Below are 118,787 nucleotides of genomic sequence, written 5' to 3' on the forward strand. Positions count from 1 at the left end.
AAAATTCATGATGTCTTTGTTTTTAATGGCTGAATCTGTTGTGGAGATGTGCCAAATTTTCTTTATCCATTCTTCAGTTGAAAGATCTTTAGTTTGTTTCCAATTTGTGGCTATTGTGAATAAAGCTGCTATGAACATAGTTGAGCAAGTATCCCTATAGTATAGTGAGGCATCTTTAGGGTATATACCTAGGAGTGGTATAGCAATGTCTTGAGGTAGAACTATTCCCAGTTTTCAAAGAAAAAAATATCTTTAACAAACAGAAAGCATAGTTAGCTTGAGAAAGTGATACAGCTGAGCGTTTGGTATTAGGTTACCAATTGATGTGCTGTTCCTTAGGGAAGACTATTTCTCCCACTCACAGAGGTCCTTACTTGCCTGTAGTTCTATGCAGGGCTCAAGCCTCTTGGTTTTTGCCCTGTCCACTTTGGCATGTCTATTGGTGTCATCCTTGTTCAGCCTAGGTTAGGCACTCACGATGATGACACTTTATGAGTACAACTTCTGACATTACAAGGAGACACAATCTCACAGCAAACTCCTTCCTTCTACAGCTCTTGCACTCTTTCTGTGGTCTTCCACAATCATCTCTGAGCCTTAGGTGCTTGAATTGTTTTGGAGATGTACTGGGACTGGGCTCCACATCTCTGCCTTTTGACTGGTCATGGTTTTCTATAATGGTCTCCATGTGTTGCAAAGAGTTATAACAGTCCCTTATATATTCTGGATTATAATTCTTTATTGGGCATATAGTTTGCAAATATTTTCACTCATTCTGTGTGTTATCCTTTCACTTCCTTTTTTGTATTTTTTGTTTGTTTTTTTGTTTTGTAGTATTTTTATTTTTTCAAGACAGGGTTTCTCTGTGTAGCTTTGGCTGTCCGAGAACTCACTCTGTAGACCAGGCTGGCCTCAAACTCAGAGATCCAACTGCTTCTGCCTTCCAAGTACTGAGATTAAAGGCTTGTGTTACTACTGCCCCGGTCCCATCTTTTCACTTCCATGCTAATAATGTCTTTTGTAGCACAAATATTTTTAATTTTGATGAAGTCGAATTTAAATTTGTATTTGGTTGCTGGTGTTTTGGGTGAATGTTGGTTCAACATATGACTATCAAGCTGGCCATCACATCCTGCTCCCTACAGTGGATTTCAGCATGCTTGATTTATCAGAAGAATGGTTCACCCTTTCCCAGAGCTACCATAGAACTGGGAGGGTTTGAAGTGATAATCCAGAGGATCCAGGAATATTGCTGATTATTTTATTCAGATTGATTGGTTATCTATATCTATATCATCTATATCTATATCATCTATATCTATATCATCTATATCTATATCTATATCTATATCTATATCTATATCTATACCTATACCTATACCTATACCTATACCTATACCTATACCTATACCTATATATCTCTATCTATCTATCTATCTATCTATCTATCTATCTATCTATCTATCATCTATCTATCTATCTATCTATCTATCTATCTATCTATCATCTATCTATCTATCTATCTATCTATCTATCTATCTATCTATCTAGAATTAACACTCTCCTGGTTGTGAGGAGCTTCTGATTCACTTCAAGAGTTGTAAACTGACTTTGGAGCTTGATAGTGTTCTACTTGCTTTTATGTAAGAGAAGATTTTTAGATATTCTTACCCCCATCTTGGTTAATTCCATATAGTGCCCAATTTAACATTTACACATTTTCTTGTTTTCTTTTGTTCTGTCTACTAATCACATCTTCCAGACTATATTGTTTGATGGCATACTTCTCATGGTGTTTGGGAACTTTATTGGAACTGAGATCCTATCTAATACTTCCATCTCTAGGTTGAATAGAACATTTAGAAAATAAAGTTAAGAACTGGGCGTGGTGGCGCACGCCTTTAATCCCAGCACTTGGGAGGCAGAGGCAAGTGGATTTCTGAGTTCGAGGCCAGCCTGATCTACAGAGTGAGTTCCAGGACAGCTAGAGCTACACAGAGAAACCCTGTCTCGAAGAAAACAAACAAACAAACAAACAAACAAACAAACAAACAAACAAACAAACAAATAAATAAAGTTAGCTGTTTTATAAGCAAACTCTTTGCATGATGCAATATAGGACAGGTGAGGATGTCAAAAAATAGAGTTCAGAAGTACAAAGGAAGCAGTGTTCCTGGGGTCAAAAAATCTTCTAGTTGATTGTTTTCATCTACTAATTTTCAAAAACGACTTTAAGTAATCTCAGACTGACCCCAATTAGCAAAATATATAAAGAGTTGTCATACTCTCCTCACTCTGCTTACCCTGTTATCAATATATGGAATAACCATAGAATAGTCAAAACTGAAAAATTCACATCATTACAACACCAGTAACTAAATTGCAGGCTTGTTCAAACTTCTCAACTGACCTTTAAAGATTAGAGTGTAGCAAGCACGGAACAAGAAATTTTAAAAGGAGGCTGCAGAGAAGGTCGCATAGGACAAACAGCATCCGAGTGAGATGGAGAAGCACAGTCAAAATTGCTGTGCATTTGCTCTTGATTATCTCTCCCCCCAGTTCACCTCTCTGGGATGGTGGAGGATCTTTTTTTGTAATTTGTTGCTGAATGGTGACCTTTTGTCAACAAGGAAGGAAGGATATATATATATGTGTGTGTGTGTGTGTGTACTAACTTTGCCATTGCCTTTCTCTATATTCTGTTACCCTCACTACACATTCATGCAATATTATTAATATATTTGAAATAATAACCACTTAAGTGATTGACAGGATAGGCAAATAGTTTTTCAGCATCTCTCAAGTCAACAATACTTCTAAAATTTGGCCTTGTATGAATTTATTGTAAAACTCACTCATGTGTGGGTGGTGAGGATGGGGTGGCAGTGTGTGCATTGGAGTGTGTGTGTGTGTGTGTGTGTGTGTGCACGCGCACACACATGTGCCCATAAGTATGGGAGCAATATATTTTAAAGTCAAATAGAAACATTTAAAAATTATCATGTCAGGGGAGTTGACTAAAAGTGTATCACACTCAGATTCCCTTGCTTTATAATATATTACAAATCATACATCACAAATCATCAACTGCTCTTCTAGCAGCAAAATTTATGGATGACTTCATGGTAAAAATAAATGGGAAGAAGGCAGAGTGTGACAGTGAATGTTTTAAACATATTTTATTATGTTCAGGTCTAGAATTAGGAGACCAGAAATTAATTATTCCAAAATAAATTCCAGATGGATACAGTTGGATGTAAGAGATAAAACACCTTAAGATGGTAGGATGAAAATAAGTGAACAGACTAAAGAATGCCATATAAACATAGAGCTTATGAAGACTACTGCTACTGGAATGGAAAAAATGGCTTGCCTGGTATACACAAGACCATACGATTAATCTCCAGACCTGCCAAAATAAATCTCATGAAGAAAATTTAAAAGCAAAATATATCCTGAAAAAAAACAACCCAAGTTTTAAAATATGTTACAGAATGCTGTCTGATTTTTCTAATAAATAAGAAGTCAAGGCAATTTATAAAAGAAAGCATTTAATTGGAGCTTGGCTTACAGATTCGGAGGATGAGGCCATGACAATCATGGTGGGGAGCATGCTAGCAGGCAGGCATGTCTCTAGAGTAGTAGCTGAGAACTTACATCCGACCCATAAGCAGAAGGCAGAGTGAGGAATGAGGAGACAGCAGGTGTGTGTATGTGTGTGTGTTAGTTTTCTTTTAGTGGTACAAAATATATGAAATAATCAACTTACAAATTATAGGGAGTTTGTTTTTGTTTTTGTTTTTGTTTTGTTTTTTGCCTTACAGGTTTTCAGTCTGTTTGTTTGGTCTTGCTGTATTTCATGATAAGTTCTGGTGCAAGTGGATGGTAACAGAAAGCTATTTGCCTCCTGGCAGCTACAAACTGAAAAGAGAGAAGTGCCACAAGCCCAAATCACTTTTTAAGGAGATGCCTCCAATGACCTAACTTTGTTTATGGATAAAACAATTCTATGTGTTTCCTTCTGGGGATGTCATATCAAAGCTTACACATTGAGTGCTATACATATCACTGGGTTTCAGACTGTAGGGGACATTAGGGAAAGGCTGTTGAGCCCTACTGAGTGAGTTAGAATTAAACATGATTGATTTATGAGGTCGTCAGACTATGTGCTTGGCTTAACTACTTGTACTCTGAGTATGATTAGCAGGGCATCCTTCATTTATTCTTCCTTTTATTGAAGATAGATTTTTTTCTCATCTGATTAAAATTCCCCTACTGCTAAACCTACCAGTTCCTCCCCCTCATCCAGATCACCCCATTTCCTTCTCTTGCAAAAAAGCAAAAAACAAAAAACAAAAACAACCAAACAAGCTTCTAGAGGACAGTAATAAAATATAAGATAAAAATGGACACACTGGAATTTGATAAAACAAACAAACGGAAGGAAAAGAACCCAAGAGAAGGCACGAGAACCAGAGATTCACTTGTTCGCACAGCCAGAAATCCCATAAAAACGTTCAACTGGAAGCAATAATATATACATAAAGGACAGGGTGCAGATATGCTTTGATAATGTTGGTTTAAGAGGGACTTGTTTCCATGGTGTCCTCCATTCCCTCTGACTGTTAATCCCTTTCCTGGCTCCTCTCCAGCAGGGTTCTCTAAGCCCTGAGAAGAGAGAATTATTGAAGACATTCCTTTCAGGGCTGAGTGTTCCAATGTCCCTAGTTTTCCCAATATTGTCTGGCTGGGAGTCTATAAATGTGTTCCCATCTGATGCAGGAGGAAACTTCTCTGATGATGGCTGAGCACGTTATGGTTTATGAATATAACAAAATGTCATTAGGAGTCATTTTATTTCATTTTACTCTAGGTTCCCGGCTATCTAGTCTCTGGTTCTTGGTCACTCAAGCAGTGTCACTTATGGGCTTGATCTAGTGGAGTGGGGGTTAACCCAAATTAGATATTGGTTGGTTACTCCCACAAGCTTTGTAGCACCCATTGCACTAACATATCTTGCTGGCAGGACAGCATTGTTGATTCAAGGGCTTGTGACTGGGTTGGTGTTTACATTTCTCTTTTTGGTAGTCTGCAGAGTACTTTCCTGTACGGAAGATGCTAGAACAGAGGGGTGAAGAATCTATGTAGGCACTAGCTCAACATCTCCAAATTCAGTGGGATCTTGTGGTCAGTTTGTGGAGAACAATCTTGACAACAACAGCCTACGTTGTTTGGAAGTTCCGGTTGAACTCCTTTGGACAAAATCTCAATAAGATGATTCCCATTTTGGGGACAGGAAACTGCTATTAGTGACAAGGGATAGCCAGATGGTGCTCTGTTCCTTCATTATTTGATAATTTGTTAGATTGCTTTTATATGTATATACCTTAGGAAGTTTATACTGGATTAGGTTACCATACTATCCTGCAAATCAGCCTTATAGCTGTCTTCCTCCATATTCTATCTGTTCTTCTGTTGGGAGACATCTAGGTTGTTTCCAATTTCTGCCTATTATGAATAAAGGAACAGTGAACATGGTTGAGTGAGTGCCTTTGTGGTAGGATAGGGCGTCTTTTGGTTATATGTCCAAGAGTGGTATAGCTGAATCTTGAGGTATATCGATTCCCAGCTTCTTGAGGAACTGCCACACTGATTTCCATAGCTATTGCACACGTTTGCAGTCCCAACAACAACAGGCAACTGTTTCACTTTTTTGTTGATCTTAGCCATTTTAACAGGTATAAGATGAAATCGCAAAGTAATTTTGATTTGCATTTCCCTGATGCCTAAGGATGCTGAACATTTCTTTAAGTGGTTCTCAGCCATTTGAATTTCCTCTTTTGAAAATTCTCTGTTTTGAGAAACCCATTGTGCTATGCACTGGGGAAAATAAACTGGGAAGAAGTATCATCTTGGAGGTACTTTTAAATTTTTCTTTAATTTCAAAGAAGTGCTTTGTATATTGTTAAAGTTTCCTACTTGCAATATATCATCATGTATATTTTCCTAATAAATACAATCAACACTATATTCTATTTAAATTACAATATATGGCATAATAATTTCCCTGTGCTACTACAATAGCATCCCTACTGCCTTTTTATTTTTCTGCTCTTATCTTTTAATAAACTGAATCTAAATTCTTAACCAATACTTCTAAAGGCCTACAAGACATTTTCCTGGCCTTCATTTCCAGCCTTCTCTCCAATCTTAGTTCCCCAGGACCATGTCTTTCCTCTCTTTAGGCACATTGCCCTTTTTGTCCTAGGTGTTCACATCTGTTATCCCTTGTGTTGAAAAGACTATTTTTCTCCCTTCCTCAAGACCTTGAGAGTCCTGTATTTGTATTAGTATCTGTGCTGATTTTTGTTGTTGTTGTTGTTGTTGTTGTTAACATGATACAAGTTGGAGTTATCTGGCAAGAAGGGACCTTGGGAATTTTGCCAATCAGATTGGTCATATCTGTGGAGGACATTTTCTTCCTTGCTGATTGATGTGAGAGGGTCTAGTCACTCTGGGTGGTGCTACCCCAGGTGAAGTGGTTCTGAATGGCATAAGAAAGCAGACTGAGTAAGCAATGGAGAGCAAGGTAGCAAGCACTTCCCTCTATGGTTTCTGCTTCAGTTCTCTACCTTGATTTTCCTGGACGACGGATTGTGATGTGGAAGTGGAAGTGAAATAAACCCTTTCATTCCCAAGTTGCTTTATGGTTATAGTGTTTCATCATAGCAAGAGAAAGCAAGCCAGACTAGTAGGCTATGCTATGCCACACTTGTGGCTTTAAATCACAATTGTGAAAGAGGCTATGAGTCCTAAAAATGGAGACAAGATCATTTGTCCTTTTGTATTATCATTTCTATATTTTATTTAGTGGGCTATTTCTATTTAAAATAAGAAAGTCTTGGGGCTGGAGAGATGTCTCCATGGTTAAGAACACTGCCTGCTCTTCCTGAGGTCCCATGTTCAAGTCTCAGCATTCACATGGCAGCTCACAGCTGTCTGTAACTCCAGTTCCAGGGGATCTGACACTCACACAGTCACATATGCAGGCAAAACACCAATACACATATAATAAAAGAGAATAAAGGAAAAAAGAAGAAGAAAGTCTTGCGAATTTGCTTTAAAACAAAGTAACAGTATAACCAATGGAATTTTTACTCTATAGCCAAGGACAGTAAAGGAGTATGGTTTCTAGATGAACATAATTATAGAGCATATTTCACTGTTCTTGGAGCTCTGTTTCATTATATAATTGATACAGCACAACATAACCAAAGGCCAAGTCATGTCGGCCTAAATATGCTCTATATTCTCTTCTAGGGACAAATTGAATACATTTAGTTAGTTTGAGTAATAATTTTCTCCATAATTAGCACCAGTGTTCCAGGGACAAAAAGAGATACGACATGCTTTTCAGAGTCACCAGTGCTCTCTAGAGAAGAAAAACATTGGTTACTACTTAATCTTGCCCCAGAGATTACATTTTAGGTTATGATATTAAATTCTTTTTTTTGAGACAGGGTCTCTCTATGTAGTCCTGGCTGCCTGTGTCCTTGTTATGATCTGCCTGCCCCTGACTCCTGAGTGATAAGATTAATGCATATGCCATCACACCTGACCTCTGTGACACTAACTTCTTTTGGGCCCTTCCCTTTTTCCCTCCCTCCCTCCCTCCCTCCCTCCCTCCCTCCCTCCCTCCCTCCCTCCCTCCTATCTACTTCTCTCCCTCCTTCAATGCTCCCCCTCACAGAACACAGTGATGGTAGTCATTTAAATATTAGAGTCTCTTGGCTTTGTGCTTTGATAATCACTTTTTCCAAAACTTTAGCCTAATTCTTCTGTTAGCTCTAGTCACAAACTCGATGTCTGGTAGTCATATACACAATTGACTCCAGGAAATATTTTACTGAATATTCTAGTGATGGTTGACATATTTCAGTTCTTTATTTCTTTGTCAAAATTTACTCCCAGTCAATTTCACAGTTATACAATGATATCAAATTACAACAATGATAAAACATAACTTTTTCATAAACAGTAATGAAATAAACTCATTCAATAGTACAGAAAATGCAAGGAACATTGGGATAATTTATGAAAATAAGAATGTCCAATTAGGAAGATAAAAATGAGAGAAAAACGAATCTACAAATATATCTATAAATATTACTTTTTCAAGTAAACACGAGTCTCACAGGACAGAGCAAAACATTATAGTCCTTTCTTACTTGTATGTTCCAGAACAATATTAAGGACCTAGATTGAAAACATCCTAAATCACTTGATAAAAATCAATGGAAAAGCAACCAAATGAATTTTTCTGGTGATAATAATGACAAATCCCTATGTAGCAGGTTGTCTGGTAGTGTGATTAATTAGCTGAAGACCTTCAGACTGCTGATTTAAGTGAATCACTTATTTCATGACCATAGCTCTGCTGTGCGATTGACCATTTAGTAATCTTGATGATTAACCTGAAAATATTTTATTCAGTTCTCACAATAAAAATGGAACAGCACCGTCTTGTATGAAACAACCATTTTCCTAACAGTTATAGATTTGACTATATATGATCAAAACACCACTAAAAATCAGAACCTTTCTAAAATAAGTCAGGGGGCAAAAAAGAGACCATAAACAACCAGTACTCAAAGGTAAAACCAAAAATATTCCCACTGTCATGAGTTTTTTCTATCTCTTCTTATTCGTGCAGTTTCAGGAAATATTAACATCCAAATCTCTTTGGAGGGTCATCCTGACTTCAAGTGTTTCAGCTTCCCAGATATAGGATGCTCTAGCACTGTTCCGTTCCACAGGCTGGGGAAAGTTTACTAACAGCTTCCTAAAAATGAGATAAGATAAACAAAATAAGATTAGAACCTGGAATTAACTTCCTAGAGTAATATACCATTTTCAATAAGGCAGTATCGGATAAAAAATAACTATATAACACATATCATATACCAGTTTGGATCCTTATAATTTTAAGCAAGTAAGCTGCATGTGGAATTTAAACCCTTTGAAAGTGGAAGCAGGAAGACCCCCAAGTTGAAGGCCAGTGTAGGCAACATAATTAGAATCTGTCTCATTTTTTAAAAAAATCTAAGCAATTGCTGGGCAGTGGTGGTGCATGCCTGTAATCCCAGCACTTGGGAGGCAGAGGCAGGTGGATTTCTGAGTTCGAGGCCAGCCTGGTCTACAGAGTGAGTTCCAGGACAGCCAGGACTGCACAGAGAAACCCTGTCTTGAAAAACAGAAACAAAACAAAACAAAACAAAAAATCTAAGCAATTGTTCTGACTGATCCTTTCTCTTTCTTTAAACTGACCTCGTTTTACATTGTATACAATCTCAGGGTATGCCTCTAGGCATAGAAATAGATCCATGCCTCTGGGTTTGTTGGGCTAATCTGGTGTCAGTCTAATTTATATGTAGGTGGAATACAGCTAGCAGATACAAATCTGAAATTGGAATGGTTCTTAAACGCTTCTTTGAACAACACCTTAGGCTGAGCCCCTACTACCTATGTGGACTTTGGATATTGGGCCTGGGATGATTTCAATGCCAGATCAATGAAAATATTTCTTTCTGCTTGCCTCTGGTTCTTTCTACTACACATTGACAAAAAAAAAAAATTGCTGTGATAGATTGCTGAGTTTATCTTGCTGTTTAGGGCCCAGTGGCTGGACAGTTCCATGATTTTAGATGTATCAGTGCAATATACTAACCATAATCCTGTCATAGTGCTCTGAATTCGAATTAGGCATAGGGTCAGCTCATGCTGATGCCTGATGCATATTTAAATATGCAAAAACACATACTAACCTCACTTTCTCAGTAGAGACACAGTAGAGACAGGGCTTGGGTGTCTTTTCAACAGGCTGACAGAAAACTCTCCTAGATCCAATTCAGTAAGGAAACCTGGTATTTTGTATGTGTGTGCTTGTGTATATATGGTGTGCATATTTGTGTTTCTCTGTGTGGGTGTCTTTCTTTTTTCTTTGGTTGGTTTAGTTATTTTTGTTGTTTTTCTTTTGTTTTCTTTTGTTTGCCTTTTTTTTTTTGAGACAGGCTTCCCACTGTGCCTAGAACCTGTCCACCAGGCAGTTGTGTCATTGGCTTTTATGTGGGGTCAGATCACAGGCCTTCATGCTTGTGTGCCTAGCCCTTTACCCCCTGAGTTCTCTCCCCAGCCTCTGGCTTTGGGGGCAGGAAGTACTACTTGGATAGTAAATTTTACAAGTCTCTTTATAATGGGCTTGATGATCATATTTAAGGCATTTATTTATAGTATTCTAAGAATTAAATCATACAACTAATGGATCCTCAATATGTAAGCAAAATGGAAAAGATTCTGAGAATCACCTACCTCCAAATCTTTTCTCTTTTCTAGCTAAGCCAACATAACCACCTAAAAAAAAATTCAGGAAACCTCTCTTTTGGTTGAATAATGGTAGACATCAGAGGCTGAAGGATAATACAATGGATGCATCTCACTAATGAAATCACTAGTGAATTTAATTGAAATAAACCCACTGGTTCTGTCTTTCGATACATGAACAGAATGTCCTCCGTGAAACCTTTGCTGAGACCACACCAACATAACATCATCGATTTCACAGATAGAAATCAAGTGAAGATTGGGCTGTGGAAAGACTCAAGCCAAAGCATATTTCTGATTATACAACTTCACGTAACAGTGTAACTTTAAAATATGCTCAAATAAATCTATATTTCTCTCTATTTTAGTTAAGTTTGCATAGGGGATATGTTTCTCCCTTTACTGAATATGTAATATATAACTGCAGTACATGTGTGGGTTAGTTTTGTCAACTTGACATAGAGTAGAGTCACCTGGGAAGAAGGAACCTCAACTGAGGAAGTGACTCTCAGAGTGGCCTATGGGCATGTCTGTGGGGGACATTTTCTTAATTAGTGATGAATGGGATCGCGCTCAGCCCTCTGCAGGTGGTTTCAGCCCTGGGCAGCTGGTGGTCCTGGTTGGCATAGAAAGCAGGCTGGGCAACCTCAAGGAAAAAGCTGGTTAGTAAAAAGCACTCCTCTGTCCTGGTGTCCTCTGCTTCGGTTCTTGTCTCCTGGCCTAGCTTTCCGCGGTGATGGAGATGGAGGATGACCTGAGAATTGTAAAGATGAAATAAGCCCTCTCCTCCCCAAGTTGTTTTTGGTCACCGTTTTACTGCAACAACAGAAAGCACACTCAGGCAGTATATATCCTATTTTTCATCTGTGCATGTTCTTTAGATAATTTAACATACAAGTGGAGTATACAAATGACCTAGTGCAGCCCAAATTCTATGGGCAAAAGTATCTCGGTGAGAGACTTTCATTTAGGGAGTTCTGATGGGTATCTGAAGTGATGGCAAAGCTAGAACAGCTGTCTCAAGATTGATGGAGACAGGGAGAACTGCTAGAGAAACGGAAATTAACTGCACAGGCTGTAGATATGTGTGTGATTTTAGCAGGCATAAAAGTATCGCAGAAAACTGACTATTCATTTAACTAAATCTCCTTATAAAGGTTGTAGGGAGAATACATGCATATAAAAACATAGTATAAAGCTTAACCACTCCTTAGAATGATGGTAAGAATGGTAAATCTAGTTTTTATAAGTTAAACGTTTGTGTGTGTGTGTGTATGTGTGTGTGTGTGTGTGTGAATACATTTTTAAGTGGTGGGAATGATCAGAAACTTTAGATAAATATTCAACTGAAGATCATTTTGTGTTAAATGAAAATACTGCAAAAATAGTCTTTTTATTGAATATTTTATTTATTTGCATTTCAAATGTTACCCCCTTTCCTGATTTCCCCACCAGAAACCCCCTATCCCATCCCCACCCCTCCTGCTTCTATGAGAGTGTGCCCCCACCACTCCTGCCTCCGGGTCCTCAAATTCCCCTATGCTGGGGCATCAAGCCTTTACAGGACCAAGGGCTTCTCCCATTGATGTCAGATAAGGCAATCTTCTGCTACATATGTGGCTGGAGACATGGGCCCCTCCATGTGTACTCCTTGGTTGGTGGTTTAGACCCTGGGAGCTCTGGTTGGTTGATATTGTTCTTAAATCTTCTCAAAGCCCCAAAGCTCAACAAAAGAAAATTGTAAATGTTGATAATAAAGGAAAAGATTTTCTAGGAACTACCTGCTTCCCAAACCCAGTGTGGAATGGCGATGAGTTCCAGAGCAAGGAGCACAGCAATCATTCATAGGTGCTCACTCATGGGCGCTCACTACTGTGTAGTTACACGGAAATGAAGCAAGTCCATAAAATACTTAGATATTTTGTCTAATACACATCTGTTTCCAACAAAGTCCTTTGTGAAGAGTTAGTTGTAAGAAGCAGGTCTGGTTCATCTATGCTTCAGATGAAATGTTTTGTAAGAAATTTCCTGTGTATGTGGTCGGAGGAACATGATTTGAGCTGATAGACTGTGAAGAATGATTTTGGGCATTTTATTTAAATGCACACACTCAAATTTTATCTTAGAGGCCTACTACCATTCAAAAAGTTTAATGATAATGCTTCTTTTATATAACCATTGTACCAAATTCCACATCAGTATAAAGGCAAGGCTTATAGCTCAGCAGAATTTCACTTCTAGCTGTTTTTAATTTTTTTCTGATAGCCAGAACTATATTATATTATCAAGGGTTCTGTTTCAGTGGTGTCAACCTTCATCTAATATGCAGGGGCAAAATATGAAAGCTAGGTATTTCCAGACATTTTGGAACTGAATTCAGAGTCCTGTGCATGCTAGGCAAGCATTTTAACCACAGAGTTCTATCCAAGCCCCCATATTCAATGTATTGTGTAGATCAAATTTCTGAATTATCAATGGAAATTTCACCTCTGTTAGGGCTTTAAGGTTAGTGACAACGAACCCTACTTTAAAAAAGCAATAATCTAATGAGTCACTACTATCACAACCTTCTATTTTCAATCTTCTGTCTTACTCACTTTTTAGGAGTGCGAAGATCAAGGAGCATTTCCTGGATGTCAATTTGAATTTCAGAAGGGTTCGTATTGGGCAGTTTAATTTTCACCTAAGATGAAATAAGAAAATACTGTCATTTTGGAGAAAAGATACTTTTAAAACCATTAGGATATATGTGCAGTGGTAATATAATATTGACAAAAGAAAGTGTCAACTATGTACCAGGCTCTGTGATTTCCTTTTATTGATCGTATGAAAACAGGTTCTTAGCCCCGTTTTACTTGTGGAGAGACAGAAGAGTTTAGTAAGTGGCTTAAGGGCAGCCATAAGTAATGGAAGAGAGCTTCCAATTCACCATTAGACTGGGAGGGGTCACTGGCCACCTTTATGTAAGTGGGTCTCATATAAATGTATAAAATATGTTAAGTGTAGTTGTTGATGCCAATTTGTAGTTTCCTGGTAAAAATACCCATACCACATTTTCTACAGAAGTACTGGCCTCCAGAAAAGTTAAAGTAACAAAAGAAAAACAATAACCTAATCTCTACCTCCCAAGAAGAATTTCACTTACAAATGTCTCATCACAATTACCAGAGGGCTTAACAGCAGTTCCACTTGAAAGGATATATCCCAAAGCATTGAAAACAAGAATGCAGGGCCAATTGTGGCTATCTATTGAAGTTGAGGAAAGCCTGGTCTACATGAGTTATTGCCTCAAAACAATAGCAAATGAAAAAAGAAAAAATTGAATTTTATAAAAAAGGAAACATTCAAAAATTTGAACCTGGTTTTGTTCATAATAGCAGTATTCATCATACTTGAAAGGCATAAAAAAACAAAATATATATCAATTGATACATGGATAGAGAAAGTGTATCATGTCCATATAGTGGAATATTATTCTGCTGGAAAAAAGGGACAGAGTACATTAATGTTTTTTATGTGTGTATGAGTGTTTTGTCTGCATGTTTGTCTGTGCACCACATGTACACGTGGTGTCTAGACATCAGAGGAAAGTATAGAATCTCCTGTGATTGGAGTCACAATTTTGAGCCTCCACGTGGCTGTTAGAAATAAAACCCATGTCCTCTGCCAGAGACACCAGTACTCTGTACTACAGAGTCATTTCTCTAGCCAGACAAGTACATTTTCTTGATAAATCCTGAAAACAGTTGACTAAAGGAAGGAAGTCAAGCATTAAAGGGTGTGTTTTGTAGGATTCTATTTATATGGCATGTTAGGCATGGGCCAATCCTGAAGACAGAAATAGCCTGGAGTTTGATGGGGGTTGGGAAGTAGAAAAGAGTGGTGTCTGCTTAACATGTATGAGATTTCCTTTTAGGTATATGAAAATAATTTGGAAATAGATATTAATGATGGTTATATTGAACTGTGAATAAACCGAGTGTCACCAATGATAAATGTGCATTTTACCACAAATTTGCACTTCTCTAATTTACATCTGTTTTAGTTGGAGTTTTTATTGCTGTTATAAAACATCATGGCCATAAACAACTTGAGGAAGAACATGTTAGTTTATTTCATCTTAAAAGATTCTGTAGTTCATTATCCACCAGGGCAGGAACTTGGAGGCAACAACTAGTGCAGAAGCCATAAGGAACGCTGCTACTGGCTTGGTCCCGATGGCTCCCTGTTTTATGCATCCCAATACCACTTGCTCAGAGATGTCACCATCCACGGTGAGCTGAGCCCTCCTACATCAATAATTAATAAAGAAAAGTGCACAGCAGGCTTTCCCAAGGGCTAATCTGGTGGGAACAGTTTTCTTAATTAACATTACCTCTTCAAAAATCTATCTTGTGTCAAGGTGACATAAACTAGCCGAAAGAACATCTACTTTTTTTGTAATGGTAGATGACATATATTGTGATATACACACATAAATGTGTGAGGACATATAATTTCTGTAAAAAAAAAGGAACAAAAATTGAATCCAAAGTTCAGGTAAATTATGAAGCTTTTTCTATGATAAACTAGATGACCTGACATTTTAGTTATTTGGGGAGTCCAATTGTAATTGCCAGTGTAAATGCAGGCTTTAAAGGAAATGTGTATGAAATAGTGACATACTGGCATTTCCTCCTAGTGACATACTGGCATTTCCTCCTAACATGCTCAACACACACAACGGTGTTTCCGTAGGGTGAGTTATCAATACATGCTTCTGAGTTATATTTTCTTTATTAAATCCATACGATAGCAATTGAGAGGTGATAGCATTTAAGTACTTCTTGTGGTTAACTTTTTACTCCAACAATTAACTTCTAAAATACATTTTTAGCAATTAAATCTTCCTAATGAGAGATGCCTTAGTGAAATAAATAGCACATGTTTCACAGAAGCAGTTATAGACACTCTGACTCAAAACAAATGAGCATTAGATTGGACAAAAAAATCCCACTTTGACTGAAATAACTTTCCAGTCGATAGTCAATTTGAGATGCCCTTTAATGTCTTGTACTAGCCAAATGGATCAAGGGGTAGAACTATTTGTTTCTTGACTTTGAAATGCTTAGATCATTGAAAGTAAAATGGTATTTCATACATGTCGGAAGGATCATCGAGGAAGGGAAGAATGATGATGTATGGGAAGTTTAGATAGACTTCCTAGGCAGAACTTCAAGGTGGTTATTATAATAATCTGTGGTTCCACTGAAAGATAATTCAAAGAAAACAGCTCACTAATTTTTTTCCTCTTAAGAAAATTAAAAGTGTCTGCTACAATATTTCAAAGGAGGGACAAGAGAAAAAAGAGCTTAAGTGGGATGGAGCACACCAATATCTCACAAGATAAGGATTCCATGGGGATCTGAACAGAAAATCCCCTCCTGAAAACTGGAAGGGCTTGTACTTGTCATGGGGATCAAGGGATACAACTGTTTCTTACTTTGAACTGTTTAGATCTTTAAAAGTAAAAAAAAAAAAATTATCTCATAATCTTAACAGAACTCCCCCCCCCCGAAATATGAGTCAGACTTGTTTAATAATTGGTATTGTCAATAGATACTCAGAAAATAGTTGACCTCTGATTGTGTGAAAGGCTTATCTTGTTAAAAATTGCCAAGTATGGAATAGCACTGACCAAACAAAGGAATTTAGGTTCTTTCTTTTACACAGTGTGCAAACTGAATTCATTTAGAAAGGACTACACAAACAAGATCCTGACACCGACATTATCAAAAGACATGCTAATGCTAAAGAGGGGTAATTCCATGGGCTTCCACATCCTAGAGCAGGAACTATAAGCAATTAATGACTGGAAGGATGTGCCCCCTAATTAGTTACCCAATGCAAAATCGTCATCCCTGACGTCATATGCATACAAACAATGAAAATGGACTCAGCAGATTGTATTTATATATATTTGTAAATACAAACATATAAATACACACACAATAATACAAGTAAACAACAACAACAATAATAGAAAAAGAGGTTAACAAATTGACAGAGGACATGGCAGGGGCTGGGGGAAGGGCGGGGCAAAGTAGTGTACCTATTTCAATTAAAAACAAATTTTAATAAAAGAATAATTTAAAAATATTTTATATGTAACTTGGCTAGTATATACTATTGATTGAAATTTTAGTAAAACTTAATATATACAGATGACTTTGTGTTTATATTTTGAAAACTATTCTAAATTAATTCAAGGGCTATAGATATCATAAAATACTTCTATTTTTCAGAACTATAGTCACTGTTCCTGATATATTTGATTATTTCACAAAGTTAGAATTGAGTTTCACTACGAAACAAAATAACATCAGGAAATTGTGATGAGAGAGGCTTGGGTAGGCTTTATTTTGAATCGCTTGAACAATTTAATTTCCCATTGTTGAACTATGAAAACAGATGAGATCTTTTTTTCCATACAACCACAGTAGTTTATAAACAAAACCTCTTGAACAACAGTAATCCGCAGAAAATGAAAACAACAAAGATGATGGATCCCTTGAATTTACATAAATATTCATCTCTAAAGAATAAGTACATAGAAACATGTGTTCTCTAAAACAAGGGCACAAAATCAATAAAGCATAGTTTTAATTAAGGTATGCTTTCTATAATGTCATTATCATTTTAAACATTCTAGTACTACATTGCCACTCCTTGCTTTGCTTTTTAAAATATGTCCTCTCTTATCACAGGAGTCAAGCTTGGACCCAGGTGTGGTGAGCCAGCCTGCAACCCCAGCACTTGGAAGACAGGCAGGAGGATTAGGAGTTCAAGGCTAAAGTAGGAAACATAATGAGACACTGCTTACAAGAAAAAAAAAAAAAAGCTCGGTTCATCCACAGACTTCCAATAATTACACAGGCACTCAATTGTCCCCTAAGAAGTCATTCCCTCCACCACTATCAGTCAGTCCCTCACCACTATCTGTCTTGATACAACCCAAAGCAAAGCCATTCTGCTTCTATCTCCATTTTCTCACAACAATAAGACGCTTTCTTTTTCTTTGTAACGTAATAATTATCACATGGCTACTCCCATCTCTTCTGCTGCTGTGTCCTACACTTCAAGGATTCTGCAATGCCTTCTGTTAGGTCCACTGGACCACACAATGCCTTGCCCTTTCCTCATTGAATATTCTCAGCATTTTCTGACGAAATGAAATCTGTGTCTCCACTGAAGGCACTGTTTTCCCCATGGCCTTTCCAGTTAGTTCCTGTTTTTTTTTTTTTCATTTTGTGTGTGTTTTCTCCTCTCCTTTATACCACTGTCTGTCCCTTCTGTTTCATTAAAAGAATGCCATGTCCTGTAGCATTCCAAGTAACAAAAGCCAGACACAGAAATGAAAAATACTGTGTGATCTCTCTTATAGATGCACTCTTTCAAAAAGGAAATGCAGAGAGAGGGAATAGTGGTTACCAGACATAGAAGAATGCAAGAGTCAGGTGAGAAGAGTTCAAAGTCTCAATCGTATAAGATGACTAAACCTAGAGATTTGAAATACAGCATGAAGTCTATAATTAATAACAAATATTTCCTTAGATTCTACTGTAGATAGCCTTAACAAACACACACATGTGAAATGAGGTATATATAAACTGAACTGACTGTAGCAATCATTTCATTATGTATATGGACATCAAACCATTTTAAATATTTGTAATTAAAATTTTCACATCTTGATACTATACTGACCATTACTGTTTATGTTCAAATCAGTTACCAATTTCCGGGATCGTTCTGATTTCACTAAATAGTTCCTTAGTCTCTATAATATTTCCCATAGCACCTCCTGTCTTAAATCTTAGTGATTCAAACATTTACTCAGATTTTTCTAATATTCAAATTTCACTCCTTCATCTCCCGTAAATCTTTGCTCAAACAGTGCCTCCTGAGAGGCCCTGGCTGACTATACTACAACTATTCTAACCAAGGAAATATTCATCAATTGTTATTGCATGCATATTATGTATATGCATATATTCCTAAATATAATCTATTTAGTCCATATAATGTTACAAGAGGGATGACTGTTGGCAAGGGACAACTAATCGGTATGCCCTTTCCTGAGGGTGACCTCTTCTTCCACTATGAGCTTTATTCAATTGCTGTGGGTTTTTATGTAGGGTTGAGGCCTTGGCGGCTTGTCCCCGCCCAGTTTGGCATGTTCGAAGGTGTCATCCTTGCTCCGCTCACAATTAGGTAGTCATGTTGGGGAGACTTCAGTAGCATAGCTGCTGATGTTACTAGTATACACAAGCTCACAGGAAACTCCCTGATCTACTGGCTCTTGCAATTTTTCCACCCCTCTTTCATAGAGTGTGGGGGCTGTGGGAGGGTTTGGAGGGAGGGAAGGGAAGGGAGAAACATCATAACCAAATGACAAGCTAAAAAATAAGCAGAAAAGGAGCTATTCATAAGAAGTTGTATCCACCATTTACTACTACCATTCTATACTATAGATCCAGGGGTTTTATTGCTACAACAAACAAGAAAGAGATAGGTGGGGAAATGATGGAAACATAGAAAATAAACTTACTATATGAGAAAAGAACATGCCACAGAGAATGAAATAACTTGGCATACTGAAGCATCAGAACCATATGGCTAGAGCAAGTAGAAACTAATGAACAAGGAAGGAAATGGAACATGAGATGAAACTAAAAGAAGGTAAGACTGAGATCACATAGGACCTCACAGGTCAGGTAAAGGCCTAAGTGCAAAAGGAAGGCATTTAGGGGCCTATGTAAAGAAAGGCTTGATCTAATTTTGTACATTTATTTGCTATCTTTTTTTTAGCACAATTTTGTGTCCTTCTTACTGGTTGAGTCATTTTGCTACATAATCCAGCCTAGCCTCAAATTTACTGTGTAGCTTACACTGACCTTGAACTCACCACTCTCCCAATTTACCCTACAAAGTGCTGGCACTTGCTTACTTTTTAAAGATCTCTTACACTGTGTGTCAAAAGGCTACAGTCAAAGGACAGAGATGAGTCAGAGGCAAATAGAAATGGACCAGGCAAGAAATGGTGGTCCTTTGGAACATAAAATCAATTGCTGTGGTAATTAAAATTAGCAGGGCTTTAAAAAATTGTCATCTATTGGATGGAACACAGGGCCCCTAAGGAAGGAGCTAGAGAAAGTACCCAAGGAGCTAAAGGGGTCTGCAACCCTATAGGAGGAACAATGATATGAACTAACCAGTTCCCCGCCCCTGCCCCTGCCCCCGCCCCCACTCCCGAGCTCATGTCTCTAGTTGCATATGTAGCAGCAGATGGTCTAGTCGGCCATCAATGGGAGGAGAGGCCCTTAGTCTTGCAAAGATCATATGCCCCAGTACAGGGGAATGCCAGGGCCAGGAAGCAGGAGTGGGTGGGTTGGGGAGCAGGGCAGGGGGAGGGTATAGGAGGCTTTGGAGATAGTATTTGAAATGTAAATGTAGAAAATATCTAATAAAAAATGAAAAAATAATTTGGAAGTACAACAAATAAGACTTGCTGATGGCTTGACCATGAAATATCAGAGAAAGAGGAATGAGCGCTGAGTCAGGGTCTTAGCTCGAGTTTGCTATGTGCTAGGCAAGGGCTGTTATCTCTTAGCTCTAGTAAATAGTACTGCTATGAGAAAGCTGAATGAGACAGATGTCAGGGAACATAATTATGAGTTCTTTTATGGACATGTTGGGTTTCTGTCACCTACTAAAAAAAACAGGAAGTAAGCCGAGGGACTAACCCGAAAGCGAACAGATAGAGGGAAAAGGACATAGGTCAAAGCTCAAGGGAACTGCAAACAGCAATATGGGAGCAAAGGAAAGGAGGAATGTGGGAAGAAAACCAGGAGTTAGGTCATCAAAGGAGAGAGAAAAGCTGTTTCAAAGAGGAAAAAGACACCAGCATGGAATTCTGTTGGGTGGTCACCCCATAGCTCCCAACTCCCTCCTGCTGTCCTTTTTATTTAAGGTCAAAGTATCATCAGTATGTAGATCGGGCTGGCCTGGGACTTGTGATCCTTCTGTCTCCATTCCCTGAGTGCTGGAATTACAGGCACGCACTACCACACCCAGACAAACTGTCCATTTCTATTCAGGGTCTCTAAAGAAGAGGAAAACAATTTGGGCATGTTTGTGTAGAGAAATTCTTCAGTTTTCAAGATTATCCTTTAGTGGTTGGTTGCTAAGGATGGCTCTCAGGGCCTGACATGTTCTCAGCAAGTACTACCCACTCAAGACTGACCCTCTTAAGGCAGGAGTTAATAATCCATGGTCTCTGAGTACAAAGGATAATATCCTGGAGTAGTTAGCAAAAATGCATCTCTTCTTTCCTAGGCATCCTTTAAACTAGGGATACATTTTTAGGGTTTTTGTTTGTTTGTTTGTTTGTTTGTTTGTTTATTCAATCCAGTGACACATAACAGGGAAAAATTACATGTTAATAAAAGAATAAATATTTGTCATTAGCTTAAATCATACTTGAAACAATCCTGTTCTAGAATGTTTCCCAAGTTCGATGTCGGCCTCCATCTCTCTTCCTTCTTCTATACTAAACCTCCTTAAAGAACAGTATGGCTTTTGCTCTCCCTTTGTCCTTGCTTCCTTGGCTCTGTTCAAGTGGCCATTGTTCAGGACACTGAAGCTGCTGTTTTCCAAAGGCCAACAAATGGTTCTTTTTTCATTTATTTTTTCCTCACAGTTATTTTATTTTTTGAGACTCATCCATGAGTTGGCATAATTTATACCCCATCCTCTCTACCTCCACTTCTTCCTGCATCTCCCCATTCCTTCTCAAATTCACAAACCCTTCTTTAGTTATTTCTGTTACAAACACACACACACACACACACACACACCATATACATATGTGTATGCTTGTGAATATATGTATATGCATTGAGGGATGGCCACTTCCTAATTTTCCCATATAATATATTTTTATAATATTCTTTCCTGTATCTCAAATCCTCCCAGATCCTCACCACCTCAGTACCTACCCAGCTTCATGGGCTTCAGTGTTCTCTCTCTCTCAAAAACAACCCTCCCCCAAAAAATTAAAAATCAAAACAAATTAACAACAACAACAACAAAAAACTATAGTAAGACAAAAAAAATTACAAGCACCCTCTAGACCAGATTGATCATGGGCCCCTGGGAGAAACCTACTACTCTTATTTGGCTTAAACAGTGGTTCTCAACCTTCCTAATGCCGCAACCCTTTAATACAGTTCCTTATGCTGTGGTGATCCCACAACCATAAAATTATTTTCATTACTACTTTACCACTGTCAATTTTGCTACTGTTGTGAATCATAATGTAAATATCTGATATGCAAGGTATCTGACAAGCAACCCTCAAAGGGGTCACAGCCCGCAGGTTGAGAACCACTGTTTTAAAGGCTCGTAGCAATGAAATGACTCCTAATAACATAGCCCTAGACTTGCTCAACCCTCATGAGAGAATCTTCTTGAAGTAGATGAGAATTAGCACAGACACTCACACCTCAACAATGTGCAGAGACTGAGCTATTCCGGAGCACTTTGTCCTGAATGCGATGTTTGTCAAACTCAAGGCTCAAGGGATCTGTGTGAAAGAGGAGGTGGAAAGACTGTAAGAGCCAGAGGTTGTGGATGATCCCAAGGAAACAGTGTCATCCAGACAAAACAGACGTGATACGTCTGAGCTCACAGAATATAAAGGAGCACACACAAGACCTGTATAGGTTCAAAACTCACAAAATTCCAGCATGGGGAATGAGAAGGGAAAGGAGAAAGTGGACCCAAAGTCCCACCCTTAACCAGAAGCCTACTTCTAGTTCTTTCCTGCTGTCAGTTTTCTCCAGTAGAGTGTAACTTGGTATGTCAACCACACCCCAAAGCAGGTCAAATGGCAAGAAGCAGTTGGCGAGCACAAAGTGGACTCCTGGTTTTTGTGAGCTTTTCATTTTGTTTGTTTGGCTGACCACTTTTTATCTAACCAATCTAATAGTGTTCCCTGTAATTCTAAGTATCCTTAATCCTTCTCCCCCCCCCAATGACGTTTTATTTAACTTAATGTACAAAAATGTATATATTTGGCTGAGGAGATGGTTCCGTGAGCAAAGGGCTTGGTATGAACCTGAGTTCAAATCCTTAGGCCCCCATCTTCAGCCAGGTGCATGAGTATGTCTGTAATCATAATGCTCCTATGTTGAGATGGAAGACAAAGACAAGAATCTCCAGCCTGCAGATGCAGAAGCAAACAACAAAGAGACCACCCTGTCTCAAACTAAGTGGAAAGTCAGGACCAACACCAAAGATTGTCCTCTGATCTCCACATGTGTGCTGTGGACACCACCCTTCCTCATCCATCATATACACAGCACACTCGTACAAATCACACGTGCGCACACACAAATTTTTAGAAAGTATTCCTATTAATGACATACCACATAGTGTTTTGATACCTTTATACACTGTGTGATGTCTAAATCAAGTTAAACCTATCTTTCTCCCCCAATATATAGCTTTCCTTCATTGTGAAAACACTAAAAATCCTTTCTTCTAACCTTCAGAAATGTACAGTCCATAATTACTGCCTGTAGTCACCCTGCTGTGCAATAGTATCCCAGAGTTCCTTGCACTTGTGTAACTATAATTTACTGCCCACTAACCATCCTGTCCCCATTCTTCTCCCCCTCCATTCTCTCCAGTCTCTGGTAAATAACCAGTCTACTCTTACAGTAAAATTGCTTATATTCTATGTGTCTTCCTTTGTTCATCTCTACCTTAAGCATTGATGTTTTTCAAGTTATGAAACTGCTTGTCTGTAATCAAATGTTTCTGCCACAACAATTAGGGGGCATGTGGTTTTGATCATGTGACGAAACTACATCAAAATGGCCTCACTGAAATGTAAAATTACTGATGAGTTTTATTACTACATAATACGTAGAAGACATTTTGTACCCTTATTCCATTCATGATTTTAAGGCTTTCTTGGAGTTATTATGTATCTCACTGTGAAAGGCTTTTATTTTTCATACTGCTAATACTGGTATTTTTATAATCATAAATATATATTACTTTCATAATCAGAAATATATTAAGTCAATACAAATATATTAGCTTTTAAGAAGATATTTGTTAACCTCTCCCACCACTGTGATCATTATAAAGTCATGCTATAATATTAACTATAAATGTAAGTATGTTACTGAAAGAACTATTAGAAATTTAATTGAAGGTTTACTGTGCTGCCTCATGCTGATAATAAGGAATCTTATTACAGCTCAAATATCCTTCTCCCTGATACATGGCTTGATATATAACCAATCAAACAAGGTCAGCATAATCAGGAAGCTCACCAAAACGAGACAAAATGGAAAAAGATAATCAACTTCATTACTAAACAGGCTAAATCTATTTATTTATTAGGAGTAAATGAATATGACTGTTTTAACCTTAAGACACAAATCAGGATTCAAGAAGCACACTATTCAAGAAATCTCAGTAAGCAGGTTAGAATGATTGACAGCTTTTTAAAAATCAATGCATGTGATAAATGTGTTATTCCTGGTTGTATTGGCTGGATGGTGACTGACTTTTAGTTCACCCCTGAATCCCTTCCAGTTCTCAGTGAGGCTCAAGCTCTGAAGAGATGACCATGAAAAACAAAGCAAAGAGCAACCTTTTTTGTTAGGTCACACGAGATTGTTTCCTTATAAATGTAGATCCCTCAAAGTAGGAGTACAAAAGGATTATTCATCAATTCTAGTTCAAAGAAATATTAAACTACCGGCAGGCTGCTTTTTCCCTCTTCTGGAACAAATAATGAATCACTTAGCAGCATAACTGTGACCTATTCAGTTTGGGGCATTAAAGGTGGAGATGAGTGAAAATGGGAATTTATGGACCTAAATCCCCAATGTACTCACCTGCTTCCTTTGTGGAGGTCAGACTATCTCCCTACATATCATAGTTGCCCATACTTCTTTCCCTCATATTTCTCACCTGTCAACTATAGTGCCTCTTTCAGTCCTGTTCTTGGGCATTAAGCGAGTCCCCATTCTTTCTTACCTTGTTTCTATGATGGAAATTCTTCCTCTCTCATCATCTCTGTATCTCTAATGCTAAACCACAATCCCAAAGTCTCTTCGCTGATCTAATTCCCTTGGATTTCAATACCTAGTCTACAACCGGAGTAAGAATTTATGTTTCTGAGTCCTGATTGTTCATATCGTTCTAAGGGCCCCTATGTCTCCCATTGGCCCTATTACTCCAAGTTTCATTGTCTTTCAAATCCCCCTTTTCCACACAGTGTGTGTGGGGGTGCATGCATGCATGTGTGTGTGTGTGTACAACCTAAAATCATACCTACTTCATTTCAAATATGATGAACAGGAAGCACATTGTGGTCACACATTCTAACACCCAATGAGATAGATATTAAGAGAAATAGATGAGATCAAGAGAAATAGATGAGATCAAACATGAAGTCTGAAAATAACAATTCCAGTCTTTTTCTTGTTGAGTTCCATATAGATTTGCATTTAACAGCCTGTTAGACACTCACTCAAACAAGATTTTCCACTGTGTCTTAAATTCAAACTAACAAGAGCTTAATATAACTCTGTCTTAGAACTTTGTTTCCTTCATTTTCCATTCCATATCTCACCTTGCAACATACAAACAAAATAGTACAAATGGGTGGTAATTGCAAAACTGTAAAAAAAAAAAAATGCAGGTGAGCTATAAGACAAAGCATTGCTGTCCAAATGTACTGCTTCCAGATAACTCATTACTTTCCTATATCTTGGTTAAAGCCATAATTATATCTGAAGTCACTCAAGCTAGAAACCTGGCTCTTATTTCTCCCTTATATATCACACCAACCACTTTTCAGGTCCTATAAATGTTTGCTTGCTTGTTTGTTTTTCAAGACACATTTTTTTTCTGTGGAGCCCTGTCTGTCCTAGAACTCCCTTTGTAGACCTGGCTGACCTCAAACACACAGATCCACTTGTCTTTGCCTCCTGAGTGCTAAAATTTAAAGGCGCACACCACCACTGCCCAGCCTATGCCCTATTAATATTAACATCAAAACATTTACTGAACTCTTCCGTTGCTTCACAACCTCACTGTCACATCGGAGACACTATCACCAGGTTTTCCAAGCTCACTCTTTTCCCCATCACAATCACCAAAATGAGGGAGGTATATGTTCATACCACCTCTGGAGGTCTGAAATACAGCCGCCACCATCATTTAACTTGGCCACTGTAAAACACTTATTCACTAAACAGGAAAGTTGAAATCTAATGAGTTCTTATTTTCTTTTTCCTCTCATGTCAAAATACTTGGTAACTTAAACAATAGAAAAATATTTTTATTTTCTCACAAGTCTGAAACCAGGAAATCAGAAATTAGAGTGACATTAGGGTTGGTTATAGTGAGGAGCTAATGTATAGGTGGTCCCTGTGTCACAACATGGTACAAAGTCAGTGAGTAAACTTTCTAGTGTCTCTTCTTACAAGGTCACTCAGCCCATCATGACAGCCTCACAGGATTTGGCCTAAACCTATTTCCTAAATGCATCATCTTCAAATTTTCTCATGCTGAAAATGGTTGGGTTTCCGTATAGGAATTTGAGGGGTACACTATTCAGTCAAAGCACTTGGGGCAATATTCAAGGGCTTTCACATCTAGCTCCACTTCATTTATTGTCTTATCTTCTCCATGCCTACATGTATTCTGGAGCTCTAAGAATTTCACAAATAGTTCTCAAAGCACATACACATCCAATGACAATTGAAAATGACAATGAAAACCAGAGGCCAGGAACTGGAAAGAGAGCAAGGAGGAGTATATGAGAGGGCTTAGAGGGAGGAAAGGGAAAGGAGAAATGTAGTCATATTATTAACTCAAAAATAAAAATAAAAAAAGGAGAAAACACACCACCTGCTCTCATCGGGTCATGGCTTTATTTTCTTCCTTCCTTCCTTCCTTCCTTCCTTCCTTCCTTCCTTCCTTCCTTCCTTTCTTTCTTTTTTAATTTTTCGAGACAGGGTTTCTCTGTATAGCCCTGGTTGTCCTGGAACTCACTCTGTAGACCAGGCTGGCCTCGAACTCAGAAATCTCCCTGCCTCTGCCTCCTAAGTACTGGGATTAAAGGTGTGTGCCACCACTCCCAGCTCATGGCTTTATTCTTACCTATCACTTTGTTCAGAACACATTTCATCCTTTGTTGCCTGACAGAACACCATCTGTCTTTCCAATGTCCAGGTAGAAGGCCTTCACCATTGTGAAAAACGTGGTGTTTCCTTTCTTTACACTCATATCACTCTACCCTTACATCAATCAGATCCCAACAGCCTTAGCTCTGCCAGATCGTACACGTGTGTTCTTAGACAAGTTAATTGCTGTGCTTCAGTACCCTAATCAGTAGAATGGGAGGAACAACAACATATATGTTGGCTGTGGTGTGCTGATTAAGAAGGCAGTCTGTGTTGCTTCTAGAGAAATGTCTAGCACATAATAAACATTGTATTAACCATATGCTAGTTTTCCTACTTTTGAGGGAAAGGAAGCATCAAGACAAAAAAATATTTCTTTATAGTGTTGAGAAATGTCTCTACTATGCCACTCTAGTGACCTTGAAGTGTCTACATAGGCCGTGGAAGCAAGGTTAGACTATAGGGTGACCTAGGTCTATCTAGGCAGAACATATTAAATCCTCTGGAAATGTGGGAAGATAAGTAACCTTTGAGGAGTTGCCTCACTGCTATTTCTTATCTGTCTCTCTATCTTGTAGGAGGCCCTCAGTCTTGTAGGAGGTTGCCAGGAGACAGTTTCTCACACTGCTTCTTAATTCTAGAAAAGCACAGAACTTCCCATTTGATTTATTCTGAGTACAGATACAGTATATAACAAGTATATAGTATATATACATGTGTATGTATGTATATATACATATACTTTATAGCCTTTATTATATACAGTATATATAGCAAGTATATAATATATATACTTTACACCCTACTATAAACACACATGCATACATACACACACACATATCAAGTATATAGTACAGAGGCAGTCTATAAAGTAGTTGGCTGTAGTGCAGAGTTGCCCCTACAGCAACAGTCTACCCTACTGCTCAGGTTACCTGCCATCTGGACCCTTATAGTTTGATATTATCCTGTGAGCAAAGGATTTGAGGAGCTGATTGAAGAGTGATCTTGTTAGCACTCTCTGCATAAGAAATAATCTCCTTCCCGTGGGGGTGGGGGTCATTGTTTTCCTCTTGATGAATCTGTGAAAAGTCTGCTCAGTCTGCCTAGCAGCTCCATCTGCACTGCTGCTTAGGGACTGCTTGGTCTTGTCAGTAAGAGAGAATGAGAAATTTGTTTATTATTTTCAACATTACTAATTCACTGTGTGGTCCATCAATAGCATCTGGCACATAGTAAGGTCTCTGAGTATTTGTTGAATTAAGAAATTATAGCAAACAATGATATGCAAGTATTCTAAGATAATATGGTGATATTTATAGAAAATCCATATAATGGAGACCTGAGGGAGGGCAAAGATAGAGAATATAAAGAATGAAAAGGAGTTGGGCAGTGGTGGTGCATGGTTTTAATCCTAGCACTTGGGCAATAGAGGCAAGAGGATCTTTGTGAGTTTGAAGCTAGCCTAGTCTACATAATGAGTTCTAGGATAGTCAGGGCTGTTACACAAAAACACCTTGTTTCAAAAAGAAAAAGAAAAAAGAAAGACGGAAAAGACAATTTTTTAAAAGTAGGGACTCATGAGATATAGTGAAATATATCTGTGGTTTGAATGAGAATGGCCCTTAGAGGCTCATACATTTGAATACCTGGTTCCAAGTTTTTGGATTGTTTAGGAAGGATTTGTAGGTGTGGCCTTGTTGGAAGAGGTATGTCAGATTTTATCACTGAGGGAAGTCAGAGCTGGAATCTGTATGTAGGAATTGGATCAGTGGGCATGGAGGAGTGCTTTTTGCTGGTTTGCTTTTCCTTGGTAGCTCAGTTTGCTTTCTTTGATATCCCAGGACCACCTGCCCAGGGGTGGTACCACAGTGGGGTGTGCAACATCAATCATCAATTGAAGAAAATACATACACAGAGTCATCTACTGGCCAATCTGATGGTGGCATTTTCCTAACGGAGGTCTCTTCCCAGGTGACCCTGGCTTGGGCCACATTGACAGAAAACTAACCAATACAGATGAGGTCAACAGTTTCTTTACTCTGAATCTTGCCAGTGGAGTTAAGCAAGGAAAATGGAGATCACTATTCATTTACACACAGAAATAAATACAAGCTAAAATTTGGGAGTTTGATTATTTTCTGTGCAGCAAATCAAACCCATGACCTTCTGCATGTTTCTATTTCTTTTATTATTTCTGACATATACATTTCCAACCCATCAGGGAATTATTTTTTTTAATTTGTTTTGAGAGTCAATGTATCAGTATATCAACCACACTTATTCTTGATTCTTGTTATAGTCACCATTTACTTGAATATATCATGCTTGTGCACTTTCTCATATGCTCTTATTTCTGCTTAGGGGGCTTTTCTTTGCATGTTGTCTAAATCCTATTCATCCAAATGGACTTAACTGATCTTTTTTTTTTTCTGTTGATAATTGTGTACCTGTTACATTCCTCCACATATAGACTAACCATACAGAACTCCAAGGATTTTGTTTTCAAAAGACATATATCACCTTCATTGTAAATTTCTTTTTAAAAAAATCAATATATAGGCTCTCTATTCGTCCCTGTTCAAAAAACAGCTGCATCTTCTTGTGCAGTTCCATCCTTGTCTTGCAGACAAGATAGTGAAGGTCGGTATGAATGGATTTGGTCGTATTGGGCACCTGGTTACCAGGGCTGCCTTCTGTTCTTCAGTTGGCAAAGTGGAGATTATTGCCATCAATGACCCCTTCATTGACCTCAACTACATGGTCTACATGTTCCAGTATGACTCCACCCATGGCAAATTCAACAGCACAGTCAAGGCTGAGAATGGGAAGCTTGTCATCAACGGGAAGCCCATCACCATCTTCCAGGAGCGAGACCCCACTAACATCAAATGGGGTGATGCTGGTGCTGAGTATGTTGTGGAGTCAACTGGCGACTTCACAACCAGGAAGAAGGCTGGGGCCCACTTGAAGGGTGGGGCTAAAAGGCTCATCATCTCTGCTCCTTCTGCTGATGCCCCCATGTTTGTGATGGGTGTGAATCACAAGAAATATGTCAGCAATGCATCCTGCACAACCAACTGCTTAGCTCCCCTGGCCAAGGTCATCTATGACAACTTTGGTATCATGGAAGGGCTCATGACCATGGTCCATGCCATCACTGCCACTCAGAAGACTGTGGATGGCTCCTCTGGAAAGTTGTGGCGTGATGGCTGTGGGTCTGCCTAGAACATCATCCCTGCATCCACTGGTGCTGCCAAGGCTATGGACAAGGTCATCCAAGAGTTGAACAGGAAGCTCACTGGCAGGGCCTTCCGTGTTCCTACCCCCAATGTACCCGTTGTGGATCTGACATGCTACCTGGAGAAATCTGCCAAGATGACATCAAGAAGGTAGTGAAGCAGGCATCTGAGGGCCCACTAAAGGGCATCCTTGGCTACACTGAGGACCAGGTTGTCTCCTGTGACTTCAACAGCAACTCCCATTCTTCCACCTTTGATGCTGGGGCTGGCATTGCTCTCAATGGCAACTTTGTAAAGCTCATTTCCTGGTATGACAATGAATATAGCTACAGCAACAGGGTGGTGGACGTCATGGCCTACATGGCATCCAAGGAGTAAGAAACCCTGGACCACCCACCCCAGCAAGGACACTGAGAGCAAGAGAGAGGTCCTCAGTTGCTGAGGAGTCCCTGTCCCAACTCGGCCCCCAACACTGAGCATCTCCCTCATAATTTCCAACCCAGAGCCCCATAATAACAGGAGGGGTCTAGGGAGCCCTCCCTACTCTCTTGAATACCATCAATAAAGTTCACCCCACCTCCAAAAACAATATATTGACTATTCTGCTTTCTCTACATATGTTAGCACTTAGGACATGTATGTAGTAGAATTCATTAGGTATTTAAAGATGTAGAATAAATATGAAAAGAAAGGAAAGTAAGAAAAAAGAAGTATAGAAGTGGCATAGAGTGGGGCTGTGGTATGGCTCAGTTGACAACACACTTGCCTTGTAAGTACCTAGGTATGAGTTTGTTTTCCCAGAGCCTACATAGAAATGCCAAGCTTGGTGGCACATTCTTTGAATTCCAGGGCTGAGGAGGTTGATGAGACAGGAGGCTTCCCTGGGTCTCTCTGACTAGCCACTCTAGCCTAATTGGTAAAATCCAGGCCAATGGAAGACCTTGTTTCAAAGGAGGTAGATGGTGTTTCTGAGATGAGAATGACATCACAAATTGTTGTCCTCCCGAATACACACCACACACACACACACACACACACACACACACACACAGAGAGAGAGAGAGAGAGAGAGAGAGAGAGAGAGAGAGAGAGAGAGAGAGAGAAAGAGAGATACCATGACATGAACGTTTTATTTGATGTTGCTTTTCATTGGAGTCTATGCCTTATCCAAACCAGAACTCCTTATTAGATTTACAATTGCCTACATAGCATTTAAATGCTAATAATAAAATCAATTTATCTCTATTAGTTGGTTATAAATCAACTAGTTCTCCCTAGTTGATTATAAATTCTCTTGAGGGAAGGCACAGATATTCTCTATATATTTTTATTTGGTTTTAGATAAACTGTATATTCCTGTTAGGAGATGTGATTTTGTTTCCAAGATCTTTTATTCAGGATACCCTTAATATTAAAACTAATAGCAATTTGCATAAGAAAAACGGATAGACTAGCAACAGTTTTATTTATTTAGAGCCTAGAATTTCTCCAGAGCTTAGAGCTATCCCCAACACTCCACATCAAAAACATAATTTTACAGTAATTTAAGGGAGAGAAATTTGAATATTACTGGTAAGACCCTGGGAGCTAATTTCTTCAAGATCACTTGAAATCTTAACTCATTAGATTTTGAAAAATCTCCTGAGGTACTTAAGTCGCTATTGCCATTATGTTACTTGATTCAATTGAATGTCTTAGATTTTGTTAATAAGAGAAAACTTGAAGCTACTGCCAAAAGGAGAGTCCATTTATCATTTCCTTGAAAAAAAAAAAGATATTAAGTATCTCCTCAGGGTACCTCAGCATTTGATCATGTAAGAGAAGGAAAAAAATTTAAAAAAAGAATAGCCCCCGCTCTAAAAAATAGGATTAAAACACCAATTACATGTCCATGTTGCCAAAGTGAGTTGAATTTCACATTCTAGGATTGAGTCAGACTTTTCAACAAAATAGTTTTGAGGATCGAACAGGCATCAATGTAGTGCTATCATTCCTATTATTGGCATTGCCATTGTTGTTACAGAAATGGTGACATGGTCCCCCATGTGTTGTGTCATCATTCAAATAAGGGAACTAAGAAACATTTTACAGCTATCTTTAGCAATAAAGATCAGATCTGAAAATTACGAAGAAAACACCTTTCAAAGCTCCCCATTGCTCACTGAGTCATCCCAAGAATAGAGAAATGACAGACAAGGCCAACTCAGGGAAGAAAATCTTATATCAAATTTGGCTTGTCAGCACATCAGAAGGTAGTAACTGGTCAGATAAGCAGACACAACTGTGGAAAGATATTCAGTATGATTAAAATACTGTCGATAGGACTAGAAATGGTATATTGGATCATATGACTTTATTGTGTCTATCTGTTGATTTTATCTAACATATATAAGCTTAGGTGATATTTGGATGTGATCCATTTTAAATTATCTCATTAATTCCCTGGTATCTTAAACATAGCAGATGCCACTTGTAGTTTATATATTTGCTTACAATATTATGAAAATAGTAGTTAGTTAAGTTATCTATTCTGTTCAATACAAAATGGAGGGAAAGAAGCGAAACTTACCACCAGCTCCTGGCAGCATGCTGTTGAAGGATCCTTTCCTGTCAATCCTAGGTATATGTCCTCAGTTCCCACAGTTTGTTGGAATACAATCTCGTAACTGAAAAAAATATCAGTTTCAATGACAATACTCAGGTGAAAGAACAATTTCCTGTCACATCACACAAAATAAACAGAAGACTTCTGAGGTTATGTTAGCCGAAAAACATAAAGAGTGGAAAAAACTAAAATAGATTAAGTACTCACTATGTAGTAGCTCACAAAGGAATAGAAGTCTAGAAATTCAGTCAAAACTCTAAACACTGAGGGGCAGGGCTGTACTTTTTGTACATACTGTTTTCTAAAATAATGTTTACCTGCTTCAGTTCTATCCCAAATAAGTGGGTTGAAGGAACTTAAAGTACATGCCCAATAAAATTACAAGTAAAAACAAAACAAAACAAAACCACATTCCTTGAATATACTGGTTCAGGAAAATACTGGCCCCATACCCTCAGGATTCACGTATAGATAGAAAACTTCCTTTGCTGACTTTAAACTACAATGTAGAGACACTTCAGATTCAGTACTGCCTATCATTCACTGTGTGACTTTGGTGACACTGCAAATGCACAGGCTTCGACATTTGTGTCATTTATGGAAGACACAGGTGTGAACTACCTGATCTCTATGGTGTTTGTGCTTCTAAGCTTCTACAAGAGAAACAGTTGTTGTATAGTTGTGAGAGCTGGACTATGGGGTTTAGATTCAAGTCCAATGGAATTCTTTATACACGCCAGGCTTTCCTTTCCACACATACACCCCTACACACAATTCAAAACACTTCCTTTGTTATAGGGATAAAATGGATACAAGCTCCCACCTAGAAGGTTCTCTAGTTCTTTTCTTTTCATCTTTCTCCCTCTTCCCCTCCTTCTTTTCTTCCCTTCCTGTTCCTTCTTGTTCCTCTTCTTGCCCCTCTCTTCTTTCAGTGTTTGGGATCTAAATGGGGACCTCATGTACACATGTTAGAGAGTGTTTTACCAAGGACCTATGCTCTCAGATCTATAAGCTATTTTTTATAGTATAGAATAGAGTTTATTTAGGGCATGGGGAGGGGAGTTGAGGGGGTAATAGAGACAGAGAAAGGCAGAGAGGAGGAGGAGGAGAAGAAGGAGGAGAGGCTGCCATGAGCATGTGGAGTGAGAAGGGGAGGGGAATAGAAAGGGGGAAGCAGGAGCAAGAGAAGAGAAGAGAAGAGAAGAGAAGAGAAGAGAAGAGAAGAGAAGAGAAGAGAAGAGAAGAGAAGAGAGCAAGAGCAAGAGGGCAAGAAACCTATAAGCTATTTTTAATAGTCAAGTCCACCCAGAGAAATAGTGTGACAACAGATTATAAGGCTGAAACTATGTTTAATTTCTTACAGTTCATAAATAATCAAGTACAAGAATGAAGCAGAACGTCCCAAGTTTGAATGGGAGTAGCAATAGGTAGCAGCTGTCTGACATGGAATACCTTTCTCTTCATGAGCTGCAATGTCTGCCAAGTATTTAGAAAGGTTCATCCAGGTTAAGGTAAAATGGAAGAAACTGAACTGCATGCGTGTGACCTCATAATGAAACTTCCCAAGTTTCTGCAGTTATCCTGAGCAAAAGGTCCATTTTTATCTTCCTAGTTAATAGTACACAGATTTTCCTTGAGGTCCCCAAGGCACATCAGAGTTTATGTAGCCAACAGCAAACGGTTTGTCCCCACTATAATCCTAAATAATAAGCTTATCATCCTCTTTAATGCTTTCTTCCCATCCTTCATATCTAACCAATCACTAAATCTTCCTTCAAACTCCCTGAAGTAACTGACCCTTATATTTCTCTGTTCAAGCCAATGACTCATCTGAGGCCCTTATTATTTCCCCTTTGGTCACTTGCCATTCTTCTCTTTTGTGACCTCCATGTTCTTCATCCATTTTCTTCTTTCCATATTAGGACATTTTTGAAGTGTATCTCCATAAGGTAAAAAAAAAAAATCAAGATAAAAATTCCTGTAGAGCAGCTTTGCTCGTGTCATGACTGGAGTTATTCCTCACTTTGAACTTTGACAGATGCTCTCTCTGAAGAGCTTCAAATGTCGGGATGAAAAGTGGACATTGACTCTAGTTTGGAGCTGGCTGCATATGGATGTGAGCCATTTATTCTATAATATGACAAATGAGTGACTTTCATACAGCTATGTGGGCACCACATAACTTGAGGGTTACTGTATTCCTCCTTCAGACATAGAAATATGTCACATGTCCAGCAATAGAGATTAACAGAAACCAAACTCAGTGATGTCTCTGGAGGTTCTTTGTCTCAACATGTCATACCAGGACCTTTTATTTTATTTTAACTATATCTTTTTTTAAACTGTTTTCTTTTTTCATTTTCACTCTACAAGTCTTTTGTGTATTATGGCTTCCAGCTTTGTGTTCCTGAATGTCAACAAGTGGGTCTCAGTGTCTATATATGTTTCTCGTGCCTTTTTATCTGTTTTGTCCTACTCTGCTGTGTTTGTGTTTTTAAAATCTTATGATATTTTATATTATCCCTTAGAAGGCTGCTTGGTTTCTAATAAGAGACATGAAGGAGATGGATCTTGATTGGAGAGCAAGTAGGGAGGAACTGGGAGGAGCAGAGTGAAGGAAAACTGTAACCAGGATATATTATATGAAAAATATCTGTTTTCAATTTTAAAAATTGGATTTACAATATAAGTATCCCAATATGAATTTTCTTTTGAAAGACTTAAAGTAAATTTTGTCAATTGAAAAACTAGATTGTTTTAAATGGGGTATCCAGAACATGGTAAGAAGTTAGACATTTTTGTTAACTTTATTCCTTTTGAACATGGTTACTTTTGTGGTAAGAATGGAAAGCATGTAATAAGTATTGTACCTAAACTAGTTTATTTTCACCTAAAAACAAAGAGATGGATAATTTCCCCCAATATGATGTAAGATGTTAAGATTATCTGAAAATTTTAAGATGCCTTTATTGGCAAGTTTTAAAGAATGGGTATGGTGGGTGGTGACTAGTTTTCTGTCAACTGAACCAAGTAGAATCACTGGAGAGGAGAGAGCCACAACTGAGGCAATGCCTCCATAAAATCAAGCCACAGGCAAGCCTGAAGGCTATTTTTTTACTTAGTGATTGATTTGGGGGATCCAGTCTATGGTGGGTGGGGTCACTCCTAGACTGGTAGCCTGGGTAGGTAAGGAAGCAGGCTGAGAAAGCTGTAGAGAATACAGCTACAAAACAGCACTCTTTCATGGCCTCTGCATCAGCTCCTGATCCAGGTTCCTGTCCTGAGTCCTGTCCTGACTTCCTTTAGCAATGAACTGTGCTGTGGGAGTGTAAGCCAAATGTGGCCTTTCCTCCCCAAGCTGCTTTAGTCATCTTGTGTCCTCATAGCAACGCTAATCAGGACATGCACCTAGAAAGAATCCCAGTCAGATAAATGGTTTTAAATCGTGGATTTATTTATTTGAAAGCTGTATCCTTCCTTTCAGGTATGTATGTGTGATCTACCATTGCTTTCATTTTCAAAACTAACATAAAATCGTAATTTTAAAAATATTTATTGGACAGTTTTGTAGTTAGACTTAAAATGTTGTCAGATCATTTGTCATAAAAGTCTTTCATAATAATGTAGGCAAGACATGAAGATGCACACTTGGAGGTAGAGAAAAGATCTTAGTTTGAGGCTAGCTCAGGGACTAAAGGCTTACCCCCTCTAAAACAAAGCACCTAAAACCAGTACAAACGTGCTATCCAAGACTAATATGTAACTGTAACCAAGTACATTATAAATCAGCAATAGTTGTTTTCTATTTCTAGGTGTTTCAAATGCTCAAGATTTTAAGACATAAATGTTTAAAGATGCCCTAACCATGAATTGTATCTATGTATGTAAATATTATTTCAATTCCTTAAATGAGTGAATTTTTATCAGAATGAAAAGACTTTGTATGAAAAAGCTGTAAAGCAAAGCTTGAATTCCAGTTGCAGAATATACTAAATACTGAGCACAGCCCTGGAAGATCGAGTGAATACCTCTGCATAATAATTAATAATTGGAGTGAAGACATAGCCTTTCACTGAAACTACAGAATACTGAGTAATTAAAAGTAGGTCTTTGACACACAAACATGATATTGTAATTTGGTTTGTATGAATTTTTTTATAATTTAATGGCTGTTTTTTTCTCTCACTGGTAGTTCTCTATTAAACAAAACCGAAATTGAATATAAATTTCCCTATTGCTAGATAATAATTAATAGGAAGGCATTGTGTTTAATTATTTGTTTTTGTTCTAGGACAGGAAAAATAATCAATTGTGAGTGATCTCTGTACAACACTGTCGCTTTATTAATTATGTGGTACAAGTCATTCATGAATTTTATAAAAATATAATAGTATCAGATGACACATCAACCTAAGTATCTAAACACATTCGTGGTGCCATATGACTTACTCTGGGATTTCTCGAACATCCCATATGTCGTCATGCTCTCCTCCTTCTGGAACCTCTTCTGGATTCCAGATGTTTTCACTTTCATCACTCCTAGGTTCAGGAATGGCTGTGAAGACCATGTTGGGACAGTTGATCAGAAGCATTGTCATTTGTAATCACTAACTTATTTTTGGTCCACATACACTAAATTACAAATTACCCTTAATATCAATATAAACCAATACAATGTATAAATGTGAGAATAACCGAAGAAAAAAGCACATAAGGAAAAAGAAGAAAATAAGATAATTTATAAGTAGATGGCATGGAGATAATCAGATAGGTATGCTGGTGCTATATGTATTTTTCCAAAGCACAAATATAGTCTTGTGTAAATTTTTTATGCAAAAGAAAAAACCTGAAGCTCAAGGAATCTGATTTGGATAGAATTAATTATATTACCATGCATTGTGCTTTACTATAAAAGCCCTTTGATGCATTTCCTGTGTGTGTGTTATGTAATCTTACAAAACAATGTCAATTAAAGAAACAGAAAACAGAGGCTAGAATGATAACTTTTTAATGTAGTATTTTCCTACTACACATGTGTACTTTAAATACATTCTCTATCACTTGTCCTCTTGCAGAGCTGATTAGGGGCTTTTTATGTATTTCCTTTAAGTGTTGAAAAGTGTACAGACTCCAATCATCATGCCCAGCTTGTATTTATTCCATTGGCACATCAATTGGAGACCTATGTGAGGTTCAGAACATTGCGTTCAGTCCTTTTTAAGCTTTCCCAGAAATGCACCTGATGGTCAGGTTTTCAACCCTACAATTCTTTGTAAATCATCTGCTTCTATCTAGCATGAGCTTTCTAAAGCCTAAGTGCAGGCTTATACATAGCATTTTACATATGACTCATTGCCCTCCAATTGTTGAGATTATTAGACCCACATTATTGGAAATTCGGCAGTACAGAAATCCATCTACAAGTGAACTAGTCTGCCATGTAGTGACTACCTCTGGAGTAGAGCAAAGAGCCTTTTGAGCACATTCAGTAATAATACCTGAAAATGTAAGAGCATCCTCAGACCTCATTTTATCTAGTATTTTATATTCTAAACATTTTTCTATACATTATCTTTCAAATCTGTGAATTTGATGATCAAAAATGTGCTTCCCCCTTTCTGGTCATCCTCTGATAACTTTGATCAGGAACAAGAAAATTAATGCTTTTATATTTTTAAAGGATTGTAAAATATTCAATTCTGTGACAATGTATAAACAAAAATGTTTTTGAGTCACAAATAATTGATTTCTTATTTGGGTGAATCGTGATTTTGTAGAGTGTTAGAGGAGTAATATTAACCCTGAACTACAATCCTAGGCCCTGGGCCAGGAATGTTTTTAAGGAACCCCCTGAATTCCTTTTGGAAGCGATTCAATGTAAGGTAAAATTACATAGCTATTTGTTTTACTTTCTTCTTCAGGACAGATCTTTGATTTCCTTTGTGGTCTCAAAGATTATCATATATTGCCTGGTACATAACAGATTCTCAATAAATATTTACTGAACTTTATTAATAAAGTGGTTTTGGGAAATTGCTACACTATAGCAGAGTGAAAGGTGAAGACTCTAAAGGTCTTACGGTCCCTATGGTTTCCACAGAAGAGGAGCAATGTGCCTACAATGAAGCCAGCTCATGGATGCACTTCCTAGGCTTCCGTTTCAAAAACGGGAGCCAAGGAATGCAGACAGCTGGAGGCAAAAGTTATTTTCCTTATTAGAAAATTGCTAACCTCCAGCAGAAGTAAAAATGACCTGTTTGTATGTAAACGGCAGCTTGCCATGGGAACGAGTGCTTCAACTCACCTCTTTAACTTTTAGGAATCCCATGCTTGTTTTGAATTGACAAATGAAAAATAAATTTGTTGTCATGTGTAATATGATGTTTCAAAGTGGAATGACTAAGTCATATGTATTACTTCATGTATTTATCATCTGTGCTGAAAATACTCAAGACATATCTTCATAGTAATCTGAAGTATCTAATACAATGTCATTTAATGAATTCCTCTTATGAAATATTAGTTTTTTATTACTCTTTGCCTTTGCTGAGAAAAATACTATATTAATTCTATTTATCTGTATTACTTTATTAAATAGCTTACCTTTGGACTCTTTTGCTTTAGGTGGTCCAATATTCCCAGGGCCCATGGCTCTAATAGTAGATGCACATTGTCCCTTGGAAAAAAGAACAGAAGTCTAATATTCTGTAACTACTACTTGTCTAACAAATATCACTAATAATTTAAACCTGTCAAGTTTTCTAAACACTCTAAAAATCTTCTGCTTTAATTATTCACTATTGTTATATAATACAGACACAGATGTCAACTATCCTTTTCAATGTGCCTTCCTTGTCCTTTTGAAAAAAAGTATTTGGCTTAATAGACTCTGAGGTCGAATAGATTTTTTTTTTTTTTTGGTTGAACTAAATCCCTGGTTCCAGCCCAGTGAATCATGTATCCCTTGGGAGAGGAGGAACGAGCCACATTCATCTCTATGAAGGTTAGAACCAAGTGTTGGTAGAAATGCATTGGCACTTTGGGGATTAGTTAGTGTTTGGTTATAGTTAGATGAAAGACAGACTTATGGGAGCATTCTACTGGAAAAAAAGGAAACAGAAGCTAAGAAGTTAGACATCAACGAAACCATTTAAAAGTCCCAGCAACTGTTTTTATCTCTTCCAACTTTGGGGATGAAATATTTCTCTTTCCCACAGTTCCTAATGAAGCAGAACCCACGTCATAGTGTCAGGTGAATACCAAACCACTTCTGTTTTCATATGGCCATATACTTATTATGCTATCTTTTTTATTACATTTTTTAAGTGTGCACACCCTACAACCTTCACTCTTTTCAAGTCTTTCAGGAATTCTTTGATATTTTAAGACAAACTTAATTTCTTCCTAATTGTTCATTTTTAACATCAGACTCTGAAGTACTCATTACTGACAGTCAAAATATCCTTATTTCCTTGGTTCCTGGCAAAGTACTCCCTCTACCTGCCCCCTTTTTAGTTCTTCCCTCATCACCCAGTACTTCAGACATGTATAGAATTTGCAGAGTCTTGTTTGGGTGAGAAGAGTAATATCTGCCATTGGATATTGTTGAAAAAGCTCACCCAGGTCTTTATGATGCTAAACTATTCCAACAGTTATAAATCACAAAATAATATGTAACATCTCTACAATGTGTGAGATGGTAGCTACTGTTTTTTTTTTTTTTCTTCAGAAAGGAGATTCGAAAGCTCTGTGTGAGGAGTTAAGAAACTGCAGATATTTTTATGTGAAAATCCCAATAGTATTCTGGACCCTTTTTTCTATGTTTAATCACCGAGGTCACATGAATGTGTGGTACTTTTATTAAATTATTAATCATCAGAATACTAATAGTCAATCAGAGCAAAGAGGTTCTTGGAACATAAGGGCCTCTTATTTTGCGGTGTCTCCTTCCACAGAAAATTTAAATCAGTAGAAATGAAACCGTGAACATTTTAGCAAAAACTGATATGCTCTTCATGGACAGTTATGATTGGATGAGCATATCAGAGCGGAGGGGAGTTTCAATTTATTAACTTAATGAAAATAACTGGTTAAAAATAAAGTTTCAAGTGAGAAGGTAAAGTGAAATAATAAAACATCACCTGGGAACTGTTGTCTAGAAGGGCATCAGTTAAGCCTGTATCGTGTACCCACAGACAATTATCAGAGAAATTGGTCATTCCAATCCATGTCTCTTTGTAATATTGGAGAGATTTTGAACACCCTGTCCACAGTGTCTGAAGATTGGTGGGATCTTATTTCCCATAAGTCTTGAGATCCCCTTAGGAGTTTGAAAAACAACAGACTCTTCCCAATCTTCCAGAGACTTAACAATTCATTTAGAAGAGGGATAGTGTAAATGAACCAATGTGTATGCAACAGATCTCTTGCTGTTTTTCAGAGTCCATTTTAGAAAACACATCACTCTTGTAATCATTTCCTGGTTCTTAGGATTACTACATGTTAAAATTGAAAGGCGTTTTCCTTCTAGGAAAATTTAATAGTTCAGTAGGAACATTAATTATTCTCGCACTGTACTGTATCTCTGATTCTATACCCTCTAATGCTATCTGTGCTGAAAAATGTCTGAATGACCAATTATCTCAAAATTGCTTATAACCCACATATACACAATAATATATTATTATGGTAATTTTCTATTATAAATTGTGCAATTCAGTATAAATGATGTTATAGTCTCTCTTTTTCATAAACACTCATCTTTCCTCCTGGAAATACCTCTAGATGCAAATGAACATCCCTAGACATAAACACCAAAGGCAAGAGGCTTTGTAACCAGTGCTGATCTTTACCTCCGCATCAGTGCCAATTGCAAGTTCTGACCAACAATATTAAGGGCTTCTGTTTTTCAAATACTTAATATGCTCTTTCTATGTAGTATAAGCCTGCCTTTCTCAGGATGTGTGTTCTAGAAAATTTTGCATTCTATTTCAACGTACCCAACTTCATGGATACATTGCACCTAACATTTCCCCCTGTATCTTATCTGTTGTATATATTTAGTGCTATTATCAATGTCTCGAGTTTTCTTTGTTTGGCTCTACTAAGGCTTTTCTCTAAAACTTCATGTGTCCTTACTTTGGCTCCAAACTGGCTTAGTCATACTCTCCTACAAATTTTATTTCCATTTCATATCTTATTTAATTCTGATCTATTTCTCCTAATGAAGGTGGATATTGATCTGGACCACTGCATTTGTGGCCCATTCATAAAATACTTGGTTTTCATACTATGTCAAAAAATTTGGAAGGAATAAATTGATATATACTTTCATAGATCATGGTTTATTTGTGGTCATAGTAAATTTTCATTAAAATACTTTTATACAAATTGAAATATCCTGATATGTTAGAATAATTATGCACTATCATCATAGCTTGTCTAATTGACAAAGTTCATTTCTATTTAAGGAGGGGAGAGGGAAATTGGGCATTATATAACACTGTTTTGGTTTTCCAGGAAATAATAGCAGTGCCCTTAGATTGGTAACTCTTCTATCCTAAATGAGGGTCATCTTGCTGCCTGAAGACCTGAAGGTGTTACCTGTCCAGATCCCCAAATGAAAATCACCCGATTAAACTCTATATATTTATTTGAGCATGTGCTGGCAAACCCCTATCAGTAGCCAGAAGCTAGTTTTCCTATTATTTGGCTCAAAATATTTTGCTGTTTTTATATGCAGACTTTTTTAAAAAATTAAGAGACTTAGATTGGGAGATCAATTAATACTGCATAATTGAAATTAATTTGCTTTGTAGAAATATTGTCTAGGCATAAACAATCCTAGCTACTGCTCTTTGCAATGGTTGTCAAGCATTCTTTGACCATAAATATAAATGACAAACATTTTGAAATGTGGCTACCGCTACCATAGTTACAGAACTATTTTCCTATTCAGTGTTCAGGTGGTGGAGAAAAAAAATATAATTATATTTGCTAGAAACGTACTAGAGGTTAGAGTCTCATGCATAATAAGCCTTCCAGCCTCCTCGGCGTGTATCAGATGACACTGTTCTGCGCCCACAGCAAGATGGGAACGAGTTGTTCAAATACGGTTCCATGGCTTCCTTTAATACAATTAATTTCTCTTTTAAGTATAGGCCCACCTGTTCAAAATCAAAATCATCCTCTTCTTCAGGATTCAGGAGACTGGCCAGTGCTTGCAGGGTGGAGGCAGAAGACAGCATCTCAAATTGCATATTTTTAGCTTCCATGCTTTTCGCTTCCAAATTCCCTGTTTTGACCTTCTCAGCTTCTGCATTTTCCAATTCCATATTCTGAGGAGGGGGGTGGTGGTGAATGATCAGACACACTTATGACTTTTGTCCTATATCCCTTCTTTCACCGTGTCACTCCACTTCCTCTGCCATATTTGTGAATGCTTATAAACTCCTGCACACATGTAGTTTACTAAGTCCCAGAACCCAAGGAACTGAGTAATCCAAGCCTTCAGCCTGCTTTACTAAAACTTCTCATTCAGTCTTACCAGCACATGCTGACTTTCTATCTAAGTGGTTCTTGTTTTTTCAGTGTGATTAAGAATGACTAAGGGTATAAACGTCAGATAGGGCTCAGTTGTAAAATGCTTGCCTACCATGTTCAAAGCCCCAGGTTCAATTCCCAGAATTGAAAGGAAAAAAAAAAAAAAAAGCAAAAAGAAAATCTACCTGGCAACTTAATTAAAAATAAAACTTTCTATAAGCTGTGTACTTGTATTCAGGGACACAGTTTTTTAGACTCTATTTCTTAACATGTTTTATATCAGATGTATATTCCAATTTGTGAACTAAAAAAAAAAAAAAAAAAAAAAAGATTTTGCTTCAGGCATATACCCAGATAACCTTTACTTAGTTTATATATTTGCCTCGGGTAAGTGTGTACCTCTTTGCTTCATTTATACTGTTAATTAACCTTTGATGAGACCTAGCCTTACAATGACATTTGAAATGAGCATTGGCTCATTTTAGTGAAATTCATGAAGAAAGAAGCACATGCTTTTATGAGAATAACAGTAATACTGAATCCTGTCATCCTAGTAGCAATTTTGAAAATAATCCCTGCAGTTACATTCACAGCAGGACAGTTAAGATCTTTAAAAAATATATCTCAGAGGTGTCAGACTTTAATGAGGAGCCTGAAAAGAACTGTAGAGTTGTGTTTATTGTTGGTAAAATGGGCAAAACTGAAATAGGTATCTTTCCCACAATTTGACAGATATTTTTGAAACATCATTTTAGAAACTTCACTCTCAGGGACCATTTCTCTAGCTGTTTTAATTATACATGAAAAAAAATTCCATTATACCTAGAGTGGTAATAAAAGTCCTGATATAGTCACTTGTCAAAATTGACCTGTACTGAAGGTATTTTCCAAGTCTTGTTTTATAAATATTTTTTACATTCTTTGTTGAATATATAACTGGTTTGGACATCCACTGGCGATATTAAGGGCATGAAAGAAATGCTAGCTACTTCTCTAATTCTAACATGGAGGCAAAATATTGTAGTGGCTAAGAGTAAGAGGGCTGGGGTCATGATGTTTGGAATTTGATCCATCATGTACTTCTTAGCTCTTTGGCTTTGAGCAATTATTTAAATTGTCTCTACTAAATTTCTTTATCTGGAAAGTGGGAGATAATAGTAGTGTCTATCTCTTTGAATTGTTCCAAGTATTAAGTAGCTTAATACATATAAAGGAGTCTGGACTACTACCTGGTACATAGTAAATACTCAACCTACACTAGCTATTATTATTTCTTTAAAAGTTTCATTTTCCTGGATATGAATTTCACTTTTAATGATGATATAGACTAAGTTAGTGATAAAGCTCATTACATTGGAAACTCATTAAATCAGAAAAGCTGAAATATAAGGTGACAAAGTAATCTCTCTCACAGTCTGGTCTGCTAGGAAATGAATAATTGACATAAGTGAAATTAAACAAGAAGCTTCTGTTTATATTTTAAAATTCTTCTTTGATTATGTGTTCATTAAATATTTAGCCAACATAGAAAGCAAAGTGTTTATTGAAATACTTTCTATCTTTGATACTGAAAGGGAAAAAACACACCCAATAGCAGATATAATTAGGATACTGCCTAGAAATTGTACAATGGTGTGTTTGAGAAACAAACATAATGGAATTGTTTCTTACATCCGCATTACTTACTCTACAAACTTTCTAACATGATGGTCAATTATCCAGTCCCAATGGCGGTGGTTGCTTAAATATGAAAGGCTATACCGTGTCATTATCATCTGAAACATAGTACCCACAGATACTTGTATGATCATGAGGTTTCTGAGACTAAAATAGGGAGCCAGTGAGAAAAGAGCAAACAAACCATTAAACTAAGCCCTAAGAAAGATATTCAGAAGTTCCAAATATAGCATCTGATTTAGCCATAGAAAGAGCTACTACTCATATAGTCCTCTCTGTCTAGTGGCACTTCCTGGATATAGAGCAGTATTCAAAGTGACATAGGACCTCAGCTCGTGTAGGGGTTTTGGAAGGCTCTAATTATTGAGAAATGTCAGAGGTCTGTTTGGAAGCTACTAGATACATACTCAGAATAGGGCAGGGATCAAAGTTTCAGAGGGAAAAATAGTAACTGAGCCAGGCCCTGCATCCAGCACCCACAGGAGAGGCGATGAAGGAAGATCAGGGATCAGAAAGTGTATGGAATACAGGATTGAGGAAAAAGAAGTTAACTTTAAATTTCTACCAGTTACTTGGGAAGGCTCCGAGTGGCTTTGGGGTGAGAAGCAGGGCAGTGAGGGCAACTGAGAAGCTGTACACACAGAAAGAACATCTTCAGAACCACAGCTGAAGTTTAGTCAGCAGCTGATGAATAGTGAATGAAATACGATCACATTCATAGGAATGTGGCATTTCAAAATAGTAACCTTGGAAGGTTACATACTGATGTAAATTATACCATCAATGCTCAAAATATTTTAGAAATTGTCTTTTCTCTTGGCATTTCCTTCATATATAACAGTAAAGAAATTGATATCATTACAGCATCATTCAGTTTGATTACACATCAGATTTGTCTCTGATATATCTAGATACCTACATTCAAAGCAGGAAGATTTGCTTTTCTGAAAATATTAAAAGGAATATGATGCAGGCCTCAAGGCGGTTCTAAAAATACCAGTCTTAAATGAAATTGGAGTAATGTAACTTTATTAGAATTCTATACTAACCACTCAAAATGACTGCATTGAAAGAATGACACTTCTTGGTCTGTGTTTAAAAATCCTTCACAAAAATTCTTAGTAATATTTTGGATACATGAAACATATTTGCAATTGGACTTCCAGATTCCATTGGCATAAAATCACATAGACTTACATGATAGCTAACTGGAGCCAAAATGTGATAAAATGTACACATTTACAAAAATAATATTTCACTATATGAAATGTAATAATAATAATATGTAAGCAAGTAATTAGTCCTGGTAAATTTGACAATGCAATTTGAGACACAAAAGAATCACAAATATTTTGAGAATAACTAAATAGCTCAAAATATCAAAAGAAACCAATTATATGAAATATTGGAAAAGCCATAAATCCAATGAAAATGAAAATGCTACTAACCTTTTAGAAGTCCAGCAAGTCAAAAATAAAATTAAATTAAAAGAGAGTTATCAAAGCTCATTTGTCATGACCAGCATATTAAAAAAGAAAAGAAAACATGCTTTTTAGTTTTTTATCAGCTTAATACAATCTTAAGTCTGGCAATTAGTGATTTCAGGATAAAGCCTCAGCCTAATTTTCTGCCCTTCTTACACAATCTTCTCCTACATATGTATGTTCTACATCCTGTTAATAATGTATCGCCTATCTTGCATCCTTTAAATTTCACAATATTTTGTCTAACTACTAGACTACTTGAGAAGACTAGTGTGGTGATTTTTTTTAAAGTAAAAATTTCTAAAGTTATTGAGCCTCTGTTTCAATGCAACATTTATAATTCTTTTATCAAGGTTTTGACAATTCTATACATACAATCACATAATGAATTCTAATTACTTTTTCCTCAACATCCTTCCTTATCTTGATCCTATCCTTGTCATTCCTCTCCTCCTCCTCCCTATCAGTTCCTTTCCCAGGTTCATGAGTGGGGGGAGGAGGGGTGTTTTGTTAGCCATTTAGTTTAACCAGGCCCATCTGTATGACCACTGATTTGAAACTAAACTTTGAAGCTTGGGAGCATCATCAGTGGGAACAGAAAGTCAACGAGTCCCCCTCCTTGAATTATCCAATAGTTTGGCAGTGAGAATCGGAGCTCCCTAGTGCTCTTTCCATACATACTGGAATACTGACAGGAATATTTTAAATAGACCAATATTAGAATAAGGGTTGTGGTATAAAGTACTTGCCTAAAGTCCTGTATGAGGTCTTGAGCTTGATTCTCAGTAAGTAGGAAGTAGTGCAGGGTGAGAAAGAGCAAAGCATCTTGTTCTTGAGATGTGACCACTCAGAAAATAATTTTTAAGGCTGTATTTTTTTCTTTCTTCCACTCCCCAGTCTTAATTTTGACCAGCTAATACTAAAAGCAGTGTTCCAAAACAGAGCTTTGATTTCCTTACATCAGCCTGAGCCTTCGGAGCCTTCATGAGTGAAAATGTAGTTGGGGGACCTGTCTGGCTAATCAGTTAAAACAACAGTCTGGAACTAGCTCAAACCAAAACACCAGGACCAGTTAGGGACTAGGTTTACCAAGAAGGCTCAAGAGATCCATAGCACTTAGGCAATATCAGTAGCCTTGGGATCTAGTCAGACTTTGAGTGTGAGACTACCACCATTCTTCTCTCTCTCTCCTATCTTCTCTCTTCTCTCTCTTTCTGTCTCTCTCTCTATCTCTGACTCTCTGTCTCTGTTTCTGTCTCTCTCTCTGTCTCTATACATAGCATTAATAAGAATGGCTGTTTAACTTTTAACTACTTGGAGAAAAGTCACCAGCATATTTTACTAAGTACGCACAGTAAATGAAACCAGGAAATGGAAAAACAACTCACCAAATATAGCTAGGGGTGTAGCTCGAGGGTAGAATGCTTGCTAAATGTGGAAGAAGGCCTGAATTGGGTCCCAGGTTCTGCAAGAACAACATCGAATCATCAAATAGCATCCTCTTTGAATTTTGGTGAATAGGTGAAGTCATATGACTGAATGACTTTAAATATTTCAAAATCTGTTTATTCTCCAAATGAATTTTGCAATTTCTTCCACAACTTTACTTACATATTGTCTTATTTATCAATTCTGGTATTGAAATTCTTCTGAGAATACAAAAGTATCATCTCTGCCCATGTCTGAATTAAATAATAATATTCTGGCTAATTGTTTGTTTTTTTTTTCTATTTTTGGTAATGCTTAGGATTGCATCTGGGCCCTTATGATTGTAAGTGTTCTATTATGGTACACTAACTATTCCTACCATTCAAAACTATTATTGGGGTAGGGAAGGCGAGGAGGAGGGAACTAATAGAATGGCTCCATGGTTAAGAGTGCCTACTGCTCTTGCAGAAGGCTCTAGTTCCCAGAACCATCATCAGACAGCTTGGAAATGCCTGTGATCCAGCAGCTTGGGCCTCCATGAGCAGCTGCATTCCTATACATACATAGACCCCCAGGCAGACAGACATAATTTCTTGACAACTATATTCATCAGTAATTCTTTGCCTATTAAAACTAATTTCATTATGGACTGGGGATGTAGTTTTCAATAGTTGTGTTCTTAAGCATGCCAAAGGATCTGGGTCCAACAGGAAATAAGTGTTATAGCTTTAAAGTATCCAAGAATAGTTTCTTTTTTATATTTTTAACATTTACTACCATAAAAATATTCATAATCATGGGAGCTTAACAAGGTTTCTGTCACAAAGTTAAAATGTAGTTAATGGAAATTGTTTTATTTCTTTTTTCAGTACCTGGAATCTTATATAGAAATACAAGTCAAGACATAAAGTACAGCTACTCAGAAGGCTGATGCGATTCAGGGAAGTCTGGGCTACAGAGGTCAAGGTCAGCCTGGGAAACTTAGTGAGCCCTTGTCTCAAAATGAAAAATGAAAAAAAAAATGAAAAAGAGGGCTTAGGGATAGGGCCCAGTGATGGCATGTGACCTAAAGATAAAAACCTAAGCCTTTTTTTTTTTTTTTTTTTGCTTGTGATCCTAGCCTTTAATGGCTAAACCAGCTGGGTGTGGTGGTGCGTGCCTTTAATCCCAGCACTCGGAAGGCAGAAGCAGGTGGATTTCTGAGTTCGAGGCTAGCCTGGTCTACAAAGTGAGTTCCAGGACATCCAGGGCTACCCAGAGAAACCCTGTCTCAAAAAGAAACCCTGTCTCAAACAAACAAACAAAAATCCTAAGCCTTGCTTGATTTAATAATTCCTGTGTTTGCACTTTATCTAGTTTATTTATTTTAAAACACGGAGTTTCTCCCATCCTTTTAATGATGTGTTGCTTTGCTTTGGTTTTTGAGACTTGATCTTCCTAACTCGACCAGGCTGTTCTTGAACTCCTGGGTTCAAAGGAACCTCACATGTCAGCCTCCCTAGGAGCTGGTCTCACATGAGCTCGAAAGTAAATTTTTACTCTGAGATAGAAAACTTCATTTTGATAGGACTCGTCCTGAGTCATCAAAAGCTGTGTAGTATGCCTGCAATCCTAGCACTTGGGAGGGCTGTGGCAGAAGGATCTTATGTTTAAGGGAGCCTAAATTGTAAATGGGATGGGGTGCTATATAGCACATTTCAGGTAAACTTAATACAGTTGGCAGTAATTTTTTCTTAGTTTTATATTCCATTCCTATATAAAAAGAGAGTCAACTGGTAATTTTTCTTTCAGTTCTTGAAGTGTACTACTAAGGTAAAAAAGCCGGTTTTGTTTACTTCTGTAGTCTGTTCTGAATCCCTATTATGACAGGAAAATTCTTAAGATTAACAATCCTTATCTCTCAGCTCGAACTTGGTGCTTTCCCATCCCTCAGATTTGGTTTTTATCCCAGTTGTGTATGTTTTCAAAGTTAAAGTCAAATGACAAAATACTCCCCTAATCAGTCTTTGGTTGAGTAATAATATTTTTAAGGTACAGTAAATATGAGTGTGACCATTGGTCTTCACTCTTAAGGATATGACTAATGACCTCAGAACTTTCAGGCTACTGAAACCCCCTCCCACAGATATACTGTTCCATGGTGAGTCGTGTGGGCAATTTTATTTATTTTCCTGTCTGAAAGAGTTTACAGAGCGCTCTCTTCCTCTATTTCCCAACCAAGACCTGCTGGCCCAGAAATAATACTGCTTGTTCACATAAAACGGAAGGTACAATGAGTCTTTCAACTTTGAATACCAGACATATCTAAAAAAAAGTTTTTTTTAATGAAAATGGGGGGGGGGTCCTCACTGGGGACCCATTGAGTATGTGTGAGATTTGAGAAAGGAAAACTGGGAAATACTTTGAGATTCAGCACCCATCCCTTCTGTAGTTTTCTAGAAACATCATGCTTCAGGGGTTGAGGGGGGTGGGAGGAACTTTGAGAACGTTTGCCTCCACTTTGAGCAACATAGGGCTTTTGGGGGCTATCTCATTGAGCTCTTAAGTATTTTAAAGTTCCTCTGACAGTCACAGCATTGAGCACCCTCCGCTGTTTTCACTCCTAAATTTCAGTTTTCCTCACCTTGGTCAGTGCTCCGTGTACAGCTCACAGCCTAGGGGAAGAAAATAGACTGCTGCTCCCTCGCTGTGCGTCTCTGTTACCCGGGTAACAACTTTGTTGAACCCGCTTTTTTTCCACCTGTAGGACCCGCTTGACTCTACTAGCCAATCATAGAAGCGTCTCCTTTGAAAGGATACCAGCAGCAACCAATCCCGGGGCATCCCGCTTGGCCTCTAAGGCCGCCCTTTTCCAGCTAAGTAGGTCGACTCTGGGTTAGGCTGCAGGATCTGTTGCTGCTGGCTCCTGGGAGTTTGCCGCTTCTCCGCCCGAGTCCGGGTCCGCCCCCTTCTCTTGGACCTGCCTCTCGCCCCGCCTCCGCCCTCACTTTGTAGACGGGACAGTGAGCGAGTTCAGCCACGGAGGTAAGAGCAGGACTTTAACGTTTGTCCCGCAGGCTTTTCGCGGCGAGCTTTCCCGCGCCGCCCCCCACCCTTACCAGGTCGCCAATTCCGGGTCTGAGAACTCAGTACCTTCAGAGGGTCCGGAGCGGAGCAGTGGACGCGGAAGGGTAGGACTCCCGGGCGGGGATGGAAATGCTTTGCTCTCGGCGATGCTCTGACTCTTCACGCCCCCTCCCGTGACAGAAACACGTGTTGTACCGACTCTGTCCCTGCTAGGCACTCCTTCTACCGGAGCCTGTACCTTGGAGGTCGCGGAGCCGTGGGCGCTTGCGGTGGGATTGCGCTTTTCATTCCGTATGGGGGAAAGCCTGTCCCTCCGGGAGGCTGGGGGGAAAAAGCGGGTCGGTCCGGGAGGCCGTGGAGAAGAGCAGGTCCGTCCGGGAGGCCGGGGAGAAAGCGGGTCCGTCTCGGAGCCCAGGGTGGGGGGTGGGGGAGAGCGGGTCCGTCCGGGAGCCCGGGGGAGAGCGGGTCCGTCCGGGAGCCCGGGGGAGAGCGGGTCCGTCCGGGAGCCCGGGGGAGAGCGGGTCCGTCCGGGAGCCCGGGGGAGAGCGGGTCCGTCCGGGAGCCCAGGATGGGGGCTGGGGGAAAGCGGGTCCGTCCGGGAGTCCGGGGGAGAGCGGGTCCGTCCGGGAGCCCGGGGAGAACGGGTCCGTCCGGGAGCCCTGGGGAGAGCAGGTCCGTCCGGGAGCCCAGGGGAGAGTGGGTCCGTGGTCCATCCCGGAGCCCGTAAGAGAGCGGGTCTGGGGTCCGTCTGGTAGCCCCGGGGGAGAGAGTGGGTCTAACCAGGAGCCCGCAGGGAAAGCGGCTCCTTCTGGGACCTCGCGGAGAGCCGGTCCAGGGTCCGTCCAGGAGTCCGGGGGGGAAAGCGGGTCCATCCGGGCCCCCGGAGTCCGTCCAGGACCCCAGCGGAAAGCGCATCCGGGGTCCGTCCCGGAGCCTGGGGGGAAATCGGGTAGGTCCGGGAGCCCGGGGAGAGCAGGTCCGGGGTCCGATCCGGAGCCCGGGGGAAAAACGGGTCCGGGGTCTGACCTGGGGAGAGCAGGTCCTGGATCAGTCCCGGAGTCCGGAGGGAAAACGGGTCCGTCCGGGAGCCCGGGGAGAGCAGGTCCGGGGTCCGATCCGGAGCCCGGGGGAAAAACGGGTCCGGGGTCTGACCTGGGGAGAGCAGGTCCTGGATCAGTCCCGGAGTCCGAGGGGGAAAGCGGGTCCGTCCGGGAGCCTGGGGAGAGCAGGAGAAGCAGGTCCGGGGTCCGTCTCGGAGCCCGAGGGGAGAGTGGGTCCGTCTGGGAGGCCAAGGAGAAAGAGGGTCTATCCGGGAGCCCCCGGAGGTGGGGGAAAAGAGTCTGTCCGGGAGGCCTAGGGTGGGGGAGGCGGAGAGCCGGTCCATCCCAGAGTCCCGGGGGGGGGGGGGGGGAGAAAGCCTGTCGGTCTGTCGGGGAGCCCAGGGGAAAGCAGAGGGATCAGCCGGTAAGATGCTCCTGCGGAGGAGGCCACCGTGCCTCCTAAGTTCCAGGAAAGTCTTTGGGCAGAGTGCCCAGCTTCTCCTGCTCCTGAGTAGGGAAGCCTAGGTGTACTTACCCTTAGTTGCTGATAGGGAAGTATCTTCATATTAGAGGAGTTTCCCACGAATTGCTTGATTTGATTTTAAGTAAAGGAGAAGGTAGGGAAAAAATGGTGTAAAATTAACTTGGCTATCTGATACCAGGTGTAAGCTAGGAGACATAGGATGGTTTTAATAATATTTTTTTGTTACCCAGGGAGTGGAATTCGATTATGAAGGTCCTGAACTACTGCCCTTGTCTCGGCTACTGTGCTTTTCACAACTTCACCGCATATGGCAAAGGGGAAGTGATAATGAAGTTTTAGTAATGTATTATTCTGCTTGCTATTATGCAAAATAAACAAAAATATGGGAGTAGGGTACTTAAATTATTGACTTTTTAGCCAAATAAGCAATGCCATAATTCCCTTTATTACTGTGGGTGATCACAGATTAAATACCTTCCATTTTGTTAAGTCTCTAGATGCTTTTACAGAGAGTTATATATATTTTAGTATCCCAGTTGGTTTCCTTGTTTGGTCTTTGTTGTGCCCCTTTCTCCATTAATTCCACATCTGTAATATTCAGCCACTGTTTTGGAAATCTTTTGATGCTGAGTCATAGAAGGAAATACATTTTAAGAACTGGGTATAAGGGATTATATCTATACTGCTGAGAGCACTAGACTGAAGCAGGAGGATCACAAGTTCAAGGCCAGCCTGGAATAAGTAGCAAGCCCCTTTCTTTAAAAAAATAAAACAAAACCAACTTTATATTGTGTCTGTAGTTCACAGATAGACAATATAATTGACATGTTTGTTAAAATCATTATTATGTGCAAGTACAATCTAACACTTTATATTTTTAAAGATAGAGACCATGATATATTAATAAATCATATTGCATTGTGAAAAAACACTGGCCTTACACCACTGGGCTTCAGACTTTTGTATGCCTTTACTGAACTTATCAAACGTGCAGATTGTTCTGGAATACTCTGGAAATTGGTTCTGTGTGTTTGCAGCACAGTGGCAGCTATAAAGGTATTCAGTCCCTCTTCCCACTTGGAAAAGTAAGTGCTATTTATTTTAGGGATCTAATGGGCCTCTTCAAGATTTGGTTTGCCCCTGCAAGATGGAGGCCAGTTCCCTGTCGTGTTTTCCAGAAGGTTGAAGATAGAGAAAATGGTGGCTCCCAGATCTAAGATAAACTCCCAGGACTTGCAGACAGACTTCAAAGTTGCGAAACATGTTACTTGAGGCGCTCAGTGACTTGCCTGGATTCCTGATGTCGTCACCGTCACCGAGTGCTTCTCAGAGACTAGGACCCCTCTGACTCACTTGATTAAGTCCAACAGTCTCCTCTAGCCCGCTTTAATAGGAGGTCAGGTCTAGGGGACGAGAAGCACTCTGTACTTCTCCTACCTGCCTAGCCTGAGCACTGGTAGCTGAATTTGACTTCTAATTCTGTTCTAAAGTCATGAAATTTGAGTTTTATAAAAGATTGAGCAAGATACACCTGAAGGTTTCTGTGGACTTCTAGCTACAGAAACGGGATATCACTTAGACAATTTTTTAGGATATATGTAACCACCTTAAAACGTGGTTAAATAATTGATTATACCGACATTCAAAGAAATTAAAGATGAAAATTTCTCCTATCCCTGTATCATAATTCTTACTCCCCACATTTATTCATGTAACTCCAGATTTTACACAGGAGTTTGAGCCTTGTTTACAAGTTTGGTGATTGCTTGCTTGTTTAGTATTGTCCTGGGGGATTTTTTTTTTAGTGTGTTTAATATTCTTTAAATTTTGCCTTAAAAACCTAACAATATTCTAATCAGTGACTTGGTTTTAACTTATTTAGCCTAACCAAGCCAGCAACAGAATTTCCAGGGTTTTTTTTTGTTTGTTTGTTTGTTTTGTTTTGTTTTGTTTTGTTGTTGTTGTTGCTGTGTATGTGTGTTACAAAGTAACAGTATAAAATCTTGATTATTTATACAACTTGATCCTTCCATTTTGTTGGACTTAAGAAGAAGCCAACAAGGAAGGACAGAGGTCTAGACTTGCATGGGAGTGTCTGTCCCCCTTGGACATTTGAATTTGGCCATCTACTTAATTATGCTCAAGCAGCAGTGATTAGCTATGGTGTCTTTTTTTTTTTTTATAGAGGAGTTAGGTTGGATGCATTTTTAAAAACCAAATAGACATTTTCAAAATGATTTTTAAAATATATGAATCATAGGAGTCTCAAGGAGACTCAAGTGCCTTAATAACACTCAGAGTGATTAGCTTTCTTTATGAATATCTTCTTCAAAGATTACATGTCTATTAATTTTTAATTTAATTTTTTACCAAGTAGCCAATTAAGTTGACTACAAGAAAGGCTATAATTGATCTTAGAGCACACCTTCCTCTTCAGAGCACACAGACTGTATTTTTTGTCCCTCTATATTCTAGAACATTAAGTAATCCCTCTTATAAAAATTATGAGATACTTCAAACAGCAAAAATAGTCAATGGTATCCCATCACCCAGGTACACCCACTGTAGATTTAATAGTTGCTAAAGTTTGGCTATACATTTCTTTAGATGATTTTTTTTTTTGTATTTGATTGACACCAAGGGATAACATGCTTTCAAGGAGACCAAAAGGCCTCAGGTACCCTGAAACTGGAGTTACAGTGAGCTTTCTAATTTGGATGTTGGTATCCAAACTTAGGGCATCTTTAAGAGCAGCACAAACTTTTAACTATCAAGCCATCTCTCCAGTCCCAAAATGCATTTTTTTTGTTTAATTTTATTCTTTGGGAATTTTGTGCACTGTATTTTGATCAAACCTATCACCCTCCAACTCCAACCTTCCTTTTTTTAAAATTAAAAACAAGCCTCAAGTTTATTTTAATTTCCTATTTATTAATGGTGTGATGATGGATAAAAGTACCTATATAATGTTAGAGATGGCTGGAGAGATGGCTTAGTGGATAAAAGAACTGGCTGCTCTTCCGGGGGATCTATATCTAGCACCCACAGGATGCACAGGATTGTGCACAGTCTTTTCTAATTCTAGTTCCACAGTATTTGACCCTCTGTTCTGGACTCCATGAGAACTACACACATATAGTGCATAGCCAGACAATATACATAAAGTAAACAAAAAAATTGGATGTGGTGGCACATGTGTGTTACCTCAGCACTTGGGAGGTATTAGGCATAAGAACTTCACCTTTATCCTTGGATACCTAGTTGAAGGACTATGTCCTTGGGGACATAAAACTCTGTATTTTTTAAAAAATGAGTGTGGTGTCTAGAGGGTGCCTCAGGAGTTAAGAGCACTGGCTGCTCTTACAGAGACCAGAGTTCAAGTTGCAGCATCTAGTGTAATTGCTCACAACTATCTGTAACTCCAGTTCTAGGGGATCAGATGAACTCTTTTTGCCTCCACAAGGTCCAGGCACACAAGTGGTACAGATATTACAGGCAGGCAAAATCACCCATATACATATTCTTTTTTACTTTAAGAAATCTGTTAACCTGATCTATTTGTTTTTGTCAGATGTAAGATGATATTTTTTTAAATTTTAATATTTTAAAAAGCTAGATGCTTTCCCATTTTTCATTTTCTTTCCCTTTCTTCCTCCCTGGTCTGTTCTTATTCTCCTACTCTCTACCTTCATTTCATTCTTCCTTTTTTTTTTTTTTAACTTTTTTTATGTCTCCAAACTTTTGGGACCAATTATCTAAATGTAGACATCTTTGAAGCACTCTTGCTTTAATGTGTTTTATCATTTGATTTATTTACCAGTTTTGTTAAATATTTTATTCTATTCACCTCTTCCCAACTCTTTCATAATTCCTCCTCTTTCATATGCTCTACATACTCGCTTCAATCCTTTTATCCCTTTGCAGGGCACCCCTGGGTCTTCCTGCTCTGCAAAGTCTCTCTTGGGTTCCTCCCTCCTCCAAGACCTCCCTCATTTGAGTTTTGCCCACCTTACCTTAATATGTAGTACCTTGTTCTTTCCTTTTCTAATATTCTGACTGCTAGAGTCATTTACACACACACACAGAGGAGATCTGCCACATAACAATTTACAAGCTTTTCCTATATCACACATTTTGTCCCTGTTTGTTTTCAGTGGGCAGATGGACCTTACACATACTCAGAAGCAGTGTGACACTGAGACACACCACTAGCATCATCACACTTGTAATTTTTGAACAAGTGTTCTTTGAGGTTAAAAAAAAAATGATTGTTATTGTTTTAGGTAGCATACAAATTATGTTTTCATTGTGACACTTTCCATGACCATCCTATTATAATTTGTTCAAACTACACAGGCCCTTTAGCCTCTCTCTTCTCCGACTACCCCTCCCCCAAGCTCCCTCTCACCTCCTGCTTTTGTCTTGGTCTTTAGGGTTTTGCTTTGCTTTTGTTTTTTGTTTTCCGTTTTCTACTTCTTGAAATTTAGTTCTGATCTCGGAGCTTTCAGACACTCTAGTATAAATGAGTGCAAATGTATTTTGTGAGCAAGAGATCATAAGAACCTTCTGCTCCATCAAATCTTTAATATGAACTCAGAACTGGCACACTATTTTCAGAAGCCTCTATTTTACTTTGACATGGAATAAAATGACAACTCTATACATGCGATTCTTCCCCCATTTCCTTCAAGATGTGTGTACAAATTCCACCTTTCTCCAGCCGTTGCTTACTAGTGACGGGTTTAAAATAAACTCTCAGTAACTAGAATAGTCAGAGTCGTCATCCAGGCCATTAGTAGTAAATAAAGTTTTCAGTATGCTTTGAGAAGTAGGTTTGCTGACTTTCGTCTTCAGTGTTTTTTCTATAAGGCTTTACATTAGTAGAGTCAGAGCTTTCTTCTACAAATCTGTCCTCTTTTGCCTTTCCCGCCTTTCTAATGAATGGTATGCTAAAGAATCATACACTGCATCAGACGTGGCTATTCATAGAAACGGCTTTATTACTTGATAGTCACATTTTGTGCATTTTCTGGCCAGACCCTTTCATCATGATGTTCCCAAGGAGGAAAAGTGTATTCATGGAACTCGAAGGTTGTCAAGTAACTAGGCATTTTAGAGAAAATGCTATCTCCAAGGAAAATAGCTTATTTGCTTCTAAGAAGGTGGGAACAATTTTTAATAAATTATATGACTGAGTTTCTATGGTGGTTACCTCTCAACAGTTATCATCAAAGAAATGTAGGGAAATAATGGTACAAATAATCCGAAACAAAATGTTTATACCTGGAGAGACAAAAGCCCTTACACATTGGTGCCAAAATGACTTCTAATAGGTACCCAGGCTAGAATTCATCTTTCTTCCATTTGAGGCACACATTTATCTTCCTAATGTTATATGCTCAAGTTATTATCAAAATACAATTATTATGGCCATTTCCTTCACTTAATAGTTGCTTCCCTTTGGGGGAAGCACTATGTGTGGTGTTACAGTGTCTGAGTTTCCCCGGCTAGAATGGGGATTGGAATTCCCTTCTAGGAGTTATTAAGGCAAAGGAATAGTTTACATTTTCTCTTTTACAATTAGTGTCTCTTTATAGGAGACTCAGGAGTTTGAGTGACAGACTGTTGTTTTCTGAAGTGTCTTACCGTCATTTATTGATCGTAGATCTGGGTCCTATTACCCAAAATGTTCCTAAGGTCAATAAATGACAGTTGGTAAGCTACAGTGAAGTTAGTTTGCATGCTGATAAATAAGATGATTTTTATAATTGAAATTCAATTTATGTTCAATTTCTTGCCCAGCTGAAAGTGTTCTATAATGACCCTGGATTTGCTGATCCTTCACTGACAACATCAGGATAACCCGGTATTAGTCTTTGGAAAGCTTTCACATAGCACTTCACATTAAATTGAATTAGATAAGGTAATGTATGCAGAGTCTTTAGTGAAATGAGGAGAGAGATGCCCCCATACATTTGGGGTCCAGCAGAGTCTGGCAGGTAGTCACTCTCAGTGAAGCTGTTTCATTTCCCTCCTGTAAGTTAGCTAATTTAAGAAGCCTTATTTAGATTGTATAGCCAGGCCGAGAACATCTGCCTGTTTCCAATAGCCCCCGAAGTGAGCCGTGATGAGTTCTCCAGGCATAGTTGGTTTCTGCAGAAGGCGTTTACCATTACTTTGAATGTGTGTGCTTCTGTTGAGTGAGTCATCCGAGATAGAATTGTAAACTGGGCTCAACAGGCAAAGCTGTAATTTACTTTAAAGTTGCTAGGCCCAGTGGGCACAGAAAGGGGAGAGCCGAGCAGCATGGAAAAGGTAACTCAAGGAGACAGACAGGTTTTCCCACTGATGGCCAGAGATAAAGAGCACAGGCCTGGTTTTTCCCTTTTAAAGAGAATACTGACCTGCACAGGGACAGCATTTATCAAAATGAGGTAGGACCTTTGGATTGTTTTCAGGCTTTGCTAGAAAACCATAAATGGAACTATTTCCCATTAAAAGAATTTAGGAGAACTAAAATAAAGTAATATAATTGGAATATATAACTTCTAAACCTGGAAAAACTAATAAAGAAAATCCTACCAACCCAAATATGCAGAAAGGATAAAAGGTACATAAGTCTTAGCAAACAAGAAACAGAAAGTATTATTGAAGAAAAAGCTCACTTGTGTCAGTCCCATTAAATGTAAAGTGGTTATTATATTCACTCATTAAGAGATAGTCATGATGTATTTTAATATTGATTTTTATAATTAAAAAATAATCATACAATGTAATTACATCATTTCTCCCTTTTCATGAAAATCGTGCCTGTTAGACAACTAAGTAGGGCTAGTGAAGTTTGGATCTTCGAGGAGAATCTCCTACTATTTATTTAACCAGCACAGTCCCTAACTCCATTCTAAATACTCTGAAATAAATTAACTATGATCTTTACAAAAGTCTTAAAATGACACCTAAAAGTGATGAGTTGGAATAAGATGTACTAGACAAATATCAACCAAAAAAAATAGTAAGGCAACACTAAGATCAGATAACATATGATTTAATGCAATTTAGCAAGATACAGATACTTCATACTGATGAAAGAGGAAAATTGTTACCAAGAGACTAATAGGCACAGGTTCCAATGTAGATCCTCAACAGTATAGGTCTTACAAACATAAATGAAACAAAACACAATGGGATTATAGAGAGACTGGATAAATCCTAATAATGAAGGTAGCTCTGAAAAATATCCTTATCAGAAACTAGTTGAGTAAAGTCAGTTTCAAAGTAATCCTTAAGATCTATATTAGGTGAAAGGGAAATAATCTTTGGTTCACGATTTCTAGTGACAAAAGTCAATTTTCAACCTCCAAAGTAATGATTTGGAGAAGATTCATATCCCAAATTTCTCAATTAGAAACAATTTAAAGGTAAATGCTATAATTTAATAAAATCACATTTCACTTACTTCAAAAACACCAGGAAGTCTGTGGTTGCAAGGCCATCTTTTTATGGCTACTCGAGCACTGTCTTGTCCTTTGCACTGTGTATTGCAGCTACTAATGACAGCACCTAAATCTGAAAGTGTTCATTTGTACTCCAAAAGTCAGTCACAGTGGTTCATATCCTAGATCCCAACACTCACGAGGCCGAGATAGAAGGATTGCCATGAATTCAAGGGCAGCCTGGGAATACATCACTAATTCCCAGGGCAGCCCGGGCTGCAGAGTGAGACCTTGTCACAAAATATGTCCAAATTCCGCTACAGGATCAACGTCACGATGAACAATGATGGATTTTTCTATCAGCTTTTGTAATTTTATCATAGATGGCTGTATTTCACAACGGTAAAAGGGCATCTATAAATATAAAAGCATATAATTACATGCTATAAAAATCTAATATAATTTATAACAGCCTAGCACTTGAGCCCCAGGAGAGAAGTACATTTGGGGATATAAAATTAAATACAGCACCAAGTGCTCGTATTCTGCTCATTGTACCTCCTTCTCAGAGACTGATTGATTCCACATGGAATCACCAAATGGAGATCCATTTTAAAAGTCAGAGCAAGTATAGATGACTTTAAAATAAGCATCCGGTAACTAGCCCCTTCAACGTGGTTCTTTTGAGCTATTTTCTTCCTCTAAAACCCATGCTAGTAATATTCAGTTTTAAGAAGTATGTACTGCTTCATATTTTAACCTCAGAAATGGAACTGAGTTGAGACTGTCTGCTGTCCAGGTGGTAGTCTTGATACCTAATCCTCCTAGTGCACACAGGCAATGTGAAAATCTCTAGGATCAACGTTTGCATGGTAGGCAGCTGGGGTGAAAAGCTCCGAGATGCTGGGAATGGCTTATTGACTCCTAGGAAGCAGCGATTGTGGGGAGTGGAGCATATGTTGAACAGATTAATTATCAGTATCATAAAATGGGGGGGGGCAAAGGAATGCTAGTTTGTATTTGCGAAGTTGATTAAAGAGTGCAGTAAAGTGATTTCCAGACCTTTTTAAAAAAATGCTGCTTCGTGATGAAGAAACTTTTTGAGAAATCACAATGCATATAAGTTACTCAATTTTATGGAGTTTGATTAATACTTCATTCTATACGGAAGCTTTGGTTTTAAGTGGGGGCACTAGGTGGGGTTTTGCCTCAGTTTTGATGGCTAGATGATCATCTATATTTTTCGGCTCAGCTGGTCTACGTACTCATCTTATTCAGATCAATGGTCTGACCTCGCCTGCTACTGGTAAGAATATTTATTTTTAATCTGTTATCAAAAATGAAAGAATAACAGCAACAGGGACCTAACACTGAAACCTTAGCTTTGATATTTGGACAAAATAACTCCATTCTCTAGATTAAAGAATAGTTTTGTAATATTTTAAATGCAATGTCTATTTTGTTCACCTTTACATTCTTTTTTTTTTTTGATAATTGCCTCTCTTTTTGGAAAAATGTAAAATAATTTAAACAGCATACTGTGTACATGTATAATTATTATGATGGAAAATACTATGAGTGTATATGTATGTGTCTGTGTGCGTGTACACATGCATGAATGGCTTTTGTAACCAAGGACTTTTTAAAATCTGTCTAAAGTCTTTTGTATACACTTTGCTTTTAGTAACAACAATGCATAATAAAAACACATGAAGTTCTGTAAAGAAGGAGGAGGAGGAGAAATGGCACGTCAGTCAGGCATGGTGGTCCACATTTTTAATCCCAATATTATGGAGCCAGGGGAGGAGGACTTTAAGTTCAAAGCCAGCCTGGGCTACATAGTGACAGCCTATTTCACGATGTGCTGAGAAATGAGAGAAGAAAGGAGGAAAGAGGGAGAGACGAAGAAGACTGGAGGGACATAGAGAGGGGAAGGACGAGAAGAGAGAATATACATAAATTAATATTTTCAACAGTGCTGCTTATGACGGTACCAGGAGATTTGAGATAAAAGTAGGATTATTATTATTATTAACATCTATGTGGTTTCATAAGCTTTTTGGCTTTACTTTTCTTTTCTCTCATTTTCTTTCCTCTCCTGTCCTCGCTTTTCCTCTCCCTCTCCAACTTCCCTTATTCTCTCCCTCCTCCTCTTTCTTCTCTTCTGCTCTTTGGAAGCAAGGTATCACTGTGTAGACCAGGCTGGTGTTGAACTTAAGATAATCCTGACTCTAACACCAGATTTTTGGGACTACAGGCATGTGCTACCACCCCTGACTTTTTATTTAGTGACTATGCGTTTAATAATAATAAAAAAAATTGAAAAGAGCTTTTTGAAAAAGTACAAAAGTTAACTAACTAAAAGTATGAAGGGTTGGTGTTTGGCTTTTTTTTTTCCTTTCTTTCTTTCTTTCTTTTTATCCTTTCTCAGTGGCATGTAAAATAATGGGACTCTTAGTTTCAATGGAGTATTTTTAAACCTGATTACTTAAAACTGCCTTTTATAGCTATTGTATAAAAGCAGATTTTTAGGCACACCCTACTCTTACTTGACTGAGATAAGATTATAAACACACAATGACCTTCCCCTAGCACTTGAAGATACTTTATGTATTGTCTTTCAATATTTATTCTTGATAATGAAACGCCTCGTGACAATCTGGCTGTTGCTGAATTAGATAAGTCACTTTTCTATTAAGTTTCAGAGTGTACTTAATTTTCTAGCATCTCAGGATATCATGTATGAATGTGTGTGTGTGTGTGTGTGTGTGTGTGTATGTGTGCGTGTGAGTATATGTGTGTGTGTGACTGTATGTGAGTGTGTGACTGTATGTGTGTGTGTGTGAGAGTGTATGTGTGTGTGACTGTATGTGAGTGTGTGTGTGTGTGTGTGTGTGTGTGTGTGTTGGAAGAAAGTTGCTTGCTCATACTTAGCTGCCATTTGAATCTGAAGAATCACTTTTCTTTACTTCTCCTTGACACGTTTATTAATGCCATGAATATTGTCTTAGCCATTCTGTTTTATTCCTTCGATATTTCCTGTGTGACTCCTTGACGTAAGTGTGTGTAGCCCTTTTCCCCGATCTTTTCATTTCTCTCTCATTTCCTATCACCCTGTAATCTGACAGTCTTTTGCTATTTTTCTTGTCCAGTTCAGTGACTTCATCTTCTCTTCAGTCATGTGTAGTTATTATTTAAATCTATCCTTTGAAATGTTTTTACTGCTGGGGATCAAGCCTAGGGTGTTGTGCAATGTTAGGCTAGATCTCTTGAGCAAACAGTCTAGCGTCCATTTCTTGAATGCCTTCCGTGTTTTTTTCACATTCCTTCCTTCTATGGACACTCTCTTACTCGGGCTCTTTGTAATCAACACATTTTTATACTTTCTTCTGATTACTGTATTGTCTCACTTCCATTGGAAGAGTATTCTCTCATTTTACGGGCGAAAGACTGTTAACTTGGATGTTCTGTGACTTGACTTTATATTCATTAGTCTTTGGGACCTTTAAAAACATGTAATTTAGGAAGTGAAGACCTTGCTGCTGAGTGAGAGCATGAGCAAATTGCCTGGGACCCTGAATGTTTCTTTCTGTGTCTCTGTCTCTGGTTCTCTGTCTCTCTGGGTGTCTCTTTCTGTGTCTCAATCACGAGGAGGTGATTCACTCACTATGAAGTCTCATTGCGGCCTGTAATTCTTTTTCCCAGTCACTCTTTTTCTCCTCTTAGGGTCTGGAGTCACTAGCAGGTTGAATTTGGAGGAGCTGCTCTGCTCTCCATAGTTTCACTTGCAGCTCCGCAGGGACAACATTCCTCCCTTCACCTACAGGGTGGCTTTCCTTTTACTACAGCTGGTTCTCATTTTGAGATACTGTCCCAGCCATTTTCCACCATCCTGTACCCAGCTACATAGACAGCAGGATTGTGCCACGAGCACTCTCATGCCCTGCCTTAGTAGAAACTGCATGTCCTTTGGGTGAGAACAAAACAGCTTGTGGTTCTTCTCATGGCTGTGTCCGGTTCATCTTTAGAAAGCAGGTGTAAGGTTAGAGAGTAGATGGAGGGATATTTGGAATTGTGCCACTCACTTCCAAGACAGTCTTAGAAACTGACATTCTCTCACATAGGGGGCATGGGATGCTTTGAATTCTGTGCTGCAGGACCCCTGGATTTATTGTGAGCCAAAGTGTTCTGAGTGTTAAGCATAGATCTTGCTGCAATGAAGCTACTTACTCAGCATCTCTCTAGAGAGAAAGCCTTATCATCATTATAATGACCCTGTTTGTGCAGATCTTCCCTCTTGAATTTCAGAATTAATGACTTTTTTTTTTTTTTTTTGAGGCAGCATCTCATGTTGTGTCTCTGGCTGGCCTGGGATTGTGCTAATTCATTTGCCTCAGGCTTTTTGAAGGCATGAGCCTCTCTGCCTGAGTGAGTTTGGGGGAGACACTCATTTAGTGTCTTCTAGGCAAATGTGGTTGGATTTATATCGCTTAATAGTTACCTGATGCCTGCTGGAAGCAGGGGTATGCTCCCTGCAATTCTCCTTGATCCTCTTATAGTAAAGTCACCTTTTCTTAGGACTACTGTAAATGCAGGAGCACTTTGTCATAGGTCATGAAATACTATACACAAGAAAGTCTATCAAGGGGATGCTTCTTGTGGTCTGTGATTTTCTTTCTAAAACTAAAACTTGCTTTTTAAAAATAAACTTCAAGCTGGGTGGTGGTGGCACACACCTATAATCCCAGCACTTAGGAGGCAGAGGCAGGCGGATTTCTGAGTTCGAGGCCCAGTCTGGTCTACCGAGTGAGTTCCAGGACAGCCAGGGCTATGCAGAGAAACCCTGTCTCAAAAAACCAAAATAATAATAATAATAATAATAATAATAATAATAATAAATAAACTTCAGAAAGTTTATGTGTAAGACTTATGATCTGCCAAAATTAACATTTTATGAATTACTTTTTTTTAAGATAGGGTCTTGTTATATAGCCCTTGTTAGGCTGACTTGAAACTCACTGTATAAGCTAGGTTGCCTCCTGAATGTTGGAATTGCAGGCGTATGTCAACACACCCTGCTTCTAAACTACTCATGAAAACACTGTAGTATATTCTTCCCAAAATACTATGTCTAGTACTGGCATCTTACATATGTACATGAGATGTCATTTTGTAAATACCTCCCTCCCTCACTGCAAGGATATCTTCCCCAGTTTGCCTTTTTATAAAGGCATCTACTTTTTTCCTGCTCCAACTCACTAAGTCTAATAATCACCAACCTGTTCTATATTAATGATTGTCATTTCAAAATGGTTATGGTTTTAAATCTTTGGCAGTATACAAAATTATATACATTAAGCTACATAGTATATCATCCTTCGGGAGTAACTTACTTTGCTTACTAGAATAATTCCCTGTTTGTTCTGTACATCAAATCTTTGGTTCTTTATCTTGTTTTTTTGTTTGTTTTTTGCTGCATACTATTCCATCATGGGAATGCATTGCAATTTAACTATTTGCTCATTGTTACACAGTATTTGAGACTGGGTAACTCACAGTGAATGCTTTCCCTTCAATTATGAAAATGGAGAAGACTGCGGCCCTGTATCTGACAAAGACTTTCATGCTGTGACATCCCAGAGCAAAAGTCACAGTACTGGACATGAGACAGACAGAAGAGCATAAAGCTCATTTTGTCTTAATGGACACTTTCTTAGAAAAAAATAGCATTAAGCCATTCATAAGGACAAATGTAATGATATAGTGAAGGGGCCACCACTTGGTTTGTATCAGGAGCATTCAAATGATAAAATCCCCCTTTTGCTATTACAAATAAAGCTTCTATGAATACTTTAGTACATTTTTCAAACATAAACCTTCATTTCTTTGGGACAAATGCCCAGCAATGTAATTGCTGGGTCATGTGGTTTTATAAGAAACTGCCAAACTATTTCAGGTTGGCCATGCCATTTTGCATACTCACCAACAATATGTGCGTGATCCAGTTTCTCTGCATTGTCACTATAATTTGGTGTTATCTTTCTTTTTAAATTTTATTCCCTTGCAGATAATGATACCAGATTGTGCCTTTAATTTGCAATTTCCCTGATGGCTAATGATGTTGAATATCTTCTCCAATGCTAATGTCTCATCTATATATCTTGTCTATGGATGCCTTTCTTCAGCCAGAAAAACAAAAACAAAAACAATGTATTGTTACATGGATACTTTTGTATAGGAGCTTGGCTGTTAGCATAATGCGATTTTACAAAAGACAGAAGTGCTGCTCTTCAATGGGATTTTTAATTTTTATTATTTATTTGTTTGTTTGTTTGCTTGCTTATGTATGCACATACACTGCGTGCATCTGTGAGTGTGTGCATGTAGGTGTATGATGTGCGTGTGCACACGTTTGTCTGTGACAGTCTACGTGTGGTCCAGTGTGTGTAGAAGTCACAGTACAACTTCAAGTGTGTTTCCTTCCACCCTGCTTAGAGGCAGTGCTGCATATGCTATTTCTAGCTGGCCTGCAAGCTTCTGATCAATTCTCCCTGTGTCGTCTCACTTAGAGGCTCACCATGCAGTTGTCTCTTACTTGGTGTCTGGAGATGGACATTCAGGTCATTAGGCCTATGTAACGTAACCAGCACTGGGACCCACTGAGGTGACCCCTTCTGCTTTAGATTTTATTGATGTATTTTAACAAATCAGAACTTTATAGCACTGGTTTTCTTTTCCTGTCCCTTTTGTGTTTAACGTCATTGATTTCTGCCCTGTGTTTTCTTCTGCTTGCCTTGGGTTTGTTTTGACATTTCTTGAGTTGGAAACTTATATTATTGATTATGCTTTTCTTGTCTTTTAATGTCCACATTTTACACTGCAAATTTGTCTGCCAGGTTGCTTTGTTTCCCCTGAATTTTCATAGGATGTATTTTAATTTTCATTCAATTCAGCACATTTTTAAATTTCTTCCTCCCGGAACCACCAATTATTTAAAGTGTGCTTGGTTCCCAAGTGTTTGGGAAATTTCGTTATCTTTTTGTTATTGATTACTTTCAGTTTTAAGTTTTATTGTTTTTTTTTAGAATTAGCATGCAAAGTACTGAGTTTCATTATAGCGTTTTCCAAACATACTTTGTTCTTGTTAATCCTCCTCTTCCCCTGTCCTCTTCTGCCCTCCTGCCCCCTCCTGATGGTCCACTTCCTCCTCCCAAAGGCCCCCCTCTCTGCTTTCCTGTTATATCTGTTCCTCTAACCTCTTCCTCCCCAATAAAATCTCTTTTCTCCTTTTATGGTTTCCTTTCTAGTTTCCTGACCTATATGCCTAGTTTGACTGGATTGCCGTTGGACAACTCTCTCTCTGTCTCTCTCTCTGTCTCTCTCTCTGTCTCTCTCTGCCTCTCTCTGTCTCTCTCTGTGTCTCTCTTTCTGTCTCTCTCTGTGTCTCTGTCTCTGTCTCTCTCTGTGTCTCTGTCTCTGTCTCTCTGTCTCTCTGTCTCTCTCTCTCTCTCTCTCTGTGTGTGTGTTGTTTTCACCTTGACAATTTAAAAGAATGTGTACCATTTTGGGGCAAAGTTTTTTGTTTTTTGTGGTTTTTTTTTTTTTGCTTTGTTTTGTTTTACAAACATCACTTGCAAATTGGTGGTTAATGATTTTTTTTTAATTCTTTTGTATCTTTGCTAACACTCTGACTAGTTCTATGAGCTGGTAAGAGGGAGGTGCTGAAATCTGCACATAGATAGACATTTTCTCCTGCTGCATTTTCCATGTCTACCTTTTGTGTTTTGAAGCTCCATTATTCGGTGCATTGACAGAACTGCTAGATGCCACACAGGATTGACCCTTAATTATTGTGTAACCTTCCATTCTTTCTCTGGTAATTTCATTTAATCTGAAGTCTACTTATCTAGTAATAATACACTGAATCTTTCTGTCTGTTGATTAATGTAGCATGGGACACATCTTTTCATCTCTTTATTCTTAGCCTGCCATTGTAATTGTTTTTGAAATGAATTTCTTATACACTATAGACATGGTCCTTCATGGCTTTTAAATCCCTCTATCGGGCTCCCTTTTGATTGGTATACACAGATCACTTAACATGTTCTGTAATTATTGTTCTACTAGGGTTGAAATCTGACATTTCCATATTTTTTTATTATTTGCTTTTGAAGTAGGACCTTGATTTGTAGGCCAGGCTGAAGTGGAATTCATAATTCTGCTTCCGTGCTAGGATGAAAGCTGTGTGCTACCGTACCTGCCTTGTCGTTTCTTTCTTTTTCTTTTATTTTGTTCTCTGTGATTTTGTTTTATATTCATTTTTTTCTTTCCTTTCTTTTCTTTTTTTTTTTTTAAATAGTCTCATGTATCCAAGGCTGGCCTTGAGTTCATGATGTGGCTGAGCCTGACCTTGAACTCTTGATCTTCCTGCCTCCATCTCCCAAGTGCTGGGATCACAGATGTGTGCCAGCACACTTTCTTTTTTCATTTGTTCTGCTTTCCATGTCTGTTTTTTCCCATCCCCTCCTTTTCCCATTTACTATTTGGGTGTTTTAAAAATTGATTTTTGCTTTCCTATATTACTTTTGTTTTAAACATGAAACAAAACATGAGTTAATTTATTAACAGCTTATCTGAAAATGACAGCATCTTTAGGCAGTTGCTCCCCCCCCTTTATTTACTTATTCACTTTACATCCCAATTGCAGCAGCCCTTGCTTCAGTTATCTCCTCTAAGTCCCATCCTCACACCTCCTTCCCCCACTGCCTCTTCCCCTTCTCCTCTGAGAAGGAAAGTCCCACATGGGTACCAACCCTCCCTGACTTAACTTGTACTTTGATAATTTCATACCTCTATCACTTCTGATTACTTTCTCCCTAGCCTTTCTTATCTCCTTCCTGTTACAACCAACCCTTCCTCCCAGCTACCAGTCTCCTTTTCAGATTCATGGCTTTTAATTTGGTCTGTGATCCATTTGCTATCATCAGGATTATCTGTGTGGGATTAGAACTGTTAACTGGAACCTGCTGGGGTTACCAGTGGGTACACAACTAAATACGGTGACTATCCCCTCCCTCCCTGGATCTCCCAGGAACAGATAGCTGTGCAATAAGGGTTAAGGTCTCTTGAGTGCCTCCTCCATCCTTCCTGACATGTCATGGGTCCATTCTTGTGTAGATCCAGTGCACAGATCCACACCTGTTGGGCACTCATGATTGCAATGGCTGTGTCTTGCATAGAAGATAACATTTAGCAACATTTTCTCTGTTTTCTGGCTCTTACTCTTTTTTTTTTATTCTGTCTCTACTTCTGAGCTTTACTATCTGGTTTCAGGTTGAGCATTCATGTGCAGCCATGATGAAGCTTTGTTCACTTTGTTTCTGGTGAACAAAGCCTCTGATGTTCACCAGAAAAAGAGGCTTGGCTGACTAAGGCTGAGAGTAACGTTTGTCTATGGGTATAAACAGATATTTAGAAGGCAGTGTGATGCTATGTCAATTTAGCTAAACAACAGTATTCCCTCCCCTAGGGACTGTTGTCTCCTAGGCTATGAGGGTTGGCCACATTTTTCATTTGATGCAGAGGCTTTTAAAAATTATATATATATATATATATATATATATATATATATATACATATATATATATAATATATTTAAAAGAATTTTGTCTACATATACAATGTATTTTGAGCATAGCCACTTACATTTCTCCCCTCCACATTTCCCTGGACCCCTCCAACAGGACCCCCCTTCTCAACTTTTCTCTCTCTCTCTCTCTCTCTCTCTCTCTCTCTCTCTCTCATGTCTGGATATATATATATATATATATATATATATATATATATATATATATATCTTATCCAGTACTATCCATTTCTCTGTAAGTTTCATACTTTTAATATTTTTTATATCTAACTCATATTCCATTGTGTATACTGCATTTTCCTTATCCATTTGTCAGTTGATTGATGTGGTACTTTGAATGAAAATGGCCCCCCATATTCTCAGAGAGAGCAGCACTATTAGGAGGTGTGGCCTTGTGGGAGGAAGTGTGTCACTGGGGTCTGGTTTTAAGGCTTCAGATGCTCAAGCCAGGCCCAGAATCATTCTCTCTTTTTGCTGCCTGCTGATGCAGATATAGAGCTCTTGGCTTCTTCTACAGCACCATATCTGCCTGCATGCCACCATGATTCCCACCATGACAATAGACTAAACCTCAGAATTGAAAGCCAGCCCCAATTAAATGTCTTTATTTATAAGAGTTGCCATGGTTGTGGTGTGTCTTCACAGCAATAGAAACCTTAACCAAGACAATGGATATGTATATTCAGTTTCCTATCTTGTGAATAGAGCAGCAGTAAACATGGATGTGTAAGTAGGGCTGTAGTAGGACATAAAGTCCTTGGAGTGGCATGTATTGAGTAGAGCTCGTTTAATGTCCTTCCTTGACAAAATATAATCAGATGCAAAATATCAATAGTGCCAAGTGAAGAAATCCTATTTATGATTAAGGAAAAGAAGGTTTTGTTTCTTAGATCCTTTTCTATTCTGGAGTAAGATTCATTTAACTTAAAACTAAGTCATATTACATGGTATTTGCTTCCTTAGCTATCTTCGGGTATGTGATTTAAGGACAGGCACTGAAATTATGCCAGTATTGGCGATAAATGATCAGGATTTTAAAAATATGGGCATAAATCAAGTAGCAATTTAATTAGAGCTAGTGAAGAGATTTCAGTAATACAGCCATTTACAAAATAAATAATATAAAAAAATCAATAGTTTCACTATGTTTAGGCAGTAGTTGTTGGGAAATACAGCTGAGAAAAGGCCCATTAACAGTTTCAACCAAAATTACAAAATACCTAGGAATAAACTTTTGAAAATATGCATGCCTTAGATGGAAAAAAAAAACCCACAAATTTTTACTGAAACCTATAAAAGATACATTGACTAATGAACAGGACCAGTGTATTCAGAGACTTAGTAATATCAAAACAAAATTTATGTTCAAATTAATCTGTAAATCTAATGCACTTCTGGTTGAACCATGGCTTCCTTTGGGTAGAAGGTAAGGAACAAAGAACTTGAGAGGATTCTAAAATTCAAGTGGAGGAATAAATGCATGCGACGGGCCATCCCTGATGGGTTAGGCAGGTAAGGATGGGATGCTTTGGGAAAACTATTATCAAAATGCATAAGCTTAACATGTTAGGTAATATAAAAATTAATAATTTGAGGGCTATAATCAGTGAGATTCTATCCTATAACTGGCCCAGGAAGTAATAATCAGTGAAATATTTTAAGGCAGAGAAACAAACCCGTGCGTACGAAGCTGACATTTCAAATCCGTAAGGGGGGAGGCTAAAATAATAAATAAATGAATTGTAATAGCTGGGTAAGTGTTGTTTGCCTAGAATATTAATCATAAGAAATATTGCATGAATTACAGGTGGAAAATAGAGTGTATAAATATTTTAAAGGCGTAGGTGAATATGAAACTGTGAAAGTAATGTTTCCCACACTGGCTACAAGAACATGTACTTATTTCTAATTCGTAAATAATATAGGCTAATGGTCTCAAAATAAAACTATAAATTCTATAAATAGATATACTATGCTTCCATGCACTGCACCCCTCTCTGTTTTCCATACCCAGCTGCTAACCACTGTCACTGTGTTCCTCCTTCCAGAGCCTTTTCAGTGACAAAATCTTTGTTCTTAGCCTCCCACCTTTACAAATTATGATTATTGTAGTTATTATTCATATGTGTGCATGTGTGTGTGTGTGTGTGTGTGTGTGTGTGTGTGAGAGAGAGAGAGAGAGAGAGAGAGAGAGAGAGAGAGAGAGAGAAGGGGGAGAGAAATAGGTAGATAGACAGAGATGGGCTTGTCACACAAGTCATGGCTTACATATAAAGTTCAGAGGGCAACTTTTCTTGGATCAGTTATCTCTTTCTGCCTTTGAGTGGACTCCAGGGACAGAGCTCAGGTTGTCAGGCTTGCATTGTCTTGTGACACTGAGCCATCCCAGGGGTCCCAAACTTCCATCTTTTTTAGACATAGATAATATAGTCTAGATACCAGTGTGTATCTTGCTTTTTCAACTTGTAAGTTTGATACTACACTTATTTGAAATCTTTTGCATTATTGAGAAATTCTTTAGTATATTTCTCATATTATCATAGTATTCCATATTCTGGATGTACTATAATTTGTATATCTACCCCCTTGGCATTTGATATATTAGCTTCCTCTTTTTGCGGATACTAACAGTAATGTAGTGGATACCATTTTGTTGCATTTATTTATTTGTGTGTATATGTGCACATCATAATACCTGTGTAAAGATAAGTGGACATTCTGTCCTACCAAATGCCCCACCCCACCATGTGGATCCTGGATATGGAACTCAGGTGTTTATGGTTGGTGCCTAACATCTTCTCCAGCTTAACCACCTCTCCAGCCTTAGATATCATTTTATGTGGTATTTCACAAGGACACAAGAACATCTTACATATTTACCGTGGTAAACTATACATTAAAAAATTAGCATGGGCAGTGATAGCACACGCCTTTAATCTCAGGAGGTAGGGACAGGTGGATCTCTGAGTTTGAGACAAGCCTAGTCTACAGGGTGAGTTCCAGGACAGACAAGGCTCCACAGAGAAATTCTGGCTCTGAAAGAACAAAAATAACCAAAACAAGAACAAAACCTAAACAAACAAACAAACAAAACAAACAAACTCTTTGTCACTTTAAGTATGCAGTTGTCCACTTCTAGGTATATAGTTCTGTGCCATAAAGTGCATTCTTTGTGGCTACATCTCCGCAAGTATTTGCATCTCAGATGGTAGATACCTTTGTCATATTTAAAACGTTGACCACCTGTCTTCCACAGAAGCCATGCTACTTCATGGATTAGGAATCCATGAAGCTGGTTGGTTTTGTTTTGTTTTGTTTTGTTTTGTTTTGTTTTCTTGATGTCCTTAATAGAATGTGTTAGTAGTTTTTGAGTTCTTGTCATCTGCTATGTGAAATTTCTCTCAACGTAGGTACAGTTTGTACTTTTCTCTTAAAAATTAGATTGATCACTTTCTCGTGTTTAAAAGGGAAGGCCTTTTAAAATATGGTATGAGTCCTAGATTAGACCATGAAGGGAAAAAAATGACACAACGATTTGGCCACTTATTAACGTAGTAAGAAAATTAAAAGTCATTGACAAACTGGGGTAGGAGAGTATTTACAACAAACATATAACAGAATAAATAGCCTTGCTATTTCATGTTATTAAAAATCATTAGTAAGAGCTGAGGATGTTCTCTTCTCTTTCTGGTTCGTTAAGTGTTTTTATCATGAAAGGGCACTGCATTTTTGTCAAATGCTGTTTTTTCCTTCTCCTGAGATGATAATGTGTTTTTTAATAACAGTATAATTGACATATAATTCACATCTTGCAATTCACTCTTTTGAAATTGTTCAATTCAGTGGTTTTTATTATAGCCACAGAGTATACAACCGTCACCAGCATGTAACTTGAGGACATTTTCATTCCCCCTAAAAGAAACCCTGGGCCCAGTTAGTGGTCACCCTCCATTAACCCCAACCCCTTCCACCCTGCAGCTCCTGCCAACCACTAACACACTTTCTGTCAATGGCTTTGCCTATTCTGGATAATTCATATGATTGAAATTATAGAACACATTGCCTTCTATGTCTATTTTCTTCATTTAGCTTACTAGTCCCAAGATTTGTTCATGCTATAGCTAGATCAGTGCTTAATTCTTCCTTATTATCTCTGGTAGACCGAAGGAGTGAGACAACTTCTTGTTATCATAAAGCTACCTGACACCTTTTAATTGCTTACCACCCAATCTTCATCTTATAAAAGGGAATCCTTCAACCGGAACTACTTCACGATCTGTTTTACATAAAGGCATTCTTTGTGGGACAGTTGGGGAGCTCTCTGTTCTTAGGAGCAGCTGTTAGCTCTGGGGCAAAAATCTTTCATTGATTGGGGACTTTAGGTGCTGGGCAGTAGTAACAGCCTGTTGATCTTGATCGCCTTTTCACTTGGGGAAACTTAAACCTGCAAAGAAGTTTAGACAAGGGAATCAGAGTGTGATGACTGGATCCCTACTATTCTCAACCCTCTGTATCCTGGAGTTTCTAGCCTAGGAATGGGAAATGGCTAAAAGAAACACGCTCCCAAAGCTTTGGCTGTCCTCGCCAGGAATTCTGCCCTTCCCATCACTGTTGGAGGTGGTGAGAATGCTGGCTGCTGGCTTTCTCATGGAAAGTCGGTGTCCCTGACATAGTCGGAGCCAGAGGGCATCCAGTCTCCTAAGCCACTCTTATCTGGGGTGTTACTTGTACACAGTCAAGCAAGGGGATGGGAGGAAGGGCAGTGAGTTCTGGCTCATATGCCATATGCAGAGCATCACTGTGAGATCCCTGGACTTAGTAGATGTTCCTGAAGAAGTATTTCCTCACTCACTGTATACGCTTAGGGCAATTTCCAGCAGTTTACAATTTTTAAAAGCCACACTCACCAGCTTCAAACCATTTCACAGAAGTTCTTACACTGAACTTTCAGGGAGGGCTTGCTTCTCATAGAAGGCTCATAGCAGGCAGCACTGAGGAGCATTTTCAAAATAAGGCTCTTGCCAGTACCAGGAAGCAGGAGTGGGTGGGTTGGGGAGCATGGCGGGGGGTGGGGGGGAGGGCATAGGGAACTTTCGGGGAGGAAACTGGCAAAGGGGGATAACATCTGAAATGTAAATGAAGAAAATATCTAATAAAAAAATTAACCCCCCCCCAAAAAAACCCAAATAAGGCTTTTACTAATTTTTTTTTTCCTTTAAGACGTTTCATTTGTAGTTCTTGCTTTTTCCATTCTCTGTTTTTCTTCCCCCCATGTCACTGACTCTTGTACTGGTGTTTTGCTTTTGGAGAGTTATATTTTACTTGTTACTCTGACTTTTAGGTCTACTTCAGGATCTACTCTGTGGATACCACTGAGACTTTGAGGACTAAGATGTTTCCTTCAATGCCGTATGTTCCTGCCTCCATGGCTTCTCAGGAACTCTCATGTAAGTTCTACTCATTTTAAAGAAATTACTGTTATTTTCCATGAGTCCACTTAACTCACTATACCAAGAAAAGCTATAGGTTCCCTGTATCTTATAAATAATCACTATGTTTGAATTCATCGACCACTGTTGAGATCAGTAGTAGCTTTGCATAAAGCTCATTATTATGGCTATATGATGTTTATTATTATTATTATTATTATTATTATCAATATCTTAATTACCTTTAAATTGCTGTGGTAAGAAACTATTTCCAAGGCAGCTTATAGAAAAGAAAGAGTCTCAAATAGCACACACACATAAACACACACACACACAGTATTTAGCAAAAGAGAAAACAAATCAAACAGAGAGTCTATTAGGGTTTACTTGGATTTTCAGAGACCTAGAGTCCATGAGCATGGTGGCAGGGAACATGGCAGCAGGCAGGCAGTCATGACACTGGCACAGTGGCTGGGAGCTTACAAATGATTTACAGCCACAAGGCAGAGAGAACACCAACTGAGAATCATATGGCCTTTTGAAAACCCCAAAGCCCACCACAGTGACACACCTCTCCAACTAGGCCACACCTCTTAATTCTTTTCAAACTATTCCACCAACCAAGAATCAAGTAGTCAATCATATAGGAGCCTATAGAGGCTAATCTCATTCACACCAGCACAGTAAATATAGCTTATAATGACACATTTTAGCATCTATTTCACTAACACTGTGGTGTTTTAAGATAACTATAAAGAATAAGAAAGGAAGCTCTCCAAGTACACCTGAATAGAAGAAATCCTTATTGTGTTTGTGACAAATTCAAAAGCATAATAAATGTTAGAATCTTCCTATAGTGTATTGTTATGCACATGCTCAGCTGATTTTTGTCTATTAGAAGTCTGAAATTCGCAAGGCAGTAGTGGCGCACCCCTTTAATCCCAGCACTCGGGAGGCAGAGGCAGGCGGATTTCTGAGTTCGAGGCCAGCCTGGTCTACAGAGTGAGTTCCAGGACAGCCAGGGCTACACAGAGAAACCTTGTCTCAAAAACCGAAGAAGGAGGAGGAGGAGGAAGAAAGAAGAAGAAGAAGAAAGAAAGTCTGAAATTCATTACTTCTTTTGGTACTAACTGTAGTACTACTGTTATTCAAATATGCCAGAACTAGTTTATGTCTTTAAAAAGTGTGGGAAATTAATTAAAAATATTGTACAAAAAGTTATGAAAAAGTAATCCTCCCATTATAATAATATTCAAGATTCTTTTCCATTTCGGTTGGCAGCTATTACTTCTGTAAGGTATCATTCATCAGATATTTTGCTTTTTCTAGTTACTCATGTTTTGGCAAATGCTGAAGATGGTTGCTTTTTTATTATAAAAATCATATATATATGTACACATGCACGCATATACACATATAACATATCCTCAGGAAGACAATTTTGGCTTGTTTTTTTTCTTCCAGACTTAATCCCATACATATAAAACATATGTTAGGTTATCTGCTTTCTGTAAGAAGGAGACCATTTTATCTGTTCTAGTTTGCTTTCTGTATCACTGTGACAAAACACAGACCCATAGCAAGTTGGGGAAGGAAAAGCTTTGCTTACAGGAGCTCAAGGCAGGAACCTGGAAGCAGGAACTGAAGCAGAACCACTGCTTACTCAGTTGCTCTCAGGCTCCTGTTGAGACCCACCTGCGGAGGGGTGGCACTTCCCACTCTGTGCTAGGCTCTCCTTCATCAATTACCAATAATGAAAATGCTGACGCACACATAGTTGCAGGCCATCCTGATGGAGGCAGTCCCTCAGTTGTGGCTTCCTCTTCCCAGATATCTCTGTTTAGTTTTAAGTTGACAAAAACAAACAAACAAACAAACAAACAAAACCTGCCAAGCTTCACTTTCAGCCATGAGATTTATCATTCCTCTTAGGTCTCTGTCTGTGTTTATCTGTCCAGGTCAGAAATTCAAGTTACTGTATTAGAAGATCTCCTCTGGACAAGATCTCCTCTTTCCCTAGGAATCATTTTACTTTCCTTTCTTGGATATATAATTACTAGTGTTTTCAAGAAGAAAATGGTGCTATCTGGCTATCCAGAACACAACTTGGGATCCTATCTGCAAGCTCCCAGTATTATTGATACTAACCCCGAGAATCCTTTGTGATTGGACACAGCCTTCTGTGTGTTGCTCATTTCTCCCTCACAAGGGCTAATACAAGGGATGCAGTATTACCAAAAGGTTCCTTCAGCCCAAAGGGATAGTGAGTTTTAGGAAAATTTCATGCAGACTTTGCGTGGTGCTGTTACTGCAGTGAAAGTGGAACTTAAGAAAAGTTCATGCTTCGTCCTTGGGGATTGCCTCCATCAAGTATCGCATGCAGGTCATTCACTGGTTCTCCTTTGATCTAGATTTTTTTTTTCAAGTTTCTCGCTGGTTTCTCTCCTGCTTTTTCTGACTTTGTATTTTGTCTTGTTCCTAATTTCGACATGTTTGTGACCCCTTTATTCTAGGTTTTGTTCTTCAGCTGTCAGTCTTCTCCCCTCCTCCTGCTTAAAGTTGGTTTTTTTTTTTCCTTCCATTTTTGGCATATGATTCACTTTCCATTTACGTTTCATCTGGTTCCATGTTTCTGCATGTGTTCCTATATTTCTACACAGGGTTTGATTCTTTCATGTCACTCAACTGTTGACTATGAGATTCTGATCTATCCTATGTCTAACTAGAGCCTTATTATTATTATTATTATTATTATTATTATTATTATTATTATTATTTCATTGGGTCCTCTCTTAAGCTAGTGGCATATGGGGCAGCTTCCTGTACTTCACACCCTCATTGCTGACCAGATGTACTATGAACAAGGAGCAACAGACAGTTTCCTGGAATAAAGCAGGGCTGTCTTTAGCTTGGTCCTGCAGCAGGAATGGAGTAGATTGGGCTCTCTTAGACTAGTGTGTGCATTTAGCAGGCACCATGATTTCTGTGGTTATATAGTACAGCCATTAACCTGAACATATTGCTAATTCAGAAAGCTAGACTAACATAAACCATTGTGTACAAGTAATATTTATTACAATTTGGGGGGGGTTACACTAGAATCATTCAATTGCCAAGAACATTTGAAAACTACAGAGAATCAAAAAGAAGAAAATAATACATTCCCAATCCCCACCAGCCATAATTTTCCTGCATTGTTCTTTATATGCTTGGCAGAGAGTAAGGATCAATAGTGCTATTAAAGTTATGAAATTATGAGTAGATGTCAGCAACACACATAGGAAACATAGGACTTAAACTAGGATGTTTATTCAGATTTAGTCTATGAGAGGGCAAGGATTCTAGACAGAATCCAACAACAAAGTTATAAAAGAACTTTTGGATGTAAGGAAAACTTCAGGAGGCTTTGTGTTGATGAGGTTGGCAAAGATGCATGCCTAGTGTAAACTAAGATGTAGACAATCGGGTACTTAGTTTTCTCTATCGACGAGACCCCAGTTTTTTCAAAATCACTTTGGTGGAGTTCTTTCACAACATACATTAAGATTTAAAGCATACCAGCCTCTTGATTTAGCAATTTCACTTGTACGAATTAATTTCTCAAATACACTCATGTTATTATGCAAAACATGTACAGAGATTTTTTTGTGTACATTGCAATTATTTTTCTTCTTTGAAAGTTTAGTAAAACTTACCAGTGAGGCCATCTGGGTCTGGTGTTTTCAATATTTATGGGAAGAATTTTGAAAATTGATTGAATTCCCTTAATGGTTATAGAGCTCCTTAAGTTGTTTTATATTTTAATGAATCTCTCCAGGAGTTTTCATTTTCAGCACTGAGGTTAATTTAGATGCCTGACGTGCAGTATATCACTTCACATTACAACAATGTTGGGTTCAAATCCATGGCTTTGATTTCAAATCCTCATTAACAAGGGCTCCTCCCCCCCACTTTTTTAAAATCTTGAATGACTGAGGCAAATTTCTCATTCCTTACTAACACTATACATTCTCACCAACACTATTTTATTTTCTAGCCACAACCTCAACGACTACCACTACTACGGTTACCACCAACACCACTACCACGATTACAAGTGGCTTCAACCTGTATGTGAGACCACCTGCATCACCTTGGCTGAATAACACTGGCTTGATCAATGTGGCTTCTATGCCTTCTACCATGACTGTGAAGTAAGCTTGTCTATTTGAAATTTTCTGTTGTATTTTATCACTTCATAGGCATAATTGCATGGGTAGCTTTAAACTAGTATTTTATAAATCAGTTGAAGGAACAGGGAAGGATTTTCTTTTAAATGTAGCTCTGGAAAGTGAACAGTCAACTTGCTTCTGTAATACCGTTACAATATAGTCATTACTAGTACTACTAATAGCTATAATTTATTGTGCAACTCTGCATGTTTAGCAAGATGACAATGCTTTAAGACCATCATATCGTTTAATACTCATAATTATCCTATGAAATAGATACTATTTTGAGGTCCTGTTTTATAGAAGACTGAAACACATTGAGATCAGGTAATCCTTTAATGGTCGCACACTTTGTAATGTGTGTGCCACACCAAAAATATTCAAGCAGTTGAACTCAAGAATTTACATAAACTTGTATGTTATATGAAACATCCTGTGTGTCCTTTGCACAGTTACTACAATGACAGAATCTTGTGTTACTATAGGGTAGAACTAGCTAGAATATTGACATTGATTCAGTCAAGATACAACATAGGGAGCTGGAGAGAAAGTTCAGCAGCTAAAAAGACTCGCTGCTAATCTGCAGGACTAGTGTTTGAACCTCAGCATCCAGCTCCAGGGTTTCCAACACCCTCTTCTGATCTCCATGGGCACCTGTACACCTGTGCACACATTCACGCAGATACATGTGCATAAAAAAGTACAAGTAAATATAAACATAATTTTAAAAATATACAATATAATAAAAATATAAATATTTTTATTTATAGTAAGTAAAATAAGTAAAAGTAAATCCAAAACATAGTTCTGTCACCACAAGGATTCTACATGGTGCCCTTTTATAAGTATATCTCTCCTTTCATTAACTGGGTAGTAATTAATCTGTTCTTCATTAACATATTTATAATATTTTTAAAATGCTAAATAGGTGAGCCACAGCATATATGTCTTCTAAGAATTGGCCTTTCTTTTTTTTTTCATTAAACATATTCCTTCAGTTTCACATAAAAGTTTGTTCTTTTTTTTCTGAGTGGTATTACATGCTGGGTATAATGAAGTTCATTTAAGCATAGATGTGTTGATAGGCATCTAGGTTAATTCCATGTTTGGGGCTATTGGTATGAACATTTGTGTACCTGTTCCTTTATGAACTGAAATCCTTTGTATCTTGGGTAAATGTCTAGGCATGTAGGTGCTTGTCAGCGTGACATTTGTGTATTTATTATTTTTAGGTGCCTGACACTTTCCCAAAGTGGTCATGTCATTCTGGTATACTTACCAGTAGTGTGTCAGTTACCCAAACGGTCCATTTTTACTTGCTCAGTAGTGGCAATGTGACATTGTTTATTGCCGGTCTTAGAGATGTGAAGTGGAATTATTGTGGTTTGAATTCTAATGTCTGTTGATGTTGTACATCGTTATTTTTTCTCCGTTCTTTGAGAATGTAATACAGTGTGTTTTGATCCATATTCATCCTCTCCTCCAGCTCCTCCCAGATCCACCCGAGTCATACTCACCCGACTTTTGGTTCTCCTTTCTTTGCTTTTAACGCCCATCAAGAAGTCCAATCTATCCTGACTATATATTATTGGATGTGTGGGTTTCCTTCAGCTACACTCTTGAAGAAAACTTACTGGGTTTCTCCCCACAGCCTAGACAAGGGTGGGACTTCATGCCTACCTCCCCTTTCTATGCTGAGGTTTGGACTGGTTTGGGCTTGCTCAGGCCTTGTGTATGCTGTCATAACTGCTGGGAGTCGCTGTGTGAAGCTACCCTGCTATGACCTTATATTCAGTCATCTGTTACCTCTGTCCCTTACACTCTCCATCCTGGCTGGCTCTGATACAATGATATCTATTTTACATATTTTTGTATTTTTATATATGTATTTGTATGTATGCATGTGGATTTGGATTTTTACTCTTAAGTTTTGATAACAGAATAATAGCATTCAATGAATCAGTACCAACTTTCCAACCTATAAAATGCTCTGGGAGGTCTTCTTACTTCTGTTTTTCTCAAAGAAATGGTTAAGTTGGTGCCGACTCATTAAATGTTTCTTTAATGAAAACTTCTGTGCCCAGATACATCGCATGCAGACTCCTTTAAATTAAAAACCAACTTATTTAATGGATCCAGAATCAGCCAGACTGTCTAGTTCACCTTTTTTTTTCTACTTCCTCTTTAATGAGCTTCAGTAGTGTGTGATTTTAAAGGAACAAGTCCAGAATTCATGAACATCCAGTTGCCTGTGCTCACCTCCCTTATTGTCTTTGTTACGTTGGAGAGGTGTTCTTGTTTCATTTCTGATACGGGTGACCTGTGTCTTTCTTATATGAATTTTTTATTGATATTTCTCTAAAGAACCAGCGTTTGTTTCATTGATTAATCTGTAAAACTTGCCTGTTTCCAGGTTCACTGTTATCCACTGCTGATTCTTTTCTCCTGATTGTATTGGGTTCATTTTCTTTTGCTAGTTTCTTAACGGCTGATCTTAGACTATTGATTTGAGGCGTTTTCTTCTCACTTCAGCCTGCACTGCTATAAATAGCCTCTGTGCTGCTTTTCCTGCGGCCCACATCTTTCATTATGCTCTGATTTCATTTTGAACAGTGGATTATTTGGAAGCATGTTGCTTAATTTCCAAGTGTTCTGAGATTATCTTCCTTTCTTCTTGAATTAGTTATAGTCAGTGAACATGCTCCATATGATTTTAGCTAGTTTATATTTGTTTACAATTTTTTTCTTGTGTGCGAGGGAATGGGCTGTGTTACAGACTGTTCCATGGAAACCTAAATATTGTTTTCTTTTATCTTATCAAGTGTATGTTCTATGTATTTCTATTATTATATGTAAAGATTTTGGAGTTTTGCCTTAGTCTAGTAGTTCCTTTGGTTGTTGGAAAGTAGCCTTGTGAAGTTGTCAACCGAATAATTTTGGATCTATCTTATTTTCTCTCTTTAGTTTTATCAGTTTTTCTTTTGAGAAAATTCTAGTGCCCTTTATTGTTATTTTTTTAAAGTATTACCACACAAAGAAACAGTCATCACTGAAACATTTCCATACATACACATCATCCCAGGTTTCTTCCCCCCTTCCCACATTTCTTGTTAGTAGTCCCTTCCTCCCCCTAAACAGTTCCCTCCTCTCGTTTCCAATTCTATGCTGTATCCTTTTCTTACTGGCTTGGAGGCTTTACTGTTTGGCTGCATATACATTTGGATTGGCAGCTCTCTCCTTGTACCTTGACTTCTTTATTAGTCTGTCACTTCCCTTGTCTTTGCATATGGTAATTTTTGGTTGTTCTGTAATGTAACCTATACTATAGGAACATAATCTTTTCTTTTAAAAAATAGTAAATACTTTTGCACCTTCAATTCTTTTACCTTTAGACTTTCCATATTTTTGGAGTGATTCCGTGTAGGCCATATATTGTTGGATGTTTTTAAACTGCAGTATCAATCCCTGTATTGTATTTGCTATAGTTAGCCCATTTAGCGCTGAAGTGGTTATTGACTGTCAGAGCTTGACTCTGTTTGGTTATTTCATTGTTAGTTTTCACTTGTGTTCTGTTTCTCCTTGTTTTTAATCTAACTGTGATTAATGGAGAATTTTAGGGAGTTTTACCTTGTTATATATATGGTGTTTTAAAAACTTATTTCATATAAATTGTTACTGGTTGCTGTGGATATTAACATATGCATAAATAACTTAAAACAGTCTATTTGTATTGACTTTTCACCACTTTGGCTCAAGTAGAGAAACCTGTAACTTACTTTTCCTAATTGTTTTTTATCTTGTTGTGTTGTTGTTGCAAGTATTTATTCCGTGCACATTGACCGCAACACCACAGAAGGCTGTGTTTTTCATTCCCACGGACAAATAGAGTCTAAGAAATCTACTGAATGGTGCTTCGCCATTTCAAGGCGACCTTCTAAGACTTGCCATTTCCTTTCTGCGGAGTTAATCTTCAAGGGTAGATTTGTGTGCAATGCCGTACCTTAGTTGTTCACTTGTGTAAGAAATCTTTATTTCCTCTTCATTTGTGAAGCTACGAAGGTCATGATGAACACATTGTTTTCCTTCTTCCTTACTTTGCAAGCGTGCAACTTCTTCCTAACCTATAAATTTCAGATGAGAAGCCAGCCAGCTAGCATTCAATAGCTCTTCTATTTGAAGCACATTTTTTTGTTTCTGTCTAGTTTTTTTTTTTTTTTTTGCTTCCCCAATTTTAAGTGTGTGTGTGTGTGTGTTGACCTTTCAGGAGTCCAATTACTCTGTCTCACCGTGGATTTTTCTAGAGCCCTTTCCATACCATAGTGGCTATCCCAACTGTCTAACACCATGGATTTTTGTGAGCCATCCTAGTTCGGTTTGTTTACCCTCTTAAATTGACATGCTTATGACTTTTCCTGAATTCAGGATGTTAGCAACTTTCCTTCCCAATAATTTTTCAGGCCCATTCTCTTCTTCTGGAACTTGCATATACTTTTATCTCATTTCTTACTGTCCTCCTGGGCCCTGGAGGATTGCTTTCATTTGTCTGCCTTCTCTTTGTTGTTCTGTACATTTAAATTACCTGCCAGTAAGTTTACTCTAGTGTCAAACCCTTCAGGAGGGCTTATTATTCCAGTTATTTTATTTTTTAGTTGTTTATTTTCTACTTGATTTTTTTATAATCCCCATTTCTTTGGGTTTTTTATTTTTTAATTTCAAGAGGATTAAAAATTGCCCTCTTCAGACATTTTTTAGTGGCTGCTTTAATATTCCTTTCAGACAGTTCCCAACATCTGATATCTCTTAATGCTTTTATCTGCGTTCCTAACCTCTTCTCTTTGGAGTGGTGATTTTCCTAGTTCTTGATATGGATCATTTTTATTGTGTCATGGGCATTTATCAATTATTTTAGGAGTGTTTGGGTCCTATCTGTAGCTTCTTCATTTTCATTAGATAGCCCCTCTGTTGAGATGTAGTGCGAAGAGTGAGTGGGCTTTTATGTTTCGCTTCCCATTGAACCTTGCCCCCCAGCAACCTAGCAAAAATGGAACCCTGAGTCATACTGCATCACTGCACACAGGTGGTGTGGAAGTTCAACTCTGAGCTCTGCTGACTCATTCACCATGAAAGTGGGACAGTGTATCACACCAAGTCACTAGCTCTTGTAGGAATGTAAGCCCAGCATGCAGATGGGGCCAGGAGCTCTAGAGGAAGAGACAAGTGATGAGCTAACTCAATACTTAGTTGATATAAGGGTAGGCAAAATTTCAACTACTTGTACCATGCTGACAGAGGATGCAAAAATACCAACTACTTTACTTTTATGCTACTTGTTTGGCCTTAAGTATACTCTGTTATATAATGGTGGCTTGGCCCTCTACTGGGCCTTGCTGACACAAGGCTCATGGAAGAAAGAGGATAGTCCTTCTTTGATTGGCCTCCACTTTTGGTTTTGCCCACTGGCAAGCAGGTTAAACTCCCCACCAAGTCTTAATTGACTTCCAGAGCAGAGGAAATGGGAGACCTTAATAATCTGAATTTGTCTTAGAGTGTTCAGTCTTTAGAGGTTAGATTCCCTACTGGGTCCCTGTGCTACCAGAGCAAATGGAGAGGCCTGCAGATTTACCCACTCTTACTAAATCTTGTTGCTTCTGAGAGAGGATTCAGCTTTACCCTGACATTATATGTCCCCATTATTACCCCAGTAGGAAATTAGACTGCTACATGGATCTGCCAGTAAAGTATTAACCTATTACTTCCCCCATTGAGCTCCACTGATACTATCCCTGCTAGAGTCAGAGTTTGCCCAAGTTGTCCTGATCACAGAATATGGAAGATCAACTTTTAATACAATCAGCAGGGGAGGTGGAGTTCTGCACCGTTCCTTGTGGCTAAGGGATGCCTTGTCTTTTGTGAAGCACACTTTGACTTAGATGGGTAGTTTCTGGAGCCTCCATCACGCTGTGCTGACAGCACGGAAAGCAGAAGCAGATTGTGGCCTTGACTTAGCTCTTTATATTTTGATTTAGTAGCCATCTTAAGAAATATTAATTTGCTCTAGTTTGCTTAGGATAATTTTCAGAGAATTCAACTGGATGTTTTAAAATCATCTTTCCATGTTATAATTTACAGCAGATTGGAGAATCTCCCCACAGGCTTTTCTCCCCTAGTCTTCCTGTGAGGCTTGTTTAAAAAACATGATTATACTTTAATAAATATGATCATATTTTTATAAATTTTTTTAGCTCAATAGTAACTCCTGTGATGACTTATGGTCCTCTGGAGAGTATGGCGAACAATTGGAACTATCAGCTACAAGAACAAGAAAAACACTATTTTTATCAGGCCAACCAATTCAATCTTTGGAACCAAGCCCTGCTTGAGTCTGGTAATGAGGTAAGAAGATATTCTCATTACTCTCCCTGTATTGTACAAGAACTTTCAGCTAAGCACATGAGAATAGACTTGAGTTTCCTGCTGCAATATTGATGAGTACCTTAAAAACATTTTCCTGAATTAATATGCTCTCTGAATTAGGAAGTAAGTGTTTGGTAGTTGAGTGATGTTTGAGAAAATGTATATTATTCTAAAATTTCTGAGAAAATTTGAATATCAACATAATTTTGTTCCTATTTCTCTTTAAAGCTTGCTCTTTTGTACAACGAAGTGGAAAGAGTGAAAATTGATCAGAGCAGGTAAGACCCTTGATATCTTTGATTGAAAAACTCAAGATACTTTTGTTCTGTTTTTTTTTTCCCTTGCTATTTATTGGCATTTAATTTGTTACCCAAAATTGCTTGTATTCGCCCTTCTGTTGGCTTGTTTTATTCAGGTTGGAACAAGAATTGGATATTATCCTGTTCCAGCAGAAGGAACTGGAACAAATGTTGACTCCTATAGAGGAGCTTTTGAAGGAGCAGAATGGTCCTCTTAATATGATGTATGTGAATAAGGAGTATGAGATGATGTAAGTAACTACATAAAGATGGAAGAGTTGGGCAGAAGGAGGGAGAACTTGAATCACAAAGCAGAAAATAAATATTGGTAGAAAAGGGCAAGTTCTAGTTGGTATTTATCAGCTTGTTTGACTGTAGCATGTTTATCTTTAACGGATGTTTGCAAATGAAGAAATCATTCTGGCAGCTTTGTTTTATAGCGTTTCATTCACTATTATTAATCTCAAGCTCATGCTTGTCGACTATAAAGTTTTTGTATTTGTCAAGTATATTCTCAAAGTGGAAATACAAAGCTTACTTGTGATGTCATAGTATTATGGAATATTTCTGGCCTCATATTGGCACAACTAAACCTAATATTCATACAGTGGTTTTAGGCATACATTACTTGATTTTTCAAAGACAGACTGGTAATTTGAGGATGAACTATGGCTTTCAAAAATGGAGTGATTTTTGTCAGGGTTTCAGGCTAGGTATGTTTTATTTGTGTACTGTTCAGTTTTTACTTTGTGTCTGTTCGCTGTCAGGGTTCCCATGGTAACTCTGTCCCTGGACCTGTGATTTGATAATCAGGCCACTTTAGAAAGCATTAAGAGACGTTGTGTGACCATACTACATAATCTAAATTGCGAGTAACTTGGGCTCACTTTGTCAGTGGCTTGTTAGTGAATTGAGATGGGGCCTTTATGCTTTGGATTTTTTTTTCTTGGTTTTTAAGACAGGTTCTTAGCGGTTTTGCCCAGGCTTATGTCAAACTTCTGGGTTAAAGTGATTCTGTCACCTTATCATTGTGAGTAGCAGGAGCTGCAGGCACATATCACAGTGCCCAGCTGAGCCTTTGCAGGCATTCTGCTGAACTTATTTGTTATAAGGCTTGCACTTGACGTTTTTGTAAGAATTTTAAATGTGGGTAAGTATGGCTAATTTGTACTGACCTCAATTTTATTTCTAGTCCTGTTTCTGTGTTTCCTTTCTCTTTCCTTTTTTTACGTCTTTCTTTGCTCTATTCTTTGGCATTGTTTCTGCGAAACACACATGCATGCCTATGTATACACACACACACACACACACACACACACACACACACACATTGTTTCTTTCTGCCAAGGCTGGCCTGAAAAGCCTCACCATCCTATCAATACTTTGCAAGTGCTGTGATTACAAGGAATGTCTCACCGTGTTCAACTTTATTCTATAGGTTTTTTTAAACCGTGTGTTTAGAATATATTAACTGTAGATTTGGGGAAGAAAACCTTAGAAACATTAACTCCTTTCCAATTGCTCTTTTGTACTCTAATACATTCACCAGGATTTTCAACAGTTAGACAACCAGTTACATAGGAATGATTTGGCACAGAAAGCAATGGATAGTTACCAAGGAATCTGAATGAGTGTTTTAATTTTATAGATAATAAGGTTAAAACATCTTCTCTTTGCTTTTAATTCTTATAAACGTATCAATAGAGCAGACTAAAGCAAGCAAGCAAGCAAGCAACCTTTCTCCATCACTTCCCTGCTCCCTGCTCTGTCTGTCTCATAAACAGTTTGGGTAGAGTATTTGAGAATTCAGGCCACTGATTAGTTTGCAACTAAACTTATATGTATCTACTAACTTTTATTGTTGTGAAGCTTGTTTCTCAAAATATCTGTTCTTACTTGCTATAGTATACCATGTAAGGCTTTACTATGAAACTTTATGTATTCTCAATCATTGAAGAAATCTCAACATTTACTAACTATTGCTAAACAATGGTCTTCTATCTATCTAAATGTCCTATGCATATATTCTGGTTCCACCAAAGGGTTCCTTTGCTGTAACACTCATCAGAAATTTAGCCAGAGGCTAAAGCCTTTGCCTTTGCAGTCTTAGGTTATGGTGGTAACATTGAATTTGTGGGACTGTATGTCCTTGGCCATAACTGGAAACTAATGTAGGGGAGTCGAGACATATCTAGTTGACAATTTCATCTCTATATGTCAGTAACAGTAGACATGAGAAACATCTCTTGTTACTCTCTTTCACTTCTCTTTGCAGTTACAGATTGGCAGAAATTATAGATGCTGAGCTGAAAAGGATGTCTCAGGATCTCAAGGACATCGTTGTTTACCTGAATTCACTGGCGCATCCTGCTGATGCTACTGAACAGGTATGGTCCCTGCCCTTTTGATTTAGACAGCCAAGATTTCATAGGAAATTAGCCCTCTGTGGCTCTTTTAATTAGTCACATTCTCCTGTTCTCCAGAGTACTCCTTATCTGCCCTCTAGAGATATGAAGTCCTTAGGCATGATTAGTGGGACAGTGAATATTTAGTAAATATTTACAGTTGTGAGGTTTTTGTGGTTATTCCCAGGAGGGTAAAATAAATGACTCTCAATGTTATTCAGGGCTTAATTTCTACATAATTAAACAGATCCTGGTACTTTGTTTTCACTCTTATAAATATGAACAGATATGTCTAAATTTGTTAGACATGTTTAGGCACTCTAATTTATATCTTTAAAATATAGTAACTTAACTATTAAGACAACATTTTCCCATAGAAATTGTTTTTGTTAAATGTCGTTATGTTTCTAACTGCTTCATAGCATCCTACTTAGTTCATAGAGCAAATACATTATATTATGAGAATTATGACTGAGGATCCTGTTAGAATTGAGATTCTGTGAATCAATTTGGCAGTAAGAAAGAAGTAGGGGGGTTCTCTTTCAATTTTCTATACTCCAATTATAAAGAGCGTATTCCCCCTATCTTTTCCTATTGTCCAGAAGCCTAAATGAAGTCCTCTTTCCCCCACTCCCACTCAATGGGACTAAAGCTAAGAGGAATCTCCCATTGTAGGAGCTTCTATTGTGCTTTTTCTCATTAATTATAAGTAGATGTGAGGCTAGATCTGGATAGATGAAAATGAATAACATATACATAAGTGGCGATTATTCTCTAGGAAGCTCTTTGTCCAGTTAGATGCAGACAGTTCTTTCTGTGCAAACATATTATTACCGAATTTTTTAATTATGAAAAGACAGCCCGTTATAGTTGAGAAACTATTAGAATTTTGACACATGATCTCCTTGGGTCTCTGCTCCTTCTTTGCAAAATGTCAAGGATAGAATAAATGATCTGCAAGTCCCTTTCAGCCATAAACCAGAGCTATTCTCTTCTTAGCATCAATCTAAAATTGAACAACGACAAATATAAATTAGTCTGGAATTACCAATGCTACCATCTGCCCTGTGTTCACAAAGATGATCAAGACTTGACAAAGTACATTTCTATTAGATTCTGAATGTAATTCTAAGATTTAAAATTGTTTTTGTTATGATAGGTTTCTGATGCATAGATAAATATAAGCAGATTTAGACACAGCACAGAACTGATGTCTAGTCCTGGAGTGCTGAATTAATTTGAGAAGTGTTGTCAACAGAGTTAGTAAAATCCATCTTTGTCATTTTCTCAACTTGGCCCACGATTATTTTGTTTCACTGGTGACTAGGAAACAGTCTTTTGTTTTCATTTTTCCTGGTAGGGATAATGGAGATGTTTAAGATGAGTGAGTTAAGGGTAATTACTGTGTGATAGGAGGACAAAGGAAGCGAGATATCATCCCTCTTTTCAGATAACATAAATTATTGAACAGAAAAAAAAAAATCACACCTACTGAATGATAATGTTCCTATGGATAATGTGATGATCATTACAATCACGGTACAAAAATAGGAGCTATATGTTCCAGCATTCACAGTGCTGGGATTTAATGACTTTCGTTACTCTTTTTTTTTTAATATTTTTATTATATATTTTCCTCAATTACATTTCCAATGCTATCCCAAAAGTTCCCCATAGCGCCCCCCACTTCCCTACCCACCCATTCCCATTCTTTTGGCCCTGGCATTCCCCTATATTGGGGCATATAAAGTTTGCAAGTCCAATGGGCCTCTCTTTCCATTGATGGCCGACTAGGTCATCTTTTGATACATATGCAGCTAGAGACAAGAGCTCCGGGGTTCTGGTTAGTACATCATGTTGTTCCAACAATAGGGTTGCAGATCCCTTTAGCTCCTTGGGTACTTTCTCTAGCTTCTCCATTGGGAGCCCTGTGATACATCCAATAGCTGACTGTGAACATCCACTCCTGTGTTTGCTAGGCCCCGGCATCGTCTCACAAGAGACAGCTATATTTGGGTCCTTTCACCAAATCTTGCTAGTGTATGCAATGGTGTCAACGTTTAGAAGCTGCTTATGGGATGGATCCCTGGATACGGCAGTCTCTAAATGGTCCATCCTTTCATCACAGCTACGAACTTTGTCTCTGTAACTCCTTCCCTGGGTGTTTTGTTCCCAATTCTAAGAAGGGGCACAGTGTCCACACTTTGGTCTTCATTCTTCTTGAGTTTCATGCGTTTAGCAAATTGTATCTTATATCTTGGGTATCCTAAGTTTTGGGCTAATATCCACTTATCAGTGAATACATATTGTGTGAGTTCTTTTGTGATTGTGTTACTTCACTCAAGATGATGCCCTCCAGGTCCATCCATTTGGCTAGGAATTTCATAAATTCATTCTTTTTAATAGCTGAGTAGTACTCCATTGTGTAAATGTGCCATAATTTCTGTATCCATTCCTCTGTTGAGGGACATCTGGGTTCTTTCCAGCTTCTGGCTATTATAAATAGGGCTGCTATGAACATAGTGGAGCATGTGTCCTTTTTACCGGTTGGGACATCTTCTGGATATATGCCCAGGAGAGGTATTGCTGGATCCTCCGGTAGTACTATGTCCAATTTTCTGAGGAACCGCCAGACTGATTTCCAGAGTGGTTGTACAAGCTTGCAATCCCACCAACAATGGAGGAGTGTTCCTCTTTCTCCACATCCTCGCCAGCATCTGCTGTCACCTGAATTTTTGATCTTAGCCATTCTGACTGGTGTGAGGTGGAATCTCAGGGTTGTTTTGATTTGCATTTCCCTGATGATTAAGGATGTTGAACATTTTTTCAGGTGCTTCTCTGCCATTCGGTATTCCTCAGGTGAGAATTCTTTGTTCAGTTCTGAGCCCCATTTTTTAATGGGGTTATTTGACTTTCTGGAGTCCACCTTCTTGAGTTCTTTATATATATTGGATATTAGTCCCTTATCTGATTTAGGATAGGTGAAGATCCTTTCCCAATCTGTTGGTGGTTTTTTTGTCTTATTGATGGTGTCTTTAGCCTTGCAGAAGCTTTGTAGTTTCATGAGGTCCCACTTGTCAATTCTCGATCTTACAGCACAAGCCATTACTGTTCGATTCAGGAATTTTTCCCCTGTGCCCATATCTTCAAGGCTTTTCCCCACTTTCTCCTCTATAAGTTTCAGTGTCTCTGGTTTTATGTGAAGTTCCTTGATCCACTTAGACTTGACCTTAGTACAAGGAGATAGGAATGGATCGATTCGCATTCTTCTACATGATAACCGCCAGTTGTGCCAGCACCATTTGTTGAAAATGCTGTCTTTCTTCCACTGGATGTTTTTAGCTCCCTTGTCGAAGATCAAGTGACCGTAGGTGTGTGGGTTCATTTCTGGGTCTTCAATTCTATTCCATTGGTCTATTTGTCTGTCACTATACCAGTACCATGCAGTTTTTATCACAATTGCTCTGTAGTAGAGCTTTAGGTCCGGCATGGTGATTCCACCAGAGATTCTTTTATCCTTGAGAAGAGTTTTTGCTATCCTAGGTTTTTTGTTATTCCAGATAAATTTGCAGATTGCACTTTCTAATTCGTTGAAGAATTGATTTGGAATTTTGATGGGGATTGCATTGAATCTGTAGATTGCTTTTGGCAAGATAGCCATTTTTACAATGTTGATCCTGCCAATCCATGAGCATGGGAGATCTTTCCATCTTCTGAGATCTTCTAGAATTTCTTTCTTCAGAGACTTGAAGTTTTTATTATACAGATCTTTCACTTCCTTAGTTAGAGTCACGCCAAGATATTTAATATTATTTGTGACTATTGAGAAGGGTGTTGTTTCCCTAATTTCTTTCTCAGCCTGTTTATTCTTTGTGTAGAGAAAGGCCATTGATTTGTTTGAGTTAATTTTATATCCAGCTACTTCACCGAAGCTGTTTATCAGGCTTAGGAGTTCTCTGGTGGAATTTTTTGGGTCACTTATATATACTATCATATCATCTGCAAAAAGTGATATTTTGACTTCATCTTTTCCAATTTGTATCCCTTTGATCTCCTTTTGTTGTCGAATTGCTCTGGCTAGGACTTCAAGTACAATGTTGAATAGGTATGGAGAAAGTGGACAGCCTTGTCTAGTCCCTGATTTTAGAGGGATTGCTTCAAGCTTCTGACCATTTACTTTGATGTTGGCTACTGGTTTGCTGTAGATTGCTTTTATCATGTTTAAGTATGGGCCTTGAATTCCTGATCTTTCCAAGACTTTTATCATGAATGGGTGTTGGATCTTGTCAAATGCTTTTTCCGCATCTAACGAGATGACCATGTGGTTTTTGTCTTTGAGTTTGTTTATATACTGGATTACGTTGATGGATTTCCGTATATTGAACCATCCCTGCATCCCTGGGATGAAACCTACCTGGTCAGGATGGATGATTGTTTTGATGTGTTCTTGGATTCAGTTAGCAAGAACTTTATTGAGGATTTTTGCATCAATATTCATAAGGGATATTGGTCTGAAGTTTTCTATCTTTGTTGGGTCTTTTTGTGGTTTAGGTATCAGAGTAATTGTGGCTTCATAGAATGAGTTGGGTAGAGTACCTTGTGTTTCTATTTTGTGGAATAGTTTGTGAAGAACTGGGATTAGATCTTCTTTGAAGGTCTGATAGAACTCTGCACTAAACCCATCTGGTCCTGGGCTTTTTTTAGTTGGGAGACTATTAATGACTGCTTCTATTTCTTTGGGGGATATAGGGCTGTTTAGATCATTAACCTGATCTTGATTCAACTTTGGTACCTGGTATCTGTCTAGGAACTTCTCCATTTCATCCAGGTTCTCCAGTTTTGTTGAGTATAGCCTTTGGTAGAAGGATCTGATGGTGTTTTGGATGTCTTCAGGATCTGTTGTTATGTCTCCTTTTTCATTTCTGATTTTGTTAATTAAGATGCTTTCCCTGTGCCCTCTAGTGAGTCTGGCTAAGGGTTTATCTATCTTGTTGATTTTCTCAAAGAACCAGCTCCTTGATTGGTTGATTCTTTGAATAGTTTTTCTTGTTTCCACTTGGTTGATTTCGCCCCTGAGTTTGATTATTTCCTGCCGTCTACTCCTCTTGGGTGAATTTGCTTCCTTTTGCTCTAGTGCTTTTAGGTATGTTGTCAAGCTGCTAATGTGTGCTCTCTCTAGTTTCCTTTTGGAGGCACTCAGAGCTATGAGTTTTCCTCTTAGAAATGCTTTCATTGCGTCCCATAAGTTTGGGTATGTTGTGGCTTCATTTTCATTGAACTCTAAAAAGTCCTTAATTTCTTTCTTTATTCCTTCCTTGACCAAGGTATCATTGAGAAGAGTGTTGTTCAGTTTCCACGTGAAGGTTGGCTTTCTATTATTTATTTTGTTATTGAAGATCAGCCTTAGTCCATGGTGATCTGATAGGATGCATGGGACAATTTCAATATTTTTGTATCTGTTGAGGCCTGTTTTGTGACCAATTATGTGGTCAATTTTGGAGAAGGTACCATGAGGTGCTGAGAAGAAGGTATATCCTTTTGTTTTAGGATAGAATGTTCTGTAGATATCTGCCAGATCCATTTGATTCATAATTTCTCTTAGTTTTTCTGTGTCCCTGTTCAGTTTCTGTTTCCATGATCTGTCCATTGGTGAAAGTGGTGTGTTGAAGTTTCCCACTATTATTGTATGAGGTGCAATGTGTGCTTTGAGATTTACTAAAGTTTCTTTAATGAATGTGGCTGCCTTTGTATTTGGAGCATAGATATTCAGGATTGATAGTTCCTCTTGGAGGATTTTACCTTTGATGAGTATGAAGTGTCCCTCCCTGTCTTTTTTAATGACTTTGGGTTGGAAGTCAATCTTATCAGATATTAGAATGGCTACTCCAGCTTGTTTCTTCATACCATTTGCTTGGAAAATTGTTTTCCAGCCTTTCATTCTGAGGTAGTGTCTATCTTTTTCTCTGAGATGAGTTTCCTGTAAGCAGCAAAATGTTGGGTCTTGTTTGTGTAGCCAGTTTGTTAGTCTATGTCTTTTTATCGGGGAGTTGAGTCCATTGATATTAAGAGATATTAAGGAAAAGTAATTGTTGTTTCCTGTTATTTTTGTTGTTATAGTTGGCATTCTGTTCTTGTGGCTGTCTTCTTTTAGGTTTGTTGAGGGATTACCTTCTTGTTGTTTCTAGGGCGTGGTTCCTGTCCTTGTATTGGTTTTTTTCTGTTATTATCCTTTGAAGGGCTGGATTCGTGGAGAGATAATGTGTGAATTTGGTTTTGTCGTGGAATACTTTGGTTTCTCCATCTATGTTAATTGAGAGTTTGGCTGGGTATAGTAGCCTGGGCTGGAATTTGTGTTCTTTTAGTGTCTGTATAACATCCGTCCAGGATCTTCTGGCTTTCATAGTCTCTGGTGAAAAATCTGGTGTAATTCTGATAGGCTTGCCTTTATATGTTACTTGGCCTTTTTCTCTTACTGCTTTTAGTATTCTATCTTTATTTAGAGCATTTGTTGTTCTGATTATTATGTGTCGGGAGGTATTTCTTTTCTGGTCCAGTCTATTTGGAGTTCTGTAGGCTTCTTGTATGTTCATGGGCATCTCTTTCTTTAGATTTGGGAAGTTTTCTTCTATAATTTTGTTGAAGATGTTTGCTGGTCCTTTGAGTTGAAAATCTTCATTCTCATCCACTCCTATTATCCGTAGGTTTGGTCTTCTCATTGTGTCCTGTATTTCTTGGATGTTTTGAGTTAGGATCTTTTTGCATTTTACATTTTCCTTGATTGTTGTGCCGATGTTCTCTATGGAATCTTCTGCACCTGAGATTCTCTCTTCCATCTCTTGTATTCTGTTGCTGATGCTGGTATCTATGGTTCCAGATTTCTTTCCTAGGGTTTCTATCTCCAGTGTTGCCTCATTTTGGGTTTTCTTTATTGTGTCTACTTCCCTTTTTAGGTCTAGTATGGTTTTGTTCATTTCCATCATCTGTTTGGATGTGTTTTCCTGTTTTTCTGTAAGGACTTCTACCTGTTTGATTAGGTTATCCTGTTTTTCTTTAAGGATTTGAAACTCTTTAGCTGTGTTCTCCTGCAATTCTTTAAGGGATTTTTGTGCTTCCTCTTTAATGTCTTCTACCTGTTTACCAGTATTCCTTTGTATTTCTTTAAGTGTGTTATTAAAGTCTTTCTTGAAGTCCTCTACCATCATCAGGAGATATGCTTTTAGATCCGTGTCTAGCTTTTCCGGTGTGTTGGGGTGCCCTGGACTGGGCGAAGTGGGAGTGCTGGGCTCTGATGATGGTGAGTGGTCTTGGTTTCTGTTAGTAAGATTATTATGTTTACCTTTTGCCATCTGGTAATCTCTGGGGTTAGTTGTTGTCGTTGTCACTGTTTAAAGATTGGAGCAGAAGCTGTGTTCCACTCACCAGCAGTCTCAAAATCCTGTGGCGGGGGTCGTGGGTAGCTGGCAGTACTCCGGTGCTGGTCCAGCCGGAAGAGGCCTGTGGTCCTACTCAGGCCGGTTTTCTGCTTCCCTAAGTAATGCAGTCTCAGGTCCCGCGAGCAATTGGATTGGAGCAGAAGCTGTGTTCCACTCTCCAGAAGTCTTAAGATCCTGTGGCAGGTGTTGTGGGTAGCTGGTGAGTGTCAGCCGACCCTGCGCCCTAGCTACCCTGGTGCTTTTCTGAGCGGAAGAGGCTTATGGCCCTATGTAGGCCGGATTTCTCCCTCCCCAACCAAAGCAGTCTCAGGTCCCGCGTGATTGGACTGGAGCAGAAGCTGTGTTCCACTCACCAGCAGTCTCAAAATCCTGTGGCGGGGGTCGTGGGTAGCTGGCGGGTGTCAGCCGACCCTGCGCTCTAGCTACCCCGGTGGTGATCCGGCCGGATCGACTTTCGTTACTCTTGTGTGGGGGTTTGTGTGTGTGTCTTGATGAATAGGAGAGATCACAGAATACTTACACTTTTCTCAAACATATTATAACTATTACCCAATTACAATTTTTACAAAATCCATAAAGAAAATTAAAGCATCAGTATTACCAATCCTTCCCCTTGATATTGATGTATTTCTTCTAGTCTTTTTACACTGCTGACACACACACAAAAGTTCTTCTATTTAAACAAAATCAGAAACATAAATATATTGACTTTTACCTTCTGTTTACATGGTCTTTTCTGAAAATTTTCGTCATTATTTGACAATGTGAGTTTTAATGCTGCTAAGATATTTCACTGGAGATGAATTTCATAATATATTTAACATTTTTATTGTTAGAGATTATTTCCAAATTTAGGGCTAATATAACCTTGTAATGACCAATTACACTTAGAGTTGGGTAGGCTCCTAAAAGGAGAATATACTGTGTAAAATGCTAGAAATATTTTAAAACTTTTGATAGATGACATGAAAATTTATATGTGGAAATTTGGGCCTATTTACATGACTGTTTACTGTATATTAACATGCGGACTTTTTTCCTACTTGCAAATTGAGTGTTTTTTAATCTGCAGTGGTGAAATTTTAAATACTTCAAAATCTAGAACTCTTTCAGTGAAAAAATGATGCACAAGTGGAAAAGTCCACACCCATGAAATGGGTCATTATCAAAAGATATGGGTGTAGCTGGACTTGGGTGTAGCTCAGTGGTCAAAGTAGCACATGAGAAACAAACAAATGATCAAACAAACAAATCAACATACACACAAAACTACAGGTATGATACAAATATTATATAACATCACCTTGAGTCTATATGTACAAGGTATTTATGACACAAATTCCATGTTTAATCTTGCTTTCCATATCTGGAATATTTTATTATATATATTGCAATGTTACAAAATTTGAAAAGAAACTCTGAAACAATTATATTCCAAGCATTTGAGTAAGGAATAATCAATGTATACTTAACTATTGAATACTATCATTTTTTAAAATAATGAATTGAGGGGCCATGCATGTTACCATATCACCCAGGAGGCTGAGGAAGGACCTGGGCTACATGATTAAGTTCCAGGCCAGTCTGTACTACATAACAAGCCAGTGTTCCGCAAAATATGCAGATTTGATTGACAAATTTGATGTTATTAATTTTAAATGGATTTATTTATTTGCTTTCTTTTGAAACATTTCCTAATATCCTTTACTTTTATATTGTGCTTGTCAGTTTTTTTAATTGATTTGTAGGAATCTAACTCTTGACAGTTACCGAATGAATAGATGGAACTAATGCATAAAATTAGTGTTTAAGTATGAAATAGCAAAGCACCATTAATATGTAGTTCATTGTCAATGCGCCACTTACCAGAACAAAATTAAGTGTTGTTTCCTGATTTCAATTTCCTGTGTTGTTTTCTTTTTCGTTTACTACATTACAATAATCATAATCTAAAAGTCTTTGGTGTATTTTCAGCTGGAGCAGATCTGCAAGATTCTGAATGCTCATATGGAATCCCTGCAGTGGATTAACCTTAATTCAGGTAGGAGTTTGTTTTATACATAATGTTGTAGGTACGAAAATGTATGACACACATTGTGCTTTCAGTGACCACACTGACTCAAGGGTTGTTCAGGGTATGCCTACATGAGCTCTAAAGAGATTCTACAATTTAACTAGAAATTAATGAAAACACGGAATGGGGACAGGTACGGTGTTGGCAATATCAATGAAGCAGGACTTTTAAATTTATCTTTTATATGCAATTTTGATCTTGGTAAAACATATATGTTTTATATACTCAGAATTGGACCCAAAATGGAAAGACAAATACTGAAGACAAAGCCTTCCCCACCCCCAAATCAGCAAAATGTATATCATACTAACTCAGTGTAGATAACTATTGAATTCAACATTCTTTTTTGAATGTTTTGTGTTTGAATATATATATACTCATGTGTGTTTAGGTCACATGTGTGCATGTTTATAGAGACTGGGCAAGTCAAAGTTGGATATCTTCCTCTGTGCCTCTCTGCCTTATTTTTGACAGTCTCTAAGCCTGGAGCTCATTGATCTTGTGATACTAGCAGCAAGCACTTTACCAACTGAGCCATCTCCTGCATCCCAGAGTGTGGTGTTCTTGGTAGTGCATTCTTATTAGGTGAAAAAAATAAATATAAAAATGAGTAAACTCTTTTAATACTTTTATTGTTAGCTTCAGAATTACAAAACAAATATCATGACCACTTTATAGATATAGCAAAATAAATCAAATGAATACATATATTACTGTCAATAGAAATTAGGATTTGTATTGAGAAATGAGATACAAGTCATTTTTCTTATATAAACATATAAATTTAAAATTCAAATACTAGTAATGAACTTAGATTTCTTTGCTGTGTGCATGTAAAGGGCTTAGAGACACTGACAGATAAATGAACAGATCTAGCACTAAAACCTCGGTTTCTATAGATAATTCCTATGAGAGGAAAGTGATTCTTCTTGGAGGTCTCTGATCTCAGGACTGAAGGAGAGAAATACATGGAGACTTGGGATGTGCAAGAAAGCAAACATTGTTCTAATATTAATAATGTTTTAACAGAAGTAAAGGCATAATATTATCGTGTACTGTGTAAAGATTATCCCCAGATTATTCAAATGCTGATTTCTGTGCCCCCATATCTGGTTGCAAAACTTTACTCCCCAGTTATTCCCTGATTGGTCAATAAAGAAGCTGATCAGCCAGTGACCAACCAGGGGAAAGAATGGGGCTACACATCCTCCTAGCCAGGGGACAGAGGGAGGAGTAGAAGGAAGTAGGGATTTGCCCGAGGGAGAGAGTTCAAGAGAGACCATGGAAAAACACCTGGAAGAGAGAAACCCATAAAATGCAGGTAGCTTGGGAATTTTGTCTGGGAAATAGCCAGATAAGCATAAAGGATTAAAATAGAGTAATACTGCTTAGTTTTTGTGCCTTAAAGCTGTAAAAAAAATATGATAGTCCAGTCTCAATTATTTGGGAGCTTAGCTGGGTTAAGAGAGAAACAGCAACACACTTATAAAAAGCCACTAACACATAAGATTACTGCATGGGACTCGCACTGTTAGGATGCTTTGAACATAAAAATAATAGCAATAATAGATTATAATACTTTAAAGGCAAAACCTCATGAAGTCACATTTACACCTTTTAAAAGAAAATTGAGAAATGTAAGGGGACAAATCTTAGCAGAATTATGCCAACAAATAATTGTAGAAAGTGATAGAATTAGGAAACTATAATTACAAGTTCTCCATGGGATATGTTCATCTTTATCTTGAATACCCTTCTTTGTTTATAAACTCTTTCAACTAATAGTCATTTCTTGGCAGAAAAATGAACCAAATAAAGACTGCAGATTATTCTGTTAGCTTTCTAGAAATAGTCTGATTGGGGTATGACTTACAGACCATGACATTCAGCCTTTTAGTTGTTTAAGTCAATAGGGAAATAATGATTGTGCATTTGCATTATATAGTAGCTGATTCGGGCAAGGGTCATCAAAAATGGTAAAACTATAATGTTTAAGATGTTTAAGATCAGCTGGGCGGTGGTGGTGCACCCCTTTAAACCCAGCACTTGGGAGGCAGAGGCAGGCGGATTTCTGACTTCGAGGCCAGCCTGGTCTACAGTGTGGGTTCCAGGACAGGCAGGGCTATACAGAGAAACCCTGTCTTGAAAACCTAAAAAAAAAAAAAAAAAAAAAAAAAAAGATGTTTAAGATCATTGAGGAATAAGATATTTGTGTACTCCTAAAATTTATCACTCCATGTATTGATTAATAACACACACACACACAATTGAGGTCAAGTTATTACCTCTTTTTAGCATACCCTTAGTCTCTTGGAGCCTTTATTCTCATTCTCAAAAACAAAAGATAGATAACACGTACCCTTAATATTTTAGAAGATTAAAAGAAGCAGAGTATAGCTTTCTTTGAATAGTGCCTAATCCATAGTTGGTAGTCAGTAAATGATAGTGGGAAGAACTAGTTACTGGTTGTTAAAATTTGTGCTGTTTTTGTATGGGGGTGGAGATCAGAAAGGTCATGGGATTCAAAGGTGCTATTGAATTGGATCTAAAGAACTTAGTTCCAGGTAGGTTCTCATTAAGTACCATTTACATTGAGAAGTTGATAGAGTGGCTAAGAAGTAGGGAAATGTTAATAACCATACAATGACAAGGAATGAGATTATTCAAAGTTATCCTGTGTGTGGCTTATTTTTCTTCAGTGAACAGTGCTTTTGGGGTGGAGTTGAAAGGGTGTTACAAGGTAATTTAGGTTCTAAAGAAAAATTGCAGTGATTTTTCTCTTGGCGGGGATCCTCTTTGTCATAAATGAAACTTCAAGGCTCCCAGCCAGTGTTTCCTTTATAAAATTAAAGTTGTTAGTGTTGCAAGGGATTTACTTTATATAAATGAAGAAATTGTGACCCAGAAAGGTTTAATGGCTTCTTTAGAACACACAGCTAAGACCGGTCATAGAAGAATTGGGATCAGGATCCAGATTGCCTCATGTGAAAAACAGTATTTTTAATTCTGGTGTGCTTTCTGAACAATGTAGGTATCATTAGATATAAAACCAAATTTTAACCATGTACAAAACAGTAGAGGACAGGGTTGTCAAACTATGATAATATTTTGAGTGGGATGTTAAATTTCAGGGTTGGATGAAACTCTCCATCAGAATTGGTAGCAAGAATAAGGCAGAAGAGAGTGGTGATTAATGAGAGGTCCTTTTTTGCTAAAGAGTCATTGGAACTGAAGAAGCAGAGCAGTGTTGTAGAGCAGCAGTTCCCAGCCTGTGTGTCGTGACCCTTTTGGCAAACCTCTAACTCCAAAAGTATTTATATTCCGATTCGTAACAGCAGCCAAATTATTTATGAAGTAACATAATTTTATGGTTGGGGGTCACCACAAATAAGGAACTGCATTAAAGGGTTGCAGCATTAGGAAGAGTGAGAATCCCTGGGTTAGAGGGTTTCATTTGAGACAGGCTCTGCTGAAGAATGGGAAAAGCCTGTTATTTCTTGATAGCGCAAGCTTCTTTTTGCCGTCCTCACTCAACAAGCCTTTCCTTTTCATATCAGGAAATGAGGTGATCAGGACGGCAGCATGGCAGGGTTTAATTATGTTGTCCAGGAGAGGATTTTTTTTCTTTTTGTTTTATTTTCCTTTTTAATAGCTAATTGGGTCATGTCTGTTGAAACGGTCTGTGGACTGAAAGTTTAAGATTAAATTAGTCCAGTTTTTCACTTTCAGAGAGCAGTTATAGAAAAATAAATGAGTGTGTTCTTCTGGCAATACAAATATTATATTTTACTAAAAAGAAATCATTAACTCATATAAAAATCAAATCTTTCTTTTAAAAGGTTTCCGGGAAATGTTTTTGTGACTTAATATCTGTAATATTGGCACAGAAATTTTCCATCATAAAACATGGCAGCTGTTATATGAAAAAGATCACACATTTAACTGAAAAATCATTTCTTTAAAAGTGATTTTGATGAATATTATTAACTGAGAAGAGCTAAAATGAAAAGGCTATATACTGTGTGATTCCAAATATATGACATTCTGCAAAAGGCAAAACTGTAAAGATAGTTAAACAAACAAAAGATCAGTAGTGGGAGTGGTGATGAATAGGCAGTCACAGAGCTGTAAAAATATTTTCTGAGCTTCTTTAATGATGGATACCTATTAGTATACTTTTGCTAAAACCTGTAGGATGAACAAAGCGGCTCATTAGCCTGTGTGTAAAGGACAGGCCTTGGGTGGTATTGGTAGTTTATCAGTGGTAATGAGTGCACTGCTCTGATGTGGGATGTTGGTAGCTGGGGATGCTTGTGAGGGTAGAGCGTTTGAGTATATTGACTGTATGGGAACTCTTTATCTGGGCAATATTTTCCATGAATTTAAAGTTACTCTGAAGGATCCATTGTATTTCAAAGGAAAAATAAATGAAATAAATCAAGACGAACTGGAAATTGAACATCACATACGCTTTGTATGTTAACCCAGTTCATTCGTTGTCCAATGAACTTTTCAACAACCACAAAGGTGTGGCAAGCCAGGCTCCTTTAGATCTCTAACTCCTACAATAGTCCAGAAAGATAGGGCAGAAATAAAAGGGGATCAGAGACCATCAAACGAAGGGAAGTCTGAACACATGCAAGGTCTAAAATGTGAGGCTTATTTACTGTTAGACATTATCTTTGGGTTTCTTTTTTTTTTTTTTTTTTCCGCCTACAAGTATAATTGAGAGTGGATGGTAGCCACAGACGCAAACCTGTGTTCCCTCTCATCTTCCTTTTTTTAAACAAAACCAAACAAAACAAAACTGTAGAGCATTATTTCAAGGTTGGCTTGATGATAGTGCTGCAGTCTCACCTCTGTCTTCTGAGTTGGCAGCCACTGAAGCTGCAGCAAGTCTAGCTCTTCTGGGACCACTTACAACAGAACTGGCAATCCATCTGAGGTCATTTATTATTTGTTTTAAGTATGTGGAGCTACTTGTGGCAGGGGAAGGAGGTGGGATAAGGGATCTGTGTTTCCCATTGCTTTGTATACCACCAAGTCATCGCCATGTATATTAGTAATCACCAAATAGCACAATAATAAAGGAGCAGGCCGTGAAAAACACTGTATTATTTGAAACTTCAGCAGTATCCTGGCATTTGGCTTCTTTCATGAGGTGTCCCAAGGTTCTAAGACTAAATCTATTTTTATCTATAACTATCTCAGGCGCCTAAAGAGTAGAACTGCATAGTTATGCTATGGACTCCCACATTTATATGTTATTTAGAGCAGAAAGAGTCACTCCTTGCAGTAATTAAAATGGCCTTGACGGTTGTTATATATAAAATATTGTCCCATGTCTGTGACTATCTTACTTTCTATGCTAAGTATTCTTAGTCATCAACCGCATCTAACTCTTGAATAAAATGCTTTTAGGGTCATCTTAGAATAACTATTTTGCATAATGTGTTATAATTATGCTTTAGTTTTGCCCAGTATTAATAGTTATGATTGGAGGTGACAGTTTCAAATTAAACTTTTTTTTAGTGTTAGATTTTTAAAGTGGTTTTGATTCAGCCAATAAATGGTTTTAAAACTATTTTTATTAACCAGCCATGGTGGTATACACCTTTAATACCATCAGTTGGGAGAGAGAGGTAGGTGGCTCTCTTGTGAGTTCTAGAATGGCCTGATCTACACAGTGAGTACCAGGTCAAGGGAGTCTAATAGTGACACCTTGTTTCAAATAATTTTTTTTAATTAAAGCTACACATAGTGGTACAAACATATAATCCAGGCACCTTTGGGGTAAAGACAGAAGAATCAGAAGTTCAAGGTCATCTTTCAGTACTCAGTGAGTACATTAATGCTAACCTGTGTTGTGTCAAAACGAACAAACAGGAAAAACCAGTATATTTTATTAGTTATTTCAACTCTCTTCTTTGAAGAGCATCCAATGCTGTGCCAATCCAGTGCCAAAAGATCGAGTCCTCTTCCTCTTTCAACTTCTGGACTAGGCTCCAATACAGATTCACTGATTGAGGGTGTTCCTTTCGCCTCTGCCTTTCCCTACATTCTTTGAGCAATCTTGGTGACATTGGTGGATTGGTAAGGTCATCCCTTATGTTTTGGAATTGAACATTCTACTTCAGATACTTGAAAATTGAATGGCTTCTGCTTGCTCCGTGACAGCAGCTGCACAAAGCCACCCAAGTGGACTTTGCTCATGTAGAATGTGTATTTTAAACTCCACAGGGACACTTAAGTCTTCCCATTGCACTTAGCTGAACGGTATTTTGTGTCTTCCACTATTTAAATGATCCACTTGATCATCTCTGCTATTCTTTATAGACAAAACAGATGTTTTCCCTTAATTCCAAAGAATGTCCTGTACTTTAGATTAGGGGACTAACATTAGAATTAAGCAAATCTTCAGTTCCTGTTAAGAAATAGTGCATGGTGGTTAACATTCTCCGAGTTGAATTCTCAGAATTCTTTTTCTATATGTAAATCCAGATTTGACATACCCTCAATACACCTGCAAGATTAGATTTCTCACTAATCCTACTTATGTACATTTTGTGCCCAAGTGAATTTCCTCAAGCTGGAGCGCTTCCCCACATGAATTATATGCAACATAATTTAAACCACTCACAAATACCAGAATTTATATTGTTTGTGAGAAATATAGGGGTTTTTCCTCCAAAGTAGTTTTCCTCCTAGTGACTAAATACATACATGCATGCATGCATACAAACATATATATATACACACACACATACATACACACACACAGACACACTGGAACCTCGTAATAATGCTGTTTTGGAGCCTATGCTCAAGAGACAACTCAAATATGAAATAACGTGATGGCTTTTCTTCAGTTAAGCTTCCCATATAGTATTTAGATAGATGACCCTCATGTTAAGCATGCCAGTGTTTGAAGGAACAACAAATACCATTATGGTACCAGTTATAGCTCAGCACAGTGCTTATTTTATTTTAACTTTATTTTTGAGACATGGTCTCACTTTGTAGCTCAGGCTGCCTTTGAATTCAAGGTGCTCCTCCTGCCTCAGCCTCTTAAGTGCTAAGACTACAAGCCTTCCACTGTGCTTCGCTCAGGGTTTAGTTTAGCTGCTTTTAAATTGCTATTATTAATTTGGAGGGGCTCTGTGTATTCCACGGTGACTCTGTGAAATTCAAATGGCAACTTGTGGGAGGAAGTCAGCTCGCTCTGGGAATCTAAATTATGTCATTAGTCTTGGTGGCAAGTTCTATGTATCTGCCAGGCTATCTTGCTGGGCTAGCATTTAGTTTATTTTAATTAATATGTATCCATTATACATATGAATGAAGTTCAGTGTGATATTTCAATATATGCATGGATTATACACTGTTTATTCAAAAATTTCACAGCATTTGACAAGCAGGTACATTAATAGGAAAAAACACTGTTAGAGAGAGTCAGCTATACAGGGCCAACTATGAATTCCCATAAGCTTTAGCTTCTGAGAAGTTATTTAAACTTTCCTACATTTTTACTTACCATCACAGAATATTATGAGGCTGGAAATAGCATCCATGGGCATTAGAAACCGCACGTGCTGGGGCTGGGGAATGATTCAGTGGGTGTGAGTGCTTGCTGTGCCGTCTTGTGGACCTGAGTTCAAAGTCCCAGCACTGATAGTATGCTTCTAGTGTCTTCTCATCACTTTAATATTTACTATAGCACCGAGATGGGGTGGGGGTTATACTTTCAGAAATACTCTTTCTATTCAGAAGTGTATACCAAGAACAGAAGTATAGTCAGTCGGCTGTTACTGGAATTTTAGTAAACTGAATGTCTTAAAAGTAGCTATGACTAGTCAGAGGATAATGTCATATCCCCTCTTCCCCCTTCCCCCTCATTCTCTTCACTTTCCTTTTCTGAATAACAAGGAACGATTATATTAAATTCCTAAATGTCAAAGTTATTGTCAAAAGCAACCTAACGTCATATATAAGATATGTTCTGCAATAGCTAAAACCTTAACATGTGGCATACCTAGGGAGGCTAAAGTAGGAGAGCCATGAGGTTGTCCAGGCCAGCTTCAACTATAGAGAAAAAAAAAACCTGTTTCAACAGCAATAACAAAATAGCTTACGCATATGTGTGGGGCTTTTTGTTACTGAAATTGGTTTGAGGTCAACTCAGGTTCACAGAGTTGTAAGAAATAATATAGAAACCTTACTTATCATTACCTTATTTTTTCTCAGTTATAACATCTTACAAAAATAATACCATAATCAGGATATTGACATTTAACCCAGTCTGTCCCATGTTTTGATGATAAGCAATTTGTCGGTGTTTTGGTTTTGCTTTTATTATCTGTATCCTAAAGATTTTTCTCTCATTTTTTGAAGGTTGTGGTGCATTTTGGTGTTGTTTTGTATAATAAATAGGTTTAGAACAATGGCTTTTTGTTTGTTGAATTTTGCTTGCACTCAGTTGATCCTGTACGATTGTAAAAGCTATCCTTGGTCAACTGAGTTTATTGTCTTTTGTTATTATGTTTGTTTGTTTGTATTGTGTGTGTTCACACACACACACATGCCACAACACACACGTCAAAGTCAGAAGACAACAGGTGGGAGTCAGCTCCCTCTGGCAAGCACTCTTACCTGCTGAGTCATCTTGGAGTCTACATTTCTCTCCTTTTGAAAGAAGGGCTCGGACACCTTAACCCAGGTTGATCTCTAACTCACAGCAATCCTCCTGCTTCAGCCTTCTTAAACCTGAGATTGCAGACATGAACCACCACATTTGGTCCTTGAATTTACTTTCAAGCCTTATCAAAAATCAGTTTGGGGTAAGCTTGAATTTTTTTTTCCTGAAGTCTTTATTTTGTGGATTTTTGTGTCTTTCCCCTTAAATATCACAGGGCCCTAAGTTTAATAATTGCTTTCATTTCTGATCATACATGCAAAGCATTCACTATTTCATCTTAAGATATTAGCTATAGGTTTTTGGTGGGTTCCCATTATCAAACTCATATTTCTCATCTATTCCTAATTAGCTGACTTTTTTAAAATCATAAGCAGGTACTAGATTTTATCAAATGCTTTTTTGGTTATTAATTGTTACAAGAACTTTTGATTTAATTTTTAATTTGTTTGCATACTGAACTCATTGTTATTTTTTAAATAGAGTGTCAGCCATACATAGTGTTGAATAAAAGTCAACCCTTTTTGGATCTATTTTTCTTTTCTTTTGTTTTTTTTTTTTGGATCTATTTTTCTAATACTCTGCTACAAGCTTTTATATATATGAGATATTTGAGGTGTTCTGTGGATTGAGGTTGTCTGTAGTTTTCTCTTGTTGTACTGTCTTTGCCTGGTTTTGGTATCAACCCTGTCTTCTAGTTCTTAGGATTTGTGGGGAAATGGTATTACTTCTTCTTTGAATGTTTGATAGATCTTCAGTGAAACTGTTTGGGCCTGGGTATTTTTGTAGGGAGAAAGTTTCATTTGTTTCTATAACTATTCTGATTGTATATTTTACCTTGGCTGCATTGTAAAAGCTTTTCTGTTTCTCAAAGAATCAGTGCGTTTCTATTAAGCTGTTGAGTTGTAAGTGCAAAATAGTTTTGTAGGGTTTTTTGTGGGTTTTGTTTTTGTTTTTGCACTGCTATGTCCTGTTTCTTTTTGAGCCTGATGATTTGTGATTTCTGTGCTTAAATTTCTCCCTCTTGCCTGAAGTTTATTAATTTTATTGACTTTTTTTTTTCTCTCGAAGAATTTTCGTTTTAACTCATTGATTTTTCTCGGTTTGCAATCCTACTGCTCTTAGCTGGTGTCTTTACTGCTTCCTCCTTTGCTTGCTTTCTGTTGACTTTGTCCTTCCTCTAGTTTTCTAAGGTAGGCACGTAGACTATTGACTTGAGACCTCTCCTTGATTTGAATGATATTCTTTTAAAAGGGCATTTCTCCTAAACAGCAGTACGTTTGACCCCAGCTGTCATCTCCAGCCATAATTTCACAAATGATTATTTTTATTTTCACTGTCAAAAGTCTACATTGAGACACATTCACACACAGATATGCCAGAGGTACCTCAAATTAAATTAATTTGGTCAAAAACTATTTATGTCCTAGTTTCCTATATTAAGTCTCTCTACCAACTTGCAATGCACAAATATCATAAATTTCACTTTGACCATTGTTATTTAAATTATGATCATGCCGGTGCTGTTCACAGCCTAACATACTCTATTTTCTTCTTTTTACAAGTTTTTGTCTACTTTTGAATTTTATTTTTTTGCTTAGTTTTCTGTATACTTATCAGTAAAGTCAATATCCGAATCACTGCCTTTAATTTAAATTATCTAGTTCAACTTCCAAAACTTGTCTCTTCCATAGCCCTGTAATCTCTACTGTCTGTTTTCTTTGCTCTTTATTTGGTTGTTGTTGGTGTTCCTGGGGTTGGACTAGAACCTATGCATGCTAAGCATATGCTCTACCACTGAGCTATCCCTTCAGACCTCCTCTTGTACCTTCTGAAATTGTTGCTGACTTGACTTCAAGTAAGTCTCCCTTTCAGGACTGTTATCAGCACTTCTGTGGCTCTGATTTCTGATCCCTTGATTCATTCTCTTGGTGCCAATATAGCATATATTCCCCCCCCCCAACTTCCAGAGAGAGTATACAGCATATATTTTGATATTGTGCACTTCTGAAAAGATATGCATCCCAACAGCTCACTTGGTTGATAATATTATGTATTAAATAATAACTTGGAAATATTTTTTTCCGGGACTTTTGAAGAAACAAATCTGTTGTCTTCCAACTCTGAGGGACATTTTGATTTGGAATCTTTTCTGAAGTTCTTCATTTTGTTTTTTTCCCTATTGAAAATTTTAAGTTCTTTCTCAGAATACTTAAATTTAGGATGATATGCTTTGATGTGAATCTGTTTCATCTATTGAGCCTGATATTAATGAGTCAAGAAACTTAGTTCTTTGTGTTTGAGGCTGTGCTCTTAAATGAGCTTTCTGCTAATTTCTTTGCTTATGTTATCTCTGTTCCACTTTCTGGAAATATACTTAATCTAATGCTTGCTTCCCAGAACTGATCTACATTTTTATTCTTTCCTAGTGGCTCAATGGTTTTAGTTAATTTTTCAGAATCTGCACTCTACTTCTTATTCCAGACTTTTGTTGATCTTTACTTTCTGCAAATAGCCTTTACGTTGCACGAGCTTGCTGTCATATGGCAAGCGTACCTGCCCAAAGTTAGTAGCCTTCACTCATGCTTTTAGATTCAGTATCATCCCTGAGTGGGTTAAATTTTTTCAAAAAACTACTTTGCTCTTCCTAATTTGTTGCTTTCATCTTTCCATTTTGTTTCACTCTCTCAGATTGTTTTTCTCAATTATACTTAAGAAAGCGACACAAACATTTTGTAGCTGGGTTTGCTAACTTGCTGTGGGATAGATAATGTGATTAGATTCTTCTCTTTTCCCATCACTGAAGGACTTCTAGCCACTATCTTTAGACTTTGTGTCTAGGGGGTCAAAGTCTCTGGAGAAGAATTTTGCAGTTTCTGGCTGTAGATTAGTTAGGCCAGTGCTACGCCAGCATTCTCAGAGCCAGAGAACAGGAAGTAGACACTCCATGCTCCTTTGTGGCCGCATACTTAAGCTCTTGGAGACTTCTGTTTAATCCCTAGTTTCAATACAGAATGCCTGTCCTTGACTTGATCTGATATCTCTGATCTAGAGCTTAGCTTGTTCAGTCGTCAAAGGCAAATCTTCTGCAGGGCTTGAATAGGAAGCATTACCCAGAGGTAAGATACAGAGGAGAGGAATGGTCAGCTTCTGAGTCATACATCCTGTTTTCTGTTCCACTTTGAACACCATTTGGAATGATCTAGTCCAACCAAGTCCATATTTGGCGCAAAACTCATTGGAATTTTGAAAGTGTTCCGCGCCCTTCTTTGTACACTTAATGGTTTGCTGCTTTGCACTTCTACCTCTTTGCAACTGTTTTACAGGCGTGGGAGCTTAGTCTGCAGAAACCATCGTGATCTTCTCCCCCTTTCTCTTCTCACCCTTCGTCAGTTTGTTTCCATATTACTGTCCCAATGATCCTTCTTGCATGATATTCAAAGTACAGTTTTTAACTTCTTCGTAGAGATTATACTTTAATTTTTCAGTATTTTTGAAATGTAGCTCTGATCTTAGGTTTTGAGTTAGTTTAGGGTATAATAGACAGTTACAGTTTATTTGTCCCCTGACATGTAACCAGAACAGTATATTCAACTTATTGTTACTGTTTCGGGGAGGCGATGGGTGAGTGTGAGTGTGTGTGTGTGTGTGTGTGTGTGTGTGTGTGTGTGTTTAAGGGGAAATACACAAAGATCCACAAAATAAAGACCTCAGGAACTAAAATTCAAGCTTACCCCACACTGATTTTTGATAAAGCACAAAAGTAAATTCAAGGGCCAAATGTGGTGGTTCATGTCTGCAGTCTCAGGTTTAAGAAGGTTGAAGCAGGAGGATGGCTGTGTTTATGAAAACAGATTGTTGTGGTTTCAAAACATAATATATAGTCAATTGCCATTGACTATTTAGATAAGTCTGTAGAGCTGTACAAACACCAATATCATCTCAATTTTTGAACATTTCCTTTGCTCTCAAATTTCCTATTGGCCTATTAGTAGTTACCATCCATTCCTATCCCAAGCAAGTCTCAGGAAACCTTGAATCTATTTCTTGTCTTTGTAGATAGCTCACATTTTGTTTAGTGATAGAATTTTAATTTTTGTATGTAGAGTGTCTTTTTAATAATGCAAAAAAATGAATGGTATATTTCCTTCCAAGTGACTACCACTGAAATTCTATTTCTACTATGATATATTAACTTAATATATTGACAGAAACAAATCAATGATGCTGGTCTTGGGACCAGAATTCTGAGCAGTAAGTACCATGTGCATTGTTTGCTCTTAATGAATGAAGGGCCTCAGACATTTAGGGTGAGTTAATTCAGAACTAGTCCTGAGAAATCAATTAGAAGACATGACAAGCTGTTTATAGTAAGCCTCTCTTAATAATGATGACTTGTGTTTCTTGACATTTTATTGATTTTTAAGATTGTTATAAATGTACTCCTTTGCATTTAGTATGTATCAATCAACAAATTAGTAAATTGTGCTTATGTTGACGTAGTCTCTAGTCTGAAGTTAATGGCTCGAACTGCTCATTTATGCTTCCATCCCAGTAAAACAGTTATTTAAGGGGGGAAATCTGCACCCTGCAGTTTGTTATTACAACAAAAAGAAGAGATTTATTTTGTCAAGCTCATTATTCATTGTTGTTCTGGCCCTTCAGCAGATAACCATGATTTAAATTAGCCACTCTTAGAGTATGATCTTGCAGATTGTATGTATTTTATATGATAAAATGAGGCATTATGCTTTTTAAAAACTGGGTAAACATTAAGGCTGTTCTGGATGGCTGAAAGAAATGAAGTAGACCAATTAAGTTTTAGTTTTTATTTTGCAAAACTTTCCTTTCCTTTGGGGGTGACAACTATTATTTATCCCCTGCTAAACACTAATGAACAGTTCTATTTGTGCATTTTTGTAGAAAATCTCTGATTAACATACTTCCCTCAACAGTTTATTTTGCCTGGCAGAAAAGTGCTATTTGATATGGTAACTAGTAATGCCATTTTGCAGTACACTGCCCCTGAGCAAACTTAAGAGCCACCAAGGTAAATAAATAATCAGGAAAGAGTAGAAATGTAAATATTCTCCAATACTTGCTGGGCCTTATAGGAAGCTCAGACCTACCAAAATCTATACATTCAATCTATTGAGCACCCGGAATGGTCCCTTTGCACATTAATGAGTAAAAACAGCTAATACTCCCTTCAATAAAACACAAATTTAAGGTGGACTGTTATTGACCCAAAGTTAAAGACAACAAATAAAGATTAGTCTCATCCACTATTTTTATAGTTTCCAAACTGATGGATTTTCTCTCTCAGATTTTCTAAAATGTAACCCTATTAAAATTGTGATTTAAGGTTCCATATGCCATAATTGAGAGGAGGGTGTGTTACTGCGTCCACAGAATGTGACGTTGACTAATGATTGTATGCCTTTCCCACTCTAGGCGTAATGCAGAAGAAGGTGGAAGAGGTTGCAAATGCGGTTGAGGAGTACCGTCGCAAGGAGCAAGAAGCCATGAAGGCTGCCTTTGAATAACTATCACTCCAAATTGCTCCTTTTGGATTATTCATTAACACTGAGTTCTGATGATATTAAATAGAGTAGTATTTTCAGTTACTACTTAATTTTTGATTGCAATAATTTGTGCATGCATTTATTTTTCATTTAAATACTGTGAAGAAAAGTATACTTTTTTTTTTGTTTCAGAACGGAACAAAATCTGGACACACCGATAATAATGCTTACCCAGAGTCAAGTAACGCCATTGCCCAGGCAGTTTCTCACTGGTATTCATTTTGTGTATAATCTCTGTCTTACTTAGATTCTACATATGATCGCCAGTACACACCAACTTCTTACTGCAGCTTAATTGTGGGCAGTTGTTTGCCAAAATGCACGTTACCCGGTCTTTACTGGGTTTTTGTGGCCATTCACAGAAAGTGCTGGATCCTGTAAAGTCTCCAGTGGAATTTACTATCTACTCTGAGATATAATTTTACCTGTTAAGGGCAATATGGGCAATGAAAACCAAGTGTACCATAAATTACAGCAAGTGTCTTTCAGGAGTTCACAGAATGTAATATGGTTTTACAGATTAGAGATTTAATTAGGGCTTTTATTTTTCTTATGGTACTGGAGATCAAACCATGTGCCACACTCTTGGATAATATATCCAGCACTGAATTATGGGTAAGGTCCAGTGATTCATTTACTTTTGACAATATACAGATACCTCAGTGCATTTGTTTTTAAATCAAGATCTCACTGTAGTCTATGCTGGCTTGGAACTTACAATCCTCCTGCCTCAGTTTTTCAAGTGCCACCATCCCTACGTGTCCTGTTGATTGTTATCATTTGTTTTGTTTTAGCCTATGATTTAGACCTGTTTGGTGTACTTTTCTGTCTTTAAAGAAAAAAGGCCTTTTAGCTCTTCATTTCTTGTATTTCATCCAAGTTGCTGATATGATGTCCTAAAAATGAAAATAAACTGATTAAAAGATTTTAAGTGGTTGAACTGGGTTTTTGTTCCGGATCACTCATAAACTCATTGAAGGGTTCATGTTACAGAAAAATAAATAAATTTTAAATAACTATTAGTGGTAGTAAGTTTTATGAATAGAATAAATACTAGAACTGAATAGATTCACTTTGGGTACAAATGTTTCCATGAAATAGATAGCTATTTCAGTAAGTTTCTGTCAATACTCAAAATTACACAATGTAAACTGGACCTGGTAGCACAGGCCTATAATCTCTGCCACCTGGAAGGCTGACGTAGAGGGATCACAGATTCAAAGCTGGCCTGAATTCAACTAAATTAAGACCTTGTCGAAAAGAAGAAAAAAAAACAATGTCAGCCTGCAGTTTTGTGATAGAGTACTGTGCTAGCATACACAAGTTTCAATCTTTCATACTGAATTGGGGAGGGTAATGAGAGAGAATAATGCAGACTATTAAATCTTGTAGACTCTTAAAGGTAAACATGACTTTTGAGTAGATTCTTGAGTAATCTCTACTTTTAGAGTTCAATATTATTACCAATAATATACCCTAGATAAGGACAAAAGTCCTTATTTTGTGGGGGGGTTCTGATAAAGCTTGTATGGTAGCCCACATGTAAGTGGAGTTCCACATTCAGTAAAGTCAATATAATGTTGTATATGAATTTCTGGTTTTAAACTTCTGTTTATCTAATTCACAAGAGAGAAAAAAAAATCATCCCGGACAGCTTTGGGTTTTGCCAACTGTTTTATGAGAATCCAATGGTTTTCAAGTCTCCAAAGGTTTTCAGGTTTTCTTACTCCTTTTTGAACACTAGCAGAGGGATTTTTTTTTTTTTGCAAATTTTCTATATAAAGAGGAAGCTAAAGTCCCGTTTACTGTGTCCCTTCGCACTATCTTTACTGGAATTTGTAGTATGTTGACCCTCAGTACATAAAAGTGTCCAGTAGCTCCCAGATTAATCCAGTAAGTCAGTGGACTGTGTGGGATTTGAAGCCTTACACTAAATAGCCCCTAAAGAACATTTTGATTCTGGTTCTAACTTGTCTAAAAGACGTGACATTGCACAAACTAATGTTAATTTTTTTTTTTTTTGGTCTTTTTGAGACAGGGTTTCTCTGTATATCCCTGGCAGTCCTGAAACTCACTTTGTAGAACAGGCTGGCCTCTAACTCAGAAATCCGCCTGCCTCTGCCTCTTGAGTGCTGGGATTAAAGGCGTGCACCACCACGACCGGCTATGTTAATTTTTAAAGATCAGAAATAACCTGTTTTGCTAATAATTCTAAGGCAACCATTGTTACCTAGCTTAAATATTAACTGAAGGAAAGTTCTTGCATTTCTAATGTCATGGCCTTTTCTCAATACATAGCCGTTTTTCTTCTTTAAGAAGGAATTTGAAAGTCAGGGACAGGTTGTTTTTTTTTTTTTTTTTCCTTTTAATATTATATGTTCAGTAGAATCAAGAGAAGATTTTGATTTTTTAAAAACATTTTCCTTTAGTCTCAACTAACCGGGACCCCTGGGAGCTCCCAGAGACTGAGCCACCAACCAGACAGCATACAGGGGCTGGTTCAAGGCCCCTGGCACACATATAGCAGAGGACTGCCTGGTCCACCCTCAGTGAGAGAGGATGCACCTAATCCTGTAGAAACTTGGGGCCTCAGGGAAGGGGCTGCCTGGTAGTGGGGAGCACCCTCTCGAAGGCAAGAGGAGAGGAGGAATGGGATGAGGAACTGTGGGAGGGGTACAGGGTGGGTAACGGCTGGAATGTAAATAAAACAATTGAAAAATCATTTTCTATACGGCAGAATTAAAATTGCTTCCTAATGTATTTACCAGAAGCATACAGTAAACAAAGCACCTTCAGAAACACCCTGAAAACATGTCTTATTTATTAAAGAGGAACTTTTGGCTCAGTTAAACTAATCTTGTAGATTGGTATCATAGGGTTTTACTGCAATGAACAGACATGATGACCAAAGCAAGTCTTATAAGGACATTTAATTGGCCCGGCTTACAGGTTCAGAGGTTCAGTCCATCATCATCAAGGTGGGAGCATGGCAGCATCCAGGCAGGCATGGTGCAGGAGGAGCTGAGAGTTCTATATCTTCATCTGAAGGCTGCTAGTGGAAGACTGGCTTCCAGGCAGCTAAGATAAGGGTCTTAGAGCCCACTCCCACAGTGACACACCCACTTCAACAGGGCCACACTTCCTAATAGTGCTACTCCCTGGGCTGAGCAGATACAAACCATCACATAGAACCATTACCTTGTAGATTGACATACTTTTCAGTTTGTCACAAATTTGAGAAGTGGATTTTTTGTTTGAGTGTTTGTTTTTTGAGACAGGGTTTCTCTGTGTAGCCCTGGCTGTCCTGGAACTTACTCTGTAGACCAGGCTGGCCTTGAACTCAGAAATTCGCCTGCCTCTGCCTTTCAGGTGCTGGGGTTAAAGGCGTTCGCCACCACACCATGCTGAGAAGTGGATTTTTAAAATTAACTCATGATGAAGTGTCTAACACCAAAGGTCTTAAAGCTTTTTACAGATGGTGTGATGCACGTTTAAGATGGGAAAGGGATGTTGGGGAAGTATAATAGGTAGGACGCCTTACCTTGGCGCGGCTAGAAGTACAATGGCATTCCTTCTAGTAAAATTCTCCAGACATCTCTTGGTACCTACCACTTGGGTTGTCTGCAGTTATATACAGATACATAGAACGTTTTTCACGACCTTGCTTTCCACTTGCAATTCCACAGCCGTGTAACTGTCTTTTAGCTATCCATTCTCCAAGGAGATTTGTTGTGTAGTGTGTGTATCACTCCAGTATCAATAGACTGTTTTATTAGAACTAGACAAATTTACTATGATGATAAAATGCTCCATCCTTCCAAGAAGTCAAGCACACTATCAACCTTGGTATGTGTTCCTTTTCCCTATATTCACAAATTGTGTCAGGCGTGCAGTAGGCTGAGCACCTGTGTTAAGCCTCATCTCCTTAAAAAAAATTGCCTCACTCACAGACTGATGTGGCCCACAATTTGTTTATAGTTAAACTCAATCTTTATTCTACATCAGAACTACAAAGTGTTGTGTGTTTGCATTTATTTACTAGTGTGCTTCTAGAGCACTGACATTTGCATTTGGTAGATTGCAGATTAACTTTAATTCCTGTCATGATATTTTAAATCTGCTAGCCTCAAAGTTCTCGGGAAGTTCAAAGGTGTAGAGCTTCCCGTTTTGTTCCAGTAGCTGCCATTTGGTCTTTTTGCTGACTTGAACAGGATAGTATCAACGAGTTTGAGCAAGTCTGAACTTACTAGATAACCTTGGAGTCAGACAAGCTTTAAAATCATACAGCCTAAGTGTTCCCTATTCTTCTCAAGCAATGGTTCTCACCATTCCTAACGCTATGACCCTTTACCACAATTCCTCATCTTGTGGTGACCCTCAACAATAAAAGTGGGAAAACCCTGCTAATTAAGGTCGACGTCTACCATTGTCTGAATACCCTTCTGAGGTGTATCAGGGCTTCACCTTCACTGACCTTGTCCCCACCCCACGCCTCTACTTGTAGGATGTCCTGTGGCCTTCCTTAAGATTACGGGTTCAACTTCCTTTCTCCTGATAAGAAACCACAGACCTAACACCTGAAATTCCAGAAGTGTTTCCCCATGCTAATGAGGCATCTTATTACCTTGCCTGTGGTGTTCTTTGACCTTCCTGGATACTCCTTCCCCTGTCCCCAAAACCATATTAACCTTCCAAGTTAAGTTGATCTCTGCCCCTCCCTCCGACCTGACACAGCTGACCCACGCCACTTCCCTATGTATTTAGAGGGTTTCCAAACCCTCAGTACATTGTCTCTGTTCCCTTTGCCCTTGTGGACTGCTATTGGCCGAAGATCCTCGGAAACAGGAAGGGTCACACATAAAATTATTTTCATTGCTACTTCATAACTGTAAATCTGCTACTATTATGAACTGTAAGGTATATATCTGATATAGGATTTCTGTTATGCAAACCTGGCAAAAGGGTCGTTATAACCCCAGGAGGTCGTGACCCACACCTTGAGAACTGAGTATCCTCATTTTACATAAGAGGAAGCAGAATTCAACTAGTTAAAGAAATTTACTGAAATTCACAGTCCATAAACTTACCAAAACAAAATTTTAACATCCAGATTGGTGCAAAACCCTATTACATTATATTGTCAGTAACTGAGAACTGAAATCTAAACCCAAGTCTTAAGAACCCCAAAGTTTACAAGATATTTTTTCTTACCTGGCCCCTGATATAAGAACATTTCTATTTAATTAAAAAATAATCACTTAGATGAGACAGTAATACAGTTAAAAATTCAAAAAAATTCAAAGGGCATAAAGGTATGTTTGGCACACACCTGCAGTCCAATACTTGGGAGGCTCAGGCAGGAATATCACAAGTTAAAGGCCAGTCTGAGATACATACAAAAACCCTGTTTCAACACAATTTCAATAGGGACAAAACATATAAAGAGCTGTATTTTTTCCTTGTTCTTATCCCTCAACCATTGAATTCTGTCAATTGGAGACACTTACTGTCATTTGTTCTCATAGGAATAGCGCATGAATATGCAAGCATATATATATATATATATATTCCCCCTTTTATACAAATGCAAATATACTATATGTTATTCTGCAACTTGCTATTTTACTAGGTATCTTTTCAGAATTGTCATACAGAAGACTTTACCACATTGTCATCATTATATAGACTTCATTGAATGTATTTGGATAATTAAGCTCTACCCTCCCCCACCCCAGTATTCTGTTATAGACAGTAATTGAACAATAATACGCACAGATTAAGGATTTGTGGTACTGCAGATATTATTTGTAGATGTGTTCAATTTCAATAGTGACATCAAGTTGCACTTATTAGAGGTTGCACCAATTTATCCTCCTAACAATGATATGGAGAGTGACTTTTTCACCAGAATGTCAACAAAACGTATTGTCATTTTGATATCCTTTCCTAAGTTCTAAAAAAAAAAAAAATGCTATTTAGGGTACTTTTTTAAAAATCGTAAGTTTTTAAAAAATTTTTTATTTGATCTATTTTTTTACAGTCCAAATTTTATCCTCCTCCTGGTCCTCCTTCACCGTCTCTAAGAGGATGTCCCCACCCCTCCCACCTCCCACCCCTTCCCCTCTATCACCCAGCACCCATCCCAGAACTCCCCACTCCCTGGGGCCTCCAATCTCTTGAGGGTTAGATGCATCTTCTCTGACTGAACCCATACCCGGCAGACCTCTATTGTATGTGTGTTGAGGGGGGGACAGGTTAATTGAGACTGCTGGTCCTCCTACAGGGCCACCCTTCTCCTCAGCTTCTTCCAGCTTTCCCCTAATTCAACCACAGGGGTCAGTTGCTTCTGTCAGTTGGTTGGGTGTATACATCTGCATCTGACTCTTTCAGCTTCTTTTTGGGTCTTTCAGAGGGCAGTCATGATAGGCCCCTTTGTGAGCGCTCCATAGCCTCAGTAATAGAGTCAGGCCTTGGGACCTCCCCTTGAGCTAGATCCCACTTTGGGCCTGTTGCTAGACCTTCTTTTCCTCAGGCTCCTCTCCATTTCCATCTCAGTTATTCTTTCAGACAGGAACAATTATGGGTCAGAGATGTGACTGTGGGATGGTAACTCCATCCTTCACTTGATGCCCTGTCTTCCTGCTAGAGGTGGGCTCTTATAAGTTCCCTCTCCCTACTGTCAGGCATTTCATCTAAGGTCCCTCCCTTTGAGTCCCGAGAATCTCTCACTTTCCAGGTCTCTTGTACATTCTGGAGGGGTCTCCCCACCTCCTACCTCCCAAAGTTGCCCGTTTCCATTCCTTCTGCTGGCCCTCAGGGCTTCAGTCCTTTTCCCTCACCCAATACCTGATCATGTCCCCTTTGTCCCCTTTACCACCCAAGTCCTTCCCTCCTTTCCCCCTCCTGTGATTGCTTTCTTGTCCCTCCCAAGTGGAATTAAGGCATCCTCACTTGGGCCCTGCAGC

General features: G+C 38.2%; 2 protein-coding genes across 4 annotated transcripts; one reads left to right on the plus strand and one right to left on the minus strand.

Moving 5' to 3' along the window:
• Positions 1-7,947: 7,947 nt before the first annotated feature.
• Positions 7,948-50,327, minus strand: Dnaaf6 (dynein axonemal assembly factor 6). The gene is made up of 8 exons (XM_085837567.1): positions 50,235-50,327; positions 47,572-47,648; positions 42,647-42,817; positions 39,084-39,156; positions 36,930-37,035; positions 32,445-32,541; positions 12,978-13,063; positions 7,948-8,842 (listed from the first exon to the last, which is right to left on the minus strand). The coding sequence occupies exons 3-8, from the start codon at positions 42,812-42,814 to the stop codon at positions 8,716-8,718; spliced, it is 657 nt and encodes a 218-aa protein (XP_085693693.1). The 5' UTR covers positions 42,815-42,817; positions 47,572-47,648; positions 50,235-50,327; the 3' UTR covers positions 7,948-8,715.
• A 269-nt stretch (positions 50,328-50,596) lies between these two features.
• On the plus strand, positions 50,597-112,688 carry Nup62cl (nucleoporin 62 C-terminal like). 3 transcript variants are annotated; one of them, XM_021153755.3, is made up of 9 exons: positions 50,597-50,635; positions 74,622-74,727; positions 78,746-78,902; positions 85,163-85,313; positions 85,563-85,612; positions 85,750-85,884; positions 87,909-88,020; positions 97,446-97,512; positions 111,692-112,688. In XM_021153755.3, exons 2-9 carry the CDS (start codon positions 74,673-74,675, stop codon positions 111,781-111,783), a joined length of 819 nt encoding a protein of 272 aa, XP_021009414.1. In that variant the 5' UTR covers positions 50,597-50,635; positions 74,622-74,672; the 3' UTR covers positions 111,784-112,688. The 3 variants fall into 3 exon arrangements, with proteins under 3 accessions (XP_021009414.1, XP_021009417.1, XP_021009415.1); XM_021153756.2 differs by lacking the exon at positions 50,597-50,635 and adding an exon at positions 50,650-50,781; XM_021153758.3 differs by lacking the exon at positions 85,750-85,884.
• Positions 112,689-118,787: the final 6,099 nt, after the last annotated feature.

This window comes from Mus caroli, unplaced genomic scaffold (assembly GCF_978045245.1).
Source record: "Mus caroli unplaced genomic scaffold, Mus_caroli_1 scaffold_5, whole genome shotgun sequence".
NCBI classification, from domain to species: domain Eukaryota; kingdom Metazoa; phylum Chordata; class Mammalia; order Rodentia; family Muridae; genus Mus; species Mus caroli.

Excerpts from the sequence above, each read along its gene's own strand:
- Dnaaf6 (XM_085837567.1), bottom strand. The coding sequence starts at position 42,814 with ATGGAATTGGAAAATGCAGAAGCTGAGAAGGTCAAAACAGGGAATTTG. Across the intron at positions 32,542-36,929 it reads GATGTTCGAGAAATCCCAGA|TTACGAGATTGTATTCCAAC; the intron begins GTAAGTCATATG and ends TATTTTTTTCAG. Across the intron at positions 8,843-12,977 it reads GATCTTCGCACTCCTAAAAA|GAAGCTGTTAGTAAACTTTC; the intron begins GTGAGTAAGACA and ends TCTCATTTTTAG.
- Nup62cl (XM_021153755.3), top strand. The coding sequence starts at position 74,673 with ATGTTTCCTTCAATGCCGTATGTTCCTGCCTCCATGGCTTCTCAGGAA. Across the intron at positions 85,613-85,749 it reads GTGAAAATTGATCAGAGCAG|GTTGGAACAAGAATTGGATA; the intron begins GTAAGACCCTTG and ends TGTTTTATTCAG. Across the intron at positions 88,021-97,445 it reads CTGCTGATGCTACTGAACAG|CTGGAGCAGATCTGCAAGAT; the intron begins GTATGGTCCCTG and ends GTGTATTTTCAG.